At 49.8% G+C, this 142,723-nt stretch overlaps 2 protein-coding genes across 4 annotated transcripts; one reads left to right on the top strand and one right to left on the bottom strand.

Annotated features, from left to right (window-relative positions):
* Positions 1–90,069: 90,069 nt before the first annotated feature.
* On the bottom strand, positions 90,070–94,773 carry RPS24 (ribosomal protein S24). Of its 2 annotated transcripts, XM_012926462.2 has the most exons (6): positions 94,694–94,771; positions 93,548–93,613; positions 93,254–93,463; positions 92,594–92,704; positions 90,525–90,545; positions 90,070–90,165 (listed from the first exon to the last, which is right to left on the bottom strand). In XM_012926462.2, the coding sequence occupies exons 1-5, from the start codon at positions 94,694–94,696 to the stop codon at positions 90,543–90,545; spliced, it is 393 nt and encodes a 130-aa protein (XP_012781916.1). In that variant the 5' UTR covers positions 94,697–94,771; the 3' UTR covers positions 90,070–90,165; positions 90,525–90,542. The 2 variants fall into 2 exon arrangements, with proteins under 2 accessions (XP_012781916.1, XP_012781912.1); XM_012926458.2 differs by lacking the exon at positions 90,525–90,545 and having other exon boundaries at positions 90,096–90,165; positions 94,694–94,773.
* A 334-nt stretch (positions 94,774–95,107) lies between these two features.
* POLR3A (RNA polymerase III subunit A) lies at positions 95,108–139,452 on the top strand. 2 transcript variants are annotated; one of them, XM_004583518.4, is made up of 31 exons: positions 95,108–95,264; positions 97,419–97,554; positions 97,736–97,873; positions 98,865–99,036; positions 99,529–99,683; positions 104,296–104,535; positions 104,630–104,792; positions 105,067–105,203; positions 106,931–107,034; positions 108,623–108,764; positions 110,823–110,963; positions 111,900–111,969; positions 112,402–112,529; positions 112,679–112,817; positions 115,289–115,453; positions 116,348–116,520; positions 117,495–117,606; positions 118,871–118,989; positions 119,774–119,911; positions 121,560–121,730; positions 123,280–123,393; positions 131,296–131,382; positions 131,469–131,551; positions 131,914–132,084; positions 133,243–133,336; positions 133,535–133,627; positions 135,153–135,317; positions 135,587–135,751; positions 136,003–136,134; positions 136,970–137,102; positions 138,627–139,452. In XM_004583518.4, the coding sequence occupies exons 1-31, from the start codon at positions 95,221–95,223 to the stop codon at positions 138,773–138,775; spliced, it is 4,173 nt and encodes a 1,390-aa protein (XP_004583575.2). In that variant the 5' UTR covers positions 95,108–95,220; the 3' UTR covers positions 138,776–139,452. The 2 variants fall into 2 exon arrangements, with proteins under 2 accessions (XP_004583575.2, XP_058527662.1); XM_058671679.1 differs by having other exon boundaries at positions 95,110–95,264; positions 97,714–97,873.
* Positions 139,453–142,723: the final 3,271 nt, after the last annotated feature.

Genomic DNA, 142,723 nt, shown 5'->3' with positions numbered 1-142,723 from the left:
CCGGCAGCGGGCTGGCTCCAGAGCGCTGAGGCTGTTTATGCAAACTGACAGCATCTGGTCCGCTAAGGCGCCCGCTCCCAGCGCAGCGCCTAATAATAGCTCTCGTGCGGACTTCCTCCCGTCTTAGTGGGAGCGGAATATTTAGACATATCAAAGTCTCTCTCCTATTCTTTCATCGAGCCAGCAGTGATATGAAAGGAGGACAATGAAAAGACAGGTCCCGATGACAAGCTTTGCGGAGCAGCCAATTCCCTGACATGCCTCAAGACTGCAATTGACTCCGCGACGCAGCTCTGACGGGGGTCGGCACAGTTACATAATAATAACACCTGGCCGGCAGGCTGTGGGCGGGTGTGCTGCGATGGGGCTCCAGCCAGGGCGTTTGCACCTGCATCCACTCACAGATCACATACAGCGCCCCCCCCCTCCCGTCCCCGCCCCATCACAGGCAGGGCAGGGTTCCTGAGGTCTGGGTTTACAAATGAAGGAATTGTGGCACACCGGGGTGCTAAGGAATCACCTAAGGTCATGCAGCTAGGGAGCCCTGAGGCTCTTAGGCTCCTACCTTCCTCCCCTCAACCCCCAGCCTCCCTCCTCTCTCACCATCTATTCTCACCTTGCTCTGCAGCCTTGACGAATGTTATTCTGTGCCCCTACCCCTATCCCTGCAGGTAACTTTTCCTCCAGCTGGAACACCCCTTCCTGTGTCCTCTCTTAGTCTCCATGACCAGCTCCTCCTCTTCATTCTTTCCACCTAAACCCCAGAGCCACTGCCTCCTTCAGGAAGGCCTCTTTGATAGACCTCCATTCTGGTTACAATCAGCCCCATTGACTTCTCCCTCTCCATGAGGCCTCCCGACCCTATTCACCTGTCATGACCCCAACAATGCCCTTCCTCTAGGCACAGAAGCAGGGCTCCCATGGGCGCCTTTTAGGAAGGCGGACCCCGTTCAGTCCATGACACCACTCACAGCATCACCAAGGTCTGGCTCTTGCTAGTAAGCTGGTATCTATCTGCCCAGGGTCTGGCCCTCCTCAGGAGCCCCAGAACGTCACCCGGCATCTGCACTGATGCCCCGGAGGCTGGGCTCTCCGTCTCAGCATGCCTGTGCTCTGATGTGTCTCCGCACTAAGACACACACAGAGACAGAAGTTATTCTGCTCCCCTTCTCAAGGTACCTGCTGCCCACCGCTGCTCTTCACAGCAAAGGCAGCAGCCCCATTGCCATTATCTGCCCCCAAGTCTCAGCTGCTCCGGGCTCAGCACCCCAAGACCACTAAGCTCTCCAGCCAGTGCCCAACCTGGTTCTCCCATATCTTATCCCTATTAAGGCGAGCCCATCCTATATGAAGAAAAGGCAGGGCAAGGCTTGGACAAAACCAGCCAGCATCAGGGACTTCCTAAAAGCCCCTTCTCCCTTGCTTGATGGCAAAAATCACGGGCCTGCTTTTTCTTCTGTGGGTGAGAATAAGGTCAGGTCTTGGAGAGATCTGCTTTCTCCCCCTAGTGAATACCTGCCCCAAATGGACCATCTCAGCTACTGTCACCTCAGGAAGGTCTCCCGATTTCCTGTTAGTGCCCTCAGTTCAACAATACATACGTCTCTGCAGCACAGTACCCACCCGTGTGGGAGCCTCTTGAGGATACAGGATGTGACCCCTTCGCTCTGTGCCACCAGCACCCAACCCAGGTGCGGAGAGAGAGCTTCAGCCACAGCATGCCCAGCCACAGGCTGCCCCCTGGGCAGGGCTATGGGCCCATCAAGCAGGACTGGAGGCCAGCCATAGGAGAGCCCAGCCCCCCCACCCCACTCCCAACCACGTAAGCAGCCCACGGAGCTCTCACCACTCACCCGCTGCTGAATTTTAACAAACACTCCACGAGATAATGGTTAATTTCACAGAGCCCTGAGTGGAGGCTGTTAAAATGTTAATATTATTTAAATTGTTTTACATTTTCGACAGTTTGAGCTGCAAATATAAATGTTTTCCGTGTGCTTTCCACGGAGCCAAGCTCACAAAAATGATGGATGAGGCCCCGCATATGGAATTTCCCACTTTAAATGAAGAAACGCCACGTGAAGGCGGTGAGAAAAATACCACCCCACTGAGAAAAACACAGCCCCGCCACAGGCGGTCTCCCAGTGGCCCAGCTCCACCGTGGGGACCCTGGGCGCAGGTCATTCTGCATCCAGGCCCTTGCCATGAGTGGTGTGGTGCTTGACTGAGACGGGGGGCATTTAGCATGCCAGTTAAGTCACCTCTTGGGACACCACATTCCTAATCAAAATTCTGATTCAAATCTCAGCTCTTCCACTTCTAACCCAGTTTCCTACTCATGTACACCCTGGGAGACAAACAATGTTGGCCCAAGTACTTGGTTGCCTGCCACACACATGAGACACCTGGATGGAGGTACAGGCTGCGGTTTTGGCCTGGCCCAGCACAAGCTGCTAAAGGTGATAGCCAGGCAGGACAGTCCTCCTCCTCCTTCTCTCTACTTCCTTGGAAATCACCAGGCTGGGAGCAGGTCAGGGAAGCAGGCGGAGAGGGGTGGCCCTGACAGACAACATGCAACAGCTCTGCAGGCAGCCTGTGCTTAGTGGAAGCCGGCTACTGAGCAAGCCAACAATGAGGACCTCAGACACTCCTAAACCCAAAGAGTGTGCAGAAGACACTCCCTTAGCTGCCTTGCTGGGGCAGGAGGGAGGGTGGCAGGGAGAAGGGGCCCCTGATGAAATTGAGATCTCCTCCCTGGGCTGCTGACCAGGAGCCTGCCCTTCCTCAGGAAAGGACAAGTAGATGGGCCAGTTTCCCCCAAAGTCAGGACACTGCTCCAGGGCCAGAGCTTGTGGACATACCTCTTCGGGGCCAAGTGAGCTCCAACAGGATTCAAAGCCCACTCCAAGCCTCAGCTTCTCCAGCTCTAAAATGGAACTAATAGTAATAACCCTTGCTTGGTGGGCATGTAGCAGGAGTAAATGAGCACTCTGGGTGAGCACAGTGCTACCAGCACACAATAAGTGCTCCCAGGTGAGGAAGCTACTGGGCGCACAGTAGGTGCTCCTGGGTGAGCATGGTGCTGCCGGGCACACAGTAGGTGCTCCCCGGTGAGAAGCTGTCAGACACACAGTAGGGGCTCCCGGGTGAGCACAGTGCTGCTGAGCACACAGTAGGTGTTCTGCCAGAGCTCTCTTTTGTACGAGGTCAGGGAAACAGGGAGAAAGAACTGGCCTGCTGGCCTGCCCTTCTTTGCTGCCTACTAACTATAGAACCAAAGTCCCCTCCTGTGACTGTTCATCTCCAGGATACCTCTAGAACTTGATGATGCCACCTGGCACGAATCAGGGTTGCACCTGTCCAGGACCTCAGCCTTTCCCTTAGCATTCAGCCTTCCCTCGAGATAAACTTATTCTCCAAAGAGCAAAGGTGCCAGAATGTACAAAGCACACAGTACAAAAGAGCCCACCATCCTATCCCCTCTTTCTCCAATACAACACAAAGGCTGTCTCTCTCCACCCACCTCTTAGCTCTTTCTTTCCTCCAAGATTTTTCTCCCACTTCCAACAATCCATTTCAAGCCTTCCAGCTCAAACTGACCCTCCTGGGCCTTCACAAATGCAAAATACCAGTGTGATAAACAATTGGCTGATAGGCCTGACGTGATGGCATAGTGGCTAAAGTCCTCGCCTTGCATGCGCCAGGATCCCATAAGGGCACAGCTTTTAATCCCAGGGGCCCCGCTTCCCATCCAGCTCCCTGCTTGTGGTCTGGGAAAGCAGTCGAGGACGGCCCAAAGCCTTGGGACCCTGCACCCACGTGGAAGACCCAGAAGGGTTCCTGGCTCCTGGTTTTCGACTGGCTCAGCTCCAACTGTTGCAGCCGCTTGGGGAGTAAAACATCAGACAGAAGAATTTCCTTTCTGTTTCTCCTCCTACCTGTATATCCAGGATGGGCAAAGCTGCGCTTTGACCACTATTAGAGCCACCAGGGCAGCAGGGCAATGATATCCATCATGGTCATCCTGTGTGTGGCACAGTCCCTGCTCCTCAGGTCCCTCCCTGTAATCCATTCTGCAGATGGGGAAAACAGAGGCTCTGGGAGACTAAGTTAGATAAAAGCTGGAAAGGGATGAAGAGATGTTCGCAGGGTTTCCACTGGGCATACCCATAAGGGTTATCAGTCAGCACAGACTCCCCATCCACACCCACACACACACATACACAAAACACAACCAACCCCCAGGGGGCCTTCCATCCCAGACAGGTGTGTGGCTGAACACGCAGCGGAGGAAATTCGCAAACTCCAGTGGTCCTGCAGGCCGCATGTGAGGAGGCTCCAAGGAGCCCACCCCTCCCTGTTGTCCTTGGCCATGAGGATGAACTTGGCAGGTGCTCAAGACACCATTTCCAGAAGAGTGAAAGCCAGGGCTTTGTGCTCACTCCATCCCCCAACTACTTGGGGATGAGGGTGGGGCTTCTAGAACCCATGGCCTCCTCCAGGTTGAACCTGCAGAACTGTGTCAGCCTGGATTCCAACAGCCGGCTTCTTCATAATGTCTCCCTCCTTCCCGGTAAACAGCCCTGAGCCAGCTATCCTGATAAACCGAGGGCTTGGGGACTTGCTTCAAGTGCCTTGTAAATGAAGGCGTCTCAGATGGCCGGCTCTGGGTGTTCACTGAGATTATATTTCTTATTTAAATAGCTGATGGGAGGATTGCTTTCAAAGCCAGACTTTGGATGCCCAGGCCTCCTCAGGGTTCCTGGGGAGAAGCAATATTGTATGGCATTGTGCACCGGCAGGGGTCTCTCCTCCCCTCTGCCTGCTCCCATTCAGCCAACAACAACCCCCCTCTTCTGATTTGGGGGAGCTGGAGATCTGCACTCGCTGTCTCCCCCTCTCAAAGCGACAGAGAGATGAAAGGGGATGTGTTCGCTTCATCCCACCTCGGGGACAGTTCCAATCAGTCTTTTGTCAGGCAGGATAAGCACCACCATTTTAGGAGGGCTTTGTGTAGGCTGTGCCCAGGCCCAGGTCTGGCCACGGTTCCTCCCTAGTCATGTGCTGGGGCTGGGGCTGGGACAGGGTGGGATAAAGAGCAGGTATCTGGAGGGGGCAGGGTGCCAGGGTACGGATGCATCGTTCTGTTGGGTATCCATGTGAAGCTCTAAGAAGCACACACAGCATCATAGCAGGTAGCAGGTAGTCTCTGGTCCTTTCGGATTGGCATAGCGCTGAATTCTGCTTCAACTGTGCCGCTCAGACCTGCAAGAACCCAAGCTCTTTGCTTAGAGCAAATTCTGCAGTTAATTGTGTGTCAAAATAACATATTAGAGACAGCAGCGTCTGGACCCTATGCGATTTCTCTCTCTCCTCTCTTTGTCTGCCCAGAGCCAGAGGGGCCTTGTCAGGGCATCTTCAAAACAGGCTGGTGCCCACCCCGCCCCCTGCTTCAAGAGCGGCCCCCAGAATCTCAGTAACTGTCCCAACACCTTGGACAAGATAAAAGAGCAGCAGTGGCCTTGAGGGGTTACCCAGCTCCATCTGCAGAGCTGGGCGGGGCAGCGATCTTCATGACGGACAGCTGCGGCAGGGAGGCAGGCAGTTTGATATGCCAGGCACATCCCGCCTCGTGCATCCAGGGACCGCAATCAGGTAGCTACTGGGGATGCAAGTCACATCTTCTGGACCAGAGCCGCAGTGAACTGATTCATGCTGCTGCTTTGAGGCAGGGAGAAGGGACAGTAGGGCACGGAGACAAACCAGCCTGCCTTTGTTATCCAGCTGCTGTTTTCAAACTGGAATGTGCTGGCCTTGCCACCTCCTGCTCTGGCTGCCACACTGGTGCTGGCTGCCTACCTGCCAAGACAGAGATGTTGTTCTGGGCCTGGCTTGAGCGGAACAATGGCAATGCATGGTGAATAGCGAGTACCCAGGCAACACGCATAGGCATGGCTTAATTCACTCAATGCCCAGTCGGTTTTTGCATGCCCCTGCATTCAGCTCTTCACAAGGAGCAGCTCCAGGCCTCCCTTAGCCTTTATTCTCCAGCCTTCTCCATCACCCACTGCCCTCTGTCCCTACCTAGGCCTGCAGTGGACCTGGTAGCTGTGAAATGAGAGGCTCAGAAGAGAGGGGAGACAAGGGTCATTGTCACCTGCTGGGAAAGACTCCCAGTTGTGCAGAAGGGAATCCAGGTTTCAGCCTCAATTCTGTCATCAGCCCAAGGGGTAGCTCTGAGTCAGTCCCCTTGTGGTTCTAGGTTCCAGACCTGCATCTACAAAGAAGAGTGGAACAAAGGTGTAGAACCTTCCAACTGACATTGTGTGACACAGATACACACGGCTCCATGGTATAGTTCTGGCCTCACTTTTCTTTAAAGTTTGTTTATTTGAAAAGCAGAGTTACTGAGAGAGAGAGGGACACAGAGACAGCTCTTCCATCTGCTGGTTCACTCTGCAAATGAACACAACACCCAGGACTGAGCCAAGCCTAAGCCGCAAGCCAGGAGCTTCTTTCAGGACTCCCATGTGAGTAGCAGGGGCCCAAGCACTTGGGTCAGCTTCCACTGTCTTCCCAGACCATTATAAGCCACTGGATCAGAAGCAGAGCAGCTGGGACTTGAACCAGTGCCCACATATGAGACTGGCATCAGAGGCTATACTTAACCAGCTATGCCACAGCACTAGCCCCCTGACCTCATGTATCGATAGTGAAGTATCTTCTGATGTGTCCATGACCACTGTCCTTGGCTGTGACCTAAGACCAGTTTGCAAGTATATGAGCAAAACCGAGGCAGGTAGCTTCCACCAGCCCTATCTACTGCAGCTGCCTACGCCCAGCTCCAGCCGCAGCTGCCTCGGAACAAAAAGCAGCCGAGTCTTGTAATGTTTTCAAAGCACCCAGAACCGTGAAATCTTGGGCCAACTCTCACAATCTTCGAATGCTTGCTCAGTGTCTTGTAAACACTGGCAGATCAGACAAAAAGGATCAGTGCACCTAATCTGTTCCCTGGGCTTCCAGATGGTCAAGTCTAAACTGGAGAGGGCCACCATCAGTCTCTGCCATGGGCAGCCCTGGGGTTGCAGGGGAGAGGGTTTTGGGACTGGGCACACATTTTAAGATTGATTTATTTATTTGAAAAGCAGAGACAAAGAGAGAAAGGAGAGAGATTTCCATCCACTATTATATCCCTTCCTCTCAAATAGCCTCAATAGCCAGAGTTGGACTGGGTAGAAGCCAGGAGCCGGGAACTCCATCCAGATCTCCCACACAAGAGCTCAAACACTTGGACCATCCTCCACTACTTTCCCAGGCTCATTAGCAAGAAACTGGATTGGAAGTGGAACAGTAATGGATTGAACAGGCACCCATATGGAATCCCAACATTACAGGTAGCAGCTTAACCCATTATGCACCAGCAACGGCCCTAATAAAATCTTTTTTAAAAAGTTGATAGAAAATGCAATTTAAATATAGGCTTATTTGGAGCACACATACAAAATAAATAAATAAAATGCAAGCACAGCTTTTCACAAAATGTTCCGATGACCTTTACGAAGAATCTACCACGGCGTGGATTACATACTCCACATATTCTGAAGCACCATGTGGGAGGACAGAGTTGGAAATAAAAAGCGACAGAAGTTGGCTGAGGCTGATCCATGACAGGAACCGGCTTCAGTTTTATTCTGGGAGCCACTGGTATCCACTGAGGGAGGGACTCCAAAACTAGTATCTCCCAGCTCAGTGGAAAGTCAGCTGCAGGCCAGGAGAGCGAGCAGGCGATGGAAGCCACAGAGCAGAAAGATAGTAGCACCAGAACAGCAGTGATGGACAGTACAAGGAGGAGAGGCCCGTCTGGAGTGGCCTGGAGAAGGAATCAGAACAACTCAGCAAGTAGCTGGACCCCTCCCAGGGGAAGGACAAGCAGGTTGGGAGGGCTGGAGGCTGTGCTCCTCCTGGGGTCATAAGGGCAATTGTCAGGAGGAGGGATTTCCGCCCCCACTCCACCCCCCACCCCCACCTCTCAGGGGAAGAACAAGCTGTTTAGGAGGGCAGAAAGCGAATGCAGACTCAGGTCCTGGGTAGATGATCCATCAGGAAATGTAGCACATGGCTCTAGAGAGGTCTGGGTGTGGTACCCTGATCCCAAGCTCTTGTCTGCTGGGCCTGAGACCATGAGTGAGCTGCAGCTGCTGGGGGTAGATTCCCTGCCGGGCCTGACTCATACTTGCCCAGTGCCTTGGAGCCCCCAACTGCAGACCGTGTGGCTGTTCCTGCGCACTTGGCAGTCAGCACCTCTCTGCAGAGGGCTTAAAGAGGAGATGCCGTCTCAAGTGATGGCACTTCACACTCCGTACTTGACATTCCCCAGGCACTCCATAGGTATTAGTTAATTAATCCTTGAGTCTGTTGAGCCCCCAAAGAATTCCCAGGGTGCTCCACTCCTCCCCTGAGGGGAGGGAGCCACACACATACCCCCAGCCCCCACTCTGATGCCCAGGTCTGTGCAAGGCATGGGGAGCCTGCCTTGCACATGATGTCTCACCCACTCCACCCAGACGACTGCTAGGCAAACAGTACAGGAGCCTGTCTGAGAAGGGAACAGGAGATGGCTACTCACTCGGGTCTCCACTGGGAACAGACCCCTGGCACTTGATTGCTGCCTCTGAGTTTTAAAGTTTCTCCCTGTTTAGTCTCAAAATTACCCTGTGGGGTTGGCCTTGTGGCCCAGTGGGTTAAACTGCCACTAGCGACACTAGCATCCTGTATCAGAGCACTGCTCTGAGTCCTGGCCAAGCCAGCTTCCTGCCAATGCACCTGCGAAGGCAACAGAGGGTGGCCCAAAATGGGAGACCCAGATGGAGTTCCTACCTTCTGCCTTCATCCCAGCTTAGACTTACTTGTTACTGTTATTTGGAGAGTGAACCAACCAATGAAACTCTCTCTCTCTCTCTCTCTCTCTCTCTCTTTCTTTAAAATAAACAAATCTGTCCTTAAGATTATCCTATGGTACACACATGTTCTTACATGGGGTCTCCCAAAAGGAATCCCTGAGACACAGATCAAAATGCAAGAGGATTACTTGGGGCGTGACCAGGGGAAGAGCCAGTTTAGTGAGGGAAGAGGAGTCCTCTGAGATATATGGAGCACTCTTGAGGCATCCCCCTGAGGGGTGAGGGAGTCATCCTTCAGCCCCTGCCAAACACAGGAGAGTTGTTGAGGTAGGGTGGGGCAGGTGGCCTGTGCCACACTGGTCCCCAGAACCACTGGAATGCATTCCGCCACCGTCTGCAAGTGCTTGTCAGAAATCACCAGGCTGGGGGCTCAGGCCTAGTGAGAGCCTGCAGCTGGGGACCAAGCACCCCTTCAGCTGTGATGATCTGGGAGCTCAGCCATGGAAAAACTGCAGGAGGCACCCCAGGGTGCCTTGAAAGTCTCAGGGTTTGCTGTTGCCTTCCAGGCCTAGTGTGCTTCTTCCAACTCTCTTCCTCACCCTGGGCATACAGGATCAGGAAAGGCCCAGCCCCTATTCCTGGACAAGCTCCTCACATGCCTCACCCTGCAACGAGCACCCCTGAGATGCAGGTATAATGCCCACATCTAGAATCAAACAGGTCCCCTTTTTCCAACAGCAATGACTACTATTTAGCAAACTCCCTGTATTTTTCCTTTGGGCTTTTAATTCACTTGGTAGTTCTGTGTGGGTCTCAAAGGCCATAAATCCTCTCTCTCTCTCTCTCTCTCTCTCTCTCTCTCTCTCTCTCTCTCACCCACCCACACACACACACACCCACACACCCACACACACTGCAGTCTACTGCTAGATCAGAGCTTTGTTGGCTGGCAATGAACATTTAATGCCAGTTACAGAACTGCATTTGGCAGGAGAGATTTCTTTGCATTGGGGGCAAGGTCAGGCAGAGGGGGTGCCCATTTGCCAAGCCCTTTTGCCAGCAGAAATGCTAACAATGACAGCTAGGAGGACAGTCAGCCAGGCCAAGGGGGACCAGCCCCTTTTTAGCAGAGGGCTCTCTCCAGATCTGAGGAGAACACAGCATTTTCCTCTTGCATCCCCAAAGCATGCTTTGCTCCAGTCACACTGCCACTTCTTCCAGATGAGCACAGTCTTGTCAGGGTCCACAGTCCAGAAGGAAAGCTGGGGAGGAGATGGTAGGGTGGCCAGCCGGACAGGAGCAGGTACCTTGGGACCTGGCATTTCCACCCTCACCCTCCAAGGAGTGGGGCACAGATTTACAAGAGCAGGTAAGCAGGTGCCACAGGTCGGGTCCAGCTCCAGGCCACGAACCACAGCAAGCTCTGAAGTCCCAGAAATGCCATAAAGCCAAGATCTGGCAGGTGTCCCAGTCACCATCCTTCAAAGGAGCATGGGAGATGGTCCTGCTTCTCAGGAGACAACTGCTAGAGCCATGGTCGTGACACAGAGGGTTAAGCCACAGCTTGCAACATCAGCACCCCCTATGGAAGTGCTTGGGCAAGGCCCAGCTACTCTGCTTCCCCTTACGGCTCCTAGCACCTGGGAAGACACTGACAGATAGCCCAAGTGCTTGGGTCCCTGCCACCCATGTGAGAAACTCAGATGATGTCCCTGACTTTTTGTTTCATCCTAGCCCAGCCCTGGTTGTTTTGGACATTTGGAGTGAACCAACAGATGGAGAATCTCTCCTCTCTTTCTGTCACTCTGACTTCCTAATAAAATATTTTTTTCAGAGGCAATTGTTAAATTTTCACAAAAGCATGGGTGTTTGAGCTAACATTTAAGAAACTTAAATCTGGTGTCAGAGTGCCTGGGTTCAAGTCCTGGCTCCACTTCCTATTCCACCTTCCCGCTAATGCACACCCTGGGAGGCAGCGGGTGATGGGTGAAATGGTTGGGCCCCTTCCATCCACGTGAGAAAGAAACCTGAACCGTTTCCCACTGCTGTCTGCAGCCTGGCACTGGCTGTTCCAGCACATGGGAAGTAAACCAGCAGATTCTCTCTCCCCGTGTGTGTGTGTATGTGTATGTGTGCGCACACGCACGCTTCTCAAATAAACAACTAAATTATCAGAGAAGCTGCAAGACTGTTGTTAGATACAACCATCACTAAAAATCAAATTATAGGGCCCGGTGGCATGGCCTAGCGGCTGGAGTCCTCGCCTTGCACATGCTGGGATCCCATATAGGCGCCGATTCTGATCCCGGCAGCTCCACTTCCCATCCAGCTCCCTGCTTCTGGCCTGGGAAAGCAGTCAAGGACAGCTCAAAGCCTTGGGACCCTGCACCCATGTGGGAGACCTGAAGGAAGTTCCTGGATCCTGGCTTAGGATCAGAATAGCACTGCCCATTGCAGCTGCTTGGGGAGTGAATCATCGGATGGAAGATCTTCCTCTCTGTCTCTCCTCCTCTCTATATATCTGACTTTCCAATAGAAATAAAATAAATCTTTTAAAAAATAGAATAAAATAAATAAAAATAAAATTATAGGGGCCAATATCATGGCATAGTGAGTCAAGCCTCTGCCTGTGGTGCAGAGCTTCATGCTAGCTGTTAACAGCATTGTGCGAACAGGTGCTAATAGATACTGGTGTGAAAAGCCAGGCAGCTCTCCCTGCCAGTGTTTGATAGTCCCCTTGGGGTAAGCACTCCTAGCATGGCCCTGACGCAATGCTGCTGATTGGGGAATTGGCAGGAGCTCTGCGGCCACCCCTGTAATGAGGTGTTTCCACCACTCAGACACAGTAGACCTAACCAATGAAACAGCAGACACTGTGGAATACAGCTGGGAATGGAGAGGAGTGGGACATTTGCCTCTGTAATATAATATAATTTTAAGTTTGTATAATGCGAACTTTTTAAAAAGGGTTTATTTTTTATGTATTTGAAAAGCAGATACTGCGAGAGGAGACACAGACACAGAGAGATCTTCCATCCACTGGTTCATTCCCCAAATGGCTGCAATGGCCAGAGATGAGCTGGTTTGAAGCCAGGAGCCAGGAGCCAAGAGCTTCTTCTGGGTCTCCCACATGGGTAAGGGGCCCAAGCACTGGAGTCATCTTTGGCTTCTTTCCCAAGTGCATTAACAGTGAGCTGGATTGGAAGTGAAACTGCCAGGACTGGAACAGTCACCCAAAAGTTGCCAGCATCCTCCAAATCCCTGAGGGCCATCCTGGAAATTACGGATCACAAGACTAGCCCATGGTGCCAGCGTGGTTCAAGAGGCCTCCCAGCTGCACCACCAGATATGCAGGGGCTGGCAGATGACTGGAAAAGTCCTAGCAGAATCTCCTCCCACCCCGCCCTCCACTTCCATTGCATCGATTCTCCTCACTTCTACACCCAATCTAAACCCTCCAAAGTAGCATTGTGCCTATTCCCAGGAAGCTTACAGTCACAGTCAATGGGGAGCTGCATTCAAATGTGAGCTATGCTAAGTAACTGGTCACCCAGAAGCTATCATGGCTGAGAGGCAGCAGGGAAGGTTCCAGAATCCAAAGAGCAGATGCCCTCATCCTTTCTGCACATCGTCCTTGGGACCGCAGAAAGATTTTCCTGTTGCTTCAATTCCCAGATGTCATCTGTGCCATTATGAAAATGAATCACTAAGTTAGCAGTTTTCTGGGGGAAAAATACTGCTGCATTAAACATATGCAACCATGTTCAGAGCCATCCTGATTTCAGAAATGTGCAAGATAGAAATCACATTCTCCTGCTCCAAGGTCACCAGGACAAAAGTCAGAACTCCAAACCCTCCAAGCACCCAATTCATTCACTCTTTCAACAGCTAGAGATGGAGCGATCCCTGCTGAGGGCACAGCCCAGAACAGCAAACAGGAGACTGGCTCCCAGCTCTCCAGAGCGTCCAGCCGAGAGGAGGAGACAGGCATTTCATCAGTAAGACAAACATTTCTGCACATCCAGACAGGCACGCATGCGGTGTGGTGGGGGAAAGGAAAGAATGGGGAGCAGCGAGAGGAAGACCACAGAGGAAGATGCTGATCTAAGCAGGCATCCCCTTGAAAGAAGTTCCCCCACCAAGGGTGGGAGGAGGGAGCTCCCAAGAGGGACTGCAGAAGCAGGCTGAGTCTGGGCTATGAGAAGGCCAGTCAGGCAGGAAAGAGAGCTCAGAGGAGTCCCCTTGGGCACAGCCACATGGTCCCTTGCAAGCAGCTCCTGCTTTAATGTGAGCAAAACTGGATAACTTGGATGCAAGCGGCGGTCAGGGAGGTGGCAGGTGCTAAGGCCTGTTGGAAGGTGGGAGGAGTGGAAAGGGGGAAAGCCAGCCTCAAGGCTAATGCGGGCATCCAGCAAATGGTAGTAGTGACTGCTGCCGGGATGAAGGCCAAAGCCACAGAGAAGAGAGCAGATTCGTTCCAGTTTCAGAGAGCCAAGAGCATGATGTGATGGATTGGCGATGGGGAGAAGCATGCTTTCACAGGTGTCGGTGCAGACTGAAAAAACCCTAGCGTGTCCCCACACCCTTCTCCCCTGAGGAAAGAAGTTACACATGTGACTGGACCCACACTTACTTGCAACCTACTCAGAAAGACCAGAACCAAATAAATGCCTTGCAAATACAAGTGTGTCTGTAAAATAAAGAAAGCCCAAACAAGTGTGGTCCTGGAAGACTTCAGGGAGGTGGGGATTTCTCCCTTAGGCCTAGAAAGACAAGGAGAATCTAAATAGGTGAGGCGGCTGGGGAAAGTATGCCCTGACATGGTGGCAGCTGGGGCAAAGGTAGACAAGAGCAAGGCAGGGACACTTGGACATCATGGTCAGTTCCCTCTCTGTCTGTTCCCTGCATGGCACGATTACTTGCTAGTGCTGCCATAACTGATTCAGGTGCTGTGTAACTCTATCTTCTTTTTCTTTTTTTTTTTTTTATATTTATTCATTTTCTTGACAGGCACAGAGTGACTGAGAGGGAAAGAAAACTCTGCTGTTTCACCCTTCAAGTGACCACAACAGCTGGGGCTGGGCCAGAGTGAAGCCTGGAACTCCACCTGGGTCTCCCATCTGGGCTTTGGGGGCCCAAATAGTTGGACCACGTGCTGACTTTTCAGGCACATTAGCAGGGAACTGGATCAAAGTGGAGAATCTGGGACTCAGACCTGTACTGATAAGAGATGCTGGCATCACAGGTAAGAGCTTAACCCACCAGGCCAGCTGCCCTCTTTCTTTATAAAATAGCATTACTAAGCTATAATTGACATACAAAAATTGCATGTAATTAAAGTGCACATCTTAGTAGGTTCTGACATGGACCAACACCCTTGAGGCCATCACCATGATGGAGATAGTGAACTTACCCGTCACCCTCAGAGATGTCCCTCTTATCCTCTGCGCCCCCAGCTCCCCACCCTCTTTCCCAGGCAACCACAGGTTTTTCTGTCACAAGCAGTTTGCATTTTCTAGAATTTTCTACATGCAACACTATAGCATTGCCCTGCCCCCCATTTATTTAACTTTTCTTACTCAGCATACTATTTTATGATTCATTAATGTTATCACATAGAACAACAGTTCCTTCCTTGTGCATGAGCCACCTACTGATGAGCACTTGGTTGACTCTAGCTTGGGGCTACCACAGGTGGAGATGTCATGAACATCTGCATACACAGGCTGTATTTTCTCCTGAGCTGGCTGGACCCTGTGCTCGGTGCACATTGAAGGTTCTAGACACTGTCAACCCCTTTTCCAGAGCATTGCACCCTCTTACTTCCCACCGGCAGTGTTTGAGAGTGTCAGTCTGTCAGTCCCCACATCCAACACTCGGTGTGAGGGGTCTTTTCCACATTAGACATGCCTACCAGGTTGTATAGCGATATCTCCAGATGATTTGAATTTGTACTTCCCTAATGACTAATGATGTTGAGCATCTTTGCATGTCTCTATTAGCCATTTGCATATATCTTCAGCAAAAAGTTCGTTCCAATCTGTGTCTGCTTTGGATTGGACTGTTTCTCTTAAAATTATTAAGGTTGTTTATATATTGTGGATATAAGACCTTCATCAGAGATATAATTATACATATTTTCTCCTTGGCTGTGGCTTGCCATTTACTCTTAACTGTATCATTAAAAGGAATGGAAGTTTTGTCTCTCTCTCTCTCTTTTTTAATAAAATCCAATTGTTTTTTTTTTTCTCTAATTGATTTTGCTTTAGATGACATGTTTTAAAATTGTGTCTGGACCTAGTGCGGTAGCCTAGCGGCTAAAGTCCTCTCCTTGCACACACCAGGGTCCCATATAGGCACTGGTTTGTGTCCCGACTGCCCCGCTTCCCATCCAGCTCCCTGCTTCTGGCCTGGAAAAGCAGTCGAGGATATCTCTAAGCCTTGGGACCCTGTACCCACATGCAAGACCCGGAAGAAGCATCTGGCTCTTGGTTTCAAATCAGCTCAGCTCCAGCCATTGTGGCCACTTGGGGAGTAAACCAGTGGACAGAAGATCTTCCTCTCTGTCTCTCCTCCTCTCTGTATATCTGACTTTGCAATAAGAATAAATTAATATTAAAAAAAAAAAAAAGAATTGTGCCTGGAGCCAATATGGTGGTGTAGCAGGCTAAGCTGCTGCAGCACCAGCATCCCAAATGGGGGCCAATCAAGCCCGGCTGCTCCTCTTCTGGTCCAGCTCGCTGTTAACAGCCTGGGCAAGCAGGGGAAGATGGTCCGGGTGCTTGATCCTCTCTGCATCCACATGGAAACTCACAGGAAGTTCCTAGCTCTTGGTTTTGGCCTGTCCCAGCTCCAATCACTGCAGCCATTTGAGGAGTGAACCAGTGGGAGGCAGATCTCTGTCTCACTCGCTGTAACTCTGCTTTTGAATTAAATAAATAAGTCTTTAAAGAGAAAGAAATAATTGGGCCTAATCCAAGGCCACAGATATTCTCTTCTTTGCCCTCTGGAACCTTTCCAAGGTGCAGGTGCACCATCCATCCTCAGGTCTATACAAAGCCCACATCATTGCTAGGAACAGCAGGGCCAGCACAAGAATGAACCCAGACCTGATTCCAAACCCCAAACTCTTGGGTAACTCCGGTGCTTGGGTAAGCAATAAGGTGCCTCTGTTTTTAGGAACAAGAAGCAGCACAGCCCCACAAGTACTCAGTCAGATTATTAACATGATTTACTGTGTTGCTATGATGAACACAGATTGCACCCAGGACCACCTGACAGCACCATAGGTTACACCACACCTGAGGGAGGTGGCCACCTTCCCTCGAACCAGCATGGGAAGACACACCCAAGAGAGAGGGGTATTATAGGAAACGGACTGGAAAAGACACAAGACCTGGGAGTGCCCACTGCTTAGGAAGAGAATTAGTATCAAAAGTTGTAACCGCTGGAGGCCCTAGGCAGTGACTCAAGCACAGTGGAGGACCTGCTGGATCTGGCATCCAGTGGCCACGTCAGGGGCCATGTCAGGCAAAGCTGGGTCAGAAGGAAAGCTGTTCTCAGCAACTTTGTCCCTGGGAATGGCAGCCACATGGCCACCTGTGTAGGACCATTTCAGAACCAGCACATGAGCCTCTGCTGGGCCAGGCCAGGGATGGAAGCTGAGAGCAGGAGAGCGCTGGACCCCTACAGCAGCCCATCCCATTGCTCAGGGAGCAGCCCTCACAGTAGGTGAAGCCACAGACACGCACGTTAATCTGGGTGCTCTGAGAGCCGGGGTGGATTTGCTTGGGCCATGAAATGTGACTGCCACGCAGACTCGGCAACACATGCCAGCTTCAGATCATGTGACCCTCCTCATCCCCTGTCCCCCTCCAACCTGTGTAAACCTTCAGAAGGCATCAGCTTCCTTCTGCTTCAACGGTGATTAGATGTGTGCACTCTTGTCTCCCATTCGTACAGGCTGTACTTCCTTGTATGGCATAGAATGTGGTGTATACCAAGGTCAGTGTGATAGCTCAACTGACTAATCCTCCACCTTCAAGCACCTGGCATCCAATATGGGCACGGGTTCAGGAGATATCCACGGGCTTGGAACCTGGTCACCAGTCACAGAGATCATGATCGACTCAGGTTTGTATGTCTTGTGGTAAATGGTCCCAAGATTTGTCGTCAGCGATGGCTTTTGGAAAAGCACTAGGGCCTGTTGGGGCTTTAGGACACCAGGAAGGTTCTGCAGAACCCTTGGCAAGAGGACAAGCAGTTTGCCCTCCATGGTAGTGGAGGGCAAGGGGCGGGGCCCCATGCAGCCTGTGTGCCTGCAGACAGCATAGATGTTCTCCAGCCCAGCCCCCAGAGCAAAGGAATCCCAAACAGGGTCAGGCAGAATCCTTCTTCCTCCCAGGGAGAAATGAGGATGTGAGATGCTTCACATGCAGCAGCTGCAGCCACCGCAGCAAAAAAAAAAAAAAAGAGAGAGAGAGAGAAAGAGAGAGAAAGGCAAGTTCAAAGGTAATTGGACGAGGAGTTTTAAGCACGGCTGTTCCTGCAGCAAACTGTTTCATGAATACCCAGTGGGATCCGTCCATATGGACAGCAGAAGGCTTCCTGCTGTTCTCTTGCTAATAAAAACTGGTGTGATTACATTTCCAGTCCTCCTGGAACAGGCCCTCGGTGGGGCCGCAGCGTGGCGTGCCCAGAATGCATCCTCCAGCCCACAGGCAGCACCTCGGCCTGCCACGGAGTGGGGGAGAGGCTGCCATGCCCACTGGGAGTAGACGGGCGTTTGCGGGAGAAGTGGTGTGGGGGTACCTGTGACTGTGCACTCTCATGCCCAGGGGCACACAAACAGGGAACTCATTATTGGAACAACCTCCGTAAGTGGCTCTGGTCACTGCATTTTCCAGTTAATTTGAGGTTAACTGGCGGTCACCTTTTAATTTCCATTTCTGTGTTGAAATACATGTGTTTAATATCACTCCTACCCCGTGCCTAAGAGTGCTACCTGTTGTGTCTGATAGGAACAGCCTCCCCCAGGTCTCAGTCAAAATCCTGACCTCTACCTGTCCCGTCTCAGCCCAGATGCTGCCTTCCCCAGGAGGCTTGCCCTGATGATTCCTGGCCCCTGAGGAAGGGGAACACCCTGTCTCAATGCTGTGGCTCCTCATCTGTTCTCCCTAGGGAATTACAGGCCCTCCGAGGGCTGGAGGGTTCCTGGCCTCTGAAACCTAACATACACTAGGTGTACAATACTTGCTTTAAGTGTATGCATTAGAGACTGAAATTGTACTTTCATTCCATTTGAGTCCAAACTGCTCAACTTCTGATCCAGCTCCCTTCTAATGAATCTGGTAAAGCAATGGAAGACGGCCCAAATGCTTGGGATCCTGCACCCTCGTGGGAGACCCGAAGAGGTTCCAGCTCCCTGGCTTTGACTGGATCCGCCAGTCGCCCTTGCAGCCACTTGGGGAGTGAAACAACAGAAGAAGATCTCCTCTCTGTCTCCTCCTACCTCAATAATAATCTTTTACTTTAAGATATGAATTTATTCATTTTATTACAGTCAGATATACAGAGGAGGAGAGACAGAGAGGAAGATCTTCCATCTGATGATTCACTCCCCAAGTGAGCTGCAACGGGCCGATGCGCGCCGATCCGAAGCCGGGAACCTGGAACCTCTTCCGGGTCTCCCACGCGGGTGCAGGGTCCCAATGCATTGGGCTGTCCTCAACTGCTTTCCCAGGCCACAAGCAGGGAGCTGGATGGGAAGTGGCGCTGCCGGGATTAGAACCGGCGCCCATATGGGATCCCGGGGCGTTCAAGGCGAGGACTTTAGCCGCTAGGCCACACCGCCGGGCCCAATAAATCTTTTTTATAAAACTCAAAACCTTCAGAAAACCAAAAATTATACAATTTGGAAAAATAATTCTCTGCTTTTTCCTGTTCTTCCTTTTCACAAACAAATCCAACATTGTTAAAAAGTTCAACTGACTGTGATAAGCATTGATCCTGACTATATCCACTGTCATTCCAGAAAGCACACATATCCCCAAGACCACCAGAATGCACAAACACACCCAAGCATGTATGTGCCCACCAATCCATGTGGCATCACTACTGCTTCTAAATATCCAGCCCACAAAGCAAGACACATGCTTTTAAGCTCTTATTATTTATTTGCAAAGCAGAGAGATAGAGCAATACTGTCTTTGCTATTTCACTCTCAAATGCTCACAACAGCGCAGGCTAGGCCGAAGCTCAGTCTAGGTCTCCCACCTGGGTGGCAGGGATTCCAGCACTTGGGCCCTCACTGCTGACTCCAGGGTGTGCATTAGCAGGAAGTTAGCTTCAGCATCAGAGCAGGTGCTTGAATCCAGGCACACCAAAATGCGACGTGAGCATCCCCAGCAGTGTCTTACCTGTTGTCCCGAACACCCAACTCTAGTTTGTAAAGGTGGTTCACAGTTTGGCTTGGCATGTTCTGGTTTCACTTAAGGTTACCTCCACCTGCCGCTATCGGAGACGGCTGCCTGACCACGCCCAATTGCACACATACTGGCACTAACTGCATGACCACAATGGTCCATCCTCTCCTCTTCGCTCTGCTGCTGCTGCCGTGCATGACACTTGGTTACTCTCAGCACTGCAGAGAGGACCATGAAAGGCAACAGGCAAATGGCATTCTCTTTACCCAACAACAGCCATTTGCACACAATGCACTGAAGCAAAGCTAATGGAGTGTGACTCAGCCACCCAGCCAGCCATGTGACCTCAGCCTGTCACCTGCACTCTCAGAACCGCTGCTTCCCTGTGTGTTAGAAGAGCTCAGGAAAGCTAATGAGGGAACTGAGGCTGCATAGCAGGGCTGAGCCCTGAAACACACAAGCATGAAATTTTAACAAAGTGATTCTCTTCAGTCTGTGGAACCCAGGACCCTCTCAGTGGCAGGTACAACCATCCCCATGTTCACCTGCTATGGAAACAACCCCCAATTTTCTGTTGCTTTGTACAACAGGGACTCACAGAACCAGCACAAAGCTTGGAAAACCTTCACTGCAGCGCCTCACTGGGCCTCCCTCCCCTGCCACCGCCGGCTGATGGAGATGCTTCCAGCTCACTCTCTAACCCCATAGCAGGAGAGAAGCCACAGCGTCACACACTTGCTCTTTCAGGCCCCCATCTCCAAAGCAGCCTGCTTCAATTCTGCCAGTCTATCCCAGGCCACAGCAGGGTTTGCAGGGAGCACACAGAGTCATGAGATGCCCATCACTGTCCCTGCCATGTCCTGGGACACAAAACCAAACCACACCCTCTCTCCCTCCACAGGGTCATTACAACAGTCCCTACTGTAACTGGAGGGAAGACCCTGTCTTCCACAAGAAAACTGGCCAGGCCATCAGTGCATGCAAACACAGGGCCCATGATGCCAGCCCCTTCCTCGAGACCCATGAAGTTGTTGCCTGTAATACAAGCCTGGTGGGTTGGGACCAGCACAGTGACTCAACAGGCTAATCCTCCATCCTGTGGCACTGGCATCCATATGGATACTAGCTCAAGTCCCAGCTGCTCCACTTGCAATTCAGCTCCCTGCTTATGACCTGGGAAAACAGTGGAAGATGGCCCTAGTCCTTGGGACTGAGCACCCTCATAGGAGACCCAGAAAAACCTCCTTGCTCCCAGCTTCAGACCAGCCCAGCTCTGGCAGTTTTGGCCATTTGGGGAGTAAACCAGTGGATGGAAAGCCTTCTCTATATCTCTCCTGCTCTCTATAAATCTGCCTTTAAAATAAAAATAAACAAATCTTTAAGAGAAAGAGAGCCTTGTGGGTGCCTAAGGTAGCACAACTATTCTCACACCCCACGGCCAACCCAACCCCCATGCCAGTTGGACTGAACATGCTCATTTCTGGCTGCATGTCCATCTGCGTCTTTTCCATTTCTTGTCCCAGGTCACTTTGCAATACCCACAAAGTCCTGTTTCTGGCCCTATTACCCCTGCCACCTCCTGGTCTCTGTCCACTTGCAGGACTTGTGCCGCTCGGCCCATGCCACCACCCCATACCCCTCAGAAGGTAGAGGCTCTGTGCAGATTCTCCTCTATGACATCATGGCCTCCCTCCTGTCTGGCCTCCAGTCCTCAGCCCCTAGTTCTAGTGGAAAATAGGGAAGATGAGTAACTTCTCTCCACCAAGACAGCAGGGAACAAGAAAGGTACTTGGCACAGTACTGAAGCTGCCACCTGGGACACTTGCATCCCATATCAGAGTGTTTAGGTTCAAGACCTGGCTCTGCCTCCTCATGCCACCTACCTGCTCATGCAGAACCTGGGAGGCAGCAGGCAATGGTTCCCCTAGTACCTTCTCCCTGTCTCCCAAGGGTGAGACCCAGAGGGAGTTCCAGGCTCCTGACTTGGTCTGGCCCAGCCACAGTTGCTGCAGGTATTTGGGGAGTGAACCAGCAGATAGGTGCTCTGTCTCTTTGTCTACATCTTCTCTCTCTGCCTTTCAAATAAATCAGTGAATTTTAGCTTTAAGTAGGGATGAGAGTAAAAAAAAATCTCTCTTTCAGAAGCTGGAACACAACTTGGAGGGTGAGACAGGGAAAATGTGGGGTAGTGCCAACGCTTTCCTGATGTTCCCACATGAATCACATCAGCATTGAATGGATAAGAGGGAGGAGGAGCAAGTGAAAAAAATGTCACATAACAGGTGCTTAATGAAGAGCCACTGTTTTATTCTGCATGGTGTTCGCTGATACCACACATCGAGCAATTGTCCATACTACCAAGACAATCAGGCAAGACAGCTCCATGAAGAATAAACACCTCTTGGGCAAAGTTAATATCCTAGGATTGTTCCAACATTACAGTTCAGCTAACTGGGGTGTGGAGCTGGCTGTGAGAGCAGTGCCAGTCATCCAACCAGTCAATTATAAGAGCCAAGCTCCTAGTTCAAGGGTCCACTGGAGCACAGACACTACACAAACCTCTGGGGACCACAGAATCTGCCCAGAAGTCAACTCAGTCAGAGCTTAGTCAGTACTAACCATGTGCTCATGCAGTCTGCACTGCCTGATGATGTGAGGAGTGGGGAGATGAAAAGCCAATGTGCAGCAGAGCAGGCATGATGAGGGGTGAAGCTGTGCAGAGCCATGTCCTACACTTGTGATAGTTGGTTCTGGGCCGTGAAGTGACCAAGGTTGTTTTCCTCTTCCGAAGCAATTAGAGAAGGCTTCCCAGAGAAGGTGGCATATGAGCCAACTGCAGGGCCTCCATTTAGGATTTGTGCAGATGAGTGGGACAGACTAATACCAGGGAGTGCACCATTGTCACAACAATGTAACAGCTGGACACTTGATCTTGGAATTCTGGGTCCTGGGTTTGTGTGCTTTGAGAGAGATCCTTGCACTGCTGGGAGCCTTAGTTTGCTCATCCAGGATGCAGAGGCTGTGATGATGCCACACCCAGACACCCGAGAACTGGAGTTACAGATACAAAGTAAAGATAGCCCACTGCTCCCAGGGCATTCTGCCAAGAGCACAGGTCAGGCAGAAGTGTGAGGACTAAACCCCATGATGCATGATGGGCAGTGGAACCCACTGGCAGGACCCAGCTGCACCTGCTGAATGTAAGCAAAGAGTCATCTTAATACAGATCCATCTCCTTCCAGGGGCGCCACTAAAAGTGAAGCAGCTGCAAAGGGGCCTCACATTCCTCCCCATCCTGCTCAGGGCATGCCAGTAGAGTTGCAGCAGAGTGCCCAACAGGAGTGGGTGGGCTGACTGAGATCCTTTCTGAAGACATCAGGACTCTTTGCGAGTCCAGTTGGTGAATTAAGAAGATGCAACTATCAACAATGAGGTTACAAAGCATCCAGATTTACCTAGGCACTGATGAGATGCCTCAGTTCTTCTAAAGTGCTCAATACTCCCACCTTACAGTTGACAGAACTGAGGTTGCTCAGGGACATGGCCTGGCCAGGGTGGTGCCCACAGCATGCGGTAGAGTTGGTACTCCACTGCATTGCTCAGGACCACACCCTCCTGATACTGCACCACACAGCTCAACTATTCCTCCCCATCTCCACCAGGTAGTTGCTCTTGCTCCCTCCTTAGCTTGACCCCACAACTGGAGCCCCCACCTCACCCCAATCTTCCTCAAAAAGGAAGGAAAGAGCTATGGGGTGTAAGCTCCCCAGGGGGATTTAGTCTCTCTGTCTTATCCTTTACTGCTCCCTCAGCCCCTAGAATAAGGTCAGAGTCAAGTGGGAGCTTAATGTCTGTCAGCTAACTCCACTCTTGCCCTTCTGTCTCAGGCACAATGTATTGTAAGTCCATGGGCTGTCCCTTCACAACATGTCCAGAGTGCTTACCAAAGTAACTGAATGTAAGAGACTGGCCATTCAAGCATTGCTGAGGATACAGGGAATTGAGACTCTCAAAGGCTGCTAGCAGGAAGGTAAAAGGGCCCAATCACTCTGGAAAACAGTTTCTCATCACATTGAACATGTGCCTAGCATGGCTATTTAAGCACAGACAGATGGGCATCTGGCACGGTTGTTAAGATGCCCCTTGAATGCCTACATCCCCTCTCAGAGTCTCTGGGTTTAAGCCCCTTCCCAGCTTCCAATATGACATCTAATACGAACCCTGGGAGGTAACAAGTGATGGCTCAAATACATGGGTCCCTGCCACTCACATGGGAAGAACTAGATTGAGTTCTGGGATCCTTGCTTTGGCTTGGTCCAATCCCAACTGCCAGGAGGCAGGCACATGGGGCTGGCATGGGAGACAGGTGGAGGGTATGTGCAAATCCCACAGACTCGCTGGAGCTGGAGTGGCACAAGAGAAAGAGTGAGTACAAGGACTGTCAGATCAGATAGCTGCTGTGCCCCTGATGCTTTGAAGAGAGAAAATGAAAAGCATAGAACAATCAATCATCAATTTGAAGCAATTGCAAGTGGCAAAGAGCATCTTCCATGGCATTTAGAGACTTTCTTCTCCTGCCATTCCACAGCCGACGGAGCTGAGACCAGACTCAAGACGTGAGGGTGGCAGCAGCAGAGCTTCAGGCAGGCTTACCACCCAGCCTCAGCAGTCCTCAGACACCAGGTTGAGCTCCCAGGAGTTGTCAGTGAAACCCCAACACCTCTTGGCCTCCTGGGACTGCTGAAAGTATACACTGTATGTGGGAGATGACTGTCCTCTCCTATCTGCCCCTCGCCCTTGATTTAAGTCTGCACAAAAGACTCCATGAGCCAACTGCCTTAACCCAAGGGCTGGCCCTCTTCAGGGCATGTCCCAGCTCCTCTCTTGGCTGTCAAAGCCATAACCAGGATCAAACTATAATGTGATTCCTCTGGGCAAGTGTTCTACCTGCTAAGGAAGGAGTGGGATTACAGGACCCCATGCATACAAACCGGCAGGATCCAGCCATGTCTACAGGGGAGGGGCTGCAGAAGGTACCAGATCACAGGGGATATCAGAACACAAAGCTAGATAAGGGATGAGAGTTGTGACACACAGTTAAGCTGCCATGTGGGATGCTGGTATCCCATATTCAAATGCCTGGGATTGAGTCCCACTTCTGGTTTTTGAGTCAGCTTCATGTTAATTCATGTGCCTGGGGAGACAGCCAATGACAGCTCAAGTGCTTGGGTTCCCTACCTCCTACCTAGGAGACCTGGATGGAGTTTCTGATTTCTGGCATTGGCCTGACCCAACCCAGCTGTTGCAGGCGTTCGGGAGTAAACCAGTGGATGGACAATCTCTCTCTCTCTCTCTCTCTCTCTCTCTCTCTCTCTCTCTCTCTCTTTCTCTCTCCCTTGGTCTCTGTCTCCCTCTCGGTGTCCTTCTGCCTATCAAATCAATAAAACAAATACACCTTTTTAAAAAGGCAGGGGTTGGGACTTAATGGTACCAAGCATCCACAAGAGTGTTGACTACTATATATAGAATCAATGCAATCCTGACCCCAACCCCAAAAATCCCATTTGTGGAGAAAAGGAAAGACTCATCCTCAGATGCATATGCAGCTATAAGGTACTCCTAGTAGACAAAATAAATTTTAAAAAGAGAAACAAAGCTGGAGGATGTGCACATTCCAGTTTCAAAATGTACTACAAAGCTACAGTAATCAAGACAATGTGGACCCATCACAAACTTAGGCAATGGAAGAGAAGAATGGAGAGTGCAATAGTAGACTCACATCTTCATTACCAACTGATGTTCAACAAGATAACAAGACCATTCAACAGGTGAGAGCAGTCACTTCAACAAGCGTTGCTGGAAACAACTGGATAGATGAGGGGACTTCGAAAAGTTAATGAAAAATGGAATTAAAAGATGAATTTATTTTGGTGAAAAACCATGAAATTAGTGCACACATAGATCTCCAAAGAATTCACACAAATGCATATCATGAAAAGATAATGAAAAATGTCAAAAATATTTTGCACAAAAATAAACTTATCCTTTAATTCCATGTTTCCGCAGATTTTTGGAAGTACTTTCATACAGATGCTAAAGAATGAAGTTGGATCCCCACCTCAGGCAAAAAGCAACTCAAGTAGATCAGCAGCTTAAATATAAAAACTAAGACTTTTCTATAAATCTTAAAACTTGGGTCAGCATGATGCCATAGCAGACTAATCCCTTGCAGTGTCAGCATTTCATATGGGCACTACTTAGAGTTCTGGCTGCTCCACTTCCTATCCAGCTCACTGCTGAGGGCCTGGTAAAGCAATATAAAATGGCCCAAGTCCTTGGGCCCCTGCACCTACATGGGAGGCTGGAAAGAAGTTCCTGGCTCCCAGCTTCAGTTCAGCTCAGCTCAGCTCTAGCCATTGTGGCCACTTGGGGAGTGAACCAGTGAATTCTCTGTCTCTCCTTGTCTGATCTCCTTGTCTGATCTGCCTTTCCAACAAAAATAAATCTTTTAAAAATATATATTAACATATAGTAGTCCATCTTTATCAGCTGGAATTGGGACAGGAACCCTTACCTACAACAAAAACATGAGCAGAAACAACAACAAAAACCCCTACCTATAAACAGGTAACCTATGATAATGGAGAACTCCAGAGCATGGGCTTCCCGCAAAACAGGATCTGGCTACTTCTGTTTTTAGGGTTTATAGGTCACCAGGCATGTGAGTGATCACAGAGGAAGTGTAACTTACTGCTCTACCACGAGAGTACAGACTAATGCAGCTGGAATCAATCAGGAAGCAGCTGGGAGTGTTGGAGACTGTGACAGAACAGGCTTGCACCGTCACAATAGAGTAGCCTCCTTCCAGCTCTAGAAGAACCTGCTAGAAGAACCTAGCTCCAAAGGAGCTAGAAAGCCTGGCTTTCACAGAACGTTCTCTAACTGTTAAGTGCTAGCAAGGAAGTCAACAGGTAGCAGAACACAAAGAAGGCCACCACCTGGTGGGGCATCAATTTTCATCCTCACAGGTCAAGTGTCAGTGCTGGGAGGATTCAGACTCAAAGGTCTCAAGCATCCTGCACACCCTATATTCTTCTGCCCTCATTTGGTCCCAAAGAGCCTTGATTGCTATGACCCCTCTTCTTCGCCACAAAAGGTTTTCCCCCTCCCCCATAGTTCTTGTCCACAAACTGGAACACCCCTGCAGATTTAAGAGTGTTGGGGAGAGAAGAGTCAAGAGCTGTCAGGGTCTAGTCTTGCTTCTGGCAGGGCAGAGGATGAGCCAAATAAAGAAAGGCTCCTAACCTCTGATGCTGTCATTCCAGACGAGCCTTCACACACCCTGGGTGCCACTGCCTAGGTGACAGATGCAGAAGCAAGGACTCTGAGAAGCTCAAAGGACTGCCAAAGGCAGCCCCACCAGGCAACAGACATGAGATTCCCGATACTCCATGCAGGAGTCTTTTTCCAAAGCCACACCATCCCAGATCACAGCTTCCATGGGACAGAGCAGGTGCTCACAGCTCCTCTCCAACCCACCCACCCACAGCCTTAGGAAGCCCAGCTGGCAGCACACACCTGGGAGCCCAGGATGATTCCACATGCTTCCCACACCACCGCCACCCCACCCTGGGTTCCTTTAGGAGCACCTTCCCCAAACGCAGCCCCAGGATTTCTGGCTTCCATTGTGGTTCTGCTCTCCAATCCCCAGCTGGTACTAAGAGACTCATCTGTTTCCGAAAAGCCTGGGCACTGAAATGGCCGAGGAGGACAGGGAAGCACCGTCTGCCACTGTTGCTAAGAGACGGGCCCTTTAAATTGAATTTGAAAAAAAAAAAAGATAGAGCGGGTGAGAAGTGAGCGAGCGTGACAAAGAGATGCTTGAACATCTGGTTATCTTCCCCGGCTGTCTCCGGTGACTATGAAAATGAGATAAGTACATTCCGAGATGGATGCTGGCTCTGTGCGAGCTGTTCTCTAACTCCCTTCTCAGCTAATATTTCAGATTAACAGCAAGTTAGGCTGGGGATGGAGTGGAGAGGATGGGAAAAAATGCAGTCACCCCTCCCCTCCAGAAAGGACACAGACCTACAAGAGGGCACACCTGGCCTCCATGCTGGGTGCCCTAACTACCACCACCATGGACAGACGGACTGACGACAAAGCCATCCCTCATCTTCCCAGGAGGCTCCCGAGCTCATGCTGGGTTTTCCTGCACACCGCAGTGGCTCCTCTGGAGTAGACGTCATTTTCCCCACATCACACATGGGGAAGGGAAGAGGAGGCTGGCTGGAAAGCACAGTCTGAACAAGAGTGGATTGGCAGTGAATCCTGATCCCTGCTTGCCAAGAATGGCTCAGCTGCTCACTCTCTCCCAGTCTCCGAGGACTCAACTTCAATCTGCAAGAAAGAGGATAGGTCCCAATTTCCCACACTGTGCACTACTTCACTTGGAAGGTTGCTGGATGCTTGGCCTAAAAAAGAAATTCTCTGGTAGGACAAGTTTAGGCATGGGGCCAGCATGATGGCTCAACCAAGTAATTCTTCACCTCCAAACACCAGGATCCCATATAGGGGCTGGTTCTGTATACCGGCTGTTCCACTTCCCACTCAGCTCTCTGCTAATGGCCTGGGAAAGCAGTAGAGGGTGGCCCAAAGCCTTGGAACCCTGCACCCATGTGGGAGAACTGTTAGAAGTTCCTGGTTTCCGGACGCAGATTCGGTCAGCTTTGACCATTGCAGTAATTTGGGGAACAAACCAGATCTTTCCCTCTGTCTCTCCTTCTCTCTGTAAATCTACCTTTTCAATAAAGATAAATACATCTTTAAAAAAAATTGAGCAGCACTGTTCAACTCCAAAGTGCCTTCTCCTCCTTCAGACTGAATGTTTATGTCTCAAAAGGGACACCTATATGTTGAAATTTTGAGCCCTAAGGTGATAATGCTTGAGATAGGTCCATGGGGCAATGACTGAACAGGAACAGTGCCCATAGAAGAAAAGGCAGGAGGGCATTGCTTGCCATCTCCACCCTGTACCATGGGAGGGCACAGCTGCTGATATTAGACCTCCCAGCTGCCAGAATGGTGAGAAAGGAACGTGCTTTGTCCAAGCCAGCTGGTCTAGGGGATGCTGTTATAAGAACTGATCAAGATACACTCATGACAAGACTTCCCAAAGCCATTGGCAGTCATCTTGGCTTGGGTCTCTCACCCCTAAAACAGGCTACAGATTGGAGTGCAAATGGTTTTTTGGGAGGTGAGCCTCAGAAACCCCAGTAGTGAAATGAAGAGACACAGAGAAGAGACTGGAGCCAAGGAGAAAGATGTATCAGTAGACAGTCTCCAGGGAACTAAGCAAGCCGAGGCTCACTGAGAGCACAGAGCAAGCCACTGCCTGCCAGGCATGGTTGGGGGGCTGCCCTTTGCTGAGGGTGGGAGTGTGTTGTTAGCTGTCCAGCACTACTCCCTGTTTCTCCAATAGGAGCAAAGAGCAGTCATGCAGAAAGAGAGCTGCAGATACGAGCAGCTGGTGACTTAGCCCCGTATATCAGCATAGCAGAGCCTGGGGGAGACGCAGCTAAGTATCCCGCAGCATCTGCCACAGAATAGGCCTTAGCATTCAGTCTCTATGCTCTTTGGCAGAGGACAGCTCCCAGGACACCTGCCGGACAGTCACCACATCCCCAAAGCTAGACAGATGATGTGGCAAATTCGCGTCTCCTAGTTCATCTTTCAGAACATTTGACTCCAAGGCTTGGATCCCAATTGCAGCCCAGGCCACTGCAGCCTAACCTCACATCCATATAGTCATTGACTGAGTGGCTTAGGTTGGCTCAAAACATGGACATGACCGTAAGCTGCCTCTTCCATTCACCGCCTCCTCAGGTAGGTAGGGCTGAAGCCTGACACTCAACAACTGATGAATAATACTTACCAAGACAGGGACTGGACTCAAACTATCGCTCCACTTCTCCTGGCCTGTGTGGTCTTGAGCAAATTACTAAGCCCCTCTGTGTCTCAGATTTCCATAAAATAGAGATAATAACAGACACCTCCCTTATCACATGACTATTAGAATGTGTTGATTGTTGCAGGAATACAGTGCAGCGCCTGGAGGTAGCAATTTCTCAGAGATGATGCTATCACTCATCATAATGACAGCAGCTTTTCTTCATGAGTGTCACATGCCAGGCACAGTTCACTGTTGAGCACAAGAAATGCATTGAACCATTTAGTGCCAGCTACCCACCTCCCTCGCTGGGCTGTCATGCTCACTCTACCCACATGAAAATGTAGTTCAGGGCAGTCACACTGTTGGCCCTAAGTCACCCTGTGGGTTAGCATCCGGGAAGAAGATCTCTGGGTCTCAAAGGGTCACTGCCTGACACCAGGTGTATCCTAGAGACCTTTATTCCCTCATCCCAGAAATCATGAGTCTCCTTGGGCCTTGTGATAAGCACCTGACCCATTTTGGAAGAAGATTTCCATCTCTTACCCTCTCTGTCTGGCAAGCTCTGATCCATGCAAAAGACTGCTTCCTCCAGAAAACCTTCAAGGGTCCTTCTCAGACTCAATTCTCTCCTTCCCTTCTACAACCCCACCTGCATGTAGCTTTCTGGGCATGTCAAACTCCTGAACCTTCTGTACATGAGTCTTTTATCTGGTTGTGGCTCAGGGGCAGGTATGGCTGCTTCACAGAGGCAGAGGCATTCCCTAAGCCAAGCTGCTAAGCCCACCCTAGTGCTGTCTTCCTTCTTTTTTTTAAGATTCATTTATTTTTATTGGAAATGTATATCAAATTCATAAAGAGAAGGGAAGACAGAAAGATCTTCCATCCACTGATTCACTCCCCCAAATGGCCACAACAGCAGGAGCTGAACCAATCCAAAACAGGAGCCAGGAGTTTCTGCCTCATCATCCATGTGAGTACAGGGTCTCAAGGCTTTGGACCACCCTCCACTGCTTTCCCAGGCCATAAGCAGGGAGCTAGATAGTAAATGGAGCAAGTGGGACATTAACTGGTACCCATATGGGGTTCCGGCACTTTTAAAGGAGAAGATTAGCCAATCAAGCCATTGTGCTGTGCCCTCAAGGGCTGGCTTTCACAGGGACCTAACAGATAGCCAACTGTCCCAACACAAAGGGTGATCTAGGAAACCACCAACGGTTACACACATCCCTGCCTGCATTTTCTAAAGGTGAAAATCAAGGTTCAGGAAGACACACAACAGACCCCCAGGTGCAGCTCCTAGCTCCTAGGCTGGTGTTGTTAACGCTGAGCATTCAGAGGACTGACTTAGGTGTTTGTGAGATGGATGGCAATTCCTGCCTGCCAACACCCCACGCCACCATCCAACAACCATTAGGCACCTGAGTGCTTCTTGCCTGCTCACTCCTCCTCTACTTCTTGTGACTCTTCTATCATCCCAGCATAGCACTCGTGAGCACCAGGGTGTCAGCCATCAGTCTCCATTCTCTGCATGCTCACATGAAAGGGTCAAACTTAATGAAGTGTCATCTCTCCATCAGGAAGCCATTTTAGCCTGTGCTTTTAAGCCCATTGAGTTGCACAGATGAATTAATAGAATTTGACCTTCCTATTATCCATGGGAAGATATGTGGTGCTTCTCCCATTCCCACTAGCAGAGGCACAGGCAGGCCAATACTGCAGCCCCAGAGTGTGGGACCCCCATGAAGGAGTCACTTCCCAACCCCACTGCCCTGTCCAAGAGGATCACAACTGGAAGAGGAGGGAGAGGGTTACAGTCTTAAACAAGTGAGCCCAAACAAGCAGTCACTGCAAAGCCAAGGCCTGAGAGTGCAGAGCAGACCCAGAGCTGACTTAGGAGCTAACCTGGGACCACATTGCAAACAGCTGACTGCAGAGTGTGCCATGAGCACCAGCCAGTCAGTGCACTCTCAGCACAAACCATGGATGTTCACCTTGTGGACAGAACAGATCGTCTATAGACTAGGGCACAGAAAGAATGGGAACCAGGAGAGAGAACACACACACGGCAGAGATGAGGGCCAAGCCACCCAACACCAGGCTAAGACACAAGTTCTGCAAATTGTCAAGGAGCATTTCAAAAAGAAAGAGGGACAGGCATTAGCACAGATGGTGCTTGCCCACATCTCAGATCAAAGTGCCAGGGTTCAAGACCCCACTCTATTTCCTATTCCAGTTTCCTGATCTTTTTAGTATTTATTTTTTAATTATTATAAAAGCAGAGTTATCAAGAGAGGAGGAAAGACAGAGACAGAGAGAGATCTTCCAACTACTGGTTCGCTCCCCCAATGGTTGCAACAGCTGGGATTGGTCCAGGCAAAGCCAAAAGCCCAGAGCTTTCTCCAGGTCTCCCATGTGGGTGCAGGGGCCTAAGCACTTGGGCCATCAGGAGAAACCAATGTGCTTTTCCAGCACATTGGCAGGGAGCTGAATTAGAAGTGGAGAGAGACCATCATCCCAGAAAGTTCCTACCCATAACTCTCTCTGCTGTGCTTTGATCACCAGTATGTTCCCCTTTAACTTGCAGCATCAGCCAGGCTCTACCAGTGTCTCCTCAGTCTGTCTCCCCTGGAGGATCAGACCTTCTGCTGGGAGGGAACCTGTTCTTTCCACCTGTCTCTTTCCTTATCACCCAACCCGCACTCGGTCCGGAACCATTGGCCTGTCATTCATCCCCACTGGGACAGAAATTTATCCATTTAGAATAGTGCCAGAAGGTGAAAGACATGGCTTATCATAGAACAGAGGGCAGAGGCTACATGAAGCTGGTGTTGATGAAATTAATGTCCAAGACAAAAAGACAAAAGAAGAAACTGCGATTAGGCATGTATGGTCAAGGGTTCAGGGGCAATACTCCTATTTCTTTTTTTTTTTTTTTAAAGATTTATTCATTTTATTAGAGCCAGATATATACAGAGGAGAGACAGAGAGGAAGATCTTCCGTCTGATGATTCACTCCCCAAGTGAGCCACAACGGGCCGATGCACGCCAATCCGATGCTGGGAACCAGGAACCTCTTCCAGGTCTCCCACGCAGGTGCAGGGTCCCAATGCATTGGGCCGTCCTCAATTGCTTTCCCAGGCCACAAGCAGGGAGCTGGATGGGAAGTGGAGCTGCCGGGATTAGAACCGGCGCCCATATGGGATCCCGGGGCGCATTCAAGGCGAGGACTTTAGCCGCTAGGCCACGCTGCCGGGCCCAATATTCCTATTTCTAAAGTGGGATATATCCAGGCTCTCTACAGGTGGATTCTACACCAACTGAGTATGACAAGGTTATCTCATGCTCAGGCACACACATCTGCATATGCACACATGCACACACAAAGACACACCTGAGAAGGAGACAAGTAAATCAATGTGTGTTTATGAGCTGAGCAGCATCAGCTGAGCAGCTGAGCTGCCCATGGCCCAAGTTCCCAAAGGAATCCAGCACTCACACTTCTCCTTTATTCATTCAGCAAACCAAGTACCTTGCCTAGTCCAGAACCTGTGCTGGGGCCAGCATGACTAAGGTGGATCCAAGACTATCCCCGTGACTTCACCACCAAGAAATCATCATTTTAATCGGGACTCACAACAAATGCGAAACACATCAGAGGAGTGTAGAGAAATAAGAGAGATGACACTTGGGTGGAGCCAGAAAGAGAGACAGATCCCCAGGGAAGAGAGGAGCAAGAAGGACACCTGAGGCAGAGGTCAAGCTGTGAGTGACAAGCCCTTGAATTTTCTGCCTTATTGGGTGCGCTTTCAACAGTTTGTCAATATTTTCTGCTTACAAAAGGAAAAAAAAAAGCAAATGGCATTTCGAGCCTGGGGCGAGTTAGAAAGGTTACAGTGATGGATGAGCCACCACTGCAGCAGGGTGGGTGATGCTCCAGGCCTGGCCTGCTCTGCCTTGAGAAGCAATTTGGCCTCTATGCAATGGAAGCTATTGAGGTTCCCCAAGCCTGGACATAACCACATCACCCCAGGCACAGTACAAGGAGGCCCAGGCCAGACAGCTGAACACAGAGCCCCGACTCCTTCCCCCGGCAGCATCTCTGTCCCTTCCTGCAGTGTTGGTAGGGGCCACCACACCCTCCCGTGCAGACTTGGAGCTGGGCAGATAGCCAGGAAACATTCTTGTTCCCATAAAATTGTTTCTTTCCTCATCACCTCCCCCCTCAAGCCTGTGGTCTCTGCCCACAGTGGTGTGGCTCATGTGTGCTCATCCTGGCACAGAGCGGATGCATCCAGCTGTTCAGGACAGAGGGGCAACAGTGGGCCCAACACCTGCTCCAGCTGCACCTAGGCAAACGTTGCAGCTGAGAGCAGCAGGTGCAGGGTACTTGCCTGGTGGGCCCTGGCAGTACTCAGGGGAGTTCCCTACAGTGAGATGTGGTGAGAGAAATCAAGTTCAGAAAAGCTCCCAGCAGGAGGGAGCCTGTTCAGCCTCAATCCTATGGCTCAGTCCTATGGCTCAGCCTCAATCTGAATGCCCCATTGAAGCGGCCGCCTTATTTGGTGCTGCATTCATAATGTGTCTATAAATATTTTTTGCCTAAAAAAAAAAAATCACATTTTGGCTCCCAAATGGGAGCACATACTCTCAAAATAGCAAAACATGCAAGGTTTTATGATCAGATTTTTTAAACATGCTAATAAAAACCCATATTTGAACGATATCATGAAATACACAAAAATATCACAAATCACACACACACACACACAAAAACAAACAAACAACAACAAACCCATAGCACATGTGTACAGTTCCCCCAGCTGTTCCCCAAATCCCTGGAACCCTTCTTGCCTTGGCCATGAGGCCACTCCAAATCCCACCATCTGGCATTTGTGTCTGCAAAGCACAGGCCCTCCAAGACTGGGCTGCCTGCCCATCCTGAGCACTGCAGCCTGCCCATCCTGAGCATGTAGCTGAGATGCTGTCGGGGCTGCCTGGGCTCTGCCTCTCTCATGTGCACACACGTACACACACACACACACACACACACACCCCTATACACAGCACCTCCACACCGCCTGGCCTTCCCATCAACTTTCTCAACCAAGAGGGCAAATATCAGGGGCAGGGAGACTAGAAGCAGCACATGCTGATGCGCGAGTGCTGGATGGATGGCAGGGAGGAAGCAAGACCCTGGGGAGGGTGAAGAGGCAGGTGGCAGAGGGAGCTTCATGCACAGGACCATCGGTCAGAAGCAGACAAGCCCCCAGCTCCCAGCCCATGCCCTCCTGTGTACACATCCACACTTGCGCACACACATACATACGAAGACACACCCACAGGTATTCACATGTGCACATGCCTATATACACATGAACATGCATATCCACTTAGATCTAGTAACACACACTCACACCCATAAATACAGACATACACAATCTCACAAATTCTAATCATTAGTCAATCATACATACCCATATGTAGACACATAATCACATTGTCCCACATACACAAGCAGTTACACTCATGCTCATAGTTGCAAACACACAACACACCTGCACAAATGCACACACACACACACACACACACACACATTTCTATTCCTGCCCATACTACCACACATACATAAATATACCTCTATACATACATGCGTTCCTCCATACACAGGTTTATCAGGTTTGTACACATGAACAAAGGCCCATACACATTTACATACACAAGTACACAATTCTGTGCAGTCTGCAAGCACACACTTATATAGTCACACACACTGACATACATGTGCATAACCATGGGAATTTACCTGTTGATGCTAATGCAATCACATTGACGTGCATATAGTCATTGCATACACATTCACACATTCCTTCCCTGTACCTTCCCACCCACAACCCATAACCACAGGCACAAATTCATGCACAGGTGTGCTCACCTGCAGACACTCGTGAATCCCACCACAGAAACAGGCATGTTTCTCACACATGCATGTGAACTCATACACACATTTATAAGAGCACAGAAGCACACATATGTGAGCACACAGGTACCATGTAGTATGCAGGCACACACACACACACACACACACACACACACACACACACACATCCATTTTGTCCTCTGACCATTCTGACCATCTTTTGGTCCTCTCTCCCAGCAACCTCTCCACACACAATCTGCTGACCATCTTTACTTCCCCTTATAGAAAAGTCACCTTGGTCACTTTGCTCCCAACCCCCAGGAGCTTCCCAAGGGCCCCCAGCACCACATCTGAAGAAACAACTCTCACCAGGGCCAACACTTTGCCATAGAGGGTAGAGCCACTACCTGTGACACCAGCATCCCCTATGCATGGCCACTCATGTCTCAGCCGCTCCACCTCCAATCCAGCTCCCTCCTGGTGCCCTGGGAGAAGCAGTGGAAGAAGGCCCAAGTGTTTGGGCCTCCACTACCCATGTGGGAGATCTGGATGGAGTTCCATGATTCTGGCTCAGCCCTGGCTGGCCATTGTAGCCATCTGAGGAGTGAATCAGCAAATAGGAAGTCTCTTTCCATCTCTCCCTCTCTCTGAAAATTTGTCTTTCAAAATAAAGAAAACCTTAAAAAAGAAAAAAGCTGTAAGCAAAATGCACACTAATGAAAAAGCTATGCCTGACTTCTACCAAAAGGAATTTGTCTCTTAGTCTCATTTTCCATGAATTTTCTTAAAGATTTGTTTATTTTTTAAGATTTATTTATTATTTTTACTGGCAAGGCAGATATACAGAGAGGAGGAGAGACAGACAGGAAGATCTTCCATCCGATGGTGCACTCCCCAAGCAGCCACAACGGCTGGAGCTGAGCCAATCCAAAGCCAGAGCCAGGAGCCTCTTCCAGGTCTCCCATGCAGGTGCAGGGTCCCAAAGCTTTGGGCTGTCCTCGACTGCTTTCCCAGGCCACAAGCAGGGAGCTAGATGGAAAGAGGGACCGCCAGGATTAGAACTGGTGCCCGTATGGGATCCCAGCACGTTCAAGGGGAGGATTTTAATCGCTATGCTATTGCGCCGGGCCCAAAGATTTGTTTATTTGATTGAAAAGCAGATACAGGGCCTGGCGGCATGGCCTAGCAGCTAAAGTCCTTGCCTTGAGCCAGGATTCCATATGGGCGTCAGTTCTAATCCCGGCAGCTCCATTTCTCATTCAGCTCCCTGTTTGTGGCCTGGGAGACCAGTCAAGGAGGCCCAAAGCTTTGGGACCCTGCACCCGCACTGGAGACCTGGAAGAGTTTCCTGGCTCCTGGCATCAGATCGGTGCAGCTTCGGCCATTGCAGTGACTTGGGGAGTGAATCATCGAACGGAAGATCTTCCTCTCTATATATCTGACTTTCCAATAAAAATAAATAAATTTTTTAAAGAAAAAAGAAAAGCAGTTACAGAAAGAGAAGAAGCTCAGAGAAAGAGATCTTCCATCCACTGGCTCACTCCCCAAATGGCCATAACAGCAGCAGCTGGGCAGGTCCAAAGCCAAGAGTCTGGTGCTTCTTCCAGGTCTCCCATGCAGGTGCTGGGCCCCCAGCACTTGGGCCATGCTCTTGCTTTCCCAGGCACACGAGCAGGGAGCTGGATCAGAAGTACAGCATCCAGGGTGCACATCTGGTGCCCATATGGGATACTGGTATCACAGGGAGAAACTTAAGCTGTTACACCACAGTTCCAGCCCCTTTGCATACATTTTTGAATGCCTTCATAGGTAAAAATGAAGAACAAACTCCACACTCATTTGCAAATTAGAAATAGGAGACTTGGAGAAGTAAAATGACGAAACTAACAATACAAGTTACTGAACAGCAGAACGCAGAAGCTGGGTCTGTTTTGTCATCCAACTCACCACACAGAAAAGCTCAGGGGCCTGCACTTCAGGGTAAACATGACCTCTGCAGACAGATGGCAAGTTCCTCAGGGTGTGGTGTGAACTGCTCAGAAGGCTTACAGAACAAAGAAAGCATAAAAAATGGGATGCGGGGCCAGCGCGATGGCCTAGTGGATAAAGTCCTTGCCTCAAATGCACCAGGATCCCTGATTATGACCTGGGAAAGCAGTAGATAATAGCCCAAAGCACTGGGACCCTGCACCCACATGGGACGCCCAGAAGAAGCTCCTGGTTCCTGGCTTGAAGATCAGCTTAGCTCCAGCTGTTGCAACCATTTGGGGAGTGAAGCAGCAGATGGAAGATCTTTGTCTCTCCTCTCTATAAATCTGCCTTCCAATGAAAATAAAGTAAATATTTTTTTTAAAGAAAAGGAAAGGAAAGGAAATGAAAGGAAAGGAAAGGAAAGGAAAGGAAAGGAAAGGAAAGGAAAGGAAAGGAAAGGAATGGAAAAACCAAAATGAGGCAAAATCACAGCTGAGCATTTGGGTTCTTTCCAGGCACAAACAATGGGAAGAATCACAATGGGAAAACATAATCAATGCACCAATTTGAATCTGCTGAAAGTCAAAAATCGAAACACAACCGTGGTTGAAGTCAGATGGTGGCTACCAAGGCACTCATTGTGCCACTCTATTTCCCTGTGTGTTTGAAAATATTAACAGTTTAAAATTGCTTTTAAAGGTTTTAAAATATATATACACTTAAAAGATGAACAACCAAAAGGGAAAATTCACCTACTGTTGGTGGAGTGAATGAGAGGGGGTTATTCTTAAAGTGCAAAGAGCTTCTTTCTCCTCCCTGTGAGTGACATAACTAAGGCACCTGTCGACAGGGACTCTCAGCTGGTTGCACACAGCCCTGGGCTTTGACTAAAGGGCTATGGTGATGATGTGACCTAATTCCACCCATCAGTGTGTGCCATTTCTCCAGCCACCCTGATTGGCTAAGAAAGAGACAACGGATGGAGCCATCCAAATGCCAAACCTCAGGGTTTCTGGTCTCAGAGAGAGAGAGAAACAAGTCCCTTTCTTCCCTGCTGGACTATATAATCTACTAGCCCCAGCAGCCTCTGTCTTCCAGGACCAGGGTGGTGGGCAGTCCTCTGAGAATAAAACCAACAGCGAGAAACAAAACCAAAAAGTCAGAGCTAGAAAAATCTCGGTGTCATCTTTTAGCCCTCCTTCACATTCCACCTCAAGCTAGAACTCGTCCTGTTCTGACACATCAGCCAAGCCCACCCCTTTCCTGTATTTCTGTTGTGTGCATCCAAACTAACCAAGATTAAATGAGCTCAGATGCATAGGGGTCTCCAAGCAGGGGCCAAAGGACATATCTGGAGGAGAGACCAACCTCACGCGCCTCCAGATGTGGCCTGTTCATCTCTAAATGGACCTTTTGCTCTGAGAAACAAAGAAGACTGCTACCAAGGATAAACCGTGAAGTCCAGACTCTGGGAAGCCCAGAGCCGCAGTCAGCACCCACCACAGGGGCCCTGTCTGTAGACCCAGGATGTCCAATTCCTGAGCTGGCCTTGTGGGTGTGATGTTGGGGCCCAGAATGTCCAGTCCCTGAGCAGGCTTAGAACCTGCAATATCAGGGTTGCAGGGAGGTCTGATGAGCCCAGCTGCCTGCTGCCAAGGGCCTGTTTTGGGGAACAGAATGCTCAGTGCCCCCCTTGGGGCTCCAGGTGCCAACACTCTGCACATCAGAAAGCATAAAGATAGGCCCTGGCAATAAACTCCACTACCATTCGGCGAGCTGTACCCGTCCATTCGGGCCATTCAATCATTTTTTTTTCCTCCAAAGGTACACATGTTGTGGCATAAGGAGCAAACTGTTGACAGATGGTGGGGAAACTTCACAGGCCCATAATGGAGACTTATTTTCATACATTCGTGCCAGTTTGAAATCTAATTGCCAATAAAACAATACTGTGATAGTGCCACATCCACTACCTGCCCCGCTCTCCAAAGTTACACTTGAATCCACTAGTAAATTCTAATCTCCCAGAGAAACATCTCTCCCCGCCTCACCATCGGAAAAGCAGTGCTATAAATCCAAGGACAGTGGTTCATTTTCAAATGCATGCCTCCCTTCCCTGGTCCCTAAAGAGCCCTTACCCGGCTAATGTTAGTGCCTGCCTGAGAGTAGTAGATATTCTTTGTTTACTTGACAGAAACACAGATGTGGCTTGGCGAGCCTGTGAGGGGTTCTATTGCAGAGAAAGGCCAAAGAGTTCTCTGAGCCAACTTGTCAGCATCCCCTCTCTTTCAAGTGACCCGGAGTGTGGTCCTGTTTGTCCCAAGACCAGGCAAGTAGCCAGCAATCCAGACCCACCGCACCCCACTCCAGAGAGGGAAGATGAAGAAGCCCTCCCTGCTTCCCCTCCCTGCGTTCCTGTTCTCACTCCCCTGATGAAAAGGTTTCAGAAGAAATCAATGTGGATCAATTTGAAGCTGTAAATAAAAAATGGGCTTTGGGTGGGAAGAAGGAGCTTGGAGTTGGGTTCATCAGCACGGACAGAGGGACGCACCTGTCACTTCTACCAACACACCTGCTAACAGCCATCCGTACCGTCCTCCCAAAGCCGGAACTTTGTCTGGTTTACAAAGCAACAGTGATGGAGGGTGGGTCTCTGTCAGGCCTAAGCCACATCTAGAAATGCCATAGCAAAGACGAGCAGCTATGTGTGGTCCATTCCTACACGTTATACTGGCCCAGTGTGGTGGTGGCAGGGTAGTACTATTTTTCCTGACTTAGAGATGGTAAACTGAGGCTTATAGAGGTTAAGGAGTCTTTCTGCAGGCTGCAGCTTAGTCAGCAAAAGTGACGCTTAAACTCAGATCTGAGTTTAACTGCAAATCCAATTCTTCTGTTCCAAGGATCAAGAATGGCAATTAACTCTGGAAGCTTCTTAAGGTTCTGCTCCCTCCCACACCAGCCCCACCTCGGCCTGTGGCCCAGCCTCTTCCACTTTAGACTGCATCTTCCCCACCTGCCCAATGACAGGCTTTAAATATGTCAAGACAGTTATCACAGCTTCCTGGAGGGCTCCCTTATGCATACAGAATCTGCTCAGTTTCTTCAGGCGTCGCAAATCGTGGCTTGAAATTCAGCCCAGGTTTATTCAAACCACAGGAATCATCTGGAGACTTTGTTGAAGTACAGATTTTGACTCAGGAAATCCTGGAAGGGCCTGAGGTTCTACTTCCTAAGAGATGCGGATGCTACTGGCCTGTAGCCCACCATCTGAGTGCCAAAAGCACACATCTGCACTACCTCGTACGATAGCGACTGGCCAGCAGTGGCTACTGCCTGAGCACTGAAAGTGTGGTTACTGCTGCTAAAATGCTGGTTTTTATCATGCTAAATTCTTGAACATGGAAAGCTTCCAAATTTTTTTATTTTTATTTGTTAAAAGGATTATTATTATTATTATTATTATTATTATTATTATTATTTGAAACATAGAACTCCAGAGAGAAGGAGACAGAGAAAGATCTTCCATCATCTGGTTCCTGCCTCCCAATGGTCACAATGACCAGAACTGACTGATCTGATCTGAAGCTAGAAACCAGGATCCTCTTACAGGTCTCCCACATGGGTCCAGGGACCCAAGGACTTGGACCATCCCCCTGCTGCTTTTCCCAGGCCACCACAGGAAGCTGGATGGGAAGTAGAGAAGCCGGGACCACAACCGGAGTCCAAATGGATGCTGGAGCTGGCAGGTAAGGATTAGCCTGTTGAGTCACTATGCCAGCTTCTAAAAATGTGAGATTAAAAAAAACAATAAAGTTGTATGAAATATTTTCCCCCTAAACCCAACTTACTGCTTTGTTAGTGATATGGACCAGGCAGAGAGTTAGTGAACAAAAGAGCTGAGATTTCCAGCAATCTCTGTGCCTTAGCCTTGCACCTCCTCCTTCCATTCTAACTCAGCACACACCTAAGCCTCTTCCAGAGGGGGAAAAAAAAAAGAAGTATGCCATGATGGATACTGTAAACACCTTCATCATCACTTTCACCAAATCCCACCCAAATGCCACTCTGTTGGCATATTCAATTAGGAGCACCACCCATTTCCTAACAAAGAGGGGCTGCTGAACTGGAACGGGCATGAGTCTGCACCGGGACTGCCTGCCTTCAAGTCTATGTAATGTCTCCTGAACCTCCTTGGTAAAGTGCACTCCAAGGCTTGCACCTGACCCACAAAATACAGCTGGGCACTTCAGCCCCAAAGTACTTAAAATTATATTTTGTTGCAACCATTGTAAACCTGGCACTGAATTCAGATGCTGGAGTGGAGCCTGTATCCCAATGCCTTGGAAGTAGACTGTAATCAGGCACCATGTGTCTCTCTGAGTTTACAGCTTATTACAGAAGTGCCTCACTAAAGATTAACTCACTAAACTAAGGGAGTGACAGAGGGGAAGACCCAGCTTACAAGACTTGGGTACTCGCTGCAGTTGCCATCTCAACACGGGCCTCTATTCTGAGAGCTGTGCAGGCACCTGCAGGCCCCCATCACAGTCAGATGCAGTCTACCCGTAGACTCCAGAGGGAGAACCCATCTTCACCATTACAGAAGCACACTGGCTCAGGAAATGTCACAAGCACTAGGGGTCAATCAGAGACCCCCTCACGGGCTCACCACGCCCTACTCAAGCTTGTCTCTGTCACGGTCACTATTCTAATCCCCTGGAAGCTCAGAGAATGCACCCTGGCTGCCTGACACCCAGCTTCACTCATCACAGATACCCTGCTGCCTCCTCCCCCTACCCTGAGGACAGGGATTGGCTTGTTGCCCCCAGTTTGGAGGGTGTCCCCAAAGCGAGTGTAAAATACATGCTAAAAGTCCAAAGACTCATGGTCACCAGAGGGGAGTGGAGGGAAACAGGATGGGAAGACGCTGGGCAACAGGTGCCAATTACAATGACAGAGCTGGAAGAGATGCTCTGCTGCTGAATAGCCCAGCAGGGTGACAAGAACTCACACCGATCTACTATGCATTTCATCTGAGAATTACAAGAGAGAGGCTTAAAGGTTTCCAACGCAAAGAAATCATGCATGTTTTAAGGAGATGAAAATGCTAATTAGCCTGATTGGATCATTACATGTTGCATACCTGTATCAAATTATCACACTGAAGCCCATAAATATGTGCAATCATTATATCTCCATTTTAAAAAGACTTAGCATTAGGAAAAAAATGGAGTATGTGGCGGTGCTGTGGCATAGCATATTAAACTTCTATCTGTGGCACCAGCATTCCATATGGGTATGAGTTTGAGTCCCAGCTGTTCCACTTTTGCTCCAGTGCCCTGCTAATATCCTGGAAAAATAGTAGAGGATAATCCAAGTCCTTGGGCCCCTGCTCTCATGTGAGAAACCTGGAAGAAGTTCCAGGCTCCTGACTTTAAACCAGTCCTCTAGGCATTGCGGCCATTTGGGGAATAAACCAGCAGATGAACGATCCTCTCTTTCTGCCTTTCTTTCCTTCTGTGATGCTCTACCTTTCAAATAAAAATAAATCTTTTTAAAAATAAGTAAAGCTTTAATGGGCCCAATGTGTTAGCCTAGTGGCTATAGTCCTCACCTTGCACATGCTGGGATACCATATGGGCCCCGATTCTAATCCCAGCTCCCCTGCTTCCCATCCAGCTCCCTGCTTCTAGCCTGGGAAAGCAGTCGGGATGGCCCAAAGCCTTGGGACTCTGTACCCATGTGGGAGACCTGAAAGAGGCTCCTGGCTCCTGGCTTTGGATTGGCACAGCTCTGGCCATTGTGGTCACTTGGGGAGTGAATCAATAGACAAGATCTTCCTCTCTGTCTCTCCTCCTCTCTGTATACCTGCCTTTCCAATAAAAATTAATAAGTTTTAATAATAATAATAAAATATTAATAATGTGTTTAATTACATTGGAATCATAATGTTTGGAATATGTTGAGTCTGAAGCAAATTACTGGCTACTAGAAAATTTTAATTTATAATGGTGCATATCATGGTTTTGAGGAATGTATATTTGTTCTTCACTTCTTAAAATTTGCGGAAAATCTGGAACAATGAGTACCTTTTGTATGTTCTCTTTTATAGCTTCCAGGTGCTATTGGTCACCCGAAACACCAAGGCAGGCTTACAAGGGTACAACTCCAGCTTCTAGGGAGGGGAGAGAGACTGCAGATTAAACTGATCCCCAGTGGGGGTTGGCATTGTGCTGTAGTTGGTAAAAATATCACCTCAGATGCCAGTATCCCATATAAGCATCAGTTTGTGTTGTCTCTTCCACTTCCAATCTAACTCTCTACAAATGGTCTGGGAAAAGTAAGAGAAGGTGGTCTAAGTGTTTGGCCCCTGCCACCCATGTGGGAGACCTATATGAATCGCCTAGCTCCTAGGTTAGGCCTGCATCAACCATTGCATTCATCTTGGAAGTGAATCAACAGATTGTGTGTGTGTGTGCATGTGTGTAACTCTGACATTCAAATAAAAATATTTGTTTAAATATTTGCTGTAATATTTCTTGTAATATGGCTTAATCAACCATGCCAATGTCATCACGCCTGTATAAAAACCCAAGAGGACAGGGTTCAGAGTTTTCCATGGCTGAACATGTGGCAGCTCCTAGAGGATGGAGTGCCCGGGTGGAAGCCCCACGCTCCTCTCCCTCCCTGCCCCCAGGTCTTGCCCATGCAACATTCCTTCCAGTGCTCATCAGGATCCACTGCAATCTCATTTGTAATAAGCTGATGTATGTGAGTGCTTCTCTGAATTCTATGAGCCACACTAGCAGGTTGCTTGTCTGCAAAGAAGGGGTTGTAGAATTTGCACTTGATAGCCAGTTGATCGGGTGCACAGGGTACAAGCAGGGGTTGAAATGAGGGCTAGGAAGTAGAATTGAGCACTTAGCCCACCAGAATGCCATCAGGGAGGCTCTACCCTAATGTTCCCATGCAGCCCAATCACCTCCAAACACCATACCCCACCTTTTAGTACTATTAACAAGACTTCGAGGACCAAACCCTGAGTGTGGAGGTGACAAATATTTCAGCCACAGCATAGAAGGAAAAACGAGGAAAAAAAATCATATGCATCCCTGAGTGTTTCTGATGGCCTGCTCTTCCAGGCCTCCCATGCTCTCCACATGTGTAGCTGAGATTTTTGAAATGCTGTTGTAAACAAACTATGACTGCATTGCCTCTTCCACATATCCTGTTTGTTTCAGCGCAGCCTCCTTGCCAGGCAGGGTCTCCTTGCATCTTGATTCTTCCACTCAACTCATCCCTCTCAACCTAGCAACTCCCTCTGATTTGATAAGCTTGCCTCTATGTCTTCAACTTGGGCAGCAATTAAGTTGCCAAAGAGATTGGTCACATCTCGAAACTTATCACTGAGCTCCAGGGTCCGTCTCCTGGGATGACAGCAGCCCATCTATCAGCACCCTTTGGGGACCCATGTTTACTCTGCCTATCTGAGCCACATCTGTTCTTCCTCTACCTACAGGCAGGTGCAGGAGCTTGTCCTCAGCTCAGGCAAAACTCTGTGGCCAAGAAACCACCCTGGGAGACAACTGGAGTCAGAAGTAAAACTGCAGCATTAACAATGTCGTGCCTAATAGAAAAAGATAAAGAATGGGTCCGGCACAGTGGCATGGCAGGTTTATCCTCCACCTACAAGCATTGACATCTCTTAAGGACACTGGTTACCTCCCAGCTACTCCACTTCCCATAAAGCTCCCTGGCTTGTGGCCTAGGAAAGCAGTAGAGGATGACCCAAGTCTTTGGGACCCTACACTGACACAGGAGACCTGGAATAAGCTCTTGGGGCTTGCTTCAGATCTGCTCAGTTTTAGTCATTGCAACCATTTGGGGAGTGAATCACTGGACAGAAGACCTCTTTATCTGTCTCTTTTTCTCTCTGTAAAACATGCCTTTCAAGTGAAAATAAATCTTAAAAAAAAAAGACTCAGGAATAATGCCCATGGTGTCTACAATAGAAATTAGTTAAGACAGAGTAGAAGCCCGCCTGCTGGAATGATTGGCAGGCATTTTTGTAAAACTAGTGTCACAGAAAAATATTTAATGACATGGAAAATTATGTAGACTATATTGGAGTGCTAACTGCACATTATGGAGCTGAATGTCCAGAATGACACTAATCTTTATTGTAGACAAATACATTTGGGGAGGACACTGGCACAAAAACACACTACATGAAGGAGGCAGGGTTAGCTCCAGGTGAAGAAGCCACATTGCTTTTCTGTACCCAGAGTTCTACTTACAGTAGCAGGCTCAGTACTTGCCACAACACCATGGCATAGGTGAGATTTCCAACACCATGCCTCAGGACATTTCTCAACCTGTCCTGGAACTCTCTTCAGAAGCACAGGGCCACTGGGGAGCAAGTTTTCCCCTGGGAATCACAGGGGACTCCACCTCAGCACCTGCCACTTTCCCCCAGGGTAGGCCCTGGGGTGGGACAGCCAGAGCTCCACTCAGTGTCCAGGCACAGTTATGGGTCCACTTGCATGCTGTTGCTACTTGAACACAGGCCTTTAGTCGACTTTCCTGGCCCTGCCATCCTCATGCTCTCCGTTCCACAGGATCATTCGGCCCACATACAAGCTTTATTTGTTTTTTAAGATTTATTTTATTTTTATTAGAAAGGCAGATTTACAAAGAGAAGAAGAAACAGAGAGAAAGATCTTTCATCTGCCGGTTCACTCCCCAAGTGGCTGCAACAGCAGAAGCTGAGTCAATCCGAAGCCAGGAGCCAGGAGCCAGGAGCCAGGAGCTTTTCCTGGGTCTCCCACATGGGTGCAGGAACCCATGTGTATAGGCCATCCTCAACTGCTTTCTCAGGCCACAAACAGGGAGCTGGATGAGAGGTGGAACAGCAGGGATGCAAACGAGTGCCTATAAGGGATCCAGGCACATGCAAGGTGAGGATTTATCTACTGAGTCATCATGCTGGGCCTTCTTGATGTTTATTTTATTTATTCTTTTTTAAAAGAACAACGTCTGGCCTCTCCTACCCCATTCACCTCCTCCCACTTACACAGCCTCCGAGTTACCATCCCTCCCCTCTCCTTTTCTTTTCAGCCAAACTTTTTTGAAAGAGGAGCACACCAGAGTCCTCACCAAGTGCTACCAGCTCCTAAGAACCCCATCAGAAGTAGAGACAAGAGGACCAGGTGGCCAGCTTTGCACGATACTTCCTGACAGTTGTGTTCACTAGGGCTTAAAGGCAGAGGCCACCCTGCCATTCTACAACCTGCCCCAGGAACAGTAAGGAGAGTAAGCCTGGGCTTGGAGCAACCAGAGCCTGCATCTCCTGATTCTCAGGGGGAAGCCTGCAGGAGTGTGATGGAACTCCCAGGAGCCAAACTCCAACACACTCCCACCTCTTTAAAGGCAACAGCAGAGATTACTCCTCCCGAGGCTGAGAAGTGAAGCTAAGGCAGTTTCTGAGAGAGTCATGAAGTCATCAACAGCATTTTACACTCCTAGCACTTTTGCAATCTGGCCTATCCGCAATCATGCAGGCAAACGGGTCTCCGCTGGACTCCCAGCTCTTCTGCTTCCCAGCTGTGCACCCTTGGGAAAGTCATATAACCTCTGAGCCCCAGTCCCTCTTGTTGTGAACACACACCCACAAACACAAACAGTGGCAACAGATACAACTGTTGGCAAACCTGATGCCTGGCACACAGGCCCATCTGAGCTGCTACTTGGTGAAGTTGTGCAATTACATGGGTCCCTTCGTGCAGGGGCTGGCCTGGGTCTCCCTTTTGGTCACTGTTCTGTTCCCTGCACAGGTCAAAGTCTGTGATCTTGAGTCATAAGGAAGAACATACACACACCTCTCAAGTGCAGTGGTTTAATTCATGTGCAAAAGTCACCGCGACACTGTAAGAGCAGCTTAGTGTTGTAATGACCTCATTTGAAGACTGTAGCATTTTCACTGCTAGATACTCTGGCTTGGGAACATCTGACTTTGTCCAAAACGGCACAGCTATTCCCAGGAAGTTCCATAAAGGAGCCCTTTGCAGAGCAGCTTGAGGTGACCAGCACACTGTTCTGTCTTGGAAATCGCTGCTATGCCCTTGTTGGGACTCACAGAGAATGCAAGAACCTTCAAGAGTCCCAGCTGACAGTGTCCAGGTCAACATCTGGACAGGTGAGCCTTGTCACCAGACTTAATCAGCCTTTTGTTATTACAATGAAAAGACAAGACAAGCTACTCATGAAGGAAAGTGGGGAGCTCTGCTTTGGCCTCCAGTGTTGAACAGGTTCATGGTCCAAGGACAAGTGGGCTCCATCAACTCAGCCTCTGGAGTCCCCAGGGTGCAGACAGCATCATCTGGCAAGAGGGAGTGTACCTCTTTGTCCTTGTGGTCCTGAGAAGCTAGGATTTAATCATGGAACTTGTCCCTAACAATCTAACCCCAGCAATTGCATCTCATAGGTGATGGTGCCAATATGGGGTCCCATACTTGCAAAGGGAGAATTTAGCTAATTGAGCTATTGTCTCAGACCCTTTAATTTTCCTAAAATGACTTAGTAGGCTTCTTTGCTAAAACTTGATTTTTAAAAGGAAGTGAACAGGGCCTAGTACAGTAGCCTAGTGGCTAAAGCCCTTGCCTTCCATTTGCCAGCATCCCATACGACAGTTTTGTGTCCTGGTTGTCCCATTTCTCATCTAGCACTCTGCTTGTGACCTGAGAAAGAGCTGAGGATGGCCCAAAGCCTTGAGGACCCTGTACCCATGTGGGAGACCCAGAAAAAGCTCCTGGCTCCTAGCTCCTGGCTTCAGATCTGCTCAACTCCAACCGTTCAGGCCACTTGGAGAGTGAATCAGGAGATGAAAGATCCTTCTCTCTGTCTCTCCTTCTCTCTATAAATCTGCCTTTCCAATAAAAATAAATAAATTCTTGGGCCCGGTGGCGTGGCCTAGCGGCTAAAGTCCTCGCCTTGAATGCCCCAGGATCCCATATGGGCGCCAGTTCTGGTCCCGGCTGCTCCACTTCCCATCCAGCTCCCTGCTTGTGGCCTGGGAAAGCAATTGAGGACGGCCCAATGCATTGGGACACTGCACCCGTGTGGGAGACCCGGAGGAGGTTCCTGGTTCCCAGCTTTGGATCGGCGCGCACCAGCCCGTTGCGGCTCACTTGGGGAGTGGGTCATCGGACAGAAGATCTTCCTCTCTGTCTCTCCTCCTCTCTGTATATCCGGCTTTCCAATAATAATAAAATCTTTAAAAAATAAATAAATAAATAAATTCTTTTTTGAAAAAAGGAAGTATGCAGATGAGTCTAAGAGAAAGTGTCAAGGAAAGAATTTTTGTAAGAAGCTATGACAATTCCATAATATTGCAAATTGCTGTTGATGTTATATTGGGACTCTTAATTGACTGTGATGATATTCTACCAGCTCTAACTTCGGACCAGAAATGGTCTCCCCAAGAAACTGTTCGACCCATCTGGACAATAAGTAGCTGGACTCTATATATGTTTGCAAGGAAAGAATCTTGATTGAATTTGAACTGTAATACTGCATCAAGGTGGAGGAATCCACCAGGGGGGAGGGGAGGGGGAGGGGTGGGGGGGATTCCCAGAGCCTATGAAACTGTCACATAATGCAAAATAATTAATAATAAAAAAAGAAGCTATGACAACTTAGCAAACAAAAGCAAAGAAATTCAAGAAGAGATTTCATTTATGAAGCAAGAAATACAACACATGGAACAAAGCCAGTATACGTAGACAGAATAAGAAGCTGTGGGAGATATAAAATGAGATTGTCAAAGTAAAACTTTCCATTGGGAATATTGGAAGACAAAGTCAAACAAAGAACAAATTAAATGAGAGGGTGTGGTGATCAGGCTAAAAGACCAAACACTAGGGTATTGGAGTTTAAGAAGGGGTCCAGTGTAATGGCTCAGTTAGCTAATCCTCCACCTGCCAGTTCCAGCATCCTATACGGGTGCCAATTTGTGTTCCTGCTACTCCACTTCCCATCCAGCTTGTAGCCTGGAAAAGCAGTGGAGGATGGCCAAAAGCCTTGGGACTTTGCACCTGCATGGGAAATCCAGAAGAAGCTCCTGGATCCTGACTTCAGATCAACTTAGCTCCAGCTATTGCGCCCATTTGGGGAATGAATCAACAGATGGAAGATCTTTCTGTTTCTCCTCCGTAAATCTGACTTTCTAAAAAATAAATAAATCTTTAAAAAAAAAGTTAAAGAAACAAAAGAAGAGAGAGACTTCCCCATGCAGGTTTCATGTGACAGTGGCAGGAAAAGCATTCCATATTTAGGGAATAGTACATTCAGACACAGAGGCTCTAAGGGAACAAGAACTGCTTGGGAATGGTAAGAAGTCAAGTGTTGGCACACCATTCTGGCCTGCCGCCCTCTGCTGCCTTCTCGGGTGCATTAGCAGGAAGCTGGATCAGAAGCGGAACAGCTGAACTGGATGCAGCACTCCAGTATAAGATGTGGGTATCACAAGGGTGGCTTAATCTACTTTTAAGGCTTTTTAGTACAGAGGGGTATTGCAACCAGAGAATCTAAAACGTGGGAGATGAGCTGCTCTAGTTACCAGCTGCTCCATAACAGATCGCCACAAACATCCTACCTTAAAACAACAGACTTATTTTGGCTTGCAAATCTAAATTTGTACAGATGAGACAGCTCTCTGCTTCCTAGGACACCAGCTGCGTTGTTCAAAGACTAGGAGTGACACGGTGGCTTAGGGCTGGAGTCACAAAATGGCTGCTATGGTTCATACCTCATGGCCCCTTCAGGAAAAGTAAGAGACCAACCCTCCCTAAAATTCTCTAAAAGCATCTCACTGAACCCCATAGTATTTGACTGGACTGTGCATATATTTCTCTCATTGCACTGCCTTGATTGGCTCAGCATGGGTCACATGGTCCCCCTCCCTTACCCCACCCTGCCACTTAAGTTAAACAGAAGCCCTCTCCCACATGCATGAGAATGGTAGAGGCAGCATCCACAAATGACAGTTAAAGAAGGAAAAAGAGCAGGTGCTGGGAAAGCACAGGCATCAAGTACACACGCCTCTGTCTCCTCGTCAACCCACTACCATCCCTCCCACCTGCTTTCCCCCTGAGCCTGTGCCTTGCTGGGCAGGATGAATGCTAATACCCCTAACTGGGAGCTCAGGCCTCAGCAGAGCCATTTACCCTCTCTCAATACGACTGATGAAGCATAAACTCATTAATTCTAAGAGTGAGAGCATCCCTAGCAGGTTTTACCCAAATAGACATGAATCATTATCAGCCCAAACCTTAGCACCTGCTTACTCAATCCATCCATTTCTGGTCACATGCTATTAGTGTCATCTTCACTGTCGCCCCACTGCCCAGCAGCCTGTACTCCCCCAGCTTCAGAGCTCCATTAGCCTGTGCTGCCAGAGGACTTCAGGCCTGCGACAGGCTGGAGTTTATGACAAGCACTGGTGACAGCTTGCAGAAGGATGGCTGTGGGCACGGCAGAAGAGTGAGTGACCTACTTCCAGTGCTTGTACTCAATAGTGGTGGAGTTGAAGGGGTCTTTGGGCCAAATAGCCCTTGAATCTCTTCTTACACACCGGTGGTGACAGTGAGCTTGTAGCCTCATGCAATACACATTGTACTGCTTTGCACATCCAACTGTTAGTATTTCTCAGTCTGTGCTCAATTAATTAGTTAATGAGCTCCAAACTAGAGGCAGCCTGAATGAACATGTCTACTCTAAAGGGATAAAACAGACAGCAAGGGGCAGGAAAAAACAAAATGAGGGGCACAATGCTAGCATGCCAAAAGACAGACTATTCTTTCTATAAAGCTACACATTTGACATGAAACTTCTTGATGGCCAAAGGTAGCAGAAGCCATGATCAGCTACAAATTCATAGTATCAGCAACAAATATGTAAATAGAAGACAGACAGATCACTAGGTGTACATGCACATGCATACATGTAGAGCCAGAGACACAGCAGATAGACAGATCTATGCATCTGCACATACACACATGGGAGATTCCAAAAAGTTCATGGAAAATGGAGTTAAAAGGTAAGCTTATTTTGGTACTAATGCCTTTGAATTCATGCATTCTTTTTATAATGCACATTTTTTCATAAGCTTTCTGAAGCTTATACTGCACCAACATAAAAATCATTTCATTTCTTTTTCCACTGGTTTTTCTTCAAGAATTCTATTTGTTGATTTGAGACACAGATTGTAAAAGCTCTCATCCACTGGTTCACTTTCCAAATGCCTACAACAGCCGGGGCTGGGCCCAGGCTGAAACCAGCAGCCAGGTCTCCTGCATGGGTGGCAGGCACCTACCTGAGTCATCAACACTGCCTCTCATGGTGCACATGAGCAGGCAGCTGGAGACAGGAGCCAGAGCTGGAAGTGGAATACAGGCATTCTAACGTGGGACACAAGCATCTTAACCAGTTCTTAACTGCTGGGCTGAAAGCCCTGTCCCACAAACTCATTGAGGTAGCCTTGTAGATACATAAGGGAATCATACATAGATAACCTCCAAAACAGCTGTTGGTATAACTTGTTCTCAACCATCCTTTTCCTGAAGGCTTTGGCTCATCCTAGACCAAAGATCATCTCTCTCAAGCTTTGCTCTCCACTTTCCCCCACCCTTCCAGGTCTCTAAATCCTGCCCACTCTTCATAGCCCAGCTTAAAGGCCAGCTCCTACAGGAAGACTCCCATGATTTCCACAGCAGCTAGATTTGTTTATCTCCCCCAAATCCTCTGGTTTATATCCAAACCCAGCTCTGGACTAGCATCTCCACTCAGAAATTCCTGCCAAAATTTAAATTTTCTTTGTAAAGTTAAAGTAATTAGGAAATCTAAATGCTTTTCCATATCTCAATTCCCAAGAATAATCAGTCAAGAAAACAACTGAAAGTATCCTAATTCCCTGTGGGAATTGAAGTGTATCAATCTAGACCCCACTGATGTCAAGGAATTCATCAACGTCAAGTCAAAATCAAGAGCAGGAAACATTGACATTCAGAGTTGAAGGTGAAGTTTGACATCAGCCAGTTGTTACTCACAGCGTTGTCATGTCATGTGTGTGTCATCACTGCCCTTTTTGCTGTGAATGATGATTCTTGCAAATAAAGATAAATATTATTTATTTATGCATAGCACCATTTACACAAATTCTATGCATGATTTCCAAGATACAGTACATTCTAGAAGCAAAAAAAATTCCTTACATTGATTATTTTGATACAGGATTCCATGTGGTGCTGCCAATTTTGCTAGATCTCAATATCATATTATTCTAATACTGCCCAACATAGTCAATGTTGCATGTTTTAATGTCCACTGCAGGCTCCCTAACTTCATATTTGTTATTCCATAATAACAAGCTTTTTGATATCTTTAGCAAAAGAAATGTATCTGTATGTAAGAACAATTGTAATCTTAAAAACAAGTAAGGATTTTGAAAATTCCCAAGAATCCCTTAGATTCTTCTGATGTTCTTGTCCCTGGTTCCCAAATAGTATTATGGTAAGATGTTTCTGCTTTCCATCTTTTTACCTTTTTTTAAAATCCCATCTGAAAGGGAGGGGAGAGACAGAGAGAGCAAGGATAGAGGGGGGAAACTCCCATCTGCTGGTTCACTTCCCAGAAGCCCACAACAGCCAGGATTGGATGAGGCTAAAAGCAGGAGCTGGTCACTGAATCCCTGTGTCGCAAGAGGGTGTGAGATCAACTGCTTCACTTATTATAACCACCTTCCTGGATCTGCATTAGCAGGAAGCTGCAGCCAGGAGCTGGTGCCAGGAGCTGGAGCCAGGGACTGAACCAGGAACTCCACTGTGGGACCTAATTGCTATGACAGAGGCCTGCCCCCAGTTTTCTGTTTCTCCTACAGTTACTCACTCACTATCCCAGTTCCTTTGAACCACTGCTGAGCTTCATAACGGAACTTCTACCTGGTCCCTATCTACCCTGTTCTCTGACATCAGCCCCATACTACTAGCCCAGACCTTGCTTTAAACTCTCAGCTGCAGCTTCCCCATCTGTAAAATGGACGAATAATAATGCCCAGCCCCAAGGATTGTAAAGGAAATCAAGTGAGATAATGTGTATGAAACACACCCAGTGCATGTTTCACCTTTCTTCCCAATAGAAACCATTGCTAACTGGACGGATGCCAAATGGACAGTAGATAATCTGTGTTAGACAAAAGAATAAGTGCTTCCTTCTCATGCACACTCTCCCTGCTCCTACTCTGGATCCTTCCCGTTAGAGGGAGAAGATTTGAAAGAAAAAAATAATCCTGTGTTTTCCAGATACTGTAAGCCCCAAGAAAAGCAAAACCCGATTGCCACTTCCTCAGCAACATTGGAGAGACCTCGTGCATCTCAAAGGGCAGTACCATGTCCCAGCTAGTGTAGACAGTTTTTCTTTTCTTCAGGATGGGTTCAGTCTGCACCTCTCTAAAAAGGCAAAGCAAGAAGGGAGGGAGGAAAGGAGGAAGAAAAGGAAGCAAGAAGGAAGGGCTGGCATTGTGTCACAGTGGGTTAATTTCAAGTACTTGGGCTCCTGTCACTCACCTGGGAAATCCAGGTAGTGTTCCTGGTTCCTGACTGTGCCTCCTTTGGTGGAGATGGGAAATATTTCTCTCTCTTTCAAATAAACAAGCATTTTTAAAAATAGAAAGGGAAGGGCCTGGCACGGTAGCTTAGCAGCTAAAGTCCTTGCCTTGAACACATTGGGATCCCATGTGGGCACTGGTTCTACTCCTGGCAGCGCCACCTCCCATCCAGCTCTCTGCTTGTGACCTTGGAAAGCAGTTGAGGACGGCCCAAAACCTTAGGACCCTGCACCCACATGAGAGATCTGGAAGAAGCTCCTGGTTCCTGGCTTCGGATCAGCTCAGCTCCGGTCATTGTGGTCACTTGGGAAGGGCATCATCAGATGGAAAATCTTCCTCTGTCTCTCCTCCTCTGTGTATATCTGACTTTGCAATAAAAATAAATAAATCTTTTTTAAAAACAATAGAAAGGAAAGAAGGGAGGGTGAGTAGAAGGAAAGGAGGGAAGAAGAGAATGGGAGAAAAGAAAGTAGAGTGGGCGGAAGAAAAGGAAGGCAGGCTGTGCTTTTGAGCAATGGGCTTGTTTGCTAGGCCACTGAATGAGTCCACTTTGTCGCAACAAAATAGCATACCCTGGACGGCTCAGTCAACAGGAAACTGCGAAGAGTCCTATTGGCTCACAGATAGCTGCCTTCTCGCTGTGCCTTCACGTGGCTTTCCCTTGTGCTCATGCTTGCACAGAAAGCTCTCTGGCACCTGTTGTTATAAGAGCACTAATTTCATCACAGGGACTTTATCTTCATGACCTCAGCTAATGACTTCGGCTCTAGTTTGGATACTTATCCCCCTGAACTCATTTTGGTCCTTCACATTGTAAGTCAGTGGTACCAAGAGAGTGGAAACTCCATCCAATACAGTTGAAAGTAGGCCTTGGGAAGTAATCTGATTGGATCAGACCCTCAGAAGAGGATCCTACAAGAGTCCACATAGATACAGATAATTCCTGTACTCTCTGTCTCTTGTGTGATGCTCTGTAAAAGTTGAGGACTCTTCCATCAAGAAGGCTAGTACCAAGATCTGACCCTCGATCTTGTATCTCCAAAACCATGAGCCAAAATAAACCTCCTTTTCTTATAAAGCTAGGCTGCCTGAAATATTGCATTGTAGTAATGAAAGCTGACTAGTACATCTCCCAGGGGTACCAACTACAAATACCATCATGCAGGGAGTTAAGACATAAACATAAGAATTGGAGAGGACATAAAACTTCAGTCCATAATAGTTACCTAGCAGGGAACCCATCCACCCACAGCCATCACGCATGGGAAGATGAGGAAGAACTGGTGATTCATGTTCTTTCTTTTCTTCACTGGCAGGGAACTCACACCCATTACCAAGCACCTGACTTCAAGGCTGGGCCAAGTCACACAAGGGAATCACCAGGATTCTTTCACTTGCAGGGGACAATAACCCAGCTCAAAGTGTTTTCAGAAAATAAATTCAGGGCCCGGCACCGTGGCCTAGCGGCTAAAGTCCTCCCCTTGAATGCGCCCCGGGATCCCATATGGGCGCCGGTTCTAATCCCGGCAGCTCCACTTCCCATCCAGCTCCCTGCTTGTGGCCTGGGAAAGCAGTTGAGGACAGCCCAATGCATTGGGACACTGCACCCGCGTGGGAGACCCGGAAGAGGTTCCAGGTTCCCGGCTTTGGATCGGCGCGCATCGGCCCATTGTGGCTCACTTGGGGAGTGAATCATCCGACGGAAGATCTTCCTCTCTGTCTCTCCTCCTCTGTGTATATCTGGCTGTAATAAAATGAATAAATCTTTAAAAAAAAAAAAGAAAATAAATTCATAAATTCACTGCCTCCAGTAACTTCCAGGGTAGATTTTGCTTCTCTCAAATTGGAATGTAGGATCTATGTCCTTTCTGTCTATCTCTCTGTCTTCCCTTCTGTTTTGAGCTCACTCCCAAGAAGATAGCTTCTCCTTGGTGGTCAATGCCTGGCTCACCTCCCACCAGCTTAACTAACTTAAGAAACGCCTACATTAGCAACAAAACAAATGTAACAATTCTTTAAAATGCTTCCCACAATAATATCCAAAATTATCAAATACTAAGATAGCCTCTACACTGAAAACAATAAATCACTGCTGAAAGGAATTTTAAAACTAAACAAATGGAGAGATATGCTGTATTCCTAGTTTGGGAGATCCATTCCAGGTGAAATGCCTATTTTCTCTGGATTGAGTCAAAGAGATCCCAATAAAAATCCCAGCAGGCATTTCGAGGAATCAAAAGGTGATTCTAAGTTTTATAAAAAAAAATTCAAAGGGTATTAATAGCAAAAAAGAATCTTGAAAAGCCAAAATGGTAAATGCTTTTGGTCTTGTTTAAATCTTTACTATAAAGCTATAGTAACTAGATAGTGTGATATGGGAACAGACAATAAATACAAGGAACAAACAGCAAGTCCCTGAAGAAAAGTTCTAGAACAGGAAAAGAATCCATAGTAATGAAAGTCAGACTAGCAGTTGCCTCTGGTGTTTGTGTTAGGGAGAGAGAGCCCAGAAAGTGACAGGAGGGAACCCTGGGCTGACTGGGAAAGAAACAGGGGCAATTTTTTTCTCCATGGGTCAACCATGGTTCTACAGAGATGTGCATGATGAAGAAGGCACAGCCAGCTCTTTGGCCCTCCACCTCTCCACTTCTGGGGCACTTTCCTGTCATGCTCGTGGGGGCCCAGAAAGCTGGGTAGAAAGGAAAGAGGGAATGAAAGGCATTAATACTGGTCCTTAATTCTTATTCCTTCCAGACACATGGTGGCATTCTAGTTTCCAGCCCCCTGAAGTTCGTCAGTCACATGACTTGACCTGGTAAATGCCACTAGGACGAACAGAAACAGACATGGGGTCTGAAGAGGGGATGTGTCTTCATCATCATAAAGCACCAAGACTTCAGGGATGTTTCTTACTTGGTTGGCCTAGCTAACTGATTTACATAGGTCTCGCTTCACTGTCTCTGGTGGTGACCTCTACATAGTAGTTCCCAAATTGATCTTGGAACACACACAAGGGCTCTTCAGGAGACCCTGCAGGAAGCAGGGTTCTCCGTGACACATCGTCAAGAGTTGTCATTCAACCTTTCATGCCTGTTAAGTACCCACCTTGGTGGTCCATCTCAAAGCCCCGTGCTGCCAAGCTCCCTTCCCCTGCTGCCAGGTGGTTGGACAGAGTTAGGCAGAATGGCTAAAATATGGTCACATTACAAAATAGCCACTGAATTCATGGGCAGCCCATGATTTTGCTCGGCCAGACTGTGGTACACTCTTTCCCACCCCAAAGTCCCTCCCTGCATTAGTTTCCTACTACTGCTTCAGCCAATCACTATAAACGATGAGATCACCACATGTGTGCTTACAGTTCTGTAGGTAAGAGTATACCAGGATCTCACGGAGCTAATGAAGGTGTCAGAAGGGTTGTGCCCCTGCTGGGGGCTCTGGAAGAGAATCCGTTGCTTTGCTGTTCCCATCCTCCAGAGGCTGCCTGCATTTCCTTGATCACAGCTCCTTCCTCCATCTGCAAAACCCACAAACAAGTTGAGTGCCTCTGACTCATCTCATGCCTCTTGCCATCAACCCAGTCAGCTCTTCTCTGACAACAGCCAAGAAAAATTTCAAGGATTCTTAGCATTCAAGTATTTATGTGGTTCAGGTGGACCCCAGTAGATAATCCAGGATCATTTTCCCATCTCAGGGTCCTGGGCTCAGCAACATTGGCAGAGCCCTTTCCCAGTAAAGCCACCCAGCCACAGGTTGTTTGGGATGAGTAGATATCTTTCTGGGACCATTATTCCACCTACCACACTCACCACATCTCTTCTCCCTGCTCCAATAAGCTCAGAGAGAATATTAGCAATTCCCCTGCCTAGGAAACAACACCAAGAAACAAAACACCAATCTTCTTTTAGTCAGGGTACCTACTCCCACCATCTCCATGAATGATTTTCTTAGAATTCTTTATATACAGGCTAGGAAACCAAGACCCTCTAGCCTTCCCTCCCATGAAAAAATGGGAGGAAGAAGCCACAGTATCACCCTCCCAGGACTCCCTACTACCATGAGAAAAGGACTTTGAAGACCTAAATCACGCCTGTCTAAGGGAAATGCAACGCAAGTCACATACAAGGGATCTTCACCAAGTTCACAGAAAACATATACTACAAAAAAACTGCAGAGATTTCCAAATTCATTGCACCAAAATAAACTTACCTTTTAATTCTATTTTACACAAATTTTTTGAAGCACTCCCCACATGTAAATTTCAGCTTTCTAGTAGTCCCAGAGAAACAGGAAGGGGATGGTGCCATGGCATAGTGGGTTAAGCCACCAACTGAAATGCCAGCATCTCCTATGGGTGTCAGTTCAAGTCCTGGCTGCTCCACTTCCAATCCAGCTCCTGCTAATGCACCCGGGGAAGCAGTATAAGATGACCCAAATGCTTGGGATCCCTGCACACATGTGTGAGACCTGAAAGCAGCTCCAGGCTCTGGCAGTTTCAGCCTTTTGGGGAGTGAACCAGAAGCTGGAAGATCTGTCTTTATAACTCTGACTTTCAAAGGAATAAACTTTTTGAAAAAGTATCAGGAAAAAATTAATTTCAATATAAATATGTTATTCAACTCAATATATTAAAATGTTATTTAAGTGAAATTATTTTAAAAAATAATATTAAAATATTATTTCAACTTTTTCTTTGCTTTTTTAAGGTTTTTTCATTTTTATTGGAAAGGCAGATGTACATAGAGAAAGAGAGACAGAAAGAAAGATTTTTCACCAACTGGTTCACTCCTCAAGTGGCCATAATGGCCAGAGTTGAAATGATCCAAAGCCAGGAACCAGGAGCTTCTTCTGGGTCTCACACAGGGTCCCAAGGCTTTGGGAAATCCTCTGCTGTTTTCCCAGGCCACAAGCAGGGAGCTGGAAGGGACATGAACCATCATCCATTTAGGACCCTGGTACATGCAAGGCGAGGATTTAGCTACTGAGTCGTTGCTCCAGGCCCCCAACATGTAATCGGTATAAAAATTATTAATAATATCTTCACACCCCTTTTAGGTACAATTTTATTTATTTATGTACTTATTTGAGATGAAGGGAGACAGAAAATCAGAGAGGACCATGAAGACAGCAGAGCTCCCATCCAGCATATTATCACCAAATGCATGCAAAGACGGAAGTAGGCTAGGTTGATGCTAGGAACTGGAAACTCCATCTAGGTGCCCACGTGGGTGGCAGAGCCCAACTACTGGAACCCTCCCTGCTGACCCCCAGGGTCCATTTCAGCAGGAATCCTGAATCAGGAGCCAGAGCTGGGAATCAAACTCAGGGACTCCAGCAGGGGATGTAGGTATGTCCTAACTAACAGCTAACCCACTGGTCCAAATGTCTACCCCCTTCATGGTCTTCTATTTTACAAGGCCTCAGGAATCCAGCATGTGTCTCACTTTAGATCACATCTCCTTCCGAATGAGTTACAGTCTTCGAGCCTGACAGCCACTGGGCTGTTGGCTCCCACCTTTGTAGAGCAATTGATCTAGACTTTTCTATGGATCAGGCTGAGATGGTGGGGAAGTTTTGCACTTGAGTGACAGCTGGAGGCAGAAGAGCCCACGCAGGAGCTTCTGGGGAGGCATTTGTTCCTCCTCAGCTTTCTTGTTCTTTGTAACACCAAGCCTTTGACATTTGCCTAGTGCTCTTGGCCATGAGGGGTCTCCAATAACAGCACTTGCTTCCTAGTCATTGTACTTCTGTGCAAGCCAGCTATCAAGCAAGGGGGGAAGGACTGCAAAGGCCAGCTCAGGGGAGACACAGCAGTCAACAATTGGGGCCAGAAGAAAATCGTAAATGAAATGCAGCTAAGGACGACAAAAGCAGAGACTGGAGGCTGATTCCACTCCACACACAGACACACACACACACACACACACACACACACACACACACACACAGAGCCACAGCCTTGCATCCCACATCATTCAATTCCCCTGCGTGTTCTAAACCTAGATGATCAGATAATAAGAGGTTGAGTGGTATGCATAACATCAAGTTGATTAAATTTGTTTACTGATAATTCTTCCAGGTTCCCATGAAGATCGTGTAATTTCCTTGCCGTATTTCAAACAGATTTGGGCTAATGCATTATTGACAGCACCCTTGCAGACCAAACTCCACAATGTCATTCAGGATAATTATTTCACAACAGATTTTCCAGGGCCTCTGGTTCCTGTTGGGATTCACTTGGGCATAAATTACAGAGCCGAATATTTAATCAGTGTCCCCATTAGAACCCTGTGGCTTATTTTTAGGGCTGAAGTAGGCAAAGAGGGTGGGAGAGAGGATATTTGTATTATTACAGCATGAATACATTTCTTCTATGCTGGGTGGATTGTTGTGGGGTATTTTTTTTTCCTCCCAAAGCTCAACCAAGCTGAAAAGCAGCCTGAAGCATCCTTGCCTTTTTTAGAAATAAACACAAGCATTAATCTTTTGACTGCATTAAATTAAATATTAATGTTAACGGCTCACATAATGTGAAGTTTTTAAAAAAAAACATTAACATTTACATTGCACTCCCTCTCCGTGGCTTTTCCATTATACAAACTAGTCCCTTTCTCAACTAATAAGATCTGAACAACGCCACCTTGAAAAGGTAGAACGAACCGGAGGCAAGGCTGGGTCATAATTTGGAGGCATTTGTACAGAAAAACTGGAGGATAGCATTGACGCACGGCTGCGAACCCACGCACCTCCCAGAGCAAGTGGTGCAGCCGTAATTCAGGTGCAGTGGAGTAGTTAACACTCACGGGATCATCTCCAAGCTAATTAGCAATGCCGAGGGGGCTGTGCTGGATCTGTCGGTGTTGGCGTTTTCGGCCTCTGCGGTTGTTCAGGCAGCAGAAACCACGAGGCAGGGAGCCTGTGCTGGGCATCCACTCGGTGGCCAAGGATGCCTGCCCTGCTGCCTTCCACTGCAGTCCAGGCTTTACTCCATCATCCCAAGGCAGCCAGGGGCTTTCTGCCTGCTCCTCCCAGCCCTGGGCCACCACCCCCTGCTTCAGTGCCTCTTGTCTTTGGGTGCTCCTCCTAAGCTCTCTAGACGAGATTCTGTGCCACCTCCTGCCTGACCCATCATGGTTTCCCAGGCAATGTGAAGTTCCAGTGCCCTTTGTCCCTGCCTCCTCCTCTTCCTCCCCCTCCCTCCTCCTGCTGATTCCAGGCCTTCCGGGATGACTAATTCAGCCCATCAAGCATCCCTGAGCCTGCTGTGTCCTCTGGTTGTCCCCATCTAGGCCACAGAGCCAGAGACCTCTTCATGCCTTTGGATCCAGCACTTCGTAAGGTTCCCATTGCCTCCAGAGAGAAGTCCCATAGACTGCAGGATAAAGGGCTTTCCACGGGATCTGAGCCCTGTCTAGTCTCTGCCCACTCCCAGGCCTGCACCCCAGCTCTGGCTACAAAACACTCTTCCCTGTAAAGTGCTCATATCTGTGATAAGAAACGAGGCCAGGATTCTGAGCCGTCACCAAAATACCTCTGCACACCTGAGACTTGTGATGGGTGGGAGATAATCAGGGCACACCTGATTTCAACAGGCAGCGTCTGTCCCAGCAAATAAAAAAAACAGAACTGAATCCAGGCCATGGTGGAGCCTCTCCTGTCCCTCTCGGCCCACTTCCCCAAGCAACCTGCACCCATGACAAATCAGCAGCCACCCCCACTGCAGAAACTTCTCAGAGTTACCCCCACTCATTGGCATCTCAAATTCACACCCCCGAGACCCCCACAGCCCTAGCGTTGCGAGGAAACTCTCAAAGTCTTAAAAGGGTGACAATCTTGCCCACACAGGTAGTTAGCAACCAACAACCTCCTCGCACCATGCAGATTGCACAATGTGCAGCAGCCAACAGTTAACACATCCCTGGCTCAGCCACTTAACCACAATACCATGTGATCCTAAGGCATTCTTGGAAGACATGTGATCCCTCTCTTGGTGTGCAGAAAGGGGTTAATATTATGCCCCTGTTAGGCACACAGGAGACCATAGAGGGAGAAGAAGCTGAGAGTGGGAAGCCCCATCCATGAGGACCACCCTGTGTTCAGCATTGCTCTTCAGCACCCCTCTGCCCTGGTACCTCATGGCCTTGTCTAGCTGGAGCTCACAGGGAGGCCAAGCCCCAGTGACAGGCAAGTACCACGGTGCCCTCCTGGGTGGCTCCCCCAGCCCCACGTGCAGTGTACCCAAGTGACTCAGTGCACCTGTGTCTTGCCTTTCTTTGCAAGACACACAAAGTGGCTGGGGAGAGCTGGGCCATTCATGTGGGTGTCATAGAGAAGCCGACCAAGTGCCACTGCCACCCTCCCACTCCTACTTGTTCCTCAAAGCCTTTTTTTTTTTTTAAGTTTTAAAGTACGATTTATTAGAAAAAGTTGAGAAAGTAGACTCCCATCCTAGTGATGGGAGGGGGCCTCGAGATCCTCTGCCATAGTGGCAGGAGGAAAAGCAGGAGAGAAAAACCCTAGTCCCCTGCCATAGTGGCAGGAGGAAAAGCTAAGAGAGAAAAACCCTAGTCCTCCTCAAAGCCTTTTTTGGCGTCTGCAGACTTGAGCTTGCAGTGCATTGCCTGCCGAGGGCCTGAACCCACCTGGAAGCTTCTGACTCAGTGAGTGTGGGCAGGGCCCAAGAATTCACCTTTGTTTCACATTTCCAGGTGAGGCTGGGACTGCAAGTGGGATCCACACCCTGACAACCACTGTCCTAAGGGCTCAGTGTGATTCCAGTGGACAGAGAAGGATGGTCTGCGTTCTAGCCTCTCACCCATCACCTTCTGTGATCTGAACAGAACGGTGTGATTTTTTTCAGCTGTGTGGCTAAGATGAGCCTTGGGTGTCCATGGTAGAGCATATCAGGTGAAGCTTCCACCTGTGATGCTGGCATTCCACGTTGGAGCACCAGTTTGAAGTTTGGCTTCTCTGCTTCCCATCCCTGCTGGTTCACCTGGAAAAGCAGTGAAGACTGGCCAAAATACTTGGACCACGGCCACCTGGATGGAACTGCAGGCTCTTGGTCTCTGTCTGTTCCAGCTCTGGCCACTGTGGCCATTTGGGGAATAAACTAGTATATGGACGATCTCTCTGTGTGTCTCTCCTTTTCTGTGTGCCACTGTGTCTTTTAAGCAAGTGAGTCTTTTTTTTTTTTTAATTTATTTTATTGTATTGTTGTTGACAATGGTTACATAGTTAATTACGGTTAAAAAAAAAAAAGGTTCGGGGGTATAGGGAAGTGGGTAATACTATTATGTCCATATTGTTTCCTTCATGTATCCGAGGTAAAGGGGAATAGTGAGGGAGAAGCCTCACCCGGTTTCCCGCTCACCCCAAGTCCCGGATGTGGGGCATGCTCTGAGATATGTGCTCAAGTGGTTTTAATAGTTCTCCAGTTATGAATTGCTGCCAGTTTCGCTCGATGAGGTCGTCCACTGATTGATATGGTCCATCATAAAGTCTTGGTTCGCCCCATATTTCGCTGCCAACATATGGCTGAGATGAATGATTGACCTGTTCTGTCTTCTGTCTTTTCTTGGTTAGAGTTCTGAGTCCAGCAGTTCGATTGGGGAGATCTCCAAAGAAACTTTGAGGTATTCCCAGACTAGATTCTTGTATGTTCTAGCAAGCACAGGGCCCGGCACAGTCCATCACCCCGATCAGCTGGTGGTTGCAATTGCTGGGTTGGTTCTGTTTTCAGTCCCGAGTTGCACTGGAACCAATAGGTGTTGTAGTCCAGTCTGGTTCTGCCCAGCACATACTCGGCCCTTACCTCAACCAGTGGGAGCTGCAGCCTAGCCAGGGCGACCCACAATAACCCCCACCAGGCCCGCCCCCTACCCTGGTTTGCCAGTATGTGTAGCAGTAGACCAGTCTGTCCCCCATCCCATTTGGCTCTTGTACTTGTCACTGGGTATTAAAGCTTAGTTCCATCTAACCAACTCAACCATCCAGCCCTCACGGATGTTGTTGAGTGCCTCTCTGTCTAGCCACCCCAGCCCCCGTCCTAGTTTTCATGCCCTCCCGCGGGAGTAGTGACCCAAGAAGGGGGAACCCACTTTTTCTTAAAAAAAAAGAATGTAGTTAGAGCAATTAAGAAGCTGAATTTTACAACAGAGACGCACTTTCCTGTTTTGTTGGTGTTGATCAACTTAACATTTGGTTTGGGAAGCGATTGTACCAATCACTGGCTTTCAAAAGCTGCCTTGACTTCCCCCAAACGGGCACTCGCTGTGGGGGTGGATAAGAGGGCAGTCCCTGGATACAAGCTGTCCAGGGCAAGGGTCTTCTCGACCCATCTCCTTCCTCCCCACTGAGCACCTTGCACCACCCACAAGCTCAGTGCAGAGGGGTGTCACAGCCCAGGCGGGTGCCCAACAGTCAACACTGCCTGCTCCCCCTTGGCCCTGCAACTTCCACACTGATCCATGGCTTCCTGACAGCTGGACTCCGCCCTTAGCTTTCCTTGTTGATTAGTTGCCTTCCAAGACAGGGAGAAGTTCAGCCACCATCAACATCTTTACCCCAGGGCTCCCAGCAACCTATCATGGCCCTTTGCAAAATCAGGACCTCAGCTCTTAGAAGTTCAAGTCTCTGCCTCAACCCAGCAGGAAAGTCAACTCAGAAATACACCAGAACTAACAAGGTTGGTTTTCAACCACACTGACACACTGCCTGGTCATCTCTCCAGTTTGACCTTGGCATACGTCACTCTCAGGCTCCCCACTCTTTTCATTCCACACTGTCCTACCGCCTAGGTCCTTAGGAGGCAGAACCCCCTGTTTAGTGCAGAAAACAATCAGGTCTGCCAGCATTATTGTGTAGCCAGCTGCAGCATCCCCATTGCCACTTTCAGTCCCCAGCTATTCCCTTTCCAATCCAGTTTCCTACTAATGGCCTGGAAAATTACCATAAGATGGAGCAAGTGTTTGGGCCCCTGCCGCCCACATGAGAGAACCAGGAGAAGCTCCTAGTCCTGACTTCAGCTGACCCAGCCCTACCATTGTAACCACAGAAGAAAGAATCAGCAGATGGAATCAATCAATCTCTCTCTCTCTCTCTCTCCTTCTATCCATTTCAAATAATAAAATAAAGCGTGCCAAAAGCAATATAAAGATCTGACACTTGTTTACGAAGCCCCTTTGAGGGTCTAGTATATACTCAGAGTACAATCAGATCTCGAAGCCCTATCACTGGAGAGGCAGGGACAGGTGTGAAGGCAGCCATGTCCCCAGGGTGTCAGGGTACCAGCGCAGCCCATATCCTATAATGATGCATGTTCCACATGCCCTACCAAAGCCTAGCCTGTGACACTGCCCAGATTGTGGTCCTGTTGCCTAGCCTTCTTCACTGCAGCTCCCCACTTTCCCACTGCTGTTCTGAGCTGCTGTAGTCTCCTTCAGTAAATTCCTTTACTACTTTACATCAGCCAAGGTCAAGTTCATTGCAGGGTGGCTAGACTTCCTCCCCTGCCTGGTCAGAATGAAGAGCTTTGGTTACCTTTTGAATCTGACCTCTCCCCACCCAAGCTCAGGTGAGGTTTGGTCCCCAGCTGGATGATGTTGAACAGTGGCAAAGGTCTCTGATAAGATGGGTTGATAATTGGTGAGCATGGGTGGTTACAGACCAGCTCCTTTTCCTCCTCTCTCACTTTTGCACATGGACCTGCCTTCACCTTCTGTTTGTCAATCCTACATGGAACAGCACGTGGCCATCATCAGAAGACAAGCAGGTATAACACCTTTCTAATATCCAGAACCATGAGCCAATCAATGACATAAATCAGACCAAATAAGGCATCATCCCTGGAGGACTATGGGGCCTTCAGCTTCGCTTCCTGATCATTCTAATCTCTTAGGCATACCCAATCCCTCCACCCCAGCATTTCCAAAGCTGTCCTGCCCACCATCCCACTCCAACACCACAGCCCCCAGGTGAGGGAGACAGGACAGATCTGGTGAGTGTGACACAGGCCACAGGTTGACAGAGGCCAAAGGAAAAAAGCATCAAGACTGGCACTCAGGACACTTAAGGGCATTTCTCTTTTTTTAGATTTGCTCGATTATTTGGGAGGCAGAGCAATAAAGAAAGGAAGAAAGAGACACATCTGCCAGTTCACTCCCGCATAAAGGCCAGGGCTGGGCCAGGCAGAATCCAGGAGCCAGGAATTCAATCAGGGTCTCTCATGGGATGTCAGGCACTCAGGTAGCTGAGCCATCATCCATCACCTCCCAGGCACATTAGCAGTGAGCTGGATCACGTGTCAGAGGAAGACTGGTTCCATCAGATATGGGATGCAGATGTCCCAAACAGCAGTTAAACCCACTGTAGCACAATGCCTATCAAAGGGTATTTTTCTTACTATCAATACTTTTCATAACAGCCACCGTTTTTTAAGAGTAAAGCCCGCTGGGGTCGGTGAGGGGCGGCCTAGGAGGAGGCTGAGAAGGGTGGTTGAGAAGGCTGCACCAGAAGACAACTTCCTCCTCCACCAGCAATGACATACAGACCCACCAAGGTCGAACGAAGCCTAGGACACTAGAAGTATCATTCCTTTGTCCCCCAATCCCCACCTGTACAGCCCCCTAATAAAAACAACCCCTTAAGTCCCCTGACTCTGACTTCCCTGGCCTGCCCGCTATCTGTACCAGACCAGTGAACCTCACCCAGGAGCGCTCCCAATAAGGTTTATTTTAAGCTGAATTCTATTCTGTGTGGATTGCTGGTTCTGAACATGACCTCCAACCTTACATTAAGGGTTGGCTATTTACAAGTACTATGCTAAAGGTTTCAGATACATCCTGCAGTTATTTTAATGCCCAGTCTCTCAATAAATAAAAAAAAAAGGTCGGAGAGGTTAGGAAGCATGCCTGTGTTTGCCAGACCTGTATGGCTCCCAGGTCAGAACTCTAAGCCATTACATTAAGCAGCTTCCATGCTCAGCTCCTGGGCGCACTGCTGGTCACTGCCCACCTCTCTGAATAAGAGCCATGTGAACCCCTCTCAGTTCGAGTCGCCAGCTGCAAAGTGGGTACTATGACAAGTTTGAGTTCTCCAGGTGGAAACTGGGTTCCCTTGAGTCAAGGTGCTCTTAAGCCAAACCCTGGTGGGGGACTGAATTTAATTAGAACACAGATGCCCCAAATTCTAGCACCAAGACAGGATCACTCCCAGGCAGAGGTGGGGCTCTGTTTTTGCAGCCTTATGGTGAGGCAAGCCCTCTTTCCTGCCCACTGGGCCGTCTCAGCCACGATATTAACTGGTTGCCGATTTCCTCCTTGAGGTGAAAGGGGTCTCTTGCAAAGCCCTGAGAAGCAAGCCCCAGAGAGCTTGTGGACATCACATCTTCCTTTGCCCACCCTGGGAGGGGGTAGGGTGGGAAGGAGGGATGGCAGGCCAAGCCATGGGAGGCGTGGTTGGAGAGAACGGCTCATCTCTGCTAGTCAGGAGGACAGGATGGCAGGCCCCCTTCGCAACAAGCAAAGGATTAGGGTTTGGGCAGCCCAGGTCCGGGCCCGGAACAACAGGCTCTGTCCTTCCACAGCGCTAAGAGGCGGAACTACGCCTACGCCCACCCCCGCCCAATGGGACCAATTAGAGCATTTACAGCAAACGAAGGGAGGGGAGACATGCCTCAGGGCTCCTCGACTTTACGCAGCGGAGAATTCCACTGAGCAAATGAGTCCTTGGGATTTTGCTCACTACCTGTAGCTTATAGGTTTTAATTGGTTCTAACATGCCACCTGAATGGATGCACAAGCGTGGTGATGCAAGAGAAGACGGCAAAAACAACACACACACACACACACACACACACACACACACACACGCACACTTTCCGGAGGGGAGGGCCACCGTCTTGCAGGTGCTAAGGGGTAAGGGAAGAAGGGAGCAGTGTTCAGCTGCTTGCGCCAGTGTTTCCAGCTGTATTGATGGGGGTGAAAACAGGAAGGAAGAGACAACCCTCAGGCTCCTCCTTCCGCAGCCCACGTGAGAGACCCCAAACGGAGTTCCTGGCCCCTGGCTTCAGCCTGTCCCATTGTGAACCAGAAATGTAAACTCTCCCTTTCTGTAACTCTGCCTTTCCAATGAATCACTCATTTTTTTTTTAAAAGATGTTTTAAAGCGAGGAGAGATGAAGAGGAAGATCTTCCATCCTATGATTCACTCCTCAATTGGCCACAACGGCCGGAGCTTCGCCAATCTGAAGCCAGGATCTCTTTTGGGTTTCCCACACAGGTGCAGGATCCCAAGGCTTTGGGCCATCCTCGACTGCTTTCCCAGGCCACAGGCAGGGAGCTGGATGAGAAGCAGGGCTGTTGGGACATGAACTGGTGCCCATATGGGATCCTGGGCATGCAAAGCCAGAACTTTAGCCGCCAGGCTACCGTGCCAGGCCCTCAAAGTTTAAGAAGCAATAACGCCATAGCAGTCCTGAGCCTGCCCAAACTTTCCTTCCTTGTCCTAATTGAACAACATGGGATAACCGCTATTTCCCTTGCATTTACACTGTGCTGGAGACCAGAAAGGATCTAGAAAAGCTTAAGCTTAAAACAGGGGGTCTGCCTAGGTGTTACATACCATTCAATTTAATACAAGGGCCTTAAGGGCCATGGGCTTGGCTTTGTCTGGACAACAATGCTCTGTACTATGGGAGCTCCTGCAGGTGCAGACCCTGCTGGCCCCAGCTGTCCATGCTCAGCCCCTGGTCCAGTGTTCACATGCAACGGGCCTCCCACAGCTCAATGCTTGAGCGTGATGAATGAGCAAATGAACACACACCCCAGTGCATGGAGAGAAAGTGAAAAACAAACAGGAGAGACCTTGAGCATCAGATCACAGATAAACTGTATGAAAGTTCTTGTTGGGCATTCATTTAGGCCCGATGCATTGAGGAGGCGGTGCATAAAAGGATCTTGTGGGGAGCAAGGCCACGGAGTTGAGTGAGAAGCGGGAAGCAGTAAATGTAAGTACCCCTCCCCCACCCTAACCGGGCTTAGCTTCCCATCCCCCCATCCCACCCCAGTACTGAGACCCAAGTGACAACCCTTGGGCACTCAGCCACAGCAAGTCCCAGGTGAAAACGCCTTGTCCAAATGGCTTCCTCCAGTCCCAGGAGCAAGGGAGCGTGTGTGTCCTAAATGGCCTGTGCAGGCCCCGTAAATTAATGACTTAATATCATTTACAGAGGGCCGGTTGGGCTGGAGATGAATGGAGCCAGTGCTGTTCTTGGCATCCAACTTCAAGATTCAAGGCGCCAGAAATACAAAGGAAGGCTTCTTTCAACGTGCAGACAGGGCTGCAGAATAAAACCAAGAGTGAGAGGTGGGGGTGTGGGGGGCCCTATTCAAGGAAGGAAGCAAGGTCTCTTTGGTGGGAAAAATATTAATCTCAATATTCACGTGGCGTTAAAATATATGTTTGAGATCCACAGAATGAGATGTTCATAAATAGATAAGCTCTAAGTGGATGATTTTTTAGCCTTGATTTTCCTTTACTGAAATATAATTAACACTCCCTGCAACCAGCTAGCTTGGGATAATTTAGTTCAATTGTAAGTATGCAAAACACTTAACAATTAGCTCCAAGAAAGAGACCAGCCAGCCCTGAGCCGACTTCATTAATGCCCCCAGTGCATATGCCCTATTCTAAGAGCCTTCGGAAATACGGCATAAATCTGAAATGCCCCCACGGAATGGAAGGGGGAGGGAGTTTCCAACCATCTCCATTCATTTGAAAGCTGCAGCTCATAAAACCAGAGGGCTGAAAGATGGTGGCAATTGGTTTTAATATTTTTACAGCCGCTTCCGAGGTGGTAAAAAGAAAAGAAACCAAGGTATTGTAATGGGGTCTTTAAAGCCAAAGTGATTTAACCTGCCATAAAGCGGGGGCGCCTGGGCAAGAGGGAAGAGCTGACGATGCGTTCTTAGTGTCGAGGTCCTGGATTCCGCTGTGTGGCCTTGCACACACCCTTTCCCCTAGGGGCAAGACCCGGGTACTACTCCAACCAGGACTCCAATTATTACTGCTTTCTTTGAGCAGTCTCTCCCTCTGTGTGTCTGTATATCTGCCTCTCTTTCTGTAATGCTGTCATTCAAATAAATAAATCTTTTTTTTTAATTAGAGAGAGATTGACCTCTTAGATGTGAATTTTTCACTGATGGCTTTGAATGACACTTGTATTGAGTAAGGATCTTCTATTCATCTCCTGTGGTTGCAATAACACATGACCACACACTTAGTAGCCTTAAAACATTACAATGCTGTGGCCTAGCAGCTAAAGTCCTTGTCTTGAGCACCAGTATCCCATATGGGCGCCGGTTCTAATCCTGGCAGCTCCACTTCCCATCCAGCTCCCTGCTTATGACCTGGCAAAGCAGTCAAGGATGGCCCAAAGCCTTGGGGTCCTGCACCCGCATGGGATACCTGGAAGAAGTTCCTGGCTCCTGGCTTCGGATTGGCACAGCTCCAGTTGTTGCAGTTACTTGGGGAGTGAACCATCAGGTGGAAAATCTTCCTCTCTGTCTCTCCTCTTCTGTGTATATCTGACTTTGCAATAAAAATAAATAAATCTTAAAACACACATACAATGCTATTATTTCACAGTTCTAGTGGTGAGACATTGGGCATCCAAAAAGGGATAGCAGGGCTGCATTCCTTGGGAAGCTCCATGGCCTTTCTCAGTTTCTATAGGCTTACTGCAATCCCAACTATGGCCCCTTCTCCCACCTTTGAAGATAGCAGCAAACCATCATCATCTCTATCTGAAATTTTCTCCCATTGTCACCTCTCTGACTCTGATCCTCCCCTTGGCTTTTTTTTTAAATTGTTTTTAACAGATGTACTTTATTTAAAAGGCAGAGTGTCAGAAAGAGGGAGGGAGAAACAAAGAGCTCTCCAGTCACTGATTCACTTGGTCCAAGTCAAAGGCAGGAGCCAGGAGTTCCATCCAGCTCTCCCGCATGGGTTCAGGGGACCAGGCACTCCCATCCCCCTTTCTTTTCTCAGGCACATTAACAGGGAGCTATATCAGAAGCTGGGACTCCAGTCAGTGTTCCAATATAGGATGTCAGCATTGCAGTGACACCTTAACCACTAGGGCCACAATGCTGCCCTCCACAACTTCCTTCTTTTGACAGGGCCCCTTGTTTTGACAGGGTCCCACCCAAATAGTCCAGGATACTTTCTCCATCTTAAGAGCCATAACCAAGCCACATCTGAGAAGTCTCATCTGCATTGAAGAAAACAGGGACGTGGGATCCAAATTTGAGACCAGGACATTAATCAACCACAGCTCTAATGAATGAGATCATAACAGTTATGCCTTCTTCAGGAATTAGCCAAAACTGTAGTGTACACTTAAAATACACTGAATTCCAGAATTGTAAGCTAAGGCTCAGCTTCAAAGATTGGCACTTCTTGTCAATCATAATAATAATTAGAGGCTTCCATTTATATGATTGGTATAATAAGTGCCTTCCAGGGTGGGTGTTCAGCCAGGGGTTAAGCCAACACTTGGGGAGCCTACATTCTGTACTGATTCCAACTTCCTGGTATGTGCACCTGAGAGGTAATAGTGATGATGGCCAAGTGGTTGGGTCCCTGCCACCACATGGGAGACCTAGACGGGTCTCTCAGCCCGACTCAGCTCGGGCCCAATTGCAGCAGTTGCAGGCATTCGGAGAGTGAATAGGCAGATGAGATCTCTCTCTCTCTCTCTCTCTCTCTCTCCCTTGCCTTATGAATAAAATAGATACTTTTAAAGTGCCTTCCAATGAATGTGTCAACTTAAACCCAGCAAATCTGAAATAGAATGTGAGCACTCCAAGAGGTATGTGAAGTGCTGAGCCAATCCCCTGCCTGCAGGACAGCCTTCAGGGCTGGGGAAGAAGCCCAAGGGCCTGGAGCCTCATCCCATGTGCCAAAGCATGCACTTGGGTAAAGCTGATGCCAACACAAGCCTCTGCTGGCTTCATGTCACCAAACACTGTGGCTCTGCAGGTATAGCGTGTATCAAAACACTTCCAAAACTCATAGAGAGCAGAGTTAAGGGGCTAGCACCACGGCATAGCACATTAAACCTCTGCCTACAGTGCCAGCATCCCGTGTGCGGCCCTGGTTCAAGTCCAAGAGTAGCCTACTGCAGTGGTGGTTTAACATACTCCCAAAATCTTCCCTGTTCTTAGACATCAGGGGCAGCCACCCACTCGGTGAAAATCAGACCACGAGAAACAACCTGGGGAGCTTTGCAGCAGGTTCTGCTCTCCGGGTCCATAGCAGACATGCTAATGTGTACTTGCCAGGCCCATGGCCCCAGCTAAAGGGGCAGCCTGAGGTAGCTATGGTTGAAGACATGCCCCTTACTTGGACCAGAAATAGGTACCTGACCCAAAGACATGAAGAGCAGGTGAAGATGGGCCAGGAACAGGGCTATGCAGGGGAGGAAGGCAGGAAAGCCAAGGCAATCTTCTGCAGTAACATTCCCCATGGTCAACAGCACGGGAAACTTGTTGCTGACTCACCCAACCCCTCTCACACGGATGACACTGGGAGACTGATGGCAAAGGGACAGGGCATGCTCTCCAAGGCCCTGTGTCAGATTACCTAGAGGCCCTGAACTGACCAAGAGGGTACCTGTTCAACAGAATCCCTGCTCGGGCCACCCACAAGTCCACCAGCTCAGCAACTTAGCCCCCTACTCCCTGGGTGACCAAGAGTGTGTTGCACAGAGCAAGGACCTGCCCCCACACACTGCAGACACAAGGGAAAAGCACAGGTCACCTTCAGGGACCTGCACTGACACTGTCTGATCTGAACAGAAGTGGATCTGCCACGGGGAGGATCATCTTCCACCAGCCCAGGACATTAAAGTGTGGTGCGTGTGAGAGCATGAAGTCTGTCAGCAGCATCTGGATCGAGTACACATCCAGCATCTTCCTTCTCAATGAGAAGGATCTGTTCCAGAAGGTCCTTCAACACCTGCTTCTCCACATACACAGGGTCAGCCAGTGTAGCAAGGCCAGCAGTTCCACACAGAGTTTGTTTGGGGACCTGAATCCAGCCAAGGATACCGAGATCTAAGTTCACCTCAGTTACAGCACCCACTGTAAGAACAGCCAGCAGCTCGCAGTGCACACGCTGTCATCCGGAGCAACCAGAAGGGATTTGAGCTACTCCTGACGGAAGGGGCACCGCAGCCAACGCTGCTCCCCCAGCCCCTGGAGAAGATGAGGCCAAAAGGGGCCGGCACAATGACTCAACTGGCTTATCCTCTCCCTGTAAGTGTTTACATCCCATATGGATGCTGGTTCATGTCCCGGCTACTCCATTCCCATCCAGCTCCTTGTTTGTGATCTGGGAAAGCACTGAAGTATGGCCCAAGTCCTCGGGACCCTGCACCTGCATGGGAGACCTGGAAGAAACCCCTGGCTTTGGATCTACTCAGTCATGATAACTATTTGGGGATTCTCTGTCTCTCCTTCTCTCTGCAAATCTGCCTTTCCAATAAAAATAAATCTTTAAAAAAAAAATAAGAAGAGGCAAAAACCCACTCTCCCTGCCTGCCTCTACTCCTGGTCACTTCTTCCCCCTCTTCTCCCTGACCCTGGCTCCCTATGCCTCTCCCAGCCCTCACACACTTGGTCCCCACAGGTCTTACCCTTGTCCATGATATCAGCAATGACTGTGTAACTTCTTCACAGGCACCTGTCCTGGGTCCTATCCTTAGACAGAGAAGGACTCATACAGCAAGGCTTGGTGATGCACCCACTTCTGAGCCAGGAGTCGCTGGCTGTGACCACATCAGCTCTCACCCTGCCCAAGGCAAAATGTTGGCAGGAAGCCTCCTACCTTCCCCTAGTCACTCAGGAGCTTCAGTGGAAAAAAAAATACAAGAAACACGATACCTATCCTTCCTCAAGCCTGTGGCTCCACCAGGCCAAGTGTTTCTTGAAGTCAGCAGCCATCCCTGGTTGCATTTGGAGCTCAGCACCTACCATAGGTACACCGTATCTGCTCCATTTGGTGCTGGTAGAACAAATTATCCCTCTAGAGAACTCGGTGCCTTGGCTTGGATAAGAGGGAAGGGGAAACGAGGAGGTGGGGTACGAGAAGGTTGGCATTTGGTGGCATGTCCTAATGGGAAAAGAGCTATAGATAGAGAGGGCCCAGCGTCAGGGCTAGAGACCTGGGGGTCTCCCACACAGAACTGGCCATTGGAGATGTGGGAACCATTTGAGTGCTCAGGAGATAGGAGAAAAGCAGAGGATGAGGACCCTGGTGATGCTCTCCAAATCGTTTCAGTCACAGACCCTCACTCCAAGTGTGTACAACAGGATGCCCCTTTGGATGCTTCTGGATTGACATGGGGACACATAGCCAAGGGCAGAGGTGTCCACTATCACACAGGAGGGACACAGCCAAGGGCAGAGGTGTCCGCTATCACACAGGGGGACACAGCCAAGGGCAGAGATGTCCACTATCACACAGGGGGGACACAGCCAAGGACAGAGGTGTCCACTATCACACAGGGGGGAGAGTCACCAGCAACAGACACCACCCCCTCACCAAGGATTGCATCTGGAAGATGAATAGCCCCTTATCATAGCCCAACTCCAACCATCTTACTCACACTTACACACACATGCGTGCATGTGCGCACACAAATGCAGGCAGAATCTAAGCTAAAAATTGAGTCTGGGGCCCGGCAGCGTGGCCTAGCAGCTAAAGTCCTCGCCTTGAAAGCCCCGGGATCCCATATGGGCGCCGGTTCTAATCCCGGCAGCGCCACTTCCCATCCAGCTCCCTGCTTGTGGCCTGGGAAAGCAGTTGAGGACGGCCCAATGCATTGGGACCCTGCACCCGCGTGGGAGACCCGGAAGAGGTTCCTGGATCCCTGCATCGGATAGGCGCGCACCGGCCCGTTGCGGCTCACTTGGGGAGTGAAACATCAGATGGAAGATCTTCCTCTCTGTCTCTCCTCCTCTCTGTATATCCAGCTTTCCAATAATAATAAATCTTTAAAAAAAAATGAGTCTGGATTCGTTTACGTTGCTCTAAAGAGAAGGGCTCCAAGACCATCGTTCTTGGAAATGGGTAGGGGGTGTCCAAGAGATGGGAAGCCGACTTGTTGCCCCCCAGCCAGCTGCTTGCTGAGTACAAAACCTGCAGCCCAGTCCTGTGACTGCTGGCAGAAAAGAACACAGTCTTACATGAGATCAACCCAGAACTCTCGAGGCTGTGAGATACACGTGGGTGAGGAACGGGCCGCCCACTTTCCCTCGACATTTCTAAAGGCCAAGGACTGTGTGCACGGCTGTGGGGTAGAGTGCCCAGGGGTATGCATACTTGACCCCATGGGTCCCCACATGTAGCCACATGGAGGTGCAAAAGTGAGAGCACACACAACCCTGAAGAAGCAAGACTGCACCCCAGAAGGCGAGTGGGAGTACACACCACCCAAGCGGCCGTAAGGAGAGCCACTGACTCTGCTGGGCCGTGTGGGACAGCAAGTGCTGGTGAAGGACAGACCCTACCCCAAGGATGCCATCCCACCATCCACAGCACAGACCGCCACAGCAGCCGTAGCAGCAAGCCATGGAGGGGAAGATACCAGAGCAGGGTCTTCCTGCCAGCACAGGGACCCCTTCTTCACCCACCCCCATGGAAAGCCCTGCCGCTAACCCGAGATAGCTGAGATCCCAAGAGTCAGGTCTCTGGATGGACACAAAAGAGACAGAGCAGACTTGGCTCCATCCCCAGCTCTGTTCTCAAATCCAGGCAGGGCCCCCCACGAGCAAGGGACTCCGTCAGACACAAACCTGAAGCTTTGAACCACACCAGGCTTTAAGTGACCACAAAGCCATAGACCCCGCTCTAGCTGGTGTTGGGGCAACTAACTTGTCAGAATTCCACACGAGTCGACAGGTGCACCAAGCCTGAATGTGGGATCTCCTTCAGCCAATGAGCGAAGCCATGAGAGGCAGCGCAGTTTCGGTCCCAACCCTGCTCCTCTAGAAGATAGAACTGAAGTCAGAACCTCCTCAGTCTTAATTACCAAACAAAAAAGTAACCAGGCGAGCCACTCACTGTATGTCTTTATTTATACTGTCATCTGCTCCAGCATTTTAATATCCAACTTTCCGTTGGAAGACAGATGCCTGGATGTTCACACCCGTTCTAATGGCTTCATACCCTGAGTGCTGGAGCAGGGAGGGGGCTTCTACGAGGGGGGTGGTGAAAGCTACCACCACATTGAGTACAACTTTGGAGCAAATGGGTTTGAATATTCATTAAACAACATTTAATTTAAACACCCAAACTCTGAAAGCAGGAGCATATGGCCTGTTTTATTTTACATAAACTGAATAGGAGGTTGGGCCATTAGTTTCTGCAGACACAATGTTCATTACCAATGAAGAATGCCTGCCTCCGAGGGCATCCCAGCACTGTGCTGGACCCATGGCCCTCAACAGAGTCAGAAAAGCTCAGGTCCAAGCTCCTCAGTGGCCCACTTGTGGTGGCACAGTCACAGCAGCCAAATAAATCCCTGTCACCCATCGGGAGGGCAGATGTGACTCAGCTGACCCCTGGGATTGTGTCTGGAGAAGGTGGGTAAGAATTTCAGGTGCCCAAGGCAGAGTCCAGATGGTGCAAGCGTGTTCTCCTCCATCCAGGCGGCAGCCACAGCAGATCCAGGGGCTCTGTGTGCCCTGTACAGGAAGTGCTGGGTAGAGCCAGGTGTGTGTACCCACAGCTTGTGTGAAGGAGCCAGTGCCCCTATGGTACCCTGGGGAAGTGCCAGTTGTGTGTATGCTTCAGTGGGAGGGTTCCAAGAGTGAGAGGCATGTGTGCGCAGGTGCCCACATGTGCACTGGTCTCTCTGGTCACATGCTTGAGGCTCCGTATGCATGTTCCCAGCAGGTCCCCATGGGACACAATAAGCATGCTCTGCAGCTGTGTGTGTGAGTAAGTGTGTAGAAGACACATCTACAGAGCTCCTCTCTCTCTCTGTCACACACACACACATAGTACTTCAAAAGGTTCCTGGACATGAATTTCAAGATGTTTATTTTGGGGCAAAAATATTTTTTGAAATCTATGCATATGAATGTTCTTTAAAGAGTAGATGGGAAATATGTCCCACTTAAAAAAAAAAAACTACTTGGGGGCTGGCACTGAGGTGTAGTGGTTGAGCTGCCACCTGTGATGTAAGCATACCATATGGACACTGGCTTGAGTTTCAGTTGCTCTGCTTCTAATCCAATTTTCCGCTATGCATCTGGGAAAGTGGCAGAAGATGGTCCAAGTTCTTGGGAGTTCCAATCCCTGGCTTCAGCCTGACTTAGCATCGGTCATTGCAGCCATCTGGAGAATGAGCCAGTGGATGAAGGATGTGTGTGCATGTGTGTGTATGTGTGTGTGTGTGCATATGTGTGGTGTGTGTTGTGTGAGTACATGTGGGTTGTGTATGCATGTGTTTGCTTCCCTACCTCCTTGTTCCTCTGATTTTCAAATAAGCAAATAAATTCTTTAGGGAAAAAAAATGGCTCAAAAAGCCAAAGAACTATGCATGGGTCACAAAATATTTTACACTGAGGTAAGCACATTTTTAAAAGATTCATTTATTTCTTTGAAAAACAGAGTCACAGAGGGAGAGACAGAGATCTTCATCCACTGATTCACTCCCAACAACCAGGGCTCAATCAGGTTGAAGCCAGGAGCCAGGAGCTTCTTCCTAGTCTCCCGTGTGGGTGCAGGAGCCCAAGGATGTGGGCCATCCTCTGCTGCTTTCTCAGATGCATTAACATGGAGCTGGACCAGGACACAAACGGGCACCCATGAGATGCCAGAGTCACAGCTGGTGGCTTTACCTATTATACCACAGTGCCATCTCCTTAAACAAATATTTTAATTTCATTTTCCTATGAACTTCTTCAACATTTTTTAAATCTTCATTTATTTTATAGGTAGAGGCACACAGACAGATACCGAGAGCTCTTCCATCTGCTGGTTCACTCTCCAAATGGCCACAACAACCAGACTGAAGCTGGACCCCAATCTTAGTCTCCACATGATTGACAGGAACCCAAGTGCTTAAGCCATCATCTGCTCCCTCCCAGGATGCAAGGAATAGGACAGTACAATTGGAAGAGGAGTAGAGACCCCAATTCAGAGAACAGATGTAGATGTCCCACATAGTGCCGGGCCCACTACATTAACTGCCTCCTACCCCTACAAATTTCTTAAGTATCCCCATGCACATTCACACACCACAGACGCATACACAGAGATACAACTTGAGTGCCTGTCACTGGAAGGTTTGTAATTTGGGGCCCAAGCACACCTCCTACAGGGTCTGTGGTTAGAAGACAGGGACGCATGAACTTGGGTAGGGAACCTACTTGCTCTCAGATTCTTTGCATGGTGACCGCGGACCACAGAGCCCCTCGGTGTGAGTAGTTCCAGTGACTGGCCAACAGACGTGTTCACACAAGGTCAAAGAATGTCCCTCAGCTGTTTGTGACTATTCTTGCACTTTAAAAACTCTTAGACCTGCCTGAGATACTGTTATCACAGCACTAACAATAATTTTTTTAAAAAAGCATTGCTGCTTCATCACAAATGTTTAAATATTCTGCTAAGTGTAGCCAATCAGCACTGGTTTTCTCTGCGAGCAGGAGTTGTCCCTGGGTCGCTGCCTGCCAAAGATAATCACCCTGATAATGAGGTGGCACAGGGCATCATTGGCACCACCGGTGCCCATGTGGACTTGTGCAGGGACCTCAGATTGAGGGGTTACAGGTGCCATCCCCTCAGAGTGAGACCCTCCCCAAAAAGCATGTCCATGGTGGGAAGAGATAAGAAGCCAGTGGCTCCGTGGGAATACAGGTCTCTCCCATGGTCCCCACAGAGCTGGGACTCATGCTGAGGAGCCCATGCTCCTGCTACCCACGCATGAGTCTTGGAGCGTGGCCCCAGCCCGGCTTAGGCAGCTGAAGTGTGATGCAACACATAAAAGCACTCTGTGTATATTTTTCTCTGGCTTTCAAATAAACACAAATTATTATTTTCTCTTTTTTTAAGATTTATTTTTGTTGGAAAAGCATATCAGATTTACAGAGAGAAGGAGAGACAGAGAGAAAACTCTTCTAGCCGCTGGTTCACTCCCCAGCTGGTCAGAATGGCTGGAGCTGAGCCTATCGGAAGCCAGAATCCAGGAGGTTCTTCCGGGTCTCCCACACTGGTGCAGGGTTCCAAGGCTTTGGACCGTCCACTACTGCTTTCCCAGGCCACAAGCAGGGAGCTAGATGGGAAGTGGAGCAGCTAGGACAGGAACCAGTGCCCCGTGGGATCCTGGTATTTGTAAAGACTTAGCCATTGAGTCAGTGCACTGGGTCCAACGAATTAGTTATTTAAAAGAAAGAAAGAAAAGAAGAGAAAAAGAAGAAAGAAAGTAAAGCAGTTATCCACTTGAAGCACACGTATTAGCTCCCATAAATACAGTCCAGAAACAGGGCTGATGCAGACACCAGCTCCCCTCCCCTGAACGTCGTATGTGCTCTAGCTGCCTTCCCTCATGACAGCAAGCTGTCTGTGGCAGGTGCGACCTCTGAGCCCCCACCATCTGTGGGATCCCTCTCACCCATGCCCAGGACAAAGCAGAGAACAGGTTCTCCACAAGTCTCTTCATTTCCATGAAGTATCGCGGGCATCTCACAGGCAGTGCCCTGGGGCAGGAGCCACCTTCCAGCCCCGTGCCCAGCCCCACCGCCAACAGAGAAAGCACCTGCCAGCAGTCTGGGGTTTACTGAGTGAGGTGGAGCAGGGGAATTCCTGGGGGTACCTCAGTTTCCCCATGCAGACCAACCACAGCTAGGGCAGATGCCAGTCCCATGGTCCTCTTCTGCCTGAGACTCAGCCATTCGGTCTCCCTTCTCCATTTCCCAACCCATCCCATGACCCACACTGCCACCCAACCATCAATCACTCAACAGGTATTTCTTCTCCTGGGTACCAGGTGCTGTAGATACAACAGTTACCAAACCAGACACACACACAAATCTGTGGGGGCAGGTACTTAGCCCAGAGGTTACCATGCCACACGGACACCTGCCTCTCACAGCAGAGTACCTGGGTTCGAGTCCCAGCTTTACCCCTGATGCCAGCTTGCTGTTAAAAGGGGCATCTTGGGAGGCAGAAGAGATATTGAAGTGCTTGGGTTCCTGCCATCCACTTGGGAGACTTGCCTTGTGCTGCTGACTCCCAGCTTCAGCCCAGCCCCAGGCTATTGTGGGAAAGTAGGGACATGAACTTGTGGGTGCAAGAGAGCTCTCTGCCTCCTGCCTCTATAAGTAATTAATTTTTAAAAACCACACCCTTGACCTCCACAAAGCTTTCTTGCTAGTAGGGCATAGGCAAGAAAATATTCAAAGTGGATGCTGAGGAGTAAGAATCAAAGCAGCAAAGAAACCAGAGAAAGGGTCAGGAGAAAGTGGGCAGAGGCCGGGCCTGGGCTGCGGCGGGGTGAGCCTACAGCGTCTGCTGGGTGGGATGTGACCATCCCAACACTCTACACGGAGGCACGCGCTCCTCGACTCACACTGTCACAGCCTCACGCTGGCTGCTGCCTGCTGAACAAACCGATGGGGAAAACTCTTATGAGGGGTACAGTGAGGTGACAGCAGCAGGCACACAGGAGAGCAGGGCAGGGGCTCGGACAGAAGGCTGCGGGGGGAAGTAGGAAGCAGTCAGCCTTTGGAAGGATGTGGAGGCAGAGGAGGCAAGATGAGCTGATACGCTGAGTGCCAATGCTAACAGCAAAGCTTCCTGGCTGCACCAATGCAGAGATGTCACCCACGGGGCAGGAAGAGTGGAACGGATCCAGGGAAAGTGGGAAGTCAGGCACTGTGCTCAAGCCCAATGCCCTTTGTAAGAGGTATAGGTAAGGGCCTAGCACGGTAGCCTAGTGGCTGAAGTCCTGACCTCACATGCGCCAGGATTCCATATGGGTGCTGGTTTGTATCCCAGCTGCTCCACTTCCCATCCAGTTCCCTGCTTATGGCTTCGGAAAGCAGTTAAGGATGGCCCAAAGCCTTGGAACCCAGCACCCGTGTGGGAGACCCGGAAGAAGTTCCTGGCTTCGGATTAGCTCAGCTCTGACCATTGAGGCAACTTGAAGAGTAAACTACTGGACAGATCTTCCTTTCTATCTCTCCTACTCTCTGTATATCTGACTTTGCAATAAAAATAAATAAGTCTTTAAAAGGGGGCGAGGGGAGACGGAGGAGGCACAGCCGATGAATGGTACCACACCTCTACTTTCAAAAAAAAGGCCCCTAGCAGGCCTGGGCTTTCCACTCGCCACCTTGTCCCTCCCCACAGAGTCCAGTACTGCTCCCTGCCCTAAGCCACTGTTTTTTTCTTGCCTTTGGGTCTAGGTGCCTGCAGCAACCACTCCCACTCTCTTTCTGCACAGCGCCTCCAGGAGACTGTACAACAGAGAACTTTCTAGTAGCTTCCAGAAGTCACCTTCTGTGCGTTCTGGTCCTGGGTTCCTGCACTTTGCCCCCCTCCCTTACCCCAGTTATGGGCCCGGGGAAGTTCAGCAACAGACACAGGCCAGCCGAGAGCGGCCCCCGCAGCAGGGACCATCGCCAAAGGCCACCTGGGACACATAGGAAGGGGCTTGAAGGGAAGGCGCTTGGGAGGCAGATGACAACAGGCAGATACCCGTGAGAGGCTGAGAGCCAGATGACAACAGCGTGATCTGGGCAGCCTGCCTTTACTCCTGCAGCGCCCTCCTCCACGTGGGATGGCCTGCCCTTCCACTTTGATTCCACAGTCAGAGCCGGTTCATGCAGGCCATTGCCCCAGAACACATCTCCTCCACAGGCCCTCGCTCACTATCCATGTTCAACACACCGCTCGGGAGGGCTCATGTCCCGGCTGCTCCGCTTCCATCCAGCTCCCTCCTAGGAAAGCAGTAGAGAATGGCCTAAAGCCTTGGGACCCTGCACCCGAGTAGATGACTCAGAGGAATCTGGCTTCTGGCTTCGGATCAGCCATTACAGTCATTTGGGGAATGAAGCAGCAAATGGAAGATCTTTCTCTCTGTTCCTCCATCTCTTTGTAAGTCTGATTCGATTTCACACACACATACCCTCTTTCCCCAGCTATATGAGCCCAGAGAGTCTTACACCCATCGTGGCACCTGCCTCACTCTCAGTACCAGACTGCCAAAGTCCAGGGTTCCCTCCAAGACACCTCCCAAACACACCTCCAATCCCACTCCTGCCCTGCGCCGCTGGAAACCCCCTCCTGCCTCCAGCCCCTCCCTGCAGCAGGCTGTGTAGTGGTGACAACACTGGTCTCCCCCGCACCCCCACACACACTTTGAGGCCCTGCTTTCACCTTGCTCAAGTTCACACCCATCTACTCTCACCTGCGATAGAATCTACATGCAGACTTTGGCACAGCAGGTGCATCATAAATCCTCTGGGATATCAGATGGCCACACACAGCGCCTATGACACAGGCATCACCCTGGAAGGTGCGCTGTTCTCCCAGAGGGCAGCCTGTTCTTTGCAGGGAAACACAATGCAGGCCCCTCCCAGCCCTCCCCCTACTCCGGTGAGCTGCTATCCCACAGCCACCCCCATCTCCTCTCACCTTCAGAACACAGAGGAGCTGGAGAGCGCTTCCTTCCCCGCTCCCACCCTCCCTCACCTTCCGCCCAGGGACGTTCTGAGAATTAATGGGATAACAGATGAAGTGCCTCCAAGGAAACGGGCTACATAAATCCAAAGTGTTGTTATTAAATTCCAAATTTAGCCCTCGGGATTGGTGAGACGTGACAGATCTGGGCTGGGAGCATTCCCAGCTGCACGGACAGGAAGTCCCTGCAAAATCACAAGGCTTTGGGGAGGGGGAGTGGAGTTACAGAAGACCCTACAAAATCCCCCAGGTCTGCGCCTCACTCAAGACCCAAACATCCCCTATGGCAATCCCACCAGGAAACAGACTTGCTCGTCTGTCACCGCCAGCAGGAAGCTCAGCCTCCATCAGCTGCAGCCCTGGCCGTCTTCCCATGGTTTGCACACTCCCTTCAGAGCAAATCGCACCCTGTCCCCACTGTGGATCCCGGCTGCTCCACCCCCTGACCAGGCCTCACATCCCAGGTCATCAGCTGCAGAAAGGCCAGCCCTAAGGCCCTCTTTCTTGGTGGCTGCCAATACTTCACAGAGCCCAGGTAGGATCCAGCAGCCTGGGGGCTCCCTCACTCTGACAGCCCACCTGTTGTGGAAGCAACTGGGGGGCAGCTCACATTTTTCATTCTTCCAGTCTTCCCAGACAAGTCAAAATCCTTGCTGGTCAGGACACCCACAGAACCCCAGGAACAGTAGCCAAGCTACTATAAGCAGACACTCCAAATACCAGGAGGGAACCGGCCCCCACAGCCACACGGATTTGCTCATTGCTGCCAGCTTAGTAAGGAGCCACTCTTGGTCAGTGGTGTCAAGTTGGAATGTCAGTTCTCTGATCTCTGGAATGCAGGCAATACCTTGAACAACTGTTGAGGGGACAGAACGTAATCCTTGCAGCTCAGTGCAAGGCAGGCGATGGGTGCTATGGCACAGTGGGCTAAGCCATCACTTGGGACATCCCATATCCAAGAGCCTGGTTCAAATCCTGGTGCCTCTGCCTGCAGTCCAGTTTCCTGCGTACATGCCCTGGAGGGTAGCCAAAGATGGCTCAAGTGCTTTGGCCTCTTAAGAGACCCAGATGGGGTTCTAGGCTCCTGGGTTGGCCTGGCCCAGTCCCAGCTATAGAAAGGTGAGCCAAATATACCCACCCACACACAGGTCTTCCATTTCTCTCTCAAGAACATAAAAATAAACAGCTTATAAAATAAAGACAGAAGTAAGACGAAGGTATCATTGTCACCTCCACAGGCTCATGGGAGCCCCGACAGCAGCTCTGAGGGTCAGATCCCCTCAGAAAGTGATAACCCAGGGTGCCAGGACATTTCCTCAGGGGAGTATCTTTTCAACAACTAGTGCCAGAGCAATGGGAGATTCACACAATCAAGAATGAAGTCAAAGCCCTTCCTACACATTGACAGGAATAAACTCTGAACGGATCCTACAGACCTAAGAGTGGAAGCTGAAACAACAGAACTGATCAACTACAGGGAGAGTCTTTGTGTTCTTGGGTAAGACCACAGTTTCTCATGTATCATAACAAACCTGAAAGTGACAGGGCCAACACCGTGGCATAGTAGTCTAAGCTCCTGCCTGGGATGTCAGCACCCCATACAGGCGCTGGTTCATGTCCCAAGTGCTCCACTTCTGATCTAACTTCCTGTTTCTGACTTGGGAAAGCAGCAGAGACTGGCCCAAGCCCTTGGACCCCTGCACCTACGTGGGGTGATCTGGCCCCTGGCTTCAGATCAGCTCAGCTCCGGCTGTTGCACCCATTTACCGAGTTAAAACGTTTGTCTTTTGAAGGGTACCACTGGGACAGGGTTTGGCATGGCAACTAAGATCACTTGGGGTGCCCGCAACTCATTGCAGAGTGTATGGCTCAAGTTCTGGCCCCGTATCTCAGCTAACTGCACTGTCCCGGAAGCTAAGGCTGAGCTGTGAGTGACTAGCAGCTAAAGGTCTGTAACCCACATTCACATGGTTGACAAAGCCAGTTCAGGGACAGTACTGACAGACATGCCAATCCTCAGCTCCTACACAAGGGCCAGATGCCATGAGAACAGGGCAATGGAGTAGACAGCACGGCCATACGTTGAGACCTTCAGAACAGAGGGGCACGGCGCGTGAGTGGCCAAGGACTCCACTGTCAGCAGAGCCCTCAAAACCCTCCTTGCTAGGAGTGCGCTGAGGGCCTTGGGCGAGCCTGTCTCCCCTGGGCCTCACCCACAAACAGCAGGGAATTGAACAGGACCCACACATTGCAAGCAGAGGAGCTCGCCCAGGCGCCCCAGAGAAAGCTGCAAGGGCCTCTTTGTTCAACACGGTTCCACCACGAAGAGTGGAGCTTACAGTTTGAGTAATTCCTTCCTTTTTTAAAAAGCAGAGAGAAGGAGAAACAGAGAAAGGCCTTCTATCTGCTGATTCACTCCCCAAATGGTTGCAACTATAGGGCTGGGCCAGGAGCTTCTTCCGGGTCTCCCACGTGGGTGCAGGGGCCCAAGCATTTGGGCCATCTTCTGCTGCTTTCCCAGGTGCATTAGCAGGGAGCTGGATCAGAAGTGGAGCAGCTGGAACTCGAACCAGTGCTCATATGGGATGCCAGCATCACGGGCAGTGGCTTACCCTGTTAAAGCATAATAGCAGGGCTACCTTGGGCAATTTCTTTTTTTTTTTTATTAAGTTTATTCATTAATTACATTGTGTTGTAATTTCGTAGGAACTGGGATTCTTGGGCAATTTCTAAGCAGACTTTGAACACCACCACTGACAGATCAGGAGGCCAGACAACCCATGGCCTGGGAGTCCCCTGTGGCTCTGGGGATGTGCACTTCGAGAAGGGAATTCCAGGGACTCACAGATGCCAGGCCAGGGCTGCCCTCAGAGGCAGTGTTTCCAGAGGAAATTACAGACTGCGACTGAGGGCAGAACACACCACGCATCTCCTGTCTTTCAGTGGTGCAGAACAGAAACCTACAAAGGCGAACTCTGTCCTGTCTCAAGAGCCAGACTTCTAAGAAAAAAAAAATGATGGGTCCCACCTTCTTGCCCACAGCCAGACCCTGGAAAACACCTCTTTAACAAACACGGGAAATGGACGCCCCAAGTCCTGGTATGCACGCCGTTTCTGCGGCGCGGGAAGCCCTCACGCCCAGGGGGCAGGGATGAAGGCTGTGGACAGGGCTTGGGGCCCAGCACGCAGGCACCCCCCTCACCTCGTCAAAGAGCAAGACCGAGGCTCTGCCCTGGAGCTGGAGCGCCACGCTGCACCAGAGCTGGCTGCCGGCCCCTGGCCCTCAGTTTGGCAAAGCCAGCGAGAAGCCGCGCGAAGCCGCCGGGCCCGGCAGCTGCAACGGGGAAGTGCTGTTCGCACAGGATCCGCCGAGGCTCCGCGGCGCGACGCCGTAGACACGGCCTTGCACACGTGAACAGCACAAAGACCTCCAGGTTCAGCTTCCCTACCAGGGCCGAATGCTATAAACAAGATTACCACCCCCCTTAGACCTTCTGTGAGAAGGAAGAGTGACCTCTCCAGTCGATCTGGCATCAGGCTTTTTTCACGCTCGCACTTCAGGGTAGCGGCCTTGACAACAAAGCTTCCAGGCCGCTTCCAAGCCCGTGTCCACAGCGGCCCCTTGTGGCTGGCCACGGGGCGTATCGGCTCTGTTCCCGGAAAGGGAGGGCCGAGCCAGCGACTCTGGCGCACCTGGTCCTATCCTTGCCGACCTCCAGCAGCTCTCCCCGCCCACCTCCAAAGTCACCAGCTCTCCCGGCCCCGACTGCACCTTGCGGAGGACTTGTTAAAAATGCAGAGCTTGGGCCCGGCGGCGTGGCCTAGCGGCTAAAGTCCTCACCTTGAAAGCCCCGGGATCCCATGAGGGCGCCGATTCTAATCCGCGCAGCTCCACTTCCCATCCACCTCCCTGCTTGTGGCCTGGGAAAGCAGTCGAGGACGAACCAAAGCTTTGGGACCCTGCACCCGCATGGGAGACCCGGAAGAAGTTCCTGGTTCCCGGCTTCGGATCAGCACAGCGCTGGCCGTTGTGGCTTACTTGGGGAGTGAATCATCAGACGAAAGATCTTCCTCTGTCTCTCCTCCTCTCTGTATATCTGGCTTTGTAATAAAAATAAATAAATCTTAAACAAAAAATGCAGATCTTGTCAGGCCGCCTAGCTTCTGACCTGGGAGATGAGGGATGCCAGGATGCTGTATTTGTTGTTTGGTTGGTGTTTTGTTTTGTTTTGTTTTGTTTTGGATTTACTTATTTTCATTCCACAAACCCTAGTCCCCAGTAGTACAAGAATATTGTAACATTCACAAATTCATTAAAAGTAAATATATGTGAGGGGAGAAATCCTAGCCCCTTCGTGAGATGAAATACAAATGTCCCCAGGCTCACCCTACATTGCCAGCACTGCACAGCCTTGACCGTGTGCCTTAACCTCCCTGTAAAATGGGGCCACACTCCCTCCCTCATCTCTTTTGAAAATAGTGAAGGAACCAATCTGCACCACATACTTAGCTCAGTGCTGGAGCTTATCCTACTCCCAGGATATTAACAATCCTAAAAGCACTATTGGTCACCCAGCAGCTTATCAAGGAAGGACAGTGTGTCCTACTGGGGACAGAATTCTCAGAACCTGCCTAGTCGGAAGCATCTTCTTGGTGCTGTTAAAACTTCAGACCCTAGGAAATCTGGGGCAAGAAACTGGAGATATATATATATATGTATATATATATATATATAGAGAGAGAGAGAGAGAGAGAGAGAGAGAGAGAGAGAGAGAATTTATTTTTATTGCTAAGTCAGATACACAGAGAGAAAGATCTTCCCATCCATCAATTCACTCCCCAAGTGACCACAACGTCCGGAGGTGAGCCAATCTGAAACCAGGAGCCAGGAGCCTCTTTCAGGTCTCCCATGCGGGTGCAGGGTCCCAAGGTTTTGGGCTGTCCTCCACTGCTTTCCCAGGTCACAATCAGGGAGCTAGATGAGAAATGGAGCAGCCAGGATATGAACCAGTGCCCATATGGGATCCTGGAGCATGTGCAAGCAGAGGACTTTAGCTAATAGGCTACAGCACCAGGCCCAGACACCTATACTTTTAATTAGTTCCCAAGTGGCCAGCTTGGGAACCCGCTGACCCAGTCCCTGGAGCTGATGCAGAGACAGGGAAATATAAGCTAAGCCCTGAACTCTGCTCCCACTGCACTGAAGAACCACTGCTTGGCCTTGTCCCTTAGCTGTCTGCTTGCTCTTTGCCTCTCCCTTATCTTCCAAGGCCCCAAAGAACACTGCTCCCTGTATGTCAACCAGACAGTCCCCGGAACCATCTGGTGCTCGCCCCTCGGAACCCTCCAGGTCCCAGCCTGCCTGCACTGGCCTTCTTAGCCCCAGTTCCTTTTGTACTTGGGCACTCCTTGCTCTCATGCTAAGAACAGGCACAGTGCTGTAAGTCCTGGGCAGATGGAACTTGAAAGACGTGTACAGCTTATCTCCTTGGGTCCAACAGGGATTCAGGCATCAAGCAGGAGCTCACGTGGGGGGAGTGCGGTTGGCCATCCAACCATCTTACCCAGCAATCCTTTGGTACGTGGCACCTCGCTGGGCATAATTCATAAAGAAATCCAAGTCCACTGCAGGCTTAGAAACCAAACAAAAAAAGACCAAAACAAAAAGATGGACTATGTCACTCGGTGAACTTTTCAGCTACCTCATTGTGCTAGGACTGGCGAGATTCATAACTGTTAAACCATCAAAACCACCTGATCAAGACCCTTAGAGCACGCCCCACATCAGGGTCCTGGGATGGGTGGGAGACTGGGTAGGGCTTCTCCCTTTACCCCAGACAGGGAAAAAAAATGTGGAAATAAGTCTTACCCACTTTTCTGTAGCCCTTGAACCTTTGTGCCCTAGTTAACTATGTGAAGATTGCAAAAAACAAAAAAAAAGCCTGCTCAGTTGAGCGACTTCGCAACACGGGCCTGACAGCTGCCTCTCAGGGTACTGACCATCAAGGGCTGCCATAGTTGTGTCAAACTACAGTGCAACATGCTTACTGTTTTCTATGGTATTTTGTAGAGCTCTTCTGTCGCCTCCCCTTCCTCCCTTTCCCCCTCAGAATTATTACTACTCATTCAGTAATGGTTGCAAGCTGAACTTTCTACTAACACACTAAGTATAGGGCAAAGCAGAAAGCCTGGTATGCTGTAAAGGTGTACTTAAATGTTTCACTGCTGTACTACGTCAAGATGCATCCTACACAATACTTTTTCTCCCCAGTATGTGTCTCCCATTACAACCTATCCATGACAATGTAATTTGACGTGTACCTATTTTGTACTTCGTGTTAAATACAAAGGTGGCAAGAAGCTATCTCTAGGGCCCGGCGCCGTGGTCTAGCGGCTAAAGTCCTCACCTTGAACGCCCCGGATCCCATATGGGCATCGGTTCTAATCCCCGCAGCTCCACTTCCCATCCACCTCCCTGCTTGTGGCCTGGGAAAGCAGTCGAGGATGGCCCAATGCCTTGGGACCCTGCACCCATGTGGGAGACCCGGAAGAGGTTCCTGGTTCCCAGCTTCGGATCGGCGCACACTGGCCGTTGCGGCTCACTTGGGGAGTGAATCATCGGATGTAAGATCTTCCTGTCTCTCCTCCTCTCTGTATATCTTACTTTGTAATAAAACAAATAAATCTTTAAAAAAAAAAAAAAAGCTATCTCTAAACAACTTGCAGGGAACAGTTCAAGGTGCCTGGTTGCTCCAGCATGTACAGAAATCACCAAAGGCTAGGTCAAGCTAAAAAGCACCCCAAACAGGTGTGGTAACATGCAGTGAGTCAGCGATGGCTCAAGCACTTGGGGTCCCAGCAGTTCTGGACTCTAGGCTGCAGCTGGCTACCGAGCACTTGAGGGGTGAACCAGTGGACTGAAGCGCCATCTCTGCCTTTCAAACTAAGCACAAGTTCAATGGTTCGAGTTACAGGGTAGAAGGTGCCACGTGTACTCTTACATTCCCAGGCCAGCTTCTCACGGACGCCCTGGCAGGAAGGTGCCGGCCAGGCATGCCTGCTCCGCTACCCAGGGGCACAGACCACCGGCTTCGGTCTCACCCAGCCTGGCTACACGGACCCTGAGCAGTTCTCCGTGTGTCCTCGCCTTGAAAGCCCCGGGATCCCATATGGGTGCCTGTTCTAGTCCCGGCGGCACCACTTCCCATCCAGCTCTCTGCTTGTGGCCTGGGAAAGCAGTGGAGGACGGCCCAATGCATTGGGACACTGCACCTGCGTGGGAGACCTGGAAGAGGTTCCTGGTTCCCAGCATCGGATCGACGCGCATCGGCCCGTTGTGGCTCACTTGGGGAGTGGGTCATCGGACAGAAGGTCTTCCTCTCTGTCTCTCCTCCTCTGTGTATATCTGGCTGTAATAAAATGAATAAATCTTTAAAAAAAAAAAGGAACATGTGAACGTAAAACCACAGGTGAACTTCAAATGTAGTCCAAACAAGACACACAGGAAGTTTTTTTACAGTTTATTAATTCCCGTGAAAAACTCGCAAATCTCCGCAGATAAGTCACTGCAAAATCTACTCCTTCGGCTGTGAAGAGAAAAAGATTAAGTTAGCAACTATCTTTAGAAGTGTTTTAAAACTTCAAACTTTTTGAACTAAGAAAGGTTCAAGTCTTCACAAAATCCAAAATAACACATGCAGAAGTTATTAACTACCTAGAATCAAATTATGTGAAGTTATTAACAACGTAACATTAACAAATAAAACATTCAAGTTAGAAAACAAAAAAACAGGTTAAACATTAACAACTTTAAAGCACAAAACCATGCTATTAGTATACTTTATGAGGTTACAACTCTTTGGTAAATTATTTGGTAAACGTTTAAACACGATCTTTAGACTTAACCAAAGTATCTAACAATCTACATGAAAAGCTTGAATGATACCTGTTATCCATCTCCAGCTCACTGAATCAGTGGCGGGGAAGGGAAGAGGAAAGAGGGGAAAAAACACATTGTTAATGGTCCCTTTTCAAGCCCGACTCCTCTAAGTGCATGCAGGCACCCTCCAGACGCCTTGTCCTTGAGGGCGAGCGCTGCTCCTTCACTGCGCCAGTCCATTCCAGACACCTCCTGACTACTGTGGCTGATGCAAAGGGGGCATGATGACTACAAGAGACAAGTCATCATGCCACCCTGGTACCACATCCAGGTCGTACCAGTGCCTGCACGTGCGTGAAGCACACAGCTGCGCCCAGGTCCTGTGCTCTGCCCGGCAGCTCATGTCAGACACAGCACCACCACTGGCCGGCCGAGGATCAGTCAAGTCTAATTCAATCAACCTCCACAAAAACACCCAGTCACACACCATGTTCTTTTGAAAGCTTTTCCAGTTGCACACTTTCAAAGTCAGCATCCACACCACAGAAGTGGTGCAAGGAAGTGTTTAAAAGACAGGATCTGACTTTGCAGCAAACACTGCAATTGCTCTTCAAAAGGAGACTACTTAACGCCACCGCGCTGCACCCAGAAGGCCATTGAGCCCAGCACCAGCCCAAGAACTGGTTTTCCTGTCAGCAGTGGTACCAGGGAGCTGCACCTGCACTGGCAACAGCTCAGCCCGCCAATACACGTGGAACTCAAAGGCCCACTGTCCCGGGGAGCCACTCTAGCAGTGCAGGTCCTGCTGGCAGTTTCTCCTAACCCACACCTTCAAGGTGCTGGTGGGGAGTCAGTGGCCACAGTCCACACAGGAGCACTAAGCTGCCTGCTTTGCTAGCAGCAGTCTGCCAAAAGCCCCCCACCCTGACCCATAGCACACTCAGGCTGAGCAAGTAAAAAGGAAATATGGAACAAGACATTCATGTTACAGTGCTGTAACAGGCTCTGATGGGAGTTTATAATCCCAAAGAGAGTTCAATAAAGGTGGCACTGAAACCTGGACATTATGCAAGAACAAGGTAAGCAAGTGCCAGGTGTGCATTGACAAGGTTTTCCACATCTGCCCCAGAATTAACTTGCTGTGGCCCCCAAGAGCTCCAGTGTGACACACCCTCCAACCCCAGGGGCCAACAGCCCAAAGTCACAGGCCCTCAATAAGCCCAGCGCTAACTACAGCCTTTCCTGAACACCCCGCCATTTCCCAAGTGCAGAATGAACAGGTGCTCCTCTTCCTCTGGTGAGGCACCTCTCGACATACCATGTGCTTCTGAGCTTCCCAGGTGACTGCGAGTCAAGCCCTTCTCCTCTGCTCATAATATGCTATCTCAAAATGGCATTGACATTCAATTTGATCACACTATCAAATTGTAGTACAAACGCTAACATGCAAAGCGAACTCAGTGAATGTGACACATCCCCACACCGTGCTTACAATCTCAGTACCTGCTAGACACTTCATTTCTGATGAACAAGAAATCCAAGTAGGAAGGAGAAAGCAAAAAAAATTCACAGAACACTTGATTATTTGTTAATTTAACAACCCACCACCTTAATTCAACTATTCACAACTAGCTAGCAAAGCTGGTACAAAGTTGCTCATCACTCCAGTCACCGAGCTCTGGACTAATTGGAAGCAAGGCTGGGATCTCTGGGCGCCTCCACAGGGCGCCAGGCAAAGCACGGGCCACACTGATACAGCCGTTCCTTAAGCCAGGACCGGTGAGCGGTGGAGTTTAATCCCAGGGATGGAGACCCGCTCTCCTACAACGGCAGGTGACAATGGGCAGTCAAAGGAAAACTCCCCAACAGGGCTCACCGGGAGCCCTCCGGGACGGCTGCACCAATGTGGCCCCATGCTTCACCTCTCATCAGGGCTGCGGGGGTGGGCCAAGCTACTCTACTCAGGTGTAGGGTGCAGACACTATGCCACACAGCCTCTGGGAACACGTTACCTTCTGTCATCCAGCACAAGGGGTGGGGGGGGGGGAGAAACATTAAGATACATCATTAACAAAATCAATACTTTGCAAACACTCAAGATCCACAAATGAGCCGGCATTCCTGAGGGACTGTACCTTTTTGCCAGCACCGACGTTGGCCTTGGCAGTTCCCCGGACCTTCTTCATCCGGTTCTTCCTCTCCTTCCGCTGCTTCCTCGAAGTCTTCTTTTTCTCATACAGGCCATGCTGCGGACACACAGTCTCATCACCCACACTGCCCACCAAGCCTGCCACCGCCCCAGGACCTTCGCCTGGCCTGGCTGGCAGCCCCCGCTACCTGAAGCGGCCCCCAGGACCTGAGGATACCTGGAGGACCAGGCATCAAATAGGTTTAAAGCGAACAGACTGAAGTAGCATTTCCAGCTGTCAATGCCTGCCATTCACCACCATGGCACAGGATCCCTGCCTAGTGCACTCTGCAGTGCCTGGCAGGAGAGGTGACCCGGAAACGGCCCTGGTTCCAAGATTTCTGAGAGTAAGCCCAAATGCCAAGGACATCAGCAGCAGCCTGCTTTCCCCACCTCATCCCTCCACCCTAATTGCTCAGCACTCCTAAACCCACCTTCCAAACCCGACTCAAGACACCAGGCTGCAACGCTAACCCCCAGGCCTGCCTACAAAGAAACCGCCCTATGAAGCGGGCCAGTCGGTCCTTCCGACCGTGTGGCTTGTCCCTAATACGTATCCACAGCACAACGCTGTGTGCTGCCGAACCAATCTTAAAAAGACACATACTCTTGCGAGTCTGTGTTTCGGCTCGTTTTTCTTGGCGTAGTCCAAGGAATCGTAAATCATGCCAAAGCCCGTTGTCTTGCCACCGCCAAAGTGAGTTCGGAACCCAAACACAAAGATGACGTCGGGCGTAGTCTTGTACATTTTGGCTAGCTTCTCCCGGATTTCTGTCTTGGGCACGGTCGCCTTCCCAGGGTGGAGCACATCGATGACCTGCAAGGAGAAATGAGGTTGACTGTCCGCTCCATCGAAATGCATCTTCAGGTAAACACCCCCTGCCCGGAGGCCCTTCCTCACCATTTGTTTCCTCTGAAGTAGTCGGTTAGTCATGAACTTCCTGGTCCGGATGGTGACTGTGTCATTCTGAAATCAGAACAGAGTCGAGTTTAAAAAAGAAACGCAAATCCAATTTCCCCATCCTGTCAGCAAGCGAGCGCTCAGGACAACAACCAACCAACCAAAGCCGCAGGCCACCTCGGGCAGCCAACCCTGACTTGGTCCCTGTGGAGGTCACTGTCCTGTCCGAAATCGAATCCTGTCCTCGACCCCCTCCCCGCAATCCTGCCTGCACCTGCCTCGGGAAGACGACTTGAGCACCCTGCACCTGAACGTCCCAGGCCTCTGCCCAAGTCAAGGGAGACCCAGACACTACCCAACTGTGGACCACGACCACAAGGAATTTCACCAAAGAGCTGGAGGGCCTGGGCTTAAAGCGGCAAGCCACTACCTGCAAGGTCCTCTCCAGCCGGCCCAGTCCAACGCATGTTTAGGCTTTGCAATGCATTCCCGTTTGTGTCCTTTGAGAACAACACGACATGGGAGCTGCATTTCCTCCCGCAGAAATCGTGGGGCGCTTCTCGACAGCGCACCTGGCCAGGTTTCCTCGGTCAGCCCATCCCGTGGGCGCGTCCCTCCCCGCGAGCTCTCTGCATGGGCAACACGCAGGCTCGGAGTTCACACCGCACTCACGGCCACCCGAGCTCAACCACAAACCCCAAAGTCAGCAACAGGCAACGTCCCACCTTACAACAGGGTGCCCGATCTTCTGAAATAACCAAAGACCAGAGAGCAGACGGCGGCAACCGCAGGGCTGGCGTCTCCGTGCGCCCCTGGGGACGGCGTCCCTGCCCGGACTTGGCGGCCGCGGTCTCAGGTGGCTCCTGCCTCCGCTCTGCCCGCGCGCCGCCTGCAGCCGCCCAGCCCAGCTCGGGGGTCCCGGGCCGCCCACCCAGCCCTGCGCGCTCCAACGTCCTCGGGCGCCATGCACCCACAGCGCCAGGACGCGCCAGCAGCCCGCCAGCTAACTCGGCAAACGGCCTCCACCAAACACGGCCGGCAATACACCGACGAAGCTCTGCGCGCTGGGCGACCCCCCATCAGGGCTGAGGGACGAAGGATGGCTCGGATACGACACAGATGAGGACCAGAGTCTGGGGAACTCACCATGATGGCGGCAAACCCTTACACAGCCAGGGAGCAAAAGAGAGTCGCGAGGGGCCGGCCAATCATATCAGCGTACAAGGAAGGCCCCCGGATGGCGTCGGCGTGTGGGCGTGGCCGGGGCCGCGGGGCTGGCCGAGCCACTGCCTAACTGAAAATGCCTAAGGCAACCTCTTAAACACAGGCTGGCTTGTCATGTGGGTGATGGGCGTGAAGATCGGCAGGCCGTGTCCCGTGTCCTGTGTGCGGACCCGGAGAAAGGACATCAGAAACGGTTCTGCGTTTAGCGGCAGTCTCCGGAGGCGCCACGGGGAAGCGCTGTGGCAGGAGGACCCAGGCCGGCGCGTGCTGAGCCTCTCTGCACAGACCGACGCGCCGGCGAGTAGCGGAAGCCGGAGCGGCCACGTGGGACGCTCTACGGCGGCCGGCAGGGCGCGCGGACGCTTAGCCCGGCGTTCCGGAGCTCCCCGGGCAGCTACGGGCCGCCCTCAGGACGCCGGTTCTCTAACACGACTCCCCGCGGTGCCACCATGGTGAAGGAACAGTTTCGGGAGACGGATGTGGCCAAGAAAATGTAAGAGGGAGCCAGAGCCTCTCACTCTCGGCTTGCAGGACCGAGACGTGCGGGGATGGTGGGGAGGCAGGGCCCGGAGGGAGCGGACGCCGTCCTCAAAGCCCACGAGGACGAGGGCAGGTCTCGGCACCCCCAGATCCGGGTGTCCCTGGAAGGGTGTTGGCGCTCCCAAAGGCGTGCGGTGACCCCTGGGGGCAACAACGGGAGCGCCCTGGGGCTTTGCCGCAGAAGGCCTGACACCGAGGGTGGTCTGCCAGGGCGAAGGCTGGACCCGGGGCAGGGGACAGGACAGCCCTGCCCTTGCCTTTAGAGCACGTTGACGAGGCCCCTGCTCACAGTTCTTGGCTCACAGTTCTTGAATCCGGCTCCCCTGCAGCAGGTGCCAGGGGTGTGCTGGGTGCCAAGGTCTCGAGTCGTACTTCAGGGGTGGGGCACGCTCTGGCCTGGCTGCAGAAGGTGGACCAGTTAACGCTGGCTGCGGCCAACGTAGCCACAAACAGGGTCCGAGAGACCAGGCAGCCTTCGAGGGATGCCATGGGAAGAGCAAGCAGGAAACCTGCAGGCGTTTGACAGAGGACCGTCTCAATGAGCGTTCTCCTTGTGGAAGATCATTTTGTCCACCTGGTCATCTGTCACCAGCTCTCTTGTGTTCAAAACTGCCAACGTGTCCATCTTGCACAATCTTATACTATTTCATTTCTTAATGGTTTATATATATATGTATATAATTGAAAGCAGCAAACAAAATAGAGATCCTACATCCACCAGTTCATCCCCCAAATGGTGGCAACAGCCAGGTCTGGGCCAGGCTGAAGCCAAGGGCCTAGAACTGCCAACCTGCTCTCCCAGAGGAGTAGCCGGAGCCCTAAGTTGAAACGAGTAGCTAGCCAGGGCTGAAACCAGCACTATGAGGTGCTAGCATCACAGCTGGCCCTTAGCCCGCTGCACCACGGGGCCTGCGCTTTGAGTTTTTACTGTTCTCAGGCAGTAAGAAAGCTAGCAGGGGTGCCGGTGCCAAGGTGTAGCAGGTCTGGCCATCACTGCCAGCATCCCATATGGGAGCCAGTTGGAGTCGCAGCTGCTGCACTTCCAATCCAGCTAATGCACCCAAACACGCAGCAGAAGATGGCCCAACTTCCTGGACCCCTGCACCCACACAGGATTCCCAGGAAAAGCTCCTAGCTTTAGATCAGCCCCAGCTGTAGCCATTACGTCCATTTAGGGAATAAACCAGTTCATGCAGGATCTTTCTCTCCTGGTCTTTCTCTGTAACCCTGACTTTCAAAATAGTAAGTAAGTAAATCTTAAAGAATGCTAGCAAAGTTAAAGAGCAGACACCTGTCAGTCCAGGCAGCAGCCCAGCTGAGAAGCTCATGACCAGAGAGGATTTCTGATCACATTGCATGGCTGGTCTCCTGCACTCCCTCCCCCAAGCCTAAGTCTGCACCTGTTCACGATTCTGTGTCTTACCCTGTTCTGTGTTTCTGTTTTTCCCGCCCTGCACTATGAGCACCAAGTCATCCATCCTTTCTAATCTGTAGCCTCCGCCCAGAGCATGGCATCTGACAGGGAGTGGAAATCTGGTTTGTTTTAACAATCAATAGACTGACATGGGAGAAAAAGTATGTTTCCACATATTTCGAGTTGGAAGAGCCTATGAGGTATCTAGGCAGAACTTGCCAGAAAGAGGTGCCTGTATCTGTCCAACAGAGAGAGCTGACCTACAGAGAGAGATGTGACAGGCCTTGGTGTGTGACTAGTGACACACACACTCGGGAAGAAGTGTAGGACACAAAGAGGGTGAGGGTTTTAACAGCAGGGGGCTCGGGGAAACTGCAGGGGCAGGATCCGGAAAGGAGAAGCCAGTCTCCTGGGCATTGAGTCGGCAGGACCAGGGGAAGAAAGCACTGCCAGGGCCTCGGAGGGAGGGAAGGGGCAGATTGTTCTTGATTCAGCAGCAAGTGAAGTTGCCGTGATGGCCTGGGCATGCACAGTTAACTTTAGGAAAAGCAGAAACTGCGTTGTAGTGGGGTTGGGTGGGGTGAGTGGTTCTGGGACGAAGAAGCGGGAGCTGTGGGAATCTCTTGCGGGGCAGTGCGGAGTGGCCTCCGTTGCAAGCAGGTTTTACTGCTGCGTGGTGTGTTTCCCTCCCAGAAGCCACATCTGTTTTGGCATGAAGTCACCTGAGGAGATGCGGCAGCAGGCACACATCCAGGTCGTGAGCAAGAACCTATACAGCCAGGACAACAACCATGCCCCGCTGCTCTACGGCGTGCTGGACCACAGGATGGTGAGGCCCTGGCTGCTGAGGAGGGCCTGGGGCGGGGGAGCAGGCCGAGCGAGGACTGTGCCCTGCACATCTCAAGCAGCACCCAGGCCTTGGGGCGGCAGAGCTCTGATTCCCCTGGCCTGTCCCCTCTCCCCACCCTGCGGTGGTCTCCGTGAACAGCAGGCTGTGCTTTCCTCCAAAGGGGACAAGTGAAAAGGACCGGCCTTGTGAAACCTGTGGGAAAAACTTGGCCGACTGCCTGGGCCATTACGGCTACATTGACCTGGAGTTGCCATGTTTCCACGTCGGGTACTTCCGAGCCGTCATAGGCATCTTGCAGGTAAGCACACAGCATGCATCCTGGGGTGTGTGGCAAGGACACTGGCATTAGAAATTGTGAGTGGTGTAGAATACATCCGGGGAAAAGCTTATGCTAAAGTCATCATGGTTTAATCTAGATGTTGAAATACTTCCGAATTCTTCATTTCCCTTGAGAAGGTGGTATCCGTACACTAAAAAAAGCAATAATAATAGTGCTAATAATGTAAACTTCACAAAGAAAGTCAGAAAACCCAACCGGAGTAGGTGTTGTGGTGGCACAGTTAGTTAAGCTGCCACTGGTTCAGGTCCCAGCTAGTCAGCACTGCCATCCAGCTCCTGCTGTAGACTGGGCGGCAGCAGTCATAATCAGTGTAGTCATGTTCTGGCACCCGTATGCATGGGTGGAGAACTGAATGGTGTTGCTGGCTGAGCCTGGTCTGCCCTCAGCTGTTGGAGGCATTTGGGGACTCCATCAGCAAATAGAAGCTATCCTCTCTTCTCTCTACTACTCTGTCTCTCAAATAAACAACAAACAAAACAAGGCCTCTGGAGTGGTGACCTAGCGGCAAAAGTCGTCACCTTGCACGTGCCAGGGGTGCCAGTTCTAATCTCGGCAGCCCCACTTCCCATTCAACTCCCTGCTTGTGGCCTGGGGAAGCAGTCAAGGATGGCCCAAAGTCTTGGGACCCTGGACCCGCGAGGGAGACCTGGAGAGGTTCCTGGCTCCTGGCTTCAGATCAGCGCAGCACTGGCCGTTGTGGCCACTTGGGGGGTGAATCATCGGACGGAGAATCTTCCTCTCTGTCTCTCGTCCTCTCTGTACATCCGCCTTTCCAATAAAATAAATAAAACTTAAAAAAAAAAAAGCAAACCCTGTCACTTGGCTGTGAGCACAGCCAGGACTCTAAGGCTGCTCCATGAGCTGACTGAATGGGACAAGGGGGACAACTTACAGACAGAAGAGCTCGCTCTGCTCACCTACATTTTCCTCTGCTCTCCCTTCTCAAAAGATGATCTGCAAAAGCTGCTGCCACATCATGCTGTCCCTGGAGGAGAAGAAGCAGTTCCTGGACTACCTGAAGAGGCCCGGCCTGACCTACTTGCAGAAGCGAGGGCTGAAGAAGAAGATCTCGGAGAAGTGCCGCAAGAAGAGCACCTGCCACCACTGTGGCGCCTTCAACGGTGAGTCGCGGATGGCTGGGCTCACGCACTCGGCTGGGCCTCATGCGCTGCCCGGGCTAGGCGTGCTGCGTGCTGCAGCTGGCTGGGCTCACGCACTCGGCTGGGCCTCACGCGCTGCCCGGGCTAGGCGCGCTGCGTGCTGCAGCTGGCTGGGCTCACGCACTCGGCTGGGCCTCACGCGCTGCCCGGGCTAGGCTCGCTGCGTGCTGCAGCTGGCTGGGCTCACGCACTCGGCTGGGCCTCACGCGCTGCCCGGGCTAGGCTCGCTGCGTGCTGCAGCTGGCTGGGCTCACGCACTCGGCTGGGCCTCACGCGCTGCCCGGGCTAGGCTCGCTGCGTGCTGCAGCTGGCTGGGCTCACGCACTGCCAGAGCTTAAGAGCCTAGCAACAGTTGCAGCCATATCATTAACCAAACTATGCCAGGACACCCTAGAAACATCACTTCTTATTATTGGTCTTCTTAGTAGATAAATGGATCTTCCTTCTTTACAGGTACCGTGAAGAAATGTGGATTACTGAAGATAATCCACGAGAAATACAAGACCAACAAGAAAGTGGTGGATCCCGTCGTCTCCACTTTCCTGCAGTCTTTCGAGACAGCCATTGAACACAACAAAGAAGTGGAGCCGCTCCTGAGCAGGGCACAGGTGAGTGCGCCAGCACGTGCCCTCCGCAGAGGTGACACACATTCACCTGCTGTCTTCCCTCTGCTGCTGCACTGTGCCTAACCTCTCAGAGTGCAGCAGCACAGCGTGCCGAGAAAGCTGCCCGTGACTCCCACGGGTGCTTAATCTGGCACCACTTGCCGAGTGGACTGGCTTACTGCCTCTACAATTTTTTTTTTTAATTTATTTGTTTTTATTATGAAACTCAGATTTACAGAGAGAAAGAACTTCTATCTGCTGGTTCATTCCCCAGTTGGATACAATGGCTAGAGCTGAACTGATCCAAAGCCAGGAGCTTCTTCCAGGTCTCCCACGCACATGCAGGGTCCCAAAGCTTTGGGCCGTCATTGACTGACTGCTTTCCCAGGCCACAAGTAGGGAGCTGGATGGGAAGCGGAGCAACTGGGACACAAACCATCACCCCATATGGGATCCCTGCACGTGCAAGATGAGGACTTTAGCCACTAGGCTACCACGTCAGGTCCTTACCTCATCCTTTTTAAGGTTTTAAGAAGTTTCTTAGAGGGCCCAGCACAATAGCATAATGGTTACGGTCCTCACCTTGAAAGTGCTGGAATCCCATATGGGCGCCGATTCTGGTCCCAGCAGCTCCACTTCCCATCCAACTCCCTGCTTGTGGCCTGGGAAAGCGGTTGGGAATGGCCCAAAGCCTTGGGCCCCTGCACCTGCATGGGAGGCCGGGAGGAGCTGCTGGCTCCTGGCTTCAGATCGGCGCAGCTCCAGCCATTGTGGCCAGTTGGGGAGTGAATCATCAGAAGGAAGATCTTCCTTTCTGTCTGTCTTCTTCTCTGTATATCTGCCTTTCCAATAAAATAAATAACTTTTTTAAAAAAATATTTCTTAGAGAGCTCCCACCCACTGTTTTAGTCCTCACATACCCAAAGCAGCCAGGGATGGACTGGGCTGACATCAAGAGCTGGAAACACAAGGCAAAGCTCTCATGTGAGTGGCAGGAACCATTACCTGAATGGGGAGTGGAGCCAGGTTTGAAGCAAGCACTCCAATAAGGAGTTTCTGCTGGCTCCCTAACCACTAGGCCAGTTGATTTATTTATTTATTTAAGAAGCAGTATTAGAGGGAGACAGAGAAAAAAATCTTCATCTACTGGGTTCGCACCCTAAAACAAATGCAGTAGCTGGCAAGTGAGTGGGAACTGAGTTTTTTTTTCCAGCTGTCCCTTGTGTGTTTAGGGGCCCAGGCACTTAGGCCATCTTCTGAGGCTTTCGCAGGAGCCCTGCCAGGGAGCTGCACGGGAAGTGGAGCAGCCAGATCGTGAACAGCATCCATATGAGATGCTGACGTCACAGTCGGAGACTTTAGCCACTACACCACAGCACTGGCTGCTACCATTTTTAGTTGTACATGCAATGTGTTAGGTTTTTGTTTACAATCACAGCTGTTAGGGCATAACCGAGAGAGGTCCCGTTTGTCACATGTATAGTGAGATACCGGGAAACTGCGCGTGGAAGGAGTGGGGTAGCTTACTGAGCAGGGTCAGAGGTGAGTGGGCGCCCACGTGTGACCGTCTGGAGCATCTGGAAACGGGGCTGTCCGAAAGCCAGGTGTGATGAAGCAGCCACAGGGAAGCTGAGGTGCAGGCTCAGAGGGCACAACACGGAAGGGAAGTACATTGGCACTGCCCACGGGACTGTCAGCAGCCTCGGTCAGTGAGCGTGCGCGATGGTGTACTCTGCTGCCTGAGGCTTTAGCTGCAGGCTCACTCTGCACTCTGCACTCGCTGCCACCTTGTGTGGCTGGCTGCCTGCTCAGGACGCTGCAGTGCATCCTTGCTGCAAGACCACTTCCCTGCTTCTACTCAGTTGGGAACATCGACTCTCCTGCACCTGCCAGGTGTGGTATTTGAAAAAGTCTCCTAAGGGATTTGGTCCTGAAGGAACCTTCCTCCCAACCGCCAATTCAGAGTCACTGCACTGCATCCAGTGTGGCTCTCAAGGATCCCCCCCTGCCGCCTCCACCTCCCTCTCAGCCTATCCTTCTTTATCCAGGTAGGCTGCTGCAGCTGGTTTAGGAGAGTTCAGGTTAAGGACCTTGTCCTTAGGGCCAGGCAGAGCTGCGATCCCATGGTACAGGAGCCCAGCTGTACCATGTATCACTGCTTGGCCACCAGGGTGCGTGGTCTCGCCTAGATGCAGTTTTCCTCCTCCATAGCATTAGGATTATGAGAATATTGTCTTTGAGGCTGCTGTGAGAATACGAGGGTGGGGTCTTAGTGCAGTGCCTGGCACGTGGCAAGTGCGTGGAGCACACCACCCAGTTACAGCAGTGTTTTATCACATCAGTATTTTATCCTTGTCATCATTTCGATGGAAGTAGGTGAGCTCCCATCCCACCCTCCTGTGTGTGTGCTTGTACTTGGCTTTTCTTCAGCCTCGGGAAGCCCCCGCCGCAGCTCCCACCCCATGTATGGGCCTCGGCTGCCTCCGTACTGCCCCTGCTGTCTGGAGCTCCTTTGCTCTCAGCCGTCTCAGAGCCGTTTGCTTTGTCTGCCTCCGTGCAACAGATGGTTGCAGCATGGTGTTCAGGTCTGGTACTGATACTGTCGTGGACAAGGAGCAGCAGCAGGTCCCCTCTGATCACTGCCTTGGCCTGGGCCAGTTGGGAAGTGGAGCAGGGGCAGAGCAGGAGCTCACTGTCCTGGCAGCCCTGGCTCTGGCTGAGCCGCTCAAGGAGCACACAGAGGATTGGTACTCCACTCTGGAAGGGTGCCAGCTCCTGCCAGACCTGGTGCTCCTGGCACCCTTCAGCTCCCAGTGTTCTTAGCTCTGGCCTGGTGATGACAGCACGGCTCCAGGTGAGGCCTGGTCCTCATCGCACTCCTGTTCTGTTCATGGAGACTTCTCCCTGACTGCCGCAGGTGGCAGAGAAGGGTCCATGCAGAAGGCGGGACAGCTGAAGAGGGGACTGCCGCATGTGGGGAAGCCTTCCCTCCTGCACGGGAGTGACCAGAGCCAGCTCACAGTACCTTCATCTCTCTTTAGTGTCCTGTGGGCATAGCTATTGGTGTTTCCCCCAACTTTTTTTTTTTCCTAAATTAAACTCTTCTTATTAGGTTTCTCTTATTTTTTTTTTTAAAGATTTATTATTATTGGAAAGCCGGATATACAGAGAGGAGGAGAGACAGAGAGGAAGATCTTCCATCTGATGTTTCACTCCCCAAGTGAGCTGCAACGGGCCGGTGCACGCCGATCTGATGCCGGGAACCAGGAACCTCTTCCGGGTCTCCCACGCAGGTGCAGGGTCCCAAAGCTTTGGTTCGTCCTCGACTGCTTTCCCAGGCCACAAGCAGGGAGCTGGATGGGAAGTGGAGCTGCCGGGATTAGAACCGGCACACGTATGGGATCCCGGTGCATTCAAGGCGAGGACTTTAGCCACTAGGCCATGCCGCTGGGCCTTAAGTTTCTCTTATTTATTTGAAAGGCAGAGTTACCAAGAGAGGGAGAAAGAGGGCTTGTTCCCTCCCCAAATGGCCACAGTGGCCAGGGCTGTGGCAGGCTGAAGCCGGAAGTCACAGGTTTCTTCCAAGTCTCTCACACAAGTGCCAGGGCCAAAGCGCTTGGACCATCTGTGCTGCTTTTCCAAGAGCATTAGGAGGGAACTGGATCGAAAGTGAAGCAGCCGGCACTGCAGGTGGCAGCATAGCTGACTGCAGCACAGCGCCAGTCCTTTGCTGAAATGATGCCAAGCAGATCCTGCCTGTAACATACAGTAAGGCATCTGAAATTAGATCCCCCGAAAATGTCAGGGGTGAACAGTAGGATACAAGCTCATGCTTAACATTGATCTTCCGACCTCTGCTAATTGTCATACCCCGAATATTGTGAATGAGTTGTTAGCTTTATCACACTTTTATCAGATGTTACTCAAAGGCAATACAGGTTTATGACAGGGGATTTAAGTGAAGTGTGAATGGGGAGAAAGGTCATTTTGCTCACTCCAGACAGCTCTCGACTCTGCGGTAAACACTCTGTTCCTGGCTGTCCCTCTGTAGAGGACGACCTTTGCTCCATACAGCAGACCGTGTGTGCACCTGCTTGTTGCTTTACATAGTTTATGAACACTGCCCGTATCAACAGTTAGATTTCTCTGCTGTCTTTGGATGGCCTCGTGGTTTTCCATATATGGAATTTTATTCAATAAGCAGCCCAACTAGCTGTTTCCAACTGTTAAGAACAGCTTTTGTGGGCCTAGCACAATTGTCTAGTGGCTAAAGTCCTCACCTTGCATGCACTGGGATATGGGCGCCAGTTCATGTCCCAGTGGCCCTGCTTCCCATCCAGCTCCCTACTTGTGGCCTGGAAAAGCAGTGGAGGATGGCCCAAGGCCTTGGGACCCTGCACCTGCATGGGAGACTGGGAGGAAGCTCCTGGCTCCTGGCTTCCAATCAGCTCAACTGCAGCCATTGTATCCCTTGGGGAGTGAATCAGTGGATGAAGATCTTTCTCTTTGTATCTCCTTTCTGTGAATCTGACTCCCCAATAAAAATAAATAAATCTTTAAAAAAAAAAAAAAGCTAACGCAATCTCTATCCCTTGTTTTCCCACCTTTCACACAGGAAAACTTGAACCCCTTAATAGTTCTTAACTTATTTAAACGAATCCCAGCCGAAGATGTCCCGTTGCTTCTGATGAACCCGGAAGCGGGTAAGCCCTCCGATTTGATCCTCACCCGACTCTTGGTGCCGCCCCTGTGTATCAGACCCTCCGTGGTGAGTGACTTGAAGTCAGGCACCAATGAAGATGATCTGACGATGAAGTTGACAGAAATCATCTTCCTGAATGATGTCATTAAGAAGGTCAGTGCACCCCAGGCTCCTGTGCATTGTGCGACACACCTGTCCCTGAAGGTGAGGTTGACAGGCTTATCTGCTCACGCCCCACCCCCATTAGCATCGGATCTCGGGTGCCAAGACGCAGATGATCATGGAGGACTGGGACTTCCTGCAGCTGCAGTGTGCGCTCTACATCAACAGCGAGCTCTCAGGCATCCCGCTCAACATGGCTCCCAAGAAGTGGACCCGGGGCTTTGTCCAGCGCCTCAAGGGCAAGCAAGGTGGGTAAGCCCCCTGCCTTCGGTGCCCTGTGACGACGCATCCTGAAGGTATTTTAGAAAGTATGCAGACGGTGGAATTAAGATGTAGGTTGGCTTGTGTCCCCAGTACTGTGAAGTCCCTGCAGTTTGTCCCTAATGTGCATTACTGGGGACTCAAGGAAGACCCCTCAGGGCTGCTTCGTTAGGCAGAGAGCAGGGCCTTGGTGCAGTCTTGCTGCTCACATCCCTCCCAGGGACACGAAAGCTTAGGGTAACTTTTTATTCATTCGTTCAGGTCGGTTTAGAGGCAATCTCTCCGGAAAGAGAGTGGATTTTTCTGGCAGAACTGTCATCTCACCTGACCCCAACCTCCGGATTGATGAAGTAGCTGTTCCGGTTCATGTGGCCAAAATTCTAACTTTTCCTGAGAAGGTAAGTACCATTTGGCTGTTCAAGGGTCTGTAAATAGAGTCTTCCACATTATTTCTCAGTATTCCACATAGCATGCAGGGGAAAGTTCCCAGCATCCCACTAAACCCAGTCTGATTTTTCAGGTTATTTGAAAAGTAAAATGACAGGGACCACTGTGGCATAGTGGGTTTAGCTTCCACCTGTGGCTGGATCGAGCATGCCATATGGACACTGGTTTGAGTCCCAGCGGCTCCACTTGCAATCCAGCTGTCTGCTAGTAGCCTGGGAAGGTTGCAGAGAAGGGCCCAAGTCCTCAGGCTCTTGCACCCACGTGGGAGACCAGGAAGTTACCCTTGGCTCCTGGCTTTAAACCAGCCCAGCTCCAGTTACTGGAGCCATTTGGGGAATGAGCCAGCAGTGGATCATCTGTCCTCTGTCTCTCCTCTGTCTGTAATTTCACTTTTTAAATAAAGGGAAAAAATTTTTTTAGAGGACCAGTAGATCTCCCCATTACTTTTTCACTCCCCAAATTCCCACAGTAGTTGGCAGCTGTGGTTGGACCAGGTCAAAGCTGGGAGTAAGCAGCTCTCCAGATCTCTCATCTGGGTAACAGGATCTCAAGTGCTTGCTCTGTTTCTGATCCAGCTCTCTGCTGATGCACCTGCAGAAGCAGCAGAGGCTAGGCAAGCTGGGCCCTGCACCCACATGGGAGACCAGGAAGAAGCTCCTGGCTCCTGTTTTTGGCCTGGTCTAGCGCCAGCCATTGCAGCTATTTGCAAAGTAAACCAGCAGATGAAATCTCTCTCTTTCTCCCCCTCCCTCCCTGTCTTATTCTCTGTCTTTCTGCCTTTCAAATAATAAAGTAAGAATTTTCTAAATGTATTACATTTGTTTGAAAAGCAGAGACAAAATAGGAGAGACAGAATTTTTGCTTCTGCTGATTTAGTCCACAGTGTCCAGATCCACTACAACTGGACCAGAAGCTTCTTCCAGGTCTCCCACACAGGTGCAGAGGGCCCAGGGCCTGAGCCATTTTCCACTGCTTACCTAGGCCACTAGCAAACTAGAGCACCTATGACTGGAACTAGAGCCCCTAGTGGGTACCTGCATCACAGGCGGCAGCTGTGCCTGTTGCACCGCAATGCCAGCCCCACCCTCACCACCTTTTTTTATGTGTGATGTATGTGTGTATATGTCTATTACAGAGAAAGAGCTTTTCCATAATATGTTTTCATAGTGGTTCACATCTCATACTTTAATCAGTGCCACTCCTGGTTAACTCTCCTCAGAGAGGTTATTTTTTAAAATAACTATATCACTACATACCTACCAAAGCCCTCGATTGCCATCTGGAGAACTGCAGGGCCTGGTAACAAGAGAGTGGGAAAGACTCGCCTCCTGTGACAGACAGTTTGCCCAGATCTGGTCAAGCTTGTTGTCAGGTAGCCTCGGCTGGCTCCCTGGTGGTCCAGGAATTTCCTTCTCGCAGAACCCAACCAGCACCCACCAGGGCCTCTGTGCCACTGGAAAAACGTGTAGACTTTAGAAGACCCTGGCAAATAGTTTCTGATGAAGGTACCACCTGTTTTCCAGTCCCTGTTCTCACACTCTGGACTATGGTCAGCAGGCACCCTGAGGTGGCTGGCTTCCTCTGAGACGCTGCACCAAGAAAGTCAAGACTAAAACAGCTCAGCGTGCCTTGCCAGCCCCAGAGGGCTCTCACTATTCTTTTCCTTCCGGTCCTGCAGGTGAATAAAGCTAACATTCATTTTTTGAGGAAATTGGTTCAGAATGGCCCTGAAGTTCACCCAGGAGCTAATTTCATTCAGCAGAGGCATATGCACATGAAAAGGTATGCGTGTCTCGCGATCGACTGCATCTCCTGGCCTTCTCAGGAGAGCTTCCCTGTCACCACACTCGGCCACAGCCGAGAGCAGAGTCCTGAGTGACATCCCAGCTGGTGGAAGTTACTCGAGCCGTCAGCTCTGATTGCTCCTTGACTGCACATGCAGTGTTCATTTTTTCCCAGGCTGGGACTGTTCTGAATCTAGATGGACAGGGTGCCTTGAGGTGCCAAAGCAGGTGGTTGTCTGTGTCTTCTGGTTTCCCGGGTGTCCTGTGCACTCCTGATCCTGTGGTGCATGTTTCTCCTCTGGCTCTCAGGGTGAGATGAACTGACCCCCTGTGCCTTTTTCTCTCACAGGAGGACTGTCAGCAGGGCCCTGGTGGTGGGGAGCTGATGCATTGCTGTGTTTCTGTGGTTCTGAAGCAGTTCTCTTTAGGATGCACCTTGAAGTCTGTCATACTTTAATAGGCAGCTGTTTTTCTTGCTTTATTTGAAATAATTACAGAAGGAGAGAAAAACAGATCTCTCACCTGATGCTCCACTCCCCAGATGGCTACAGCAGTTGGAGCTGGGCCTGTCCGATGCTGGGAGCCAGGAACTTGCTTCCTCTGGGTCTCCCACATATGTACTGGACCCATGTACTTGGACCATCCTCCACTGCCTTCCCAGACACATGAACAGGGAGCTGGAACAGAAGTGGAGCAACTAGGACTTGAACCATTGCCTGTGGGATGCACCATTGGCAGTGGCTTCACATGCTTCATCTGGCACCAGCACTGCACATATTTTTCTTGGTGGCACATTCAATAATGATATGATATAAAAGTGAAAATATAGGGCTTTTAGCCAACAATTCATGTGCTTGCACCTCAAATCAGCAGGCTTTTGTTTTAGTCCCAGCACCACTTCCAGCTCCATGTTCCTGCTAGAATGCACTCTGGGAGGCAACTCAAGTAGATGCAGGATGGTTATGGCGATTTAGAGGGGTGACAGAAGCCTTCCATTTTGGGAAATTTGTAGCTACCCCTGGGAGATCTGAATTGAATGCCTGGGTCTGTTCTTTAACCTCAGCCCAACTGTAGCCATCATGGACATTTGGGCAAGGAACCAGTGGATGGGACCATCTGTCTCTTTATGCCTCTCAGGTAAATTAATAAAGTTTTAAAATATATATATGTTTTCAGGTGGCAGTGTGGCATAGCAGGTAAAAGCAATTCCTACAAGTCAGCATCACATATGGGCTTTATTTGTATCCCAGCTGCCCCACTCCCGATCCAACTCCCTGCTAACGACCTGGGGAAAGCAGCAGAGGATGACCCAAATAGACAAGCTGCAGTCACCCATGTGAGAGACCTGGATAAAGCTCCCAGATCTTGGCTTTGGCCTGGCCCAGCCCCAGCCTTGGCAACAGTCTAAAGTGTAAATAAACTGAAGATACCTCTCTGTGTAACTTTCAAATAAACAAGTCTTAAATGATAGCGATAGTACTGTGTATAAGATATGGCCTTTTTAGAGTGTGGTTTCTGCCTTGAAGGGGAGGAACCTGCTAAGGAGAGCTTGTTCTCAGATGTCCTGTCTGCTGCTCCATGTTCAGGTTTCTGAAATACGGGAATCGAGAGAAGATGGCCCAGGAGCTCAAGTACGGCGACATCGTGGAGAGACACCTGATAGATGGAGACGTGGTGCTCTTCAACCGGCAGCCCTCGCTGCACAAGCTGAGCATCATGGCACACCTGGTAAGCAAGGGGACCTTGCCACTGTCCCCTTTCCAGTGGGGATGTACTGACAGTTTCCCCCGCTGATTCTGAACTCCTGAAACTCAGTTATTCCTAGCTTGTGGCCTCTGTCTGCTCTTGCTTTTTAGTTTGGGTTAAACTTTTTCATTTCAAGCTTCCCTCCAATAATTCTGATATTTATGTCACATTCATCCACAACAATAAAAACAGAGGGTCGAATTAAAAATCAGTGTGAGCACAGCTTGCTTAATTTCATTTGCAAACAGAAATATGTATATACATATGTGTGTATACAAGTGTGTGTTAAAAATGGATATGGCAGCAAATTGACTTGTGATTTAAAGTTGGATATTAACTAAGAAACTGAACTGTTTAAGAGACTTTTCTTCTCCGTGGTCATCCAACCCAAACCTTCAGCTTTTTTTGTGATTGAGTTTATCAACAGCAGTGATTCCTTTTACTAGAGTTCTAACACGAAAATGAGATGGCAGTTTTAATTTGCTAAATATTCATAACAGCTCTTCCCTGCAAAGCTGTGAAATCTGCCAGCCTTTGCAAGCGGTGTGCAGTGGGCATCTCTGGTTGTTTTTCTGGAATCGGTTGCTGAGTAGTTTACATGGTAATCACAGCAGAATTTAACTATTAAGGGCTATGGTTGTGGGAATTTAAAAAGGTGACAAAAACCTTCCCTTTCTGGAAACTTGATTTTTAGATGTTTTAGTATAGAAATTTCTTTTTATTTGGAAATTTGCAGATACACTTGGAAGTAGAAAGGTTATGAATTTGGCATATTCCAGTTACCTTATGCAATAAATTTTCAAGATTATGCCACATTTGTTTTCTCTTGCCTCTTACACTGTGGCCTTTTTTCCATGTGTGTTCAGTTTACAGCCATAAGGAAAACCTAGCTAACTCCAGTACCACAGTCACACCTAAAAATGAAAAACAGTTAACATAGTATATTTTGACCCACAAATTCATCTCCTAAATGGCTGAAGTGGCATTTGAAGCCAGGGGCTTCGTCTAGGTCTCCCACATGGATTCAAGGACCCAAGTAATTGAACCATCATACCTTGTTTTCCCAGGCACATTAGCAGGGAGCTGGATTGGAAGTGGGACAGCCAGCACTTGAATCAGTTTCTTTCCTCTCCTCACTGAGATTGCACAAAGTAGATCCTCCCCATAGCAGTGTTGTAGGTGGCAGCTTACAGACAAAACCATAACCTGCCTGCGTCCTGGGGCCTAACCTATCACTTCTGTCACATTTATTACCCCAATTTTTTCTTATAATAAAAAATTCCTTTTGTTCATAGTGTTTCTCTGTTTTGTTTTTGTTTTGTTTTGTTTTTCAGCTTTTATTTTCAGTTCATTTATTTTTCTAGAAAGCCAGAGTGATCAAAGTTCGACTTTCCATACTCTTGACTCAATCTCCCAGTACCTGTAACAGCCAGGGCTGGGCGAGATTGAACCAAGAGCCAAGGTCTCCCACGTAGGTGGCATGGACCCACTGCATGAGCCTCCATTTGCTGCCAGCAGGGCAGGCATAAGCAGGAAGCTGGAAGCTAGATAGGAAGCAGAGGTGAGACTCGGTCTCAGGCACTCTGATATGAAATGAGATGTTGCAAGCCGTCGCTTAACCCAGAGCATCAAATCCCACGTACGTGTCAGGCCGTTGCTTTCCCAGAAGGCTGGTTTGTGAAGGAGAGGCCGTGTGACCAGTTCTTCGTTTAGTCAGCGTGTCTTAAGCAGTTTTGACACTCAAGACTGTCCAATGGGAGGCAAGGACAGTTGAGCAGAAGGCTGTCATCGTGCTGGCTCCTGGGTTGGAGTAGGCCTGTTGGTGTTAAAGTCATGCCACTGCTCCGTGTGAGGCAACAGACCTTGGTGGAGGAGTCCACAAATGATCTGTGTCACTTGACACACAATGCTAGACATTTGCTTGCCTAATAGAATGTGTCCCTTTTTTCTGGGCCATTTTTTCTGTTGCATTCAGCTGGAGAGCCTTTTGGACAAATACCTGAAAATCCTTTTCCTTTGACTTTATCTTGTGCTCCACAGGCCAGGGTCAAGCCCCACCGGACCTTCCGGTTCAACGAGTGTGTGTGCACACCCTACAACGCGGACTTCGATGGTGATGAGATGAACCTGCATCTTCCCCAGACGGAGGAGGCGAAAGCAGAGGCCCTTGTCCTGATGGGGGTGTGTACAGCAGAGTGGCCCCACCACAGTGTGACAGTTCCTGCTGGGGGCAGGCAGAGGGACCAGGTTCTGGCTTCAGTGCCCAGAAGCCAGGCTGGAGTCTCAGCCATAAGCCACCACATTGTTTTGTCTCTTTGGAGCTTTGAACACCCTCTTTGGTGGTACTGACATCTGGTGACTTAGTGTCCATCCCAGGTGCTTACTGTGCTCTGGACTTTGTTAGAACAGTGCATTGCGTGGGTTCCAGATGACGCCAGTGGGAGCTGGTCTCAGGGTTCCAGGTGGGCAGCTGCCTCTGAACGTGCTGCACATGTTCAGGCATAGGTCAGGGGAGTTTCCGACCTGGCAGCTCTCTGTGACATGCACGGGGCTGTCATGGGATTCGGGCCTGGGCTAGCCGGGAAACTTTTCCAGAGTGCCTCCTGCACTCACACTCCTGTCCGTGTATTATGCGCCAGTCTAGCTTAGCAAGGAAGGAGCAGCCGGCAAACGTGTTTTTTTGTTTTTTTGTTTTTTAAGATTTCTTTATTTTTATTGGAAAGATATGATTTTACAAAAAGAAAGATCTTCCATGCACTGGTTCACTCCCAAATGGCCGCAGTGGAGCCACTTTCAGGTCTCCCACGCAGGTGCAGGGTCCCAAGGCCTTGGACCCATCCTTGACTGCTTTCCCAGGCCACAAGCAGGAAGCTGGATGGGAAGTTCAGTAGCCGGGATTAGAACTGTGCCCATGTGGGATCCAGCTTTTGCAAGGAGAGGATTTAGCCACCAAGAGCTGGGAGCTGGTGACAGCTAGGATTCAGATGTCTGCTCCCTCAGCCTCGGCTTTCAGCTGCTTGTTACTCGTTCATGACATTTCAGAAACCTTGTGATGCGGATTGTTGGGCTGCACTCTGTAGCCCAGGCTGGCTAACTGACTGATCATTCTTCCTTCAGACTAAAGCGAATCTTGTCACCCCAAGGAATGGTGAGCCCCTGATTGCTGCTATTCAGGATTTCCTAACAGGTGCGTCCATGAAATTCACTCACAGGGAGGTTTATTGTTGTGAAACACAGTGATTCTTATTCAGTGGTTTGTGTGATGACTTGAAAAGATGTTTAACTGTGCATGTAGAATTCTGTTGGCTTACTGACTCTGAGTGTGAGCCACTTCCAGAGTCTTGAAACAGTGCGTTGGTCACTCAACTAATTCAGCGTCCTGTTGAGCTCTCCCCCAGGACTAGCCATTTCCTAGGACTGGCTTCTCAGCCAGATTCTGGCCCTTCATCTGGGGATATAGCTTAGCCATGGAGCTCAGGTCCTTGGTGGAGGGGAGATCCAGGAGCCGCTGCGTGTCCTAGTTCTCCTACTGGTGATCCACCTTCGTTTCAGAACAGAAACCTATGATTATCTCACAATCCCATTCCTTTCCTTAGTTCTGTGTTCTTAACGTTCACAGGTGCCTATCTCCTCACTCTCAAAGACACGTTCTTTGATCGGGCCAAGGCTTGCCAGATCATTGCCTCCATACTGGTTGGCAAGGATGAGAAAATCAAAGTCCGCCTCCCACCCCCTACAATACTGAAGGTGCGTGTGCACTTAAGCGCCATTGTGTTTGTGTGGAGGGACGGAATGCCACGGGGTTGGTGTCAGGCTTGAATCTTGTGCAGCCGGCCTAGGTCACCTGACCTGGCTGAGGCAGCCCATGGTTAATGATCTGGCTCCCTGTCCTCCAGCCTGTCACTCTGTGGACTGGCAAACAGATCTTCAGTGTCATCCTAAGGCCTAGTGACGACAGCCAAGTGAGAGCCAATCTGCGGACCAAGGGCAAGCAGTACTGTGGCAAAGGGGAAGACCTGTGTGTCAACGACTCCTGTAAGTGAGGGACCAGGGTTGGGAGGAGGCCGGCGCAGCCCTGGGAACCTTCTCTCAGCCACCAGAGCCAGGTGCAAGGCCTGGGCTGGACTGTTTACTTGGAAAACTTCTGGACAGCCAGCACAGTGGCTGCAAAGGCCCCACTGAGGGGACTAGTGTTCTTCCTGTTTGGTGCTATTTGTCTTTTGGATTTTTGAAAAGACCCATGAACCAGGGTCTCATTATAAAACTGATATATGTACCTTATTAGTTTATATGCAAAAATGCATTTACTGCCTTAAGGTATGTTTGCCTGTCTCCGTTGGTCTTGCTCGGTTTTGGATAGCGTGAATATCAGGGAGAGCATTTCAGTGCATGTGAGCTGAGCCTGCCTGAGCCACGGCAACCCCAGCCTGGTCGTCGGCATGTTGCATTTCAGTAGCACATTCTGGTGCACGCTGCCAACACCCTCCAGCCCACAGACTAGCAGGCCCCTCCAGCTAGCATGGCTCTGAGACAAGAAGGATCTGCAGGATTCGGTTCTGAAATCTCCTGATGAAGAGTTTTGCTTTGAAAATACACTACAAAGAGTGGGCATTGTAGCACCGTGGGCTAAGCTGTTGCTTGTGACTCCCTTGTCCTAGACCAGCGTGCCTGGGATCAGGTCTCAGGCCTGTGTCTCGGGTACAGCTTGCTGCTGGTGTACACTTTGGAAGGCAGCAAGTAATGACTCAAGTACCTGGGTCCCTATCCCCCGACGTGGGAGACAGAGTTGGAGTTCGTGGCTGCTGGTTTTGTTCTGGCCCAGCACCAACTGCTGCAGACACTGGGGAGTGAGCTAGTGGCTAAAAGAGGTTGCTCTTCTCTCTGTCACTCTGCGTTTCAAATAAAGGTAAAGCAGTGTTTTCAAAAACGAAAAAATGCTGTGTATTTTGGATTCTTAATTAGGATATTTTGAGTTCTTGTTTAGGTTGTTTTTCTAGATACGACTTTCATTTTTAGGTGTTTATTGACGTGCTTTATTTATTTGAAAGTCAGAGAGAGAATGAGAGGCAAACCAGTCTTCTATCCTGCAGCAGCCAAGACCAGGCTGGTTTGAAGCCAGGAAATGAGTGCAGGTGTCCTCATTGGCACGTCGACAGGCAGCTACAAGTGGAGGTGTAACCAGGACATGACCTCAGGCTCTCTGAAAAGGGTTGTGAGCTTCCAAGGAGCCTGTTCTGATCAGAAAGGCAGATCAGATTTACATTGAGAAGGAGAGACAGTGAAAGATCTTCCATCTACTGGTTCACTCCCCAAGTAGCACCATTTCCATAGCTGAGCTGAGCTGAGCCAAAGCCAGGAGCCATGAGCTACTTCCTGGTCTCCCACGCGGGTGCAGGTCCCAAGGCTTTGGGTCGTCCTCTACTGCTTTCCCAGGCCATAAGTAGGGAGCTGGATGGGAAGTGAAACAGCTGGGGCTTGAACTGGTGGTCATATGTGATCCCAGTGCCTGTAAGGTGAGGAGTTAGCCATGAGCCATTGCACCAGGCCTCCAAGAAAGTTTTTACCACCTATTCTGAGCACCTGCTCCCTCATTCTGCTTTTAGGCTATTAATGGGGTGCAGTTAAGTATCTTGGGCACTTTACAAATTTTCATCTGATGCTCTGGTGACATAAAGATGACAGGTGTTTGACATTGTCATTCACAGTCAGATTGGGGGGACATCTGTAGATTTCAGAATTGGGACTGTAGCTAACTAGGGCTCTTATAAAATTTCCAAAGTCTGTATGTATCCCTTTATTGCCTCAATTTAAAAAAAAGACTCAAAGAGTTTCTGGGACTTGGTATCATGGCCTAGTAGATTAAACTGCTGCCTGGAGACCAGCATTTCATATAGGTGCCAGTTAAGTCCTCACTGTTTTGCTTCTGACCAAATCCCTCCAGATGTGCCTGGGAAAGCAACAGAAGATGGCCTAAATGCTTTGGCCCCTATCACCCACATGGAAGACCCAAATGAGGCCCCTGTCTCCCAGCTTCAGCTCTGTTCAGTCCTGGCCATTTCCTGTCCTCCTTTCTATCTGTGTGATTTTGGCTTTCAAAAAAATAAGTGAATTTTTTTTCCTTATGACCATTTTTTTTAGAGATTTATTTATTTGAAAGGCAGGCTTACAGTGAGAGAGGGAGAAAGGTATTCTATCTGCTGATTTGTTCTCCACGTGGTCACAATGGCCAGAGCTGGGCCTGTCCAAAGTCAGGTGCTTTTCCCAGTTCTCCCATGTGGATGCAGGCGCCCAAGGTCTTAGTCAATCTTCCACTGTTCCTCGGGCACACTAGCAAGGAACTGAATTGGAAGTGGAGGAGACAATAGCTTTACCTGGTACCCCACAGCACCAGCCCCATAAATACATATATTTTTAATGAATTTGTGTTTCTCAGTTGGCTTGCATTCATTTTAAAATGCAGCAAAGTGATACTTTTGTCTAAACAAGAACCATTGCCGTTCTCCCAGATGTCACCATCCAGAACAGCGAGTTGATGAGTGGCAGCATGGACAAAGGGACCTTGGGATCTGGCTCCAAGAACAACATCTTCTACATCTTGCTGCGCGACTGGGGGCAGAATGAAGCCGCTGATGCCATGTCACGCCTGGCCAGGCTGGCTCCTGTGTACCTGTGTGAGTGTCCCAGCGGCTCCTGTGTACCTGTGTGAGTGTCCCAGCGGCTCCTGTGTACCTGTGTGAGTGTCCCAGCGGCTCCTGTGTACCTGTGTGAGTGTCCCAGCGGCTCCTGTGTACCTGTGTGAGTGTCCCAGCGGCTCCTGTGTACCTGTGTGAGTGTCCCAGCGGCTCCTGTGTACCTGTGTGAGTGTCCCAGCGGCTCCTGTGTACCTGTGTGAGTGTCCCAGCGGCTCCTGTGTACCTGTGTGAGTGTCCCAGCGGCTCCTGTGTACCTGTGTGAGTGTCCCAGCGGCTCCTGTGTACCTGTGTGAGTGTCCCAGCGGCTCCTGTGTACCTGTGTGAGTGTCCCAGCGGCTTCGTGGGACTGTAGTGTGCTGGTGGCTAGAATCTCTTACTGCACCTAGCTTGTAAATTTGTATGGGTAGGGCTTGGCGGCGTGGCCTAGTGGCTAAGGTCCTCGCCTTGATCCCATATGGCCGCTGGTTCTAGTCCCGGCAGCTCCACTTCCTCTCTATCTCTCCTCCTCTCAGTATATCTGACTTTGTAATAAAAATAAAATAAATTAAAAAAAAAAAAAAATTTTGTATGGGTAAGAAAACCTGGGCCCTGAGGGTTGAGTTCTCCCCTGGTTTGGGCATCTGCTGGATGTCTCACATGCCCTCTGAGGAGGGAGCACTGCTGTCCAGTGTACACTTCATAGAGTTCATGGACAATAGAGTTGAAATATGAGTTTACTTCGGTTCAAAAAACCTTTTTGAAATCCATGCATTTTTTAATAATACACAATTTCCATTAACTCTTTGAAGACCCTACCATAAACTGTATCCTGTAGGTTCAATGAGTAACATACATGGCTCTCTTTTCCTGCACTGCCTGCCAACCCTTCCACAGCAAACCGCGGCTTCTCCATTGGGATTGGTGATGTCACCCCTGGCCAAGGACTGCTGAAAGCCAAGTACGAGTTGCTGAACGCTGGCTACAAGAAGTGTGATGAGTACATCGAGGCCCTGAACACAGGCAAGCTGCAGCAGCAGCCTGGCTGCACAGCTGAGGAAACCCTGGAGGTGAGCCTGACCCTCAGGGACACATGGCTCCCTCTCATACACAGTGGGTGAAGCGGTATCCACTGGGGTTGTGCCAGAACCACAAAGGGAAGGGGGCAAAGGAGAGCGGGAAGAAAAGGCAGTGGCGTTGTTCCATCTCACCCTGAGTTGTGTGTGTTCCCATCTGTTCAATGAGGGCAGGACCTTTGGTCAGACTCTGCAATGTCTTCCAGCTCCCTTGTCCCAGGAGTAAAAACACAGCCTTCTCATTTGCCACACAGGGCTGCTGTTGTCCCAGCATCACACTTTGGCCCCTTCTGTAACTGGTACTTAAATACTGTGCTTCCTGTTCTTAGCATCCTTCAAATAGACATTGGGAGGGATCTGGAGTGTGTTAGGCTTTCACCATTAACTCATTCTTAATCTCACTCAGACTTAGCTAGAAAATACCACCAGGCCTTGGCAGCACCAGGTTTTGAAGGGCCCATAACTCCAACTGCTGGAACCTCCTGCCTTGTGACCTGAAGGGTGACAATCAGTGGACAAGCTCATGGTCCAGGACATTCCAGAAGAGCCCCCTCATCACTGGTGTGTGGCAGTTCCCATGTGTTCTTGACCAGGAAAGGGAGACGGAAGTTATCAACAGCGCAGGCAATTCTCTTCTACCTTCTCCGCATTGTTTTAGATTTACATACAGACGGGGCGGTGTATACACAGCTGTAGACATGCCGAGGTGTTGCTACATATGAGACTCTACACAGGGCACTCTGTCTTCCAGAAATAAGTTTTGTTCTTGTTGGGTTTTTAGATTACACTGGTTATAGAACGAACCTTATAAAGCTAGGCAATGTGGTCCTCTAAAGCTCTAAAATCTTCACTGATGGGAAAACCAACATCTTCCCTCAGAATTTGGAGGTGTCTCTAAATGGCCAATGGGACATCTGTAATCTGTGGAGCCCGGGAGGACCACTCACCACCACTGACCTTTCCCACAGGCGCTGATCCTGAAGGAGCTGTCTGTGATCCGTGACCATGCCGGCAGCGCCTGCCTCCGGGAGCTGGACAAGAGCAACAGCCCCCTCACCATGGCTCTCTGTGGCTCCAAAGGTGAGCATCATGACTTCACATGGGCACTCTTTCTTTTCATTTTTATTCATTTGAAAAGCAGAAACAGGCACACAGAGCTCTCATGCACTGGTTCGCTTGCTAAATGCCCGCAACAGCTTCCCTTGCTAAATGCCCGCAACAGCTTGAGCTGATCCAGGCTAACGCTGCAGATCTCCCAAGTGGGTGTCAGGGCCCCAAGTTCCTGGGCCATCACCCACTGCCCCCCAGGGTATGCATTAGAAGGATGCTAAAATTGCAAGCAGAGCCTGGCCTCAAACCTAGGCACGTGAGGGTCCCAGACACATTAAATTACCGTGGCTAATACCTGCCTTTGCTTCATTTATTTAGGGTTGACCAGAGACTTGGTGTTTTAGAAATTTTAGCTCCTCCAGAGGAACTGGTTGATATAGTGTGAGTTGATTTCTGAGTTTGAAGGTACTTTAAACAAACATGTTTAGAAAAGAAGGAAAGCTGGAGGGAGTGGGCCATTAGTGGTGAAGATGCCAGCGTCCCATAGCTGAGTGCCTGGGTTCTATTCCAGGCTCTGGCTCCAGCTTCCTGCTGGCAGCTTCCTGCTGGGCAGCAGGAATGGCTTAAGTGACTGTGTGCCTTATCATCTTTGTGAGGGGAACTGGCTGTGGTCCCAGCTTAACCTCAGCAAACATTTGGGGAATGAACTAGTGGATGGGAGCCCTCTCAGTCCATTTCTATCTCTTTTAAAATAATAATAATAATAAATGTAAATAAAATGAAGTCCAGTAGTTTTTGAATGGTGTATTTAGTGTTGTGGCAAAAAAACTATAATACTCCTGCCCATTCAGTCACCCCGTTTCAGTTTCTATACATTTTCTTAATGGATTTTAAAATCCGGTTTCTATAGTCTTGATTTTCTGCTTCCTGTTCTTGGCACATAGCTCAGGCTTTCCCATTTCTACCTTTGCTTCCACTCTGGTATCCATTCTGGAATTCCTTCCCCCACCCTGCGTGTCTAGATGACAGGGTCTCAGAGCAATCACTGCTGGTGCCTGGAAGTCCCACCTTCCTGGCTCTTCTGCAGCCTCTCGGTCACCGCTCACCGAGCCGTCACTCAGGCATGCTGTGTTACCGACAGCTCCACCCTGTGTGTGTCGTGGTTTCCTGCCCCTGGGCTCAGCCTTTTGAGAATAAGGACCTGTCCTGTGCCTCTTTGTCCTTCCCTGTTGCTCATACATCAGTTAGTACTCTTTCAACACATGAGTGTTCCATTCCTGGCCTGTTTCCCCAGGTTCTTTCATTAACATCTCACAGATGATCGCCTGTGTGGGACAGCAAGCCATCAGCGGCTCCCGAGTGCCGGATGGCTTCGAGAACAGGTCCTTGCCTCACTTTGAGAAACATTCAAAGGTAAATGGTACAGAATCAGGTGGGACCTTGAAGGCTGGATCTTCTAGACTGTCCTCTGGGATAGACAGATTTGTGTGGACCAATGGCATTGGCCACTACCTGGGGTGTTTTTAATGTGTCCTTGAGAGCTCACCTGTGTGAAATATGGAGCTCAGCAACTCTCCAGGCTTGTGCAGCTGTCACTGCCCTCTCCTGAGCCAGCTGCCCACCTCTGGCCTCTGGCCTCAGGGCCAGCTCCAGCTGGCAGCTGGCAGCGCACCTTTCTTATGCCTGTTCAGAAGCTTTTCTCCAGATTATTTCTCCTTCAGGGAGAGACATATGCAGCCTGCTGCTGCTTTGTTTTTGTTTTCCAAATACTTACTTATTTTTATTGGAAAGTCAGATTTACAGAGAGGAGAGACAGAAAGATCTTCCATCTACCATCTCATTCCCTAAGTGGCTGCAGCAGCCCGAGTTTGAGCCGATCCAAAGCCAAGGGCCTCTTTCAAGTCTCCCATGTAGGTGCAGGGTCCCAAGGCTTTGAGCCATCCTCTATTGCTTTCCCAGGCCACAAGCAGGGAGCTGGATGGGAAGTGGAGCAGCTAGGATACGAAGTGGCATTTGCAAGGCTACAACTTTGGCCACTAAACTACCGCACCAGGCTCTCGCCTGCTGCTTTGTGAGAGTATGTGGGCCAGTTATTTGTAGTGCAGAGGTAGGACATGCTATGATTGCATTTTCTAAAATGCTGTGGGCCTTCAACTCTTTCAGATGAATTTTTTTCTTTTTCCCTACTTCTATGTAGCTTCCAGCTGCCAAGGGCTTTGTGGCTAATAGCTTTTACTCGGGCTTAACTCCCACCGAGTTCTTCTTCCACACGATGGCCGGTCGGGAAGGTCTGGTTGACACAGCGGTCAAGACAGCCGAGACGGGTTACATGCAGGTAATTTGGAGAGAAGTGGGCCACTAACAGCAAAACAAGGTGTTTACATATTTCATACATGAGCTGTAATTTACCCTGTCTTGGTACTTAAAGGGAGAAACATGGAAATAAGGCCGGGGGGTAGGGAGGCGCCATTGCTGTGATGTGTTCCAAACCATTCTGTGTGCCCACGGTCGTTGAGACCAGACCCGAGTCCAGGCGTCAAAGCTCCCTTAGAGGAGCCTGGTCTGCACGTCACAGAACCTCACTGAGCCCTGCTTCTTGACACATGGTGGGGAAGGGATCCTGCTCTCACTGGTGCGTATGTGATATATTACTGTAGTCAGTGGCTCCACTAACCTCCCAGTGCCCATCAGAGGTTTGGGACACGGCAGGCAAGGCTGTATGTGCCATGAGTGTGTGACCAGCATGAAGTGTGTGACTAGCCTGGTAGCCAGAGGTGGTCTGCACTGACTTTGCCACTCAGTCCCCCTCACGGCAGGGGAATGAGCATCTGACCCTGTCACATCCTACAGACCACAGAGTGGGATCTCTCATTCTCCAGTGATCTTTATACTCTGTCCTCCATAATTTAACCATGTTTGTTGGGGGAAAAATTTTTTTTTAATATTTTCCACTACTTGCCAATGCAAGGTAAAAATCAGCAGTCTGGCTTGCTGGGCCAGAAACCTGCTATGGCTTTGTGGCCTCTGTCCCCATGGTGGACGGTGAGAAGCGAGGATTAGTAAGGCAGAGATGTGAGCAAGTGGGGGGAAATGGAGCCGTCAGTGGACACGTCCTCCCCTAGGCTCTCCTGTGACTCATGTGTTGTTATCTGATATGTTTCATCATGTCTGGATGGGAACCTGCCTTTTGGTTTTGGAGCGTGCTGCTTTTGTCGAGTGCAGCACTCTGTGAAATGCTTTCCCCACGCTTGCCATGATGTGCTCTGTTTTTCATCTTTGCATTTTTTGAAGTAGACAGTGTGATTTTCCCAGAGCAGTGTGTTATAACCTAGAACAAATTCATTTTAGCATGAGGGATTTTTGTTAGTTTTAATTTGCCTGGAGGAAGATTCATCCTTTGTCTTTAATCCACCAAGCCACCATGGTGTTGCTGGCTGAAGCATTGTGCCAGTGAAAGATGCTCCAAGCAGATCCAAGGGCTGCCTGCTGCTCGCTGCCCACTGGGTCAGACACAAAGCTGTCCCTGTTGCCTCCTCCTCTACTGACCCAGAAGAGGACCTGCACCTGATCCACTGTAATTTATACTGAAGTCTACAGGGGTCCTGGCTTAAGTTACGTTTAGAAATGCAAAGCTTTGTATTAATTTATACCTTGGGGAGAGAGAAGGGGAAGGCAGGACAGCCTAAGAAAACAATCTGTGTTGGCAGAGTCCGTTGGGGTGATGGGGTTTGAGCTGCATGTGCTCTGAAAGTCATGTACGCACAGAGGTTGGAGCTTGTTCTGAATCCCACCTCACAAGCTGTGAGGCACACTTCATCTTCCATCCTTAGGTGTGAGGGGTTGCTCTCTAAGGGACTGAAGAGGAAATACTTCTATGTGATTATGTGTATGTGACCTTGACCCTTAGAATTGCATATCTCATCCTCTGCCACCTGTGACTGGTTGTCTCAAAGCCACTGATCTTTCTGCTCACTGTGCTTTAGAGAAGGCTCGTGAAATCCCTTGAAGACCTGTGCTCTCAGTATGATTTGACAGTTCGAAGCTCTACCGGTGATATCATCCAGTTTATTTACGGGGGAGATGGCTTGGACCCTGCAGCTATGGAAGGAAAAGACGAACCTTTGGAGTTTAAAAGGGTCCTGGACAACATCAGAGTAAGATTTATCAGTTTCTGGGGCTGGAGTGCTTCTGAGGACATTTAACTTGGGGCGTAATTTGGAACATCAGTTTGTGATACTGATCTGGATATAAGTGCATGCTCTTTGACCCAACAGGTCCACCTGACAAGAATTTTCACCACAGCAGGGGTGGGGAATGTCCAGCCCACAGGCCACAGAAAGTCCTGGGAACCATTTGGTCTAAGCCTGCCAGTACAGCCAAAGGCGAATCTCAAAATTCAATAAATCTATAGTCAGCTAGTTTTTCTTAAAAAAAGATTCCACCTATCTATTTATTTGAAAGGCAGAGTCAGAGGGTTCAAGATTCTGTTTTCTTGGTTCACTCCCCAAATGGTTGCAGAAACAACAGTTGGGCCAGGCAGAAACCCAGAGCCTAAAACTCCATCGGCATCTCTGTGTGGATGGCAAAGGCTCACACGCTTGGCCCATGTTCTGCTGCTCTCCTAGGCACATTAGCAGGTAACTAGATCTATACTGGAGCCCCTGGGACTTGAATTGGCACTCATGCAGGATACTAGAGTTGCAGGCAATGGTTTAAACTCAGTGTCACAATGCTGACTCAAATGCAATCCTGCAAGTGATGTTTTAAATATTCAGATGGCACAAAGAAAATAAAATTGCTCACTCCTGAGCTGAATGCAGCAGAAATGCATTTAGAATCTTCCAATGCAGCAGTTCTTCAAAGGATGTATTTTATTTCCCAAGCTGTTAAGGAGAGGCAGACCATCAATAGAGGGCTGGTCAGACAGTCCATCCACGTAGCAGAAAGACACCTGATCCTGCTTTGAAGTGCCTGGTCTTGCCTCCTGGCTATCACAAAGTGGACCTCAATGGAGTTCTGGGCTCCCAGCTTCAGTTTGGCCCAGCACAGGGGGTTGCAGGCTTTTGGACAGTGAGCATGAGGATAGGAGAAGTCTGTCTTGTGTCTCAAATAAATTAAACTAAGGGGTCAAGTGTTAAGGCACTTGCATTAAGCCCCCACGTAGGATACCCACATCCCATCTTGGAGTGCTTGGTTCAAGTCCCAGCTGTTCCACCTCCTGTCCAGCCTTTTTCTCATGTACACTCTGGGAGGCAGCAGGTGATGGCTCAGTTACTTGAGTCTGTGCCATTCACATTGGAAACCCTGATGGAGTGCCAGGCTCCTGGCTTCCACCTGGCCAAGTCTCAGCTGGCACAGCATTTGGGGAGTGAAATTTGTCTTGCTTCAAATACATAAAAAATAACTATTGAGAATTTAGCATGTTGGGGAATTCCAGTGTGCCTGAGCAATAGGAAACTTTTTGCTCTCAAGCTTTTGAGATTTTTTTAGACAGTTTATATTTCGGTGCAAATCTGGGGAAGGGAGAAAGTTGGGAAGCAGTGGCACATTGCTTTCATAGCCTAGGGGTCTCCATGTAGTTGGTGTCAGTGTGTGATTATCAAAAACTCAGCCTGGGTGAAGAGGATTGATTCTTGCATCTAGCACAGGCCCTGTGTCCATCTGGCCCACCCCAGGTAACACTGTTTCCTTCTCAAACTTGAGGCAGTCTTCCCGTGTCAGAAAGAGCCTGCTCTCAGCAAAAAGGAACTGATCCTGACCACTGAATCCATCCTGAAGAAAAGCGAGTTCCTCTGCTGCCAGGACAGCTTCCTGCAGGTAAGCCCCCTGAACGGGACCAGGCACCGCCCACCACACCTTGTGTGCCTGTCACGGGGCCCAGAGGGAGGCAGCTGCTTGGCAGCTGCCAGCCTGAGAGTTTACAAACCAGAGCCTTTGTCTGCTTTTGCTGTGATCATTTTTCTATTTTACAATTTCAGAATGGCCTCAGCAAAATCTCATCAAGCAACAGGTAGAATTTCATGTCTTAGTTTATGTCTAACACACAGACAGATTCCTATGAGAAACAAAATGCACTAGTTAAGAAACTAATAAAAATTAATACACTAAATGTTAAAAATGTAAAACTGTCTGAGCCGCTTGCCCCTTGCCTGCCTTCTCCTGTGGACCAGCTCCTCTTGCCCATTCTGCATCACTGGTTCACAGAAGCAGGAGGAACAGCACTGGTGGAGTTACAGTGCCCAGTTCCAAGCCGCTCTTTCTCTTACTATGTTATGACTCAGAAATCCATTAAATTGGCCTCCTTATTCTAGAGAGCTGTGCGCTGGACACCTGTTAATCATGCAAAGCATCTCTGTAATGGCTAGAGGGAAAGGGGAGGGAGCCAGGAATCTGCAACTGCTTCTCTTGCCGTCCTGATGTAGTTCAAACACAACACACTATCACCAGGCCATGAAAGAACATGTTGCCTTACAAAATGTTGAGAGTAGAGTGTATGGAGCTGTCATAGCTTTTCTCTCCATCTGTTGGTAGGTGGGAGTGTAGAGTAGAGCTCTTCAGGGTTTAAAGGCTTCAAATCAAGCTAATGGGGAGCGGACAGCTACACATCTTGGTTGCTTTTCTCCCCTCCGGAGGTTACTTGATTTCTCTTTCTATTTGAACAAGTGAGAATTGCAGTGTGATTCTTCTGCAGGTGTATGTTTACTTATTTATTTTTCCATTTAAGGCCTTCACTGAGACAGGTTATAAGAAATACAATGAGGTAAAGTGTCTAACATTCCATGAGTGCTGAGTGAAACGGGGTGAGCTCTGGCAGCACCCCAGCAGTTTTCTGCCCCTGGATCCAGCACACTTCTACTCCAGTCCTGGCAAATACGGTTGCTCTGTTGTGTCTTTCTTGCCTTTGACACAGAGTAACACGGGACCCTTTAAAGGGCAGTATTTGCCTCTGCCTAAGACCCACGACCCTGCTCTCAGTCTTGCTTTGGGGTATGTGGGACATTCTAACAGCTGGTTACTCGTGTGATTCATTGCCTGCCAATTGCCGTGGTGTGCGTTCCCTCTAGGGTGCATGGGTTGTCGCAGCTGTGTTCTGTTTTCACTTCTACCAGGTAGGTGAGCTTGAGCGCTGGGTTGGGTTGGGTTTGGTTTGGTTTGGTTTGAGATTTATTTTTATTGCAAAGTCAGATATACAGAGAGGAAGATCTTCCGTCCGATGATTCACTCCTCAAGCGACCTCAACAGCTGGAGGTGCGCCGATCTGAAGCCAGGAGCCTCTTCCAGGTCTCCCATGCAGCTGCAGGGTCCCAAGGCCTTGGGCCATCCTCGACTGCTTTCCCAGGCCACAAGCAGAGAACTGGATGAGATACAGGGCCACCGGGATTAGAACCATCACCCATATGGGATTCCAGTGCATGCAAGGCGAAGACTTTAGGCACTAGGGTACTGTGCTGTGCCCAAGCACTGGATTTCAAGCTAGCTCTCAGGACATCTGCTCTAACCCCATTGAAAAGTCACTCCTTTCCCAAAGTGTCCATTTGCAGTGGCCAGCTGGGGAGTGGGTTAGGTGTGTGTAGTCCCTTCCCCCATTGGGGCTGCTTGCCCTGCTGTCAGCTACTGTGTCCCCTGTGTAGCACGAGGAACAACCTGTAGTACTTGGTGATGGAGCAACAACACAGAGCAGAGGGGCCCTCCAGAGCTCTCTCCAAAGAGCTCTCCACAGCAAGACAGGTAGCAGGGGAGGACGCTGGCTGTCCGGATTGATGTAGCAGGTAGAAGTACCTTGGATTCCGCCTCTGCCCTCTCCAGTTGCTTTCCCCTTAAAGTTGACAATAACTGACCACATTTGGAAATGTGGTCTTAGAGTCCTAGTGAATGAGTCTGGAGAGTACCTTTTTATTTAAATTTTTAAAAACTATTATTTGTTTGAAAGAGTTACAGAGCTGCATTTCACAGCTACTGTACATCCCCTTAAATGAAAAGTCATAATACAAAATCAACAGTAGAAAGAAAAATAGAAATTTACAATGCCATGAAGTTAAATGACATGTTACTAGATATGACAGACTCCATTACACAGCTACTATACATCCCCTTAAATGAAGAGCCCCAAAACAAAATCAACATTAACACCATGAAGTTAAATAACATGCTATTAAATGACTAACGTGTAGCTGAAGAAATGAAAATCAAGAACCTTCTTGAAGAAAATGATGCTACTGTATGATCTACAAGTCATTGAATGATTTATTCAGAAGAAAGTGTTTTGAACGGATGAAACCAACAGAAAACAACAAAACCCATGCAATATAGTTTCCGCTGATCTTAGTTGAAGTGTGTCTCCTCCAGACAATAAACAGATGAGTTTTGTTTTTCAATCTAGTCTACTAATCTATGACGTTTGATTGAGCTTAAGCCATTTACATTCTGAGTTTAATATGAATGGGTGGTATTTGGTCCTGTCATTTTAGAAATGGCTTGTTCATTGGTTTAGTCTTCTGTTGTCATTTTACTGGGATGTTCTTCCCATTTGCCTTTGGTTTTGGTAGGTGCTATTCCTCTTGTCTGTCAAGAGAACATCTTGACGTATCATTTGTAGGGCAGGTTTGGAAGAGGCAAATTCTTTTAACTTGACTGTGGAAGAATTTTATTTCATTTTCAAAGACAAAAGAAAGCTTTGCTGGATATGTTATCCTAGGCTGACATTTTTTTTCTTTTAGAATCTAGAATATGTCACTCTATTCTCTTCTTGCCTGTAGAGTTTCCTGTGAGAGATCTCCTGTGAGTTTAATTGGCATTCCTTTATATGTCAATTGATTTTTTTCACGTGCACATTTAAGGATTTTTTCCTTATGTTCAATTGAAGAGAGCTTGATGATCATGTGTCTTGGTGAAGATCGCTTTTGATCAAGCCTGGTGGGAGTTCTGTGCCTCTCCTGGATCTTGTTTCCAAATTCTTTCTCCAGATTAGGGAATTTTTCCTTTATTATTTCATTAAATACATTTGCAAACTCAGCTTCTCTTTCTGCACCTTCTGGGACTCCCATAACTCTTATATTTGGCCTCTTAATAGTGTCTTTCAATGCTTGAATGCTTTTTGGCCTGATCCAGCTGTGCTTCCAGCTTTTTGTTTGCTTCCCCCTGATGACAGGAAATATCTTCCAATTCTGAGATTCTTTCTTCTGCTTGCTTCATTCTATTTTGGAGACTCTCCATTGTACTTTTAATTTGCTCTACTGTGTTCTTAATTTCTGATATATCAGCCTTGATTTGCTTTATTGCTTCCTTAAATTCTTGCATGAGCTTCTCATTTTTGATCAGAAGCTTTAAAATGAGTCTTACGGATTCTGTGTCCCCCATTTTCTCGATGTCTTCCTCAGTTAACTCGGGTTGGCATAGGGTTTTGCTCCTTTGCAGGGGAGTTTTCAGCAATATTCATTGTGCCTTTGTCTCTTCTTTTGATCATTGTACTTCTGGTTAGCAGAGTCTTCTCCTTGGGGCAGGTTTCTAAGCTGTGTCACCCACAGGTCTACAGTTTGATTTTACTTATTGCAGTTGGTACACAACTTTTTGGTTACAGCCACTTTTTTTTTTTAAAGATTTATTTATTTTTATTACAGCCAGATATACTCAGAGGAGGAGAGACAGAGAGAAAGATCTTCCGTCCGATGTTTCACTCCCCAAGTGAGCCGCAACGGGCTGGTACACGCCGATCCGATGCTGGGAACCTGGAACCTCTTCCGGGTCTCCCACGCGGGTGCAGGGTCTCAATGCATTGGGCCGTCCTCAACTGCTTTCCCAGGCCACAAGCAGGGAGCTGGAGGGAAGTGGAGCTGCCGGGATTAGAACCGGCGCCCATATGGGATCCCGGGGCTTTCAAGGGGAGGACTTTAGCCGCTAGGCCACGCTGCCGGGCCCAGGTTACAGCCACTTTTGCCACAACCTCCAACGAGTTCCAGGTCTGGGTTCTTATGTCAGATTTCTACCGTGGTCTCCACAGCCCCAGCTCCTGCCTCACCACTCTCCACCTCCTGTGATACAGTGCTGAGGCTGCACCATTGTCTCTGCAACCTTTCTCCCACTTCCGGTTGGAGTAGGTCCCAGGATTAGAGAGACACTAGGCATCCTATATAATTAGGTTGTTGGTGGCGCTGATCTGGTTGAAACCTGTTGGACATTAGGTCTGGGTGCCACACGAACCTATTTTGACCCGTACGATGCCACAGTCAGTATTATTTTCCTGCGGGACCAGTGCAATCCCCGGGACTCAGTGAGTTCTCACGAGCTCAGCACATGCACAGTTCACTGTTGTCCCTTGCAGTCCTAAAACTATTGCCACAGTGTGCAAAATGGCGCCTGACGTACCACTACTTCAGTTCTTGATCTGCTGGCCGTCAGATCTGAGGGCTACTCAGAGCTATCTTAGGTGGAACCTGTAGAATGCCATGTTGATGCAGTTCACAGAGTCAGAAATGAGTTCACTCCCAGCTCAGCATATGCTTAGTCCTTTCCCTTGCCTTTGCCTCCTTACGCAAAATGGTGGCCAGTTCGGCTCTAGGGGGCTGACTGGGCTGTGAAATCCACCCTGTTCTCGCACTGCCCGCCTGGGATCTGCTGCTCTGTCTCTGCTCCTGGTCAAATCAAACAGCCCAGCAGGACAGACACTTCTTTGTCTGGGTTCACCTCCCAAACTCGCAGTGAAAGTCCCTTCCCACCTGGTTGCTGGTGGAGTTCCGGCTGCCGGTAGAGTTCAGATTGCCGTTAGCTGAATGCTGCTGGAGTATCAATCACTGCAACACCACACCGTTGTGTCTGCTGCTTTGCTGTGACTGTCAGTCTCCAGGTACCCCTCTGCTGTTGTTCTGTCCTTTCCTGTTTCCTGAAATATGTCCTCTCCACGTCATTCTGATTAAATGTTTTTCCGTCCGTTTAAACGTGTCCTTACCCTATTCCGCCATCTTAATTCCGACACTGATAATGTTGATATTTTGAGCTTCTGAGAGTCATAAGTTCTTTTTTTTCTTTTTTTTTTTTTTTTAGATTTATTTTATTACAAAGTCAGATATACAGAGAGGAGGAGAGACAGAGAGGAAGATCTTCCGTCCGATGTTTCACTCCCCAAGTGAGCGCAACGGCCGGTGCTGTGCCGATCCGGGAACCAAGAACCTCTTCTGGGTCTCCCAAGCGGGTGCAGGGTCCCAAGGCTTTGGGCCGTCCTCGACTGCTTTCCCAGGCCACAAGCAGGGAGCTGGATGGGAAGTGGAGCCGCTGGGACTAGAACTGGCACCCGTATGGGATCCCGGCGCGTTCGAGGCGAGGACTTCAGCCGCTAGGCCACGCCACCGGACCCACCAGTTAGTAATTCTTGAGATGCATCTGGGTCAGGTAAATCAGAAACTTGACAGAATTCACAATTCTCTAGATGCCATTAAGAACTTAAGACTTGGGCCCGGCAGCGTGGCCTAGCAGCTAGAATCCTCGCCTTGAATGCCCCGGGATCCTATATAAGCGCCGGTTCTAATCCCCGCGGCTCCACTTCCCATCCAGCTCCCTGCTTGTGGCCTGGGAAAGCAGTCGAGGACGGCCCAAAGCTTTGGGACCCTGCACCTGTGTGGGAGACCCGGAGAAGGTTGCTCCCGGCTTCGGATCGGCACGCACCAGCCCGTTGCAGCTCACTTGGGGAGTGAAGCATTGGACGGAAGATCTTCCTCTCTGTCTCTCCTCCTCTCTGTATATCTGACTTTGTAATAAAAAATAAATAAATCTTTAAAAAAAAAAAAAGAATTACTAACTGGCAGCTATGGCCTATGAAATTTTTTTTTTTTTAAGATCAGTTTGTTTATTTGAAAGTTGCAGAAAGGGGGAGACAGAAGAGAGAGATCTTCCATCTGCTGGTTCACTGCCCAGATGGGCTCAATGTCCAGGGCTAGGGCAGGCTACACCAGGAGCCTGGAGTTTCTTCCAGGCCTCCCACACGGGTGATAGGAGTCCAAGCGCTAGGCTTATCTCCCTCTGTTTTTCCTAGTCTGGAAGCAGGAAACTGGATCAGAACTAGAGCAGCTGGGAACTAGCACCTAAATGGGATGTTGGCATTACCGGCAATGTCATTACCAACATTCCATACCACCAGCCCCACAAAATGCATTTTTAAAATAATGACCCTTGGGGCCCAGCACGGTAGCCTAGCAGCCAAAGCTCTCGCATTGCACACGCCAGGATACCATATGGGGGCCAGTTCAGGCCCTGGCAGCCCTGCCCCCCATCCAGCTCCCTGACTGTGGCCTGGGAAAGGGGTTAAGGAAGTTCAAGGCCTTCAGACCCTGTACCTGCATGGGAAACCTGGAAGAGTCTCTGGGCTCCTGGGTTCGGATTGGCACACCTCCAGCTGTCAAGGCCACTTGGGGAGCGAATCATTGGACGGAAGATCTTCCTCTCTGTCTCTCCACAGACTCTGTGTATCTGACTTTACAATAAGAATAAATAAATCTTTTTTTAAAGAAATAAGATGACACTTGACAGTCACATCCGCTCCTTGATCCCTGGGCTGCAGAATGGCTGCAGTGTTAGCCACCTCAGCCTCATGCTTGTTTGTCACAGCTCTTAGGTGTCGTGTTTTCAAAGGAAACTTTTTGGATAGTAGATCTCAGCAGTAGCCTTAGAATCCTCACTAAGCCCTATTGTAAGTACATGCTGTCATTCAGGTCTTGTTTGATGGATCCTTAACGGATCCAGAGCAGATCCTTAACGGCCCCAGGACTTTCAGAGTGGTAAATCGGCCTCAGCTTCAGCTTAACGTCACCAACTGCCACCCTAGGCTGTCATTGGAGCCTGGAGGTGTTGATAGCTCTAGGATGGCAGCATCCTCAAGCTGAGGCCATCTGGCCTGCCACCCTGCCTCAGCCCTCGCTGCCTCAGCTTGCACCAGTATGTTGTGGACAGGTGACTGTCCTTGACCTTCTGGAGTCAGAGCTTGCTTCTCTTGACCCTCACAGAGGTGAAGGGAAGTAGGGTCTTACTCTAGATTAGGCTTTCCTACAGGAGCTGTTGTGGCTTGTTTGTCTCAGTGAGGTGAACACATTTCATTCCAGAACTTTCCTTCACATTCACAGCTCATCTGTTGGGTACATGAGGCCTAACTTTTGCCCTGTGTGTGCCTTCAGTGTATTTGCCTTACTTGGTGTGATCATTTCTAGCTTCTGCTTAAAACTGACAAGGTGTGCAGCTCTTCCTTTCACTGGAACAGTGCGGAGCTGTTAATTGGCCAGATTTCAGTACTGTGCCTCAGGCAGTGGGGGGGGGACTCAGGAGAGGAAGAGAAATGGGGGAGCAGCTGGTGGGACGTCAGAACATACGCAACGTTGATGACTTGAGTTCACCACCTAAGTGGGTGTGGCTTGTGGTGCCCTAAAATGTGGTGGTGTCAGATCACTGGTCACACTCCACCATAACAGACTGAATGAAAATGCCTGAAGAGTGCAGAGATTACCCAAGCTGATAGAGACCAGAGTAAACTCCTGCTGGTGCAGAATGACGTAGGCAGACTCAGCCTCTGAAAGCCGCCGAAACCTTGACTTTTCTGTTCGGTGCAATAAAGCCAAGTATGCCTGTGCATATCTAGCTGTCTCCCAGATAGCAAAAACTTATGAATTGCTCAGGTTTAGTGGCTGAGCTGTGTGACATGAATCTCTAAGAGACATACCTGATAACTGTGTCATCTTTCAGGAAATCAAGAAATTCATTAATGGGGTTTCTGAGAGGATCAAGAAAACCAGAGATAAATACGGCATCAATGATAATGGCACGACCGAGGTGAGAGCCTTCCCAGGCATGTCAAGGCCCCAAGGTATTTGCAGATGTTTCCAGTCCTAACTCTGCACTTGGCATTGTTCTTCCAGCCCCGCGTGCTGTACCAGTTGGATCGCATCACCCCCACCCAAATAGAGAAGTTTCTGGACACCTGTCGGGACAAGTACATGAGGTAGGGGAGCTACTTACTGGGACTGCTGGGTATCCGTGTCAACTCTACCGTTATCCCATCATCACTTAGTGGCTGCTAGTATTAGACCTGAGGTCTTTTCCAGAACATAGGTACCAGGCCCATGCACAGCATGCTAAGCACGAGTGGCCACATGGGGTTTAGCCACACTGTCAGTCCCCACCTGTGCCTGTTCCTGGTCAGTGCCAGACTCCTGCTCGGTCAAAAACACAGCCTCACCCGTTGCCCATTCCATCCTGACCCTAGTGGTGTCTGTTAAGAGAGGGTCACCACGAGTCCCGCCCAGGAACCTAATGGTCTCATCTCTGTCATGCTGCATTCTTCTTCATTCCTCTTTTCTCTAGAGCACAGATGGAGCCGGGGTCTGCTGTGGGTGCACTTTGTGCCCAGAGCATTGGCGAACCGGGCACCCAGATGACGCTGAAGACTTTCCACTTTGCGGGCGTGGCCTCCATGAACATCACCCTGGGCGTCCCCCGTATCAAAGAGATCATCAATGCCTCCAAAGCCATCAGGTGCCCGGGTCTCTCATGTGCCTGCGTGTCTGTCCTGTCCCCTGAGAAACTTTAGTGGTCGTCTTTTTTTTTTTTTTTTTTTTTTTTTTAAGGTTTGTTTTCATCAGACAGGCAGATTGATAGATCTTCCATCTGCTAGTTCACTCCGCAAATGGCCAGAGCTGAGCCAATCCAAAGCCAGGAGCCAGAAGCTTCTTCTGGGTGTCATGTGGGTACAGGGTCCCAAGGAAGTGGAGCAGCCAAGACACGAACTGGCACCCATATGGGATACTGGCACTTGAAGGTGGAGGATTAGCCAGTTGAGCCATGTGATCCTTGTGTCACATGGTCACATGCATACATGGGACAGTGTCTCACACTCTGATAAGCATGCTTGATGTGTTCATCACATTTGGAGTTTTTGTAATGTTACTCAAAAACATAAGTTGAAGGTGGATACCAAAATGAAAACAGTGGCTTTTTATGGCCACAAATCAGATGATAGATGTGAAAAATAACTAGAAAAATTGGAAACATGTGTCAGTAGATTTCATCTTTTTAATGTCATTGGTCCCCAGTAGTTTCATGTTAGGGTTTGTAGGTGATCTCAGGCTACAAGTAATTAAAACACATTACAGTGTCTCTGATGAGAAAACTCTTGTGTGTGATCTGACTCCAAAAATGACAATGCAAGATATTAATCAAGATTGCTGCACTTGTTACGAACATCGCTGTGGCTGTACGGGAAGTTGGGAGCACTGCCTGCCTCCCTGGGCTGTCTGGGTCAGGCGCAGGAATGTGTGTTGAGGACACAGGTCCAGATGGCTTGTGGGGGGGAGGAGCCAGCAGTGTGGTTGGAGAGGGGTGGACATAGCTGTGGGACGTGAGGGGTCAAGTGCCCTCATGGAGCAGAACTAAGGCAACTGCTGATGAGGACCAGAGACAGAGCGGTAGGATCACTGTAAGAAACAATACTCTGCTTGCCTTTTTATTCACTGGTGGCGGGAACTGCTTGGGGAGCTCCCAAAATAATACATCTAAAACGAGATCTTGTGCAAAGCCCTTCATCACTTAGCACAGCCAACACACAGTGAACGTGCAATTAACTGCAGATAGGACTCGACGTTGCAAGCAGGTGCACTGCAAGTACTGTAACCATTCCTCCCTTGCTTCCTGCAGCACTCCAATTATCACAGCGCAGCTAGACAAGGATGACGATGCGGACTACGCTCGCCTCGTGAAAGGGAGAATCGAGAAAACCCTCTTGGGGGAGGTGAGACACCGTCTTAGAAACCAGAAAACTGGGTCAGCAGTGGTGGAACAGGTGTTAAGACCAGACACAGTGGATGAACCTGGCAGTCGGGGCCACACTATGCCAGCACCTAAAAAAAAAAGTGTACAAAGGTGGGAGGTCTTCTGCTCTTGGGAAAAGGAAAGGAGTGATTAACACGCTAATGTTTTGCTGCTACAGATTTCAGAGTACATCGAAGAAGTATTTCTTCCTGATGACTGCTTCATTCTGGTCAAGCTCTCCCTGGAGAGGATCAGGCTTCTCAGACTGGAAGTGAGTCACATATTTAGATGTGTAGGAAAGTGTCCTGTTAATCCCAAGATAGGTGCTGATAGCCCAAGGCAATGGATGGGTGAGACCAGGGGCGTGCCTCAGGGGATTCTGGCAGGTCTGTTGGGATTCTGCTGTGCCTGTGCCTTCACATTCCCTCTTGCTACACCTGCCCTGGGCTGGACATTTGACTTACTGGTAAAGACGTGCATGTCCCTCATCAGAGTTCCTGAGTTCTGTATCCAGCTGCACTCCTCCTGCAGCTTCCTGCTAGTGGAGACCAGTGCAGGCAGCGATGATGGCTCAGGTCATTGGGTTCCTGACACACATGTGGGAGACCCAGCTGGAGTTCATGGCCCCTGGGGCCATTGTGGGCATCTAGAAAATGAAACAGATGCAAGATGGCCGAGAGCTCTATCTTTCAAATAAACTAACTCAAAATTGTTTTCTTAAAGGCTGCCCTTGACACAGGCCGTCTAGACACACAGGACCTCACTCGAAGTCTTGTGGCATGCATTGTGATAACACATCACCTTATCCACCTTCCCCAGTGTCTGAAAGGACCTCAGGCTAACAGTGTCTTACTCACCTGTGGGTTCCCAGCGCAATAGTTGATTGTTTCTGTAAAATATTATTTTTTAAGGTGCTTTTTTTATTCACTTGAAAAGCAGAGTAGCCTACAGAGAGAACTCTTCCATCTGCTGGTTCACTTTGCAAATGCCCAGAACAGCCAGCACTGGCCAGGCCAAAATCAGGAGCCTCCAACTAACTCCATTTGTGTACCTCGTTTGGATTGCAGGGGCCTGAGCACTTGAGCCATTGCCTGCTGCCTCCCAGGATGTGTTAGCAAAAGAATGAATTGGAAGTTGAGGTTCTGAAACCGAATATCAGGTGGCACCCTGGTGTGGAATGCCAGTGTCCCAATCCGTAGCTGACTCCCCCTGCCCTTTGCTTCGTTCAGCAAATGGGTTTTGATGGGGAGATTAACTCAACTTGTTAGACTGGTGTTTATGGATAGTTGAAGTTGAAAGATGACCAGCCTTTCAGACTGTGACAAGGAACATCTTGGAAACTAAGCCACTTCCTGGCACCTTCTTCTTGCCCTCAGGGAGCGAGAACTGCCTTTGCCTTTAAAACACGGTCCTGCATCCCAGTTCCTCCTACCAAGTTCATGTGTCACCCTTGTAATTGTTGACTCTGAAGCCTGGCAGGCCTCTCTGCAGTGTGAGGGACTATGGCAGCATGTGTTCAGCTGTTTCACCACACGAGCTGGGTGGCACCTGGGCGTGTGACACACGGGCAGCTGTGGTGATGGAAGTTGAGTAGCTGGTTCACCAACGCCTGGTGCAGTCCTTGTGCTGTCCCAAATCGAGCATGAATTCTTAGTGGAGCAAATGTTGGTTCTGGGTAGGGAGGAGGGTAAAGCAACCCTTTGGCTTTGGATGCATAAAGCACAGAGGTACACAGTTTGTAAGCAGGTATGTGTGTAGTATGGAAAGCTCCATAACAGCCCCTGACTGCCATGCAGGTGAATGCTGAGACTGTACGCTACTCTATCTGCACATCCAAGCTGCGTGTGAAGCCGGGTGATGTGGCTGTTCATGGCGAGGCCGTGGTGTGTGTCACCCCCAGAGAGAACAGCAAAAGCTCCATGTACTACGTGCTACAGTTCCTCAAGGAGGATCTCCCCAAGGTGAGGCAGGTGTCATCCCCAGCAGAGAGCCAGCATTTACCTGGAATAGGGACACCCAGCAATGGAGCCCCAGGGACATTGTCACCACCCAGCCTAGGGACAGCATCTTTTGCTTTTCTTCCTGGCCCTGGCCCACCTGGTCCTGGAGTGAGAAGGCCACGCCACAGCCCCAAGACCTCCACTAACCAACCCATAGAGCTGCTGTGATTTTGAGGGTGGTGGGCCGTGGATGTTGCAGTGTCTGGAGCCCACCGTGTCTCTGGATTCAGGTGGTGGTGCAGGGCATCCCAGAAGTGTCCAGAGCTGTCATCCACATTGATGAGCAGAGCGGGAAGGAAAAGTACAAACTCCTGGTGGAAGGCGATAACCTGCGGGCAGTCATGGCCACCCACGGTGTGCGAGGCACCCAAACCACCTCCAACAACACCTATGAGGTACTGCCCACCCTTCGTCCACTCAGAGTCCACCTGGCTCTCTTAAGCCACCAGCTAACCCCCAGCTCATTCCCAACACACTTTTCTGATCCTCTGTTTCTCTGGGTCAACCAAGAAGAATGGCTTACAGTCCACTTCTAAAAAACAGTGCAGGTGTGCCTTGAACCCACAGGGCAGAGGAGGGAAGTGGACACCCAGTGGCTGTAGTCTCCTGGAAGTCTCCACTTCCATTGATCCCTAGTTTTGCACAGGTGGAGAAGACTCTGGGCATCGAGGCAGCCCGGACCACCATCATCAACGAAATCCAGTATACGATGGTCAACCATGGCATGAGCATCGACAGGAGGCATGTGATGCTGCTGTCTGACCTGATGACCTACAAGGTATGTGGGCAAGGCCTCCTGGGTGGTTAACAAGACATCACTGCAACCCAGAAAATAGACATGGGTGGGCAGGCCAGGTGTCCTGTTCAAATCCCCACCAAATGACAGCATCGTGGTATGCTCAGCCACAAGGGGAGGTGAGGAGCACAAGGGCAGAGTCTCTTGTCCTTCTCTGAATTCACAGGATCTCAGGCGGGAGGCTGGGCTTCAGTGCTGAGGTTGCCCAGATACTTTTCTCTCTGTTTTTGTCCAAAAATTGCTTTCCCTCTCACAGCGCCCTGGAACCGCAGGCTTTAACATTCTGCCTTAACTGGCATTCAGACAGCAGCTGGTGGCTGGCCACTTGGCCCCTCCCGGGGAGGGAAGGACTGTCATTTCAAATCTACCTTTCTAGTCTAGCTGTAGATATGCACACCACTTCTCTGTAGGTGCATGTGGTTTATAACACTGATTATTTGCCTTATCTTGCAGTGAAGATGAACACACTTTTGTAAAGATGGCACAGTATTCTTGGCCGGCCTTTATTATCTCCACTTTTAGTGCTTTGAGCCCTACTAAGCACCTTGAGAAGCAGTCCCGTTTCCTGAAGTGAGCCGCCTAGGTCTCTGCTGCGACCACTTGTAGGCAGGGGTGAGAGGCTCTGTGCCAGTAGCTGCTCCCCACGGGGCCCCAGGGGGTGGACTCACAGCCATGAGGTTCCTTTGAGGCCTGTCTCTGCTGCCTGAGCTGCCGCTTAGCTGGTCTGGGTTTGTTCTGTAGAGGGGCCGCACAGGCCTTCAGTTGTGCTCCCTTGAGCGGCCCGGGTGCCCCTCTGATTGTCTGTCTCCTGGTGCAGGGCGAGGTCCTGGGCATCACCCGCTTTGGCCTGGCCAAGATGAAGGAGAGTGTGCTGATGCTGGCTTCCTTCGAGAAGACAGCTGACCATCTCTTCGATGCCGCCTACTTCGGGCAGAAGGACTCCGTGTGTGGTGGGTTTGCCGTGTCTGGGAGTGGCGTCAGAAGCTTTCCTTACACCAGGGACCATGCCAGGGATGCCTGAGACACAGCTGTATGCCTGGGCTTCCGGTTTTTGGGAGCTTTGTTTTCTTGTTTGCTTTTAATTTCTTTGGGAAGTAGTTACCAAGAGATGGGGACAGAAATCTTCCATTTGCTGGTTACTCCCCAAATGGCCACGATGGACGAGGCTGAACTAGGTCAAAGCCAGGAACCAGAAACTTCATCCTGGTTTCCCATGTGGGTGCCAGGGCCCAAGGCCTTAGGCCATTTTCTGATGATTTTCCAGGCCATTAACAGGGAGCTGGAAGAATTGCAGCAGCTGGTACAGCGTGGCAGGTAGAAGATTAATCTACTATACCACCTCATTGTCATTGCCCCCTGCACACACAAACACACACACACACACACACACATATATACATATATACATATATATATACAGCTATGGGTTTGGAAACTGCAGTGATCAGACGAGCTCACCGCCAGAGCACATACCCGTTGTTGTGTTCTTCAGATGAATTCTCTCAAAAGGAGTGCAGACTAGAGATAGAAGGAAAGAGAAATGACATGAGGAGCTAAGGAGGAAAAGGACAAAACAGCCAAGGTTTGGGTGGGCAAGAGGGAAGTGTACTGGACAACAGAAGAAGCCCAAACCAAGACAAAAGGAGGAGCAAGTAGGCCTGACCTGGAGGAGGAAGTGCCAGCACCCCAACCCCAGGAAGCTGGGCCTCTGCTGCCTCTCAGCCCTGCTCCCCTGGGGGCCCAGCATCGCCCCGCACCAACTTCCACCTGTTCCCCTCCTCCTGATCCTTTTGCACACTGTAACCCATGCCAGCCTTTGCTCTGTGCACAGTTTCAGTGTGATTATTTGCCTCTCTGCTTCCACGATAGCACGTAGCCCGGCACGTAGAAGCCAGAGCCTCATGGCCAACATTTGTGTCTTATTAGAGCTGAAACAGCTTGGAGAAAGAATCCGCACTACCCCCTCCTGTAACTCCACAGGAACCCTGGTTGCTGAGTGTTTCTCATTAGGGCTGTGAGTCCCCACTGCTCTGCTCGGGAGCTCTTACGCCTGGCCCAGCCCTTCCCCTAGCCACAGCTGGCAGCTGTCTTTGTCGTTTCCTAGGGCAGTGTTATCTGCTTGCTACTATGCCGCCATCGCTTGCCCTTCTTCTAAGGAGTCTGGGGTCAGCTTTATTCAGTGTTTTATTATCTGAGTTGAGTGTACTTGAACGCAGACCCACAGATGGGAGATGAGATAGCTGGGCTCACCTCATCTCCAGCTGGTTGCTGGGCTGGGAGCAGATGCCCTCCCCAAAGGTCCAGGAGCATGGCCACTTGCAAGCAGGACAAGAAGTAACTTGCCTGCATTCAGCAAGTTGAAAGAGTGGGACTGAGAGCTAAACCTCAGTTTCCTGGTGCCCAAATTAGTGATTTCCGCCTCACGAATGGATCCTGTGTATTGAGCTCTCTGATCTCCATTCTACTTGTTGCAGGGGTGTCCGAGTGCATCATCATGGGAATCCCGATGAACATTGGCACAGGCCTCTTCAAGCTGCTCCACAAGGCCAACAGGGACCCAAACCCTCCCAAGAGGCCTTTGATCTTCGACACAAATGAATTCCACATCCCCCTTGTCACATAGTCCCATTTGCAGCCTCAGCACCTTGCCCTGTCTGCAGCTGCCTTGGAGAGCTCTATGTCCCCTGGGATAGAGGCCCTGGTGCCCCCGTCTGTGCCAGAGCTGAGAAAAGGTTCCTGCATCCCCAACAGCAGCTCTTCTGATGCGCAACAGCTCACACCGGTGCACCTGCCTACCCCACACTGCTTGGGGGAACTGAGGGTTTTATTTGAAACTCACTAGAGATGTCTCTGCTCTACCTTCCCACCTCACCTCCCTAAACCGGAAGGAGACCCCAGGTGGGCGTCACTGCATATCCATCCATCAACTCCCAATGGAGTCTTCATGCCTGACCACGAGCCAGATCTGAGTCCCACACAGCCCAAGGTACATTCTTAGTCGTTCATTTCCTGGACTTTCACTACATGACATGCTCCTGGAAACACTGTTACTGTTGGTTTTTTGTTCCATTGGAAGGAGTTAGAATTACTTTTGAAACCAAGAAGCTACAGAAACTGAGAAACCCAAAACAGAAGCTCCAGGGGAAAAACTGATCAAGCAGATTGAACCATCTAGAATTCATAACCAAGCTGAGCCTGTACGGAGTCCTGGGCTGCACTGAAACATGGATGCCTCCAACTCCCCTGCTGTGTTCCTCTACCTCTGATCCTTGCGACAAACCAGACCATGCTTTCTGACCACAGAGGGCTCTTCTGAGGTTGTGTCCTGCTGAGGTGGGGATGAGATGGTTTGGAGCCTTGAGGGAAGATCGGTCAAGGCCACTGCAATGCCTTTCACTGCCATCCACACTGTGTGCATTTTGGGTGCAGTGGCCCAGAGCTTGTAGGAAAGGCTACCCCAAGTCTAGGCAAACAAGAGTCAGAGGGTCACTGAGTCACAGGGCTGGGCATCCGCTCGAGTTGGGGTCACACACTGATCAACCACAGCAGGCTCCTTGGGCAGTGTTCACCTCCCATGACAACAGATGTCTACCACTGAGGCTGGGAGAGCAGCAGGAACTCCTGGAAGACATGTTCACCGCCTTCTCAGGCGTCTGCCCCTGACTGCAGTGCTCCTGCAGGGTTAAGGCTTTGGAGGGGCTTTTGTGCAATGGAGGGAAGAAACGTAAGCAGCTTGTCTTCCAGAGACAGTGTGCTCTTTGTCCTGGACTCGCTCCCTGGAATTGGACCAGGGCCAGGGAAAGGACTGCAGAGGGCCATGGCACCCTCCTTTGAAAGAACAACCTCCTTTCCCAGCACTAGCACCCCTTCTGGCCCTTCCTGGTTCCCAGCCATAGCCACCTAGCCGAAAGTGTGACCCTCTTGTCTGGCCCTGTGCAGTTGGGAAGGTTCTTTTGAAATATCACGGTTGACCCAGAAGAAGCAGCAGCCCACACTGAAGAGAAGCTTACTGCGGAAGCAAGGCGTTTGGTTTGGCTGATTAAAGAGATGGGTACAGTAAAAAAAAAAAAAAATTTAAAAAAAGAGGCATATGAACTTGAGTGGTGTTTTATGGACTCAGTTCTTTGGATGTTCCTGAGTTTATTAATGTCACTGAGCTTCCCGGTGGCTGGTAGAATGAGAGCCTTCTGTCCCATGCTCTGGGGTTCTGAGCCACCCTCAACCATTGCTCCATGAAGGCACATGTAAAGATGCATGGCTGGGTGCTGTGTCCTCCCTGTTCACTCAGGCTGGCCCACATATTTCTCTTGGTGCCTCCATCATGTGAAAAACGCCATGGTCCTTGATGTTTGGCCCCCTGAATCTTGGCACTGTGCTAGCTGGGTTCATGACAAAGAACAACTGCTGATTCAGTGTTTCCACTGAAGAACTCTGCCAAGTGCCCCTGCTGTGCTGTGTGGACCCCCGGAGAGGGAGAAGAGCCCTACGGGAGTGAGAAAGACAGTGCTGCCAGCAGCCACCCCCTACTTGGACAAATCATTGTGTGAGATGATTGTGATTGATGAGTACACATCCATATGTGGCATTCTAGAACAAGGCTGACCTTGGGATAGGCATTTACATAAAGGAGCACATCTCCTGGGGGTGCAGCCATGTGTCCTGGCATGACCATGGTCAGTGGCCCAATCCGTGTCCCCATCATATCCCATTCTGGGTGTTGAAATTCTCCATACCTCTGGCCTAGCAGTGCTGTCTTAAGAGCCTAGTAGAAAACCAAACTTAAGATTTTTGTTTTATTTGGAAGGCAGAATTAGGAAAGAGAAACTTCCATTTGCTAGGCCAGGCCACAGCCAGGAGCCCAATGCCTTCTCCAGGTCTCCAGTGCAAGTGCAGGGCCCAAATTCTTGGAACATATGCTGCCTTCCCAGGATCCCCAACTGAGCTGGATCAGAAGTGGAGCACCTGGAACTTGAACACCCATATGGGATGAGGTGTTGCAGGTAGAAACTTAATTTGCTATGCCACAGTGTCAGCCCTTGAAGACTTAGCAGCTACTCTCCTCACCTATTGGAAAGAATAACATTTGACTTTGGTCTCCTCTTCAAACAGTTCCATGTTTGCTCAGCAGTCTGTCCATTCTTCTGTGTTTTTAACGTCCTTTGTGTGAAAGGGATTAAATCTAAGAACATGGTTAAACCCTTGCGTTGCCTGGCCCTTTGGGGTTGGGGTCCCACTCTGGAGACACTCTGTCAGCTACGTCATGGTACTGGGTCCCAGTTTCAAGGTGTGTACTGATTCACATCTGATTGAGCCTACCACTGAGCAGTGATTACTTTCCTTGAGTTTTTGCTGTGTTTTGGCAGATCACTGTTGCTTTTCTGCCGAAATTCAGAAAAGGAAAATCTGGCCATAGGTGAAACTAAGAGTCATCCTTGTAGGTGATGGATGAAGCAAGGTAGTTGGTGTCCAACTCCTCAGATGAGAAACATCCCTGCCTCTGCTCAGTCATTGCACCCTTGCTGCCTTGAAGCTAGAAAGGAAGGTCACCCCCCTGTGATTCAGACCCAGCAAGACATGCCACCTGACCAGGACCATCCCTTTATGACAGATTTAGGGCCTGCACTCCCCAAGACATTCTAGGTACTGGGAGTGCAGCAGTAAGTATGAAAAGGGGCACAGGGTGCTGGTCCAGCTGCTAAGATGCCACAGATGGGGCTGAAGCAAAAGTGCAGTACAACAGTGAGCAGCAGCAACCCAGTACCCGGGTCAGAAGCACACAATCAAGGGCCCAGCCTGTGTGGGTGAGCTCAGTGCCTCAGGCCACACAGATTCCCCTGACCACAATCCTCTGGTCCCAACTTCCTGCTTCAGGTCTCTACACCAACAGTTTGGCCTTTTTCCCTTGGGCTTAGATTCTTGCAGGTGTGTCCCAGACAGAGGCAGTCACTAGGAAAGGATGCTTCGTATCTCTCAGGCCAACCCCAACTTGTGTAAACATATTACATCCAGAAGTACTTAAGCTCCTAAGAGTATGGGCCCTTGGGAGGTCACTACAGGAATGGAGCCCACCATCTGGCCAGGGTCTCACTAAGAGACCTGGGCTTGACCATCCCAATGTCAGGATTCAAATCCTACCTGCCCCTTTCCAGCTGGTGACTTGGAGGCAATGACTTAACCCCTGCTAACGTCCTTTTACTCATCTCTGACAAAACTGTCCAGTAGTGCATAACGCAGGCTTGGTGTCATTAACAATGACACTGAGTATAAAGTTTGGCACAGAGTGTTTAGCACACTGTACACATTAGGTGTTTTTTGTTTTAAAGATTTGTTTGAGGGGCCAGCGTGGCACAGCAAGTTAAGCAACCTGCAACACCAGATTTTCATGAAATCATGGGTCGTCAACTTCTGATCCAGCTCCCTGCTTAAGCATCTGGGAAAGTAAGAGGTTCTTCAACTGGAGTCCCCGCATCCAAATGGGAGACCAGTTGTTCACTCTCAAAGTTGACACAATAGTCAGTATTGGGCTAAGTTCAAACCAGGAGCTAAGAACCATATCCACATCTCCCCCATG

This window comes from Ochotona princeps, chromosome 13 (genome assembly GCF_030435755.1).
Source record: "Ochotona princeps isolate mOchPri1 chromosome 13, mOchPri1.hap1, whole genome shotgun sequence".
NCBI lineage: Eukaryota > Metazoa > Chordata > Mammalia > Lagomorpha > Ochotonidae > Ochotona > Ochotona princeps.
Note: the sequence above shows the minus strand (reverse complement) of the source record. Positions and strands in the feature narration are given on the sequence as shown.

What these genes read in the sequence shown, in the direction of transcription:
- POLR3A (XM_004583518.4), top strand. Translation starts at nt 95,221, where the DNA reads ATGGTGAAGGAACAGTTTCGGGAGACGGATGTGGCCAAGAAAAT. An exon ending in CCACTGTGGCGCCTTCAACG is followed by an intron (nt 99,037 to 99,528) that starts GTGAGTCGCGGA and finishes CCTTCTTTACAG; the next exon opens with GTACCGTGAAGAAATGTGGA. An exon ending in GGCTCTCTGTGGCTCCAAAG is followed by an intron (nt 117,607 to 118,870) that starts GTGAGCATCATG and finishes CTGTTTCCCCAG; the next exon opens with GTTCTTTCATTAACATCTCA.
- RPS24 (XM_012926458.2), bottom strand. An exon ending in TACTTCAGAGGAAACAAATG is followed by an intron (nt 93,464 to 93,547) that starts GTGAGGAAGGGC and finishes TTCTCCTTGCAG; the next exon opens with GTCATCGATGTGCTCCACCC. An exon ending in CGAAACACAGACTCGCAAGA is followed by an intron (nt 92,705 to 93,253) that starts GTATGTGTCTTT and finishes GTGTGTCCGCAG; the next exon opens with CATGGCCTGTATGAGAAAAA.